This window comes from Sus scrofa, chromosome 15 (assembly GCF_054392235.1).
Source record: "Sus scrofa isolate SSC_HxYL_T2T_F1_AM1 chromosome 15, Sscrofa_HxYL_maternal_Yorkshire_Landrace_v2.0, whole genome shotgun sequence".
NCBI classification, from domain to species: Eukaryota; Metazoa; Chordata; class Mammalia; order Artiodactyla; family Suidae; genus Sus; species Sus scrofa.
Window position 1 is genome coordinate 131,401,132 of NC_139397.1, and position 121,896 is coordinate 131,523,027.

Genomic DNA, 121,896 nt, shown 5'->3' on the forward strand with positions numbered 1-121,896 from the left:
ACCGGGATTTGGAGGCATGAAAAATGTGGCTAGAGTGTGGATAATACAACAATCATATCAAATAGAAAGAGAAACGAACCATATGTAAAGAAAGTATCAAACATGTTAAAAATCAACACATTTGAGAGTGGGGTCATTTGACAGAGGACGCTGAGGTGAGAATTAAAGGAAAAACAAGCGAGAGTTTCTGAGATCAAAGTAGAAGACAGAATGTACAGCCTGGCTGTGGCTAATATATCTCTAGTACCTATTATAAAACTCTGAAAATGTGGTCAGGATGAGCCATTCCCTTTGCCTCTTGGGAAGAGGATGCAGTGGAAAGAGTATGGACTCTGACATGGACAGAACTGCTGCACTCAACCCCAGACACATCACTTATCTTGATTTAATGCAAAATTACTTAATTTTCTTCAATCTCAAGTGAAAAATGGGAACCATTTTCCCTACCCCATGGTATTGCAATAATAAATTAAAATGATGCATGAAAAGATACAGGCCCATTAAATGTCAGCTCTTTTCTCTGGAACTCTTGTTATGGTGAAAGTAAAAGGCGTAATACACACTTCACTTCCTTTGCTGTCCACATTGCCCCCTCAAGAGGAAAAAAAAAAAAAAAAAAACTGTTATGTTTCACTGATTGCTGAATAATCAGGAAAACTGAGATCAAATTAGGAGAAATACAGAGCCTTGTAAGTGGTCAAAAAATGATAAAACCTTGGGAATATCTATCCACTTCATCTTGGAATGTGTAATAAAAAAGGCACACAGGTGTAAGATGAAAAAGAACAATTGTATGTTTTATTAAATGCTAGGAATGTGTTTTTAGAGCAGAATGTTTCAGACTATAAATTGTTAAATTTTCTTTCACTATTTATTTTTTCCCTGCTTATCCCATACTTTTTTTGACATCAAGAATAGATACATTCCTAATAACTGATAATTAATGAAGGACTCATAAGGAAAATTAGAAAATACTTTTATATTAATGAAAATGAAGACAAACTGTACCAACATTTATTGGGTGCACAGAAGGAAATTTATAGCTATAAACTTTTAGATTAAAAAAAGAAAAATTTTGAATCAATAACCTAACTTTATACCTTAAAAGATTAGGAAAAGAACAAATTAAACCATAAGTAAGCAGAATGTGAGAAATAATAAAGAGCAGAGTGGGTATAAACAAAGAAATAACAGAAAAATAAGAGAGAAAATCAATAAAGCCAAAAGTTGGTTCTTTGAAAAAAATCAACAAAATTGACAAACCTTTGCATAGTCTGACCAAGAAAAAATGAGAGAAGACTAAAATTATGAAAATCAGGAATGAGAGAGGGTACATTACTACTGCGTTTACAGAAATAAAAAGGATTTTATTTTTATTTTTATTTAGCCATGACTACAGCATGCAGAAGTTCCTGGGCCAGGGATTGACTCAAGCCACAGCAGTGGCAATGCCAGATCCTTAACCCACTGAGCCACCAGGGAAGTCTGGGATTTTAAATGAATACCAGGAACAATGGTATACCAAAAAATTAGATAACCTGGAGTTAGTGTGTTTTACTACAGAAATGAAAGGCTCTTGCAATAAATTAAAATCTATCTATGTGATACATGAAATTAATAGAACAAAGCATACAAACTGGGTGATCATCTCGATAGATAAAGAAAAAAATGTTGGACAAAATCCAAAATCTTTACATTATGAAAACACTGAGCAAACTAGGAAGAGATGGGAATTTCATCAGTTTGATTAAGAACATCTATAAAAAAAACCACTAGTATCATACTTAATGGTGAAAGACTGAATGCTTCCTCTCTAAGATCAAGATAAGGAAGTCTGCTCTTGCCATTTCAATTCAACTCTACTGGAGGTTCTAGCCGAGACAACAGGCAAAAAAAAAAAAGAAATAAAAAGCATCCAGACAGAAAGGAATAAGTAAAACTACCTCTATGCATATATATAATCTTATATGTAGAAAATCATAAGAGATCCACAGAAAAACTATTAAAGCTAATAAACAAGTTCAGCAAGGTTACAGGATATAAGATCAACATAAGAGCAGTTAGTTTTATTCTACAACAAACAATAAAAAAATCACAAAATGAGGTTAAGAAAATGCCATTCATAATAGCCTCAGAAAGAATAAAGTATAAAAAAAAACTTTAAAAAAATCATTGAAATAAATTAAAGAACTAAATAAATGAAAGACACACAACCCATGTTTATGAACTAGAAGACTTAATTGGTTAGGATGGCAAAACTTTCCAAATTAATCTACAGACTCCATACATTACCTATCAAAATTCCAGCTGCCTTTTTTCCAGAGACAACATGATCCTCAAATTAATATGGAAATGTAAGAAACACAGAACAGCTAAAGCAATCTTGAAAAGGAACAAAGTTGGAGACCTCATACTTCCCAACTTCCAAATTTACCACGAGTTTACAGTAAATCAAGGGAGACGGGATTAAGACGGGCGGAATAGAAGGACTGGAGCTCAACTTCTCTCCTAAAAACAGCAAAATTCACAACTAAAGACTGAGCAATCTTCAACCAAATGGACTAGAAACCTTAAAAAAGATATCTTACTCCAGAAGAAAAAGAGGAGGCCACATCAAGAGGTAGGAGGGGCGATTTCGTGATATAAACAACCCCATACCTCCTGGGTGCAAAGCCCCACAGACTGGAAACTAACTGGTTCACAGAGAGAAACTCACCTACAGGAGTGAGAGTTCTGAGCCCACATCAAACTCTCACGTGCAGGGATCTGGCACAGGGAGAAAGAGCCCTCGGAGCATCTGGCAGTGAAGGCCAGCGGGGCTTGTGCGCAGGAGCTCCATAGGACTGGGGGAAACGGAGACCCCATTCTTAAAAGGCGCACACAGACTTTCACGTGCACTGGGTCCCAGGGCAAAGCAAAGTCTCCAAGGGAATCTGGGTCAAACCTGACCGCAGTTCTTGGAGGACATCCTGGGAAAACAGGGGTGAATGGGGCTTGTTGTGAAGGAGGGACATTGAAAGCAAAGCTCTCGGGAATATTCAGCAGCTGCCTTTCTCTGGAGGGGGCCATTTTGGGAAAACCTGGCCCCACCCATCAGTCAGTGCTGAGAAGCCCCAGGGCAAACAACAACCCAGGTGGGATCACAGCCCCGCCCCTCAGTAAACAGGCCACCTAAAGACCCCTCAGGCACACAGCTGCCTCTAATCCCATCCAGAGACTAAGCCCCACCCACCAGAGGGATTAGAATCAGCTCCACCTACCAGGGGGCAGGCATCAGACCCTCCCATCAGGAAGCCTACACCAAGCCCCCATACTGACTTCAGCCACAGGGGGGCAGACACCAGAAGTAAGAGAGGCTACAACTCTATTATCTGTAAGAAGGTCACCACACCAAAAATCTATAAAAATGAAAAGACAGAGGACTATAACTCAGATGAGGGAGAAAGAAAAAACCCCAGTAAAACAGCTAAGCCATGAGGAGATTCTCAGCCTCCAGGAAAAAGACTTTAGACTGTTGATGCTGAAGAAGATGCAAGACATTGGAAATAAACTGGAGGCAAAGATGGATAACTTATAGGAAACACTGACCAAAGACATACAAGATATAAAACTTAAACAAGAAGAGATGCAAAATACAATAACTGAAATAAAAAATTCACTAGAAGCAGCTAACAGCAGAATACAGTAAATCAAGAAAGTGTGGTACTAACATAAGGCTAGTCTTATAGACTAAGGAATAAAATTGAGACCCCAGGGATAAACTTTTACATTTATGATCAACAGATTTTTGACAAGGGTGCCAACGATTCAATGGGAAAAGAACAATCTTCTCAACAGTTGGTGCTGGGACAACTGGATATTCACATGCAAAAAAAAATCAAGCAGGACACCTCACTAACACTATATATAAAAATTAACTAAAAACAGAGCATAGACCTAAATATAAGAGCAAAACTATAAAACCTCTAAATGGTAACAAAGGAGTAAATCTTCATGACCTCTGATTAGGTAATGGTTTATTAGATATAACAGTAAAACCACAAGTGACAAAAGAAAAATAAATAGATAAATCAGATATCAAAATTAAAAAAAGGATTTCTTTCAAAAGAAAGTGAAAAGACAATTCACAGAATTGGAGAAAATATTTGTAAATTGTATATTTGATAAGGGACTTTTATCTAGAAGATGTAAATAAATCTTACAGCTCAATAATAGAAAGATAAATAACCCAATTAAAAAATGGGTAACTAGAGATTATTATATTAAGTGAAGTATGTAAGAAAGACAAATATCTCATATTACTTATATTTGGAATCTAAAGTATGGCACAAATGAACCTATCTACAAAACAGAAAGACTCAGAGACATAGAGAACAGACTTGTGGTTATCAAGGGGGAAGGAGGAAGGAGTGGGATGGCCTGGGAGTTTGGGGGTTAGTAGATGCAAACTATTATATTTAGAATGTATAAGCAGTGACGTCCTGCTGTATAGCACAGGGAACTATATCCAGTCTCTTGGATAGACCATAATGGAAAATAATATAAGAATGGGATTGTATATTTATATGTATGACTGGGTCAGTTTGCTGTAAGCAGAAATTGGCACAACCATGTAAATCAACTATACTTTAAGAAATATATTTTAAAAATGGGCAAAGGAGATGAACAGACATTTCTCCAAAAACGATATACAAAATAGACAATAAGCGCAGTAAAAGATGTTTGACATCATTAGTCATCAGGGAAATACAGATCAAAACCAAAATGAGATGCCACCTCACACCCTCTAGGATGTCTAGAATCAAAAAGTCAGATAACACCTCCAAGGGTTGTGGAAAATGCGAAGTTATCGGAGCTCTCATATACTGCTGCTGGTAATGTAAAACGGTGCCAGCTCTTTGGGAAACATTCTGCACTTCCAAAAATGGTTAAACATGGAGTACCATATTACCCAGCAATTCCACTCTTAGGTATAGATCCAAGAGAAATGAAAATACATGTCCACACAAAAACCTGAACACAAAAGTTTAGAGCAGAATTTTTCATAATAGCCAAAAGCTGGAAACAACTCAAATATCCATCTACTGACGAATGGGTAAACAAAACATGTTATATACATACAATGGAAATTATTCAGCCATTGAAAGGAATGAAGTACTGATAAATATATGGATGAACCTTGAAAGCATTATGCAAAATGAAAGAAGCCAGTCACGAAAGACCACATATAATTCTATTTATGGAAAATGAACAGAATAAGCAAATTCATAGAAATGGAAAGTAGATTACTGTTTTCCAGGGGCAGGAGATAGGGCTAAAATAGATAATGAGTAAATAAGTTTTCTTCTAAGATAATGAAATGTTTTGAAATTTGATGGTGAGGATGATGGTTACATAACTCTGGATAAACTTTAAGAGAGGAAATTTTATAATATGTGAATTTTATTTCAGTAAAGCTGTTATTTTTTCAAGTAGTGAGCACCATAGGCATAAATACACAATTCGAATGAAGAAAATAAATTTTCAGAGCTATATTTAAATATTTCTATTTACATCAAATTGTTCATAATTTCTTTGCATCAACTATTAATCATGTTACACCAATATAAAATGTTTTAACTTTCTATGTTATTTTAACTTTCTATGTTATTTTAATTAGACTTAATGGTTTTCTGCTTGGAACCCTCAGTAGTGCTCTGATAACTAAAGCAAGAAATTTTGGTGTAGTCTTTGACCAATTACGACTTGGCAAACAACAACCAGAATTATTATTTGAGGCCAGCTTTAAAGTTTCCTTAATTTTCTTTGCATGAAAATGACCACATGAATACACTGTGTTTCTTTCACTGAGGTCACCAAACAAGTGCCAGGCCAAAAAGACAACCAACAAAACAGGAGTTCTGTTTAATGCATCATCCATAGAGAAGACAGCTATCAACTCTGACTATATTTTCATTAAATTTAAGTCCAGAACAGAGGACTAGCTTAGCAGGTGAATCAAGTTAAATTAAACTTGTATTCTTAACAACCAAAATAAAAAATCCACAATAATAACCTCTATAAAATACAAGTTTATCTCTCTCACATAAAAGAAATCTCAAGGTTGCAGCCTTGGATTGGTATAGTCTCTCCACAATGTCATCAGGAAACCAGATTTTTTTCAGCTTCCCACTCCATGATGTCTGGGTGTTATACTTGCCCACAAATCTATCCATTTTCAACAGTAAAATGAAAGAAGATAAGAAGGGTTCATCCAACATTTCTTGTGACTTATCATTGGTGCTTAATCACACAACAATCTGCAAAGGACACTTGGAAATGTAATCTTTGGGTTAGTATAGAAAGATCATCATTCTATACTAACAAAAGGGGAGAATGATTAATAAGAGGCAACCCCTAGAAATCTCTGCTGTGAAAAGTATGTGTCACAATGATCAAAATTTGGCAGCTCACCAAATCTAATCAAACAATAAGCATAAATAGTTTAGGTTTTTTCTTCCATTTTTATGTGCCGATAGTAATTATTCTTTAGCCATTTACAAATATATATTTTTCTAAAACTGTGTACCAGATCAAAAAGTCAGAATGTTCTCTGTATACAATGAGCTGTTTTGAATCATTAGGCCATGGGGAAGGATGTTTAGAAAAAACAAGTAACCATCTAAGTAATGGCAGAATCTGAAATAATTTATAGGATGCCATGACAATTTCTCACCAAACATGGAGACTCCCCCAACCCCTTCCTGGACTGAAGATGGTTGTAAATTCTTCCGTCCCTCCTTCAATTGAGATTTGGGCTCTATTTTCCCTCCCCTGCACCTGGGCTGGCCCTAGTATGTGCTTCTATCAATAGAATGCAGGAAAAGTGATGCTATAACTGCTAAGAGTAGGCCTCAAGAGATTTCTTTCATCCCTGCTTGACTACTACTTTCTTGGAAAGCCAGGTGACATAGTCTTAGAAGTCTAAGCCAAGACTAACTTGAGAGGCCATGTAGAGAAGAACCAAGACCCAAAGAGTTTGTGCAGCCAACGTGAGTGACCCAAACTGAATGGTCCAACCCAGTCCAAACTACAGATGTCTGCAGTCCCAGCTGACAGCATGTAGAACAGAACCATCCACAGGAGTCCAGTCAAGACACAGGTTCATGAAGTATGATACATTTTTGAAGCTATTAAGTCTTTCTCTGTAGTAATATGTAACTGACACATGTACCTTGCTGTGTTAGACTAGTGATAAAATACGATTTGTTTTCATCTGACTTATATTTCAAAAATGTGTTGTCTTTTTAAAATAATGATTCTTGGAGTTCTCCGGTGGCTCAGCAGGTCAAGGACCTGGTGCTGTCACTGCTAGGCCAGTGCTGTGGTGTAGGTTTGATCTCTGGCCTGGGAAATTCTGTATGCCACTGGTACGGCCAAAAAATAATAATAATATAATGATTCTTAAACTTGTTAAATCAGAAGGAAAAGACAATTTCTCCTCATGAATCAAAAACTATGCCTTCTCATCTTTAAATCCATATTGTCTTGGCCAATAGTACATTGGTCATCATGTAAATATTTATATAAGAAATGATGCATTTCAAGAGATACATATTTCTAATGTCAAAAGTAAATGGGGTATAAAGAAGGAAGACATTTTGAGAAGCAGCATAAAATATCAATAAAAGACATTCTTTTGGAAATTATTTTGAGCATTTTAAGGAGAATGACATCTATAGATGGAATGGTTTCCTTCCAAAAAAAAACCAATAAAAAGGAAAAAAGAAAATAATTTTTAATAATCTGTTAGTCATATTGAAATGACCTTTGGTTTCTGACTACTTTTGAGAACATGTTTTCTGTAAGGTTATGTAGAATTTTGCAAGTTTTAAAGTTCAGAGCCAAATTTCAAATCCACATGTTTTCACTTCTCTGTAAATAATAAAAATACATGCATTTTCTTTAGATACTTCTCTTGTGATTACTTTATGAATCCAATAGTCTTTATATTATTAAAGTTCCCCCTTTTCAATTCTTGAAGGTGATATTGAATCTATGCATGACTGAGAATCCAGTGTAAAGATTAATCTTGATTGCAATTTATGATTCTCTGATACCAGTAAGCATATATGATTATGAGGAACAGCTCAGGAACATATTCTTTATATTCTGTTGAGGTTAAGAAAAATATGAGGATTAGGAATAAAATGTTTTCATCTAAGAATATCTCCTTACTTAAGAACATAAATAGCCTCTTCAAGAAATAACTCACTACCTTATATGAAGGAAGGATAACAAATAATCTGAATTACTATCAGAACTGCATAATTGTTGTATCTTGGTATACAATAAAAGTACCGATGATTTAGATAGTCTAAAGCACTTTTTTAAAAATATCATTGATTTTATTTACCTTTAGTTACATGACTTCTATAAAATATTTCAAATTGAGATAGGTGGCTGATATTCTGACAATAATATTACAATTATTGCAATTCATTATCTTAAAACTAGAGAGCTTCTTCAGAAGTTATCCATCTCTAAAACATACCTATTCGATGTCAAAAACCCTTCCTGACAGCCAATAACTTCGTCTGCCTTAATCAGTGATTTTCTTCCCTTGATAAAAAAAACTGAAATTAGAAAGGCTAGTATGGTGTTAAAAGCCTCCTAAATTTTAATTCCTTTATAAAGGACCTAACAATTTGCACATGCATTATTATTTGATGTACAAACAACCCCATGAAATAGCCAAAGATGATTATTTTTGTGATACAGGTCAAGAAAAGATGACTGTGAAAAGCCTTGTCCAAGTCGACAGTTAGTAAATGGCCCGGTGGGAACTCTTTCCTAAACATCCAAGCTCCTGGTCTAATGCACTTGCTGCTACATCACGCCATTTCAGACCACGCAATATACTTTAACTTGAGGGATTGATGGCAGAACATACAACCACTGACTTAAAAAGGGAAGTGTGAATTTATTTTATGTGGTATTAGAAATTACAGAATATTGTAAAGGACAGGAACATAAAGTGTGGTTATTGTCAAAAAGAGCCTTTGCAAACACAGCGCCTCAGAAGAACATATATTTCCTTCCCATGTGTCTTTTGATTCACGTTTGCTTAGCTTACTCAGAAAAAAATAAATTTTTTACTACCACCTCCTCTGCAGAACCAGAATTGCTACAGAAGAGCAAAATGCATGCTATTCTTCCTCATAAATCAAAAATATAGCTGGCTAAATCCTGATTTCAGAGTCACCATTTTTGGCAATGATATATAACCCCAAAGAAATTTTCTTTTGTTACAAAAAGTGGATTCAGTGCTATGTTCTTAATATATAAAAATAAAAATAAATATTTGGCAAAATGTTACATTTGAACCCTGTTTGAGATACTTGAATTTGTTCTAATAGAGACAGAAATAATTGAAATCTTAAGTCATGGGTGTGAGAGCATGTTCTGATCTAAGAGTGGCAGTCATAGATCTTATTATCAGGAGATGGTGATTTAATTTCATAAATCCTTGACTTTTATGTGGCAGAAATATGTAGCAAAGCTCCAAGAAATTGAGAAACATTGCACTGGCCCAATCATGCCTAGCAATGATTTGAAATTAGATAAAGTAGAATCCTTCAAGCCACAGAGAATACCCTCTACATAAATATCAGGAGCTTCTGTATGATTGCATCAGCTCTTACCTTTATAATGGCAAAAACCTAGCAACTAAAGCCAGCAAATTCCATCAATGCCACAATGAAACTGGCTTGACTCATAACTACAGGACACAAATACGCCTATCTTCCTCCAAGGACAATGGAAACTCTTAAACCAGCAACAGTAAAGGCTGTTCCAGATTTTTTGGTGAAATCCAAAGACAGCCCAGCACTTAAACATTTCTCCAATTTTTTAAATGTTCTTTTTTCACTAAATGGGACAAAGTTTCCTCTTTTTCTCATTCTTTTGTTACTAGAACATTTTGCCTAATGAGCAAGAATCTTATCTGAAATGGCCTATCTTCTGAAGGGGTAAAAGGGAAATTTATCAGATCATAGGCAAAAGAAATATGTACAGGTCACTGTCCTTTCTCAAATGCAAGCATATTAAAATCATATTACCTTCATAGTTTAAAGCAGGTAGGGGAAAAACCAGAGTTACCTTTTTCAGCCAGGCTGTTTCCTAGCATTATAAGAAATTCACCATTAGTATAAACTTGGACATTATTCTTCATGGTTTATATGTCTGTTCTATCCATCTTGCAGTGGCACTCTTGAAGTTTCCTTTATTTCATCCATTAATTATATGGCTAAAAAATGTATGTACCCATTGTTTATCATCTTAGCTATAGTGCCATTTGAACTTTTTGAACAAAAATCGATATCATCAAAATTACCCTGTTTTAGAGTTACCATTTCCTTGTTTTAAATCAACCTCAGAAATGTGCTTGGCATAAATTTATCTGCATTTATCCTCAGATGAACTCAAGCTCTGTCAAATGAAAAGACACCAAAATGCCATCTGAATATAAGCTGAACATGCATCCAAGGTTAAATTAACCTTTGATTACATAATTGAGCAATGAAGCCTGGGCATTGAAAGTCCTTATTTTTCACTACATATCGATAAGGCTAATGAATTTGACTTTGCAGGGCAAATGTCAAGTAATCTACTGGATCATCTTGGCAAGGAGACTTCCAATTTGAAAAGTTCACTCCAAAAAAGAAGCAAGTGTGCAGTGGCCTGATGACAAGGGGACCCCTTCTGATGGCCACAAAGCCCCAAAGCACACAAGCCTTCCATCCTCTTGTCCTTGAGAGCAAAGATGATGCTATCAGTTCATTATCTACTAAATGGATGTTTTGTGGCTTATGTTTGCTTTCCCCATGGAAGTGAAGATAAACTGAAAAAACATTCGCATTCATTATTGTCTGGACTCCACTCATTTATGAGAAGGTTGGCCAAGGATAGATGATAAGCAGGCAGGTAATTCATTTCTCTGGCATTCAGGCCTAATATGGAGTCTTTGTTATTATTAATTCTGCTTAACCAACTAAAATAACTTAAGACCTGCATGTGACCTGTTTATATGTATGTATGTATGTGTGTGTATATATATATACATATATATACACACACATATATATATAATGTCATTTGCATACCATTCCTTTTTTTTTTTTTTTTTTTTTGTGGCCGTGCCCACAGCACATGGAAGTTCCTGGGCTAGGAATCAAACCTGCACCACAGCAGTGACAAGACGGAGTCTTTAACTGTTAGGCTTCCAAGGAACACCTGCACACCATTCTTTTGCAAGGGTAAAGCTTATTTTTTTCCTTTTTTTTTTTAGAGTCGTACCTGCGGCATATGGAAGTTCCCTGGCTAGGAGTCTAATAGGAGCTACAGTTGCCAGCCTATACCACAGCCACAGCAACATGGAATCTGAGCTCTGTCTGTGACCTGACCTACACCACAGCTCACAGCTATGCCAGACCGTTAACCCACTGAGCACGGCCAGGAATCAAACCGCATCCTCATGGATACTAGTTGGATTTGTTTCCACTGTGCCACAAGGAGATCTCCCAAGCTCATTTTTTCTATCTTAATATTTTAATGTAGCAGGAACATCAGTTTGTTCCCCTTTTTATATATATAAGGATTTTTTTTCTCCATTATAGCTGGTTTACAGTATTCTGTCAATTTTCTACTGTACAGCATGGTGACCTAGTTACACATACATGTATACATTGTTTTTCTCACATTATCATGCTCCACTATAAGTGACCAGACATAGTTCCCTGTGCTGCACAGCAGGATCTCATTGCCAATCCATTCCAAAGGCAATAGTCTACATCTATTAACCATAAGCTCCCCATCCATTCCACTCCCTCCCCTTCCCCCTTGGCTCTTTTCAACTTATTTCCCTTGACTTCTACTAAGTGTTGCTGCTCCTTAGGTTTTGCTGCTGGCTTTAGCTACTATTGCTCCAATTCTTCCCTAGTTTTGTGGTAGTTTGTTCTTTTTGCTATGGGTTCTGCGACATGAGAAAACAGGCTTGAAACATTCAAGTTCTTTCACCAAAGCCATACAGATAGTTTCAGTCCTGTCGGGTTGAATCCAGATAATCTGACCAAAGGGTATGAATTTTATGTACTAACTCGGGCCTCCACGACATCCCTGAACCCAGAAAAGTGTTTGGTGCAAAGAATCAATCCCTGAGCTCACTGAAGCAACAACTCTAAGGAGAATAAACTTTGAAAAGCAGTGTGGGAATTCCTATTGTGGCTCAGTGGTTACGAACCTGACAAGCATCCTGCAGGTTCAATCCCTGGCCTTGCTCAGTGAGTTAAGGATGCAGTGTTGCCATGAGCTGTGGTGTAGGTTATAGATGAGGCTCGATCCTGCATTGCTGTGGCATAAAATGGGACAAAAATAATACTGAGGAAATGAAAGCTGTTGCAAGACTTGCTTAACACATATAAACCAATGAAAATGGTGTCTGATCATGGTAAGCATGCCACAAGAAAGCATTCACTGCTTTGATTACTATATAGTTCTGACTTTAAGGAGCTTATACAAGTGAGAACATGGTGTCTTTAATAAGAGCCAGAGGACCACTGTCTTTCACTAGTAAGTGGAAGTAAAGGGTTTGGTAATTTTCTGACAGCTACACTGAGTAAATGTTGAAGTAAAGCCCAAATTCTGGAGAGAAGCAGAGAGAGAGAAATTTTAAAAAGCTAATAATCCATAAGGTGAAAAAATAGCATTGCAATATATTAAAGTAGGTGAAACTGCTCACTTCATAAAAGTAGACAATTCTGAGAATCCTGTGAAACATATTTTGTTTGTTTGTTTGTTTCCCCCTCTTGGATGAAAAAGCTAGAAAATAACTGGGGAACATCAAAGCTCGGAATTTTTGAGACTGAATCCCATTGAACAGTCAATGAGGGGTAAAATACAGAGAAAGCAGGAGAATGGTGATATGGGTGGAATGGGTGCAAAAAAAAAAAGTTAGACAATGCAATTAGTCTTCTGTTCAGGGGTAGGCCAGGGATAGAGGCAGAGACCTTTCTATTAAGGAAGACTATCAAAAATATCTAATGACAACATGCCGGAGGATAATGTGAGAAAAAGAATGTATATATGTGTGTGATTGGGTCACTGCTGTACAGTAGAAAATGACAGAACACTGTAAACTATAATGAAAAAAATAAAAATCATTATAAAAAATTTTTAATAAAAAATAAATAAATAAAAATATCTAGTGACAGAATTGGTAAGAAGAAAACATTCAAACATAAAATAGTGAAAAATGACCAAAAAGAAAACCCTGAGGTCCAGTTCTGTAGCCTTTTAGTTTCCATGTGACATAACATTTTAAACAAGAAGACAACTGAAGCAATATGCTATTTTTAGCAATCCTTAGCATTACCTACACATGGAAATGATTTATAACAGAACAAAAATTTGGAAAAGGTTCAAAACAGGAGAAGGAAATGGCTCAGGATCAAGATGCTAATTCACAATTTCCTGACACTCGACACAAGCTGACAATGTTACTAGGGACGATCCCATCAAGGATGTGCTGAACTCTGGATTTTTTTTATGTTGTTCTACTGATTTTTTCCTTCAAAAATTTTTATATAATATTAAGATATTCCCCAGAGATAAATGCCTGCTTATGAAATATCTATGGATTATTTACCATCCAAAGCGGGATAAAAGGTTAACTGCCCTTAACTCCAACAATGTACAGATACATTGAGAACTGAATGATTCTATTTTCCTACAGCTGAAAAGCCATAAAACCACAAGCTTACCTTTGAATGAAGATGTATAGCTTACCTGCCAATTCTTAAGAAATTATGGTATAATATAAAAATGACATAAAGCAATTAGCATTAAGCTTCATTTTGCTAATTTTTTTCTTCTTCTTTCCTCAACCGTGGTCCTAGGAGACTGACAGACTCCCTATTTCATATTCTACCCTCCAAAATGTCCAGTTGGTCATCATCAATTGGCCTTATCTTTTTGCATCACTAACTGACAGTTTTCTCTTCTTACGCCCTTTTTTAAATCTCCATCACTTCCCCTATACCTGGATGGCTTTCATTTCATCTTAGGAGATCTCCCATGAATACTCCCTTTACTTTTTTTAGGCTCTAAGATTTACTAATGAAAGAAAAATGTGCCTGGGTGCAAAACATTCAGAAGGCTTACTGCTAAAAAGATTACCCATGAATATCATGGCAGTTTGTATATAAAATACTACAGATGGAATCAGTGAGCTTTTCTAGTCAAAGAATGATTCAGCCATTTAAAATCATCATTCAAGGGCCCAAATCTCATTTGGGCAAGAAACTGTTTAACTAAGCTCGGTTAGCAAGTTGCTCCAAGTTCCAAATGACTAACCTGCCTTATTTTGTCAAACATTTCTTTCAAAGGACCAGACTAACTTTTGGCTTGGCCAGTAATTCTTAGATGGCAATTGTTTTCCCTCAGAGTGGGGTTAAGGGGTGAATCCGTGTCTTCCTTCTTGTCTGTGTTCCCTCTGCAGGCACTGGGGTTCTACCCTCCTCCCGTCTACAAAGTCATTTCTGCTTTGAGGGTTACATTGGATTTTTTCAGTGTGATTTTCAGGCAGAGAAAGGGGCAGGCAATGGAGCAATGTCATTAACATATGTACTCATTCTTCTGAAACCCAGAAATTTTTCAAACATTACTCTAAAAGGGTCAGATCTTACCAGGTTCATCATGGAGAAAAATTATATTGTGAGTAGTTTTTCAAAGATGCCATAAAGTAGTGGGAGACGTAGGTTCAAACATTGGGATATAAATTTTAAAAACTAATAAAAATTCAAGAAAAATAAAAAGGGTAACGAAAAAGTAAATGCACCCACTGCAAATAAATTTGTGAGGGCAAGGAATATTTCCACAGCCATCATGGTGAAAACACTGAAAAGAGATTTAAGTTACCTATTAGGAAGATTTGAAGAAGAAAGGACATGGACTCTCAAACCATCTACCATAAGAGGAAATCAATAGATGTCGAGAATGGATGAATCAAGAGAATGCAGTGCATACACACTTACTAATGGAGAAGACAAATTCCAAAGTAAACTGCTTTAAGAGTGCAAAGTGATTGTTGCTGAGGAGAGACTGAGATAGAGGTTCAGGAGACCGATGCTTTTTTGCCTAAATCTTTTAGAACTATTTGACTTTTTAAACTATGTGCACAAATTACTTGGCTACAAAATGGAAACATTTTTTAAATGTCAACAATCCATTTATAAAGCCTTTCTTACGTTAAAAAAATAAAACCTTCTAACTACTACATCTGAATTCATAGAAACCCAGCATGAATATTAAAAACATGCCTTTTTGGAGTTCCTGTTGTGGCGCAGTGGTTAACGAATCCGACTAGGAACCATGAGGTTGCGGGTTCGGTCCCTGCCCTTGCTCAGTGGGTTAACGATCCGGCGTTGCCGTGAGCTGTGGTGTAGGTTACAGACGCGGCTCGGATCCCGCGTTGCTGTGGCTCTGGCGTAGGCCGGTGGCTACAGCTCTGATTCGACCCCTAGCCTGGGAACCTCCATATGCCGCGGGAGCGGCCCAAGAAATAGCAACAACAACAACAACAAAGACAAAAAGGCCAAAAAAAAACCATGACTTTTTTTGAAAAGAAAAGATAGATGAAATAAATCTGGATAGCTTTAACTACTGTTTAAATCATCTTGAGATTAAATTTGCTAACTTAGCAAATTAAATACTGATAGCAAAAAGACAAAACAAAACAACAAAAAACAAACAAAAAAACGTTATTTCCTATTCATGACTTCAGCAAGCTGCATTTCCTATTTCTGACTTTCTAATTAAAGGGGAAAAAAAACCTTCTAATAAAACATTGATAAAATGTCATTCTCTTAGAAGTATCACTCAGGGGGTATCAAAAATGTTTAGTGACTATCATGGGGAATATAATAAATTCATCTGATCCTAAGAGTGAATCCTAGAAAATTTTTAAAACATAATCTGTGTGTCCACAGCAAACACTGGTTGCTTCTTCTGCCAAGTCAGTTACCTGTGGCTGCGTGCAAGGTAGACTTCTGGATGTCCTGATACAGAAATGCCCACTAGGGTACAGATCTCTACCAAGGTGTTCTTCCTGAACAGGTAACGGGGCCCTGCCTTGCCAGATACAATACCTGTGCCATCATCTGTTTACTTGTTTGGCTCTCCCATTGGCGTATGAGCCCCTCGAGGGCTGTGGCCATGTCTTATTCACCTTAGCTTCTTCAAGTGAGCTACAAAGGCTGATATCCTTAGTTTCCCCATAAATGGTTGATGAACTCATGCACAAATTAGCTAGTGAATCAGTATCAAACTCTCGTTCAACTTCCCTTGAAAATGTAAACCAGACCTATATTTTTAAAAATGAAAAGGATAAAATGCATATGTATAATTGCTAGTGAGTCTTTGCATAGCACTTTCAACAAGAGGATACGTAGTGAAAAAGTCAATTGCCTGCCCTTTGTGCTTCTGTCACATATCTGCAAAAGAAAGGTTAATAGAAAATAGCTTCAGACTTCGTTTACTTTTCAGAATATATTAATTTCTTTTTAAAATAAATTAAACTTCATACTTGTTAATTATTACTTCCACAGCCCAGAAAAATAATGTGAATTTACCACCAGGTGTCAGAACGTCAGCACTCAGAGAAAAAGGAAATAATTATTGTAGTGAGAAAAGTGATAATTTTAAGGCACATGCATCAACCATATTCTATAGCAAATTCTACATCCATGCTTTAAAAATGCATGTCTTGAGGAATCATATATATTATATAATTTTATATATATATATAAAGTTACATTTAGTTAAATATATACATGCACATTTTGCATTGCAATAGGTGCCTGAATCAGATTATAATTTCTAAATGGTGTGACTATATCAAAAATAAATTTCCAACAATAAATGGTGCCAAAGCTATAGCTTACAACTGTGGGAAGTGCAGGCATAAAAATCACCTCGAGAACTTTTCAAATGATATTCCTTCTTCCCACTTTCTCCTTGTCTGTGAGCTTTTTTTGGCCCCTTCAAGCCCCAGCTAGGAAGGCATGGCCTTCCAGTTGAGAAAAACTTCTACACTGAGCCCCAATTGTTGACCTGAATATGTCCTATACTTCCATATGCTGTGGGGAAAGCAACATACATATAAAGATTACTTACATTTTTCAGGCATGGTTCAGTTTAGTGATGGGAAGTACATCCAGTTGATAAACCAACTTGACCAGTTGGTTGTGGCTGCTTGAAATAAGAACTGAGAAAAATTTTAAGGCTGTTTTTGGTCTTAAAAACAGATGTAGGGATTAGTAATGTCTGCTGAAGTAGAGGTGGGGCTGCAGCAGGAATGTGGCAGATGCCACCTCCCCTTTGAGATGTTCTAGACCAACTTAAATTAATTCAAGTGCAAGTCAGATTACAGGCTCCATAATAGCATGCTTTGGTCTTCTTAAAGAAGCAGCATACCCTGGAAGACAATGTGGGAGAAGTATTAGAATACATGTTTTATCAAATTTATTAATTAATTTAGTCTTTTTAGGGCCACACCTATAGTATATGGAACCTCCCAGACTAGAGGTCACATTGGAGCTGCAGCTGCAGGCCTACACCACAGCCACAGCAATGCAGGATCCGAGCCATGCCTATGACCTACACCACAGCTCACAGCAACGCCAGATCCTTAACTCACTGAGCAAGGCCAGGGCTCAAACCCGCATCCTCATGGATGTTAGTCAGGTTTGTTACTACTGCGCCACCATGGGAACTCCAAGGAAACATGCTTTTAATCTGGGTCCTGTGGATAACTAGCTATGTGATCCAAAGTTCTCCAGCCCATTCCCTCATCTTAATCCAAGAGTTCCTCACTGGAAAGATGACCCATAAGGCCTTTACTAAGAGACCTAAAACTCCTTTTCATCTTTTTTTTCCCTAATTAGTTTCTAACCATAAGAGTTGGAATGTTTTGAACCTTACATGTAAAGCCTCATCTCATGAAAATCATAGCAATCAAATGAGACTCATTTTCTATTTTTTTTTAATTTTAAGCATAACTATAGGTCTTAATTTAAATATGTAGGGTGTGCACTGCATTTTATAAAGATGGTAATGATAGATGGTGACTTAGCTTGACATTTTAAAGAAAATCTCTCCCTTCTCCCAGGAACAAAATGTATTAAAAAGGTGTTTATACAGCTGGAATGAAAATAACCCAAATATTCAATAGCAAGAACGTGATAAATTATAATACATGATGTTGATAGGCTACTATAGAATGACAGGAAATTACATACAAGAATATTTGATTACATGGAAAAATATGGAAAGAAAAGTATAATCAGGGTTTAAATCCTTAGTTATAAAAGCAATGTGTGTGTGTGTGTGTGTGTGTGTGTGTGTGCGCGCGCTTGAATAGGAGAAAAGAATGTTAATAGTTGTTCTGATTGTGGATTAATTCAGTATTCCAAAGCCCAAGTAAATGAATAAAATTGAAGAGGGGAAAGAAGTGCTGGGCACTGTGGGAAACTGAAGCACACACATCTTTTCAATAGCATTTGATTGATTTTTTTTTTACACTCTGACAACCAAAATCAATTTGTCATTTTATTGTCACTGAATCTTGGGACTATTTGTACTTTGCAAATTTTCTACAGTAATTACATAATACTTCTGTACCAAGAGTTATTTAAAAATTCAAAGATAATCATACTGGTAAAATTCGGAAAAATATTCACATAAAAGTCTAGACCTGTATGTTTCATTGATGGAAGAATATTTTGGCAATATTATTTTAGCCAGCAGGCAATGGGGGGGCGATTTTGAGAAACATGTAGTATTAATAATAAAAATATAAGAATTTCGAAAATTATGAACTAAAGGTCGAAAAGTAATGTGTAAAGTAAGGTTATCCCAAAGTCATAGAGCAGAAGGGCCGAAGCGCCCAGAGGGAACTGTGATGCCTGCTGAGTGAAGCTTGGCCAGTTCTTTCTAAGGCTGATATATTAAGAGTGGAGGCCCAAGCAGTCATGGTACCCAAAGTAAATGCATTTAGGGAGGAAAGCTAAAGAAAATCTTAACTGATGAATAGGAGAGGCTACATAATTGGAGAAACGTCACTCATAGCTGGGGAGAGAATTCGGAGGTGAGAAATTACTCAGTCAGGTCCTAGATGTTAAGCTAACACCAGTAGAGTGAAGACAGGACAGCAGCCAGGACAATTCAGGACCAAGATGATCTGTGCTACTAAAAGGCACCTTTCAACGAGCTGCTTTTAGAGAGGCCTCTGATCCATCCTACTCTTACAGGTATTGGAAACTTCCTGTGAGGGCCTGTAAGGTGCTTCAGGGCTTTTATCCATCTTTACATGTGAGATGGATAGTATTTTCCCAACTTTATAATGGTAGACACAGTTAACTAAAGTAGTAAAGAGACGATAAAAAAATTCCTGGTCCAAGTGACTTCAAAGCATGTGCAACAGGTATGCCTTTCCTGGGTCTTTACTCCAATCTCCAAGCCTGAGATTAGTATTACTGACATTCTGAGTGGCCTGCACAGGCAAGCTGGAATATGGGGGCCAAGGGATTTCTTATCAGAGCTCAGGTATTAGTCACTAACCCTTTAAGCCAGGTCAGAGTCAGAACAATCTAGCACTTTCCTCACTTCTCCCACATTACCATTCTAATAAAAACTTGCAGGTATCAAAAGGGGCATGCTATGCCTTAGAAAGCTACACAAATAATAATTGAATATGCAGCTAAGTAGCCAAACATAGTACATATCAGTTGATGAGGAAAAATTTCAGAACTGCTTAGTTTTCAGGTATTAGTTGCTTTGATGTGTGTATCTTTGAAAAGGGTTTACTTATAATAAAGATATACATTAAGTTCACAATTTGTAATTCAGTTCCTCCTCACACAAAATAGTAGCTTATGATTATTAAATAAAAACAGCCTTATTTCCTGCCATATATAGAGACTAGAATAGACATTTGTGACTATAATGAGGCCCACAAACTTTTAGACCCATCACTGACTCTGTTTTTCTACCCCAAATCATGGAGGCAGTACAAGCTAATGTGTAAGGTGGTCCCCACTCTCTGCACCTTATTTCCACAGGAAACATCAAACCTTCCAAAACACAGTCATCATCTATGCAAAGATCATTTGATTGCTGAATTCACAAAGGAGGCTCAAAAGAAATCAAGACAAATGAAGTAAATAATAAGTATTATCTATGAAAATTTAAAGTACCTAACTCTTAGGTGAATCACTAACACTCTCACCCAGTGTTTATCCCTATGTCATCCATAATTCTAATATAATTCCTTTCTGGTTTCCTTTCCTCAACAAGTCAAAAAATTTTAAAAAATAGATAAGGTAAACTATTAATGGAAATAGATACATAAGTAGCAGCTGACAAGGGAAAAAGGAGAAAATAGCAAAACAAGTAGAACTAGAACTAGCAAACAGCCATGCATAACACTGTGGAAAAGCTACCAACCATCTGACTTCAACGGAACCATGAGAAGTCCCCGAGTGAGATGGTTCAAGATGGTGCTATAGGAAGAGGCTGAACTCACTTCCTCCCACAATACACAACATTTGGATCAATTCTGAGTAGAACCTGAGAAAAACTGAACATGTGCTCCACAACAAAAGATTAAAAGTACATTGAGATGAGTATGAGTGCAGAAAAACTCTCTTGCCAAAAACCTCACCCCACACATGGACGCACACGACCAGGACGAATCTCACCAGGTAGGCATTTATCTTGGAGGAGCACAGGGTTGGAACCCCACATCAGGCACCCCAGCCTCTAGGAGCTAAACCAGAGAGATGAGCCCCCATAACATCCTGTTTGGGGAAAAAAAAAATGTGACTACATCCAAGGGTTACAAAGTGCTAGAGGAGACCAAGACGCCCCTTTAAGTAAAGGGTGAGACCGAACTGAATAACAGCAGTTTGAAAAGTGCTGAGAGTATAGGTGAGAGATATCTGCAAATCTGAAAGCATCAGCTAGAGGGGCCAGGACAATGGAAACACTACCCAGAGATGGAGGTTTTGGCAGATGCCACTGTTGCACTACCCACCTAATGGAACTAGAGATAGTAGACTGAAATACAACCTGTCTTCCTTGTGAAAGATTTTTTTACCTAGCTTGGAGCTTGAGGGCAGGATTCTCACACATGTAGAGATTAAAGAGGCGCTCACAGGGAATGTGCACAGGGAGATACCACCCTTGATCTCCTTACAGCTCAATAACATTCCCCATAAAAGAGCTTACACATTCATCAGGAGCCCTAATTTTTGCAACTGTTACCCAAGGAACTCCTCTAAATCCCTTTGGAACATTGACAGATATTGGCACACCCTCAACAACAGAGGGATATTAAAAATAAATCAGGCAGTGTAGAAACTATAAAGACTCCAGAGATAACCAAGAGCTAGAGCAGAGTTGAATGAGAAGAATTAGCTCTATATGAAGCCACTCCAAGACCAAGATAAGTAGTTTTGCCTAATACATAAAATAAACACAGGCATGAAAAGTGAGGAAATAGGGAAATATGTTCCAACAGGACAAACAAGACAAGACCTCAGAAAAAGATCTTAATGATACAAAAATAATCTACCTGAAAAAAAAATACATAAAAGTAATGGTCATAAAGAGGCTCACTGAACTGAGGAAAATGAATGAACACACGGATAACTTCAGCAAAGAATTGGAAAATATGAGAGCCTATCACACTTGAAGAATACCATAAGTGAAATTAAAAATGCACCAAAAGGATTCACAGATTAGATGATAGAGAAGAACAGATCAGCAAAAGGCATCAGACAAAAAGCAAAAAGAAAAGAATTTTTTAAAATGAGAATAGCTTAACAGAACCCTAGAACAACATAAAATGCACCAAAATTCACATTATAGGGATTGCATTAGTAGAAGTATGGGGCAGAAAATTTATTTGAAGAAATGATGGCTGAAAATTTCCCTAACATGAAGAAGAAATCAGACACCTAGGCCCAGGAAAGACAGAGTCAAAAAACATGATAAACCCAAAGAGGTCCACACCTAAACACATTACAATTAAAATGTAAAAAAAAAAAAAAAAAAAAAAATTAAAGAGAGAATTTTAAAAGCAGCAAGAAGAAAACCTAATTACACGTAAGAGAACTGCCATAAGACTGTCAGCAGACTTTTCAGCAGAAACTTCAGGCCAGAAGGGTGTGGAACACTGAAAGGTTAAAAACTCATAACCAAGAATATTCTGACAAGGTTATCAGTCTTTGGAACGAATTAGCAATGAGATCCTGCTGTGTAGAACTGGGAACTATATCTGGTCAGTTATGATGGAACATGATAATGTAAGAAAAAAGAATGTATACATGTATGTGTAATTGAGTCACCATGCTGTACAATGGAAAATTGACAGAACACTGTAAATGAGCTATAATGGAAAAAAATAAAAATTATATAAAAAAAGAACTTAAGAAGTGATAATGAGTTTTACAAATAAGCAAAAGCTAAAGGAAGTCATACCACTAAAATGGCCTCAGAACAAATGTTAAGCAGAATGTTTTAAGTGAAAAAGACTGGGGTTCCCATCATGGAACAGTGAAAACAAATCCTACTAGGAACGATGAGATTGTAGGTTCGATCCCTGGCCTCGCTCAGTGGGTTAAGGATCCAGCATTGCTATGAGCTGTGGTGTAGGTTGCAGATGTTGCTAGGATCCTACAAAATAAACCAGAAGACCACTAACAAAATGGCAATAACTATATACCTATTAACAATTACTTAAAATGTAAATTAATTGAACATTCCAATCAAGAGATATAGGGTGGCTGAATGGATAAAAAACAAAAAAACACAAGACCCATCTATATGCTGTCTACAAGATACCTACTTCATATCTAAAGACACACACAAGGTGAAAGAGAAAGGATTTAAAAAAGAAAATGAAAAGAAAGTTTAGGTAGCAATACTTTTATCAGATAAGGTAGCTTTAGCCAAAACTGTAACAAAAGACATAAAAGGACATTACCTAATAACAAAGGAGTCAACCCAACAAGAGAATATGACATTGGAAAATATTTATGAACTATACAGAAGAGCACCTAAATACATAAAGCAAATATTAACAAAACAAAACAAAATAACAAAAGAGGAAGAACTGACAGTAGTACAATAAAGAGACATTAATACCACACTTACATCAATGGATGGATTGCCCAGACAGAAAATCAGTAAGGAAACACTTGACCTTAAATGACACATTAGACAAAGTACATTTAAGAGATATACATACACAAAACACCCCATCCAAAAATTGTAGAACACACATTTTTTTCAAGGGCTCATGAAACATTTTCCAGTATAGATCATATGTTAGGCCATAAAACAAGTCTCAATAAATTTAAGAAGATTGAAATCATTATCAAGCTTCTCCAAATACAATAGTATAAAACTAGATCAATTACAAGAAGAAAACTGGAAAAAAAGAAAATGTGGAAACTAAACAACATGCTACTAAAAGTCAATTATCTAATAAAGAAATCAAAGAGGAAATTAAAGTATATCTTGAATGAATAAATGGAAACACAACTTTCCAAAATCCGTGGGATGCAGCAAAAGTAGTTCTAAGAGGGAAGTTCAGATATACAGGTCTACTTCAAGAAACAAGAAAATTTTCAATAAACCATGTAATTTTAAACCCAAGAAACTAGAAAAGGGAGTTCTCTCCATGGCTCAGTGGTTAATGAACCCAACTAGCATCCATGAGGATGAGCGTTCAATCCCTGGCCTCACTCAGTGGGCTGGGGATCCAGCATTGCTGTGAGCTGTGGTGTAGGTTGCAAATGTTGCTAGGATCCTGCATTGCTATAGCTGTGGCATAGGCCAGCAGCAGCAGCTCTGCTTCAACTCAGCCTGGGAACTTCATACACCATGGGTGTGGCCCTAAAAATATTAAAAAATAATAATAATAAGGAAAGAAACTAGAAAAAAAATAGAAAAGATCAATAAAACTACGTGAAAAGATAAACAAAATAGATAAATCTTTAGCCAATTCATGGGGGGGGCAGAAAAAAGAGAGAGAGAAGTCAAATAAATAAAATCAGAAATGAAAGAGAATTTACAACTGATCCATTGAAATGCTAAAGATTATAAGAAACTACACAAAAAGTTGTACACCAAAAAAAAATCAGACAACCTAGAAGAAATGCCTAATTTTCTAGAAACACACAATCTTCCAAGACTAAATCATGAAGAAAGAGAAAATCTGAATATACTGATTACTAATAATGAAATTGAAACAGGAATTTTAAAACTCTCAACAAACAAAAGTCCAGGACAAGCCAACTTGACAGGGGAATTTTACCACAAATTTAAATAAGAGTTAATACCGTTCTCAAAATATTCCCAAAAGTTGAAAAGGAAGGAACACCACCAAAATCATTTTATGAAGTCAGCACTACCTTGATACCAAAACCACACACCAGCCCTCCTGAGCCCCCACACACAAAGCAAACAAAAGTCAACAATACATTGAAAGGATCATATACCACGATGAAGCATAATGAAATGGGATCTATTGCAGGAATACGAAAATCTGCAAATCCATCAATGTGATATATCACATTAATAAAAACAAAGGATAAAAATCATATGATCAACTCAATAAATGCAGAAAAAAAAAAAACTTGACAACATTCAACATCCATTCTTGAGAAAAATTTTCAATCAAGTGGGAATAGAGGGAACACATCCCAACATAATAAAAACTATATATGACAAACCCACAACTAACATCGTACTCACTGAGGAAAAGTTAAAAGCTTTTCCCCTAAGATCAGGAAGGAGACAAGGATGCCCACTATCGCCACTTTTGTTCAATGTAGTATTGAAAGTCCTAGTCACAGCAATCAGACAAGAAAAATAAATAAAAAGAATCCAAATTAGAAAAGGAGTAAAAACGTTACTGTTGGCAGATGACATGATACTATACACAGAAAATCCAAGAGACCACCAAAAAACCATTAGAATAAATAAATTTCATAAAATTGCAGGATGGGAGTTCCCGTCATGGCACAGTGGTTAAAGAATCCGACTAGGAACCATGAGGTTGCAGCTTCGATCCCTGGCCTTGCTCAGTGGGTTAAGGATCCGGCATTGCTGTGAGCTGTGGTGTAGGATGCAGACGTGGCTCGGGCCCCGCGTTGCTGTGGCTCTGGTGTAGGCTGGCAGCTACAGCTCTAATTAGACCCCTAGCCTGGGAACCTCCATATGCCATGGGAGCAGCCCAAGAAATGGCAGAAAGACAAAAAAATAAATAAAAATAAAATTAAATAAAATTGCAGGATATAAAATATATAGAAATCAGTTACATACACTAAAAACAAGCTATAAGAGAAATTTAGAAAACAATCCAGTTTACAGTTTCATTTAAAAAAAAAAAGAAAAAAATACCTAGGAATAAATCTAACCAAGGATATGAGAGATTGTACTCTGGAAGAATTTGAAGACAATACAAATAAATGGAAAAATATGCCATGCTCATGGATTGGAAGAATTACCATTGTTAAAATGTCCATACTACCCCAGGAAATCTATAGGTTTTATGCAATCCCCCATGGCATTTTTCACAGAACCAGAACTAAGAATCCTAAAATTTGTATGGAACCACAAAAGACCCAAATAGCCAAAACAATCTTGAGAAAGAAGAACAAAGCTGGAGGCACCATAATCCTTGATTTTCAAAATATACTAAAGCTATAGTACTCAAAACAGTATGATACTGGCACAAAAATAAACACAGGTAAATAGAACAGAGTCCAGAAATAACCAGGTATATATGGTTAATTAATCTATGACAAAAGAGGCAAGACTACACATTGGAGAAAATTCACTTTATTCAGTAAAGGTTATTGGGAAAACTAGACAGCTACATGCAAAAGAATGACACTGGACCACTCTCTTAAGCTATAGAGAAAAATAAATTCAAAATGTTTTAAAGACTTGAATGTAAGATCAGAAACCATAAAACTCCTAAAAGAAAAGATAGGCAGTAAGCTCTTTGACAATGTTCTTACCCATATTTTTTTGAGCCTCTCAGGGCAAGGAAGGGACACAGAAGCAAATATAAACAAATGGGACTTCATCAACCAAAATTTATTTTGCACAGCAAAGAAATCAACAAAATGAAAAGGCAACCTGCTGAATGGGAGAAGGTAAATCATATATTTGATAAGGAGTTAATATGCAAACTATAAAAAAACTTTTACAACCTAATATCAAGAAAACAAAACAACCATACTTAAAAGTGGATAGAGGACCTAAAAAAAATATGGCCAACAGGCACAGGAAAAGAAGCTCACCATCACTAATCATAAAGGAAATGCAAATCAAAACCAAAATTAGATTTCACTTCACTCACCTGTCAGAATGGCAATTATCAAAAAGGCAAAAAAGAGCAAGTGTTGGCGAGGATGTGGATAAAAAGGAATCCTCATACACTGTTGGTGGGAATGTAAACTGGTACAACCACTATGAAGAACAGTGTGGAAATGCCTCAAAAATTTAAAAACAGTACCCATATAATCAGCAATCCTACTCCTGGTTATTTATCTAAAGAAAACAAAAACACTAATTTGAAAAGATATATACACTCCATTGTTCATTGCAGCATTATTTAAAATAGTCAAGATACAGAAACCACCTAAGTGCCCATCAATAGATTATGGATTAAAAAAAAACATGGCCTATGGAGTTCCATTGTGGCTCAGTGGGTTAAGGACCTAATATTGTCTCCTAGAGGATGTGGGTTCAATCCCTGCCTGGCCTCACTCAGTGGGTTAAGGATCCGGCATGACCATATGCTGAGGCACAGGTCACAGATGTGGCTCAGATTTGTGGCTGTGGCAGAGGCCTCATCTGCAGCTTGGATTCAACCCCTAGCCCAGGAACTTCCAAATGCCGCAAGTGCGGCCATTAAACGAACAAAAACAAAGATGTGGTATATATGTACTATGTATATATACAATATTAACAAAATCAGCTTTAAAAAAAGCATGAAATCTTGTCATTTGCGACAACATGGAGGGACCTAGAGGCTATTTATTTTGCTAAGTGAAATAAGTCAGAGAAATTATATAAGATTTCACTTATATGTAGAACCTAAAATACAAAAGAGAAACAGATTCAGATACAGAAAACAAACTGATGGCTGCCAGAGGGGAAAGGGGTTAGGGGTGGGGGGCACGCAAAATTAGTGAAGGGGATTAAGAGGTACAGACCTGTGGTTATAAAATAAATCATGGGGATGTAATGTGCAACATAAAGAGAGTCAATAATATTGTAATAACTGCAGGGTGAAGAACGGTAACAAGAAGGTGACCGTTTTGAAATGCATATAAATATTGAATCATTACGATGTACATGTGAAACTAATATGATACTATTATGTTGATTAAAAAACAAGAAAAATCACTGTGTAATAGATGACACTCTTAATGATGATTCTAATACATCAAGGTTATATTCAAAAAATTTATTTAAGTACATAATATACTTTAGAAATACAGTGCTCAAAAAGATACGCTTTTGAAAGATTTCCTAACAAGTCTTGCAGAGTCTCATTCTTCAACAGTGTAGAATAAGCCACCTCTAGAAGAAACAGATATGGAAGCTCAGATAACTTTAATGATTTACGGTAAATAAAAATCAAACTTGAATCTATGATTGAAAAATGAAAATAATTAAAATATATCTATACAGAAAATGTAAGTTCAAGAGCTTAACATCAATTAACTGCTGTCAAAATAAATACCTAAAATAACCAAAAATAAAACTGCTTAATAGTGGGAGACAAAATATGATGAGGAGGAGGAGGAAAAACCAAGAAAATGAATGAAGAAAGTGCGTAGCAACTCCCAAAAGCGTTTTGACAAACAGGAATTCAGATCAGAGGAACAAACACAAACCTGTCTATGAATATGACCAATGAAGCAATAGAAAGTGACTAAAAGTCAGTCATAAATAAAAAATGACAACCAAAAGCACAGAGAGTCTTAAATTATTTAATCCAAACATTATCTAACCCCTCAATTTGTTTGGTGCTATGTAGTTCATCATTCTCCAGTAGAAAGAAATGTGGGACAAACACATTACTGGTTGGAAAGAGTGTTCTGGAACTAACTCACCCTTGAAGGTCAGGGTCGGCAGTACCACCGTGTCCCCGTAACATATTTCTTTAGTATGGAAAATAAAATGTCAAAGAAGGAATTACAGTAAATTTTATTTTAAAATAATCAGCTGAATCTCAAACTTCAAATAAATGGATCTTAAAATGTTTATCCACTTCAGACTCTCCATATACTAATCTAGTGCACAGCTAACTTTTCCCTTTGGCCCAAAAGGGACCAAACTGGCAAGTATCTACAGTAACTCTCTTTCCATGTCTTTAATATTACAGGTACACTGACTCTTGAGGAAGATTAATAAAGAACTCTACTTCTTAGAAAATGTTTTAAAATGATCTACCCCTACCATCACAATTCACAAATAAAAACACTCAGATCAGAGTAACCTCCCCAGGTCTCCCTGTTCTCAGGTGATGTCGTGTCCACTACTCTGCAGCCTTAAAGGTCCTGGTATTATGAGTAAAGCCTTCTCACTCCTACCATTAGACATACTGTCACGGCCTTTTGTATCATCTGGACAAAATCTGTTCTAAATCAAGTAATCACCAACTTCTGTCTCCTATCAATCTAAAAATGAAAAAGAATTTACTGAAAAAGAAATTAAGACTTTCGAAAAATCATTTTAGCAATACTTAGTAAGATCTAGCAGAAAGACTGCTTCTTAATTTATTTACAATTGACTTGACAATTTGTTAGTCTGATAAGTCCACCTAAGAAATACTGAAATTAAAATTTCTCTAAGTATGCATATATATACATATATATAAAATACACTATTAACACACCTATAGATTGATTAATAGGAAAATAAGGAGTTCCCGTCATGGCTCAGTGGTTAACGAATCCGACTAGGAACCATGAGGTTGCGGGTTCGATCCCTGCCCTTGCTCAGTGGGTTAAGGATCTGGCGTTGCTGTGAGCTGTGGTGTAGGTTGCAGACGCAGCTCAGATCCCACGTTGCTGTGGCTCTGGCGTAGGCCGGTGGCTACAGCTCTGATTAGACCCCTAGCCTGGGAACCTCCATATGCTGCGGGAGCAACCCAAGAAATGGCAAAAAGACAAAAAAAAAAGAAAAGAAGAAGAAGAAGAAGAAAATACAATAAAACATGTGCCATGAGCCCAATGTCGATTTTCACCACCAAAGAATAATGTTAAGATTCAAATCATGATTTCCTGATTAACAGACAAGATTTTTTTTTTAATAGGATAAAAACGTAGGAACAGACATCCAAGTAATTATAAGTAGCTAAATAAACACAACTGTAGACAGGAGAAAAATTAAACACCTATGAAGGCACATTTAGACCAAGTAATGTTTTTTCATTATAATAAAGCCTGAATAAATTACTTGACAATAGTATTTGCTAACTAAAGGAAGGTAGTATTTTTGCTGGTCATAGGTGTGGATTTTTTTCATCAAAGAACATTAAAAGGTTGAGACATAATGATACCACTTTTATATTTAACCAACAGTTCTGATACCCTCTCATTTATCTTTGATAGCTGATTACATGAATAGAAAGACATGATAAATACATGCCAGTTTTAAAATGAAAAATCCTTTAAAGCAATCTCAGCATCTAAATGGTAAAGAGAGTATGAATTCCTAATCTGGCATACAGTTTTTGTTTTTGTTTTTTTAATTCAAGGGAAAAGAGTACATGAATGAGTCTACCTATTTGTAAAAATGTGAGTGATCAAAACAATGCAATCACTGGGTTCTCACACTCTGTGGGTTCAGTTTAAAATGTTCATCTGGTGTAGCATTCAGCTGTCAAGAGGGAGCAGCTCAAAGGACATCACACAATCTATAAACCAGCTGGAAGGAGCCATCCAGACTTTGCCCTGCCGAACTCTCTCTGGGCGATGATTAGACAAATCCTCATAGATGATATACTGCGTGCAGAAGCGCTGATCAGAATCAGGTTTGGCATGGTATGCGACTGTATTGATGGTTTGAGTCACATCACTGTCTGGCTTGGGCTTTCTACTGAGGATCTGGCCCCCAGCTGCAGTGACAAGCTTAATAAGGTTGTCCTTTGGATGGTGTTTGAAGGTTCCCCCAAAATAGAAGTAGCATCCATCAAACAGCTTTGGCAACTGAAATAACAAGAAAAATCTCGTTAAAAAGCAGACCAAAATATTTTAAAACACAGCATATGAATGAGGGCAATAAAAGTAATAGTTGCAAGCAGTTAACTAATTAATGAGGTGCTGGGACAAGCTGTATTTCAAGTAAACTATTTGGGTCAAGAAAAATACTTAATGCAAATAAAGCCTTCCTATTTATAATTTGTTCCCTAAGACTCAGGTCCTTTTCATTATTCTCACATTTTAGGTATGCTGGGCTGTGTGTGTGTCAGGGGTGGCGGGGGGGGGGTGATACATACACCCAAAACCTATTCACCAACTTTCTTTTCTCAGAATGTTTATTCATACTTTGTGGGACTTTAAAACCCCAAGAATTCCTTCCTAGAGTATCTGAAATATGCTTCAGAAATACCAAGCTAAACTTAAATGTCAGAGTAACATCTTTTCCATGGAACTTTCCAATTCTGCCTATTCAAATTCAGGTCCCTGTGTATTACCAAGCTAAGGTCTCTAAGGCAGCGATGTGGGAATGTGGCCTCCAGCATTCTAGAGATGTATGTATTCCTTGGAACACAATACAGTATAAAGACAAGTCTAGGGATCCAATTATCTATGAGACATACTCTGTGTGCTTCATAGAAAAAAGCTTCACAGTTCCCTTCAACAAAAATTTTTCTAATATACTTATATGTCAACAGGATAATGGAATATTACCCATTAAAACTGCAATATGTGGCAATAAAGACATGGTTAACTAAATCCAAGCAGCAGCTGTAAGTCTTCTTTCAAGCTATTTCCTGTATCTGGGACTTACTTCAGATTCTGAAAGGTTTATGAGAATGTTCAAGATGCCAAAAATCCATTAACAGTATGAAATTATTACTTTCTGGATTTTACTGCTCATTGTGATCTCTCGGAATCAAGTGCTTGAAATAAGCACAATTAAAATTTTAATCAGTCACCTGTACTTGTGGAACGGGCATGGGTTTTTCCTGATGGTAATAATAATAAGTTAGAATAAGAACAATGAAAGTGTATCAAAAAGAAAATACCAGCTGTTCTCTGTTGAGCCTGCTTCTCCTTGGCCCTTCAGGAATTTCATACTTTTCTTCCTGTTCACATTTTTTTCTTTGTAGACAAGCTTTCACCCCTGGCAAAAAAGCAAAGATAAAAGCAAAATAAGTATCAAGTGATCATTATTTCTTTCACATTGAAATTAAGCAATTTACCTAAGTGATTTTCTTCTTCATGGCTGTTTTATGTATTTTTCTTAAATAGAAATATAAACCTTACTTTTGCCAAAACAAAATGTAATAAAACTAGTTTTCCATATAAAGAAAATGTAAGAAATCTTTCCTTTAGAGGAATGAGCAATAAAGTAGTACTAAACACTAATTTTAGTTTCTTTGCTAAAAGACTTAAATAGATAACACAATTTCATGTACAGGAATAAAAATCCAAATTTTATTTATAGCAATTATCAGGATTAAGGTCCCTCATTTAGTTCAGCCACAGTGATCTGACCTTGAAGTCTACCCTGCTCATGCCGGCAGTCCTACGTCTAATCTCCTGTTGGACAAAAAGTGATCTGACAGAAGGGAAAGTATTTGAGTGCAGAGCACCTAGCGAAGCTAGCCATATAACAGGGCACTTGTTAAACAGTAAGCAGAGTCTGGGCCATGTTTGGGATCTGACAGGTACACAATGAATTGCCAGTCGATGACTTGGTGACGATTTCAAATGCTTTAGAACTGCTTCAGCTGAGATGCTCCAAGAAGTTGCTTAATACACAAAAGTCAGAATGTTTTAATATCTGAATACTCTACCTCTCCAAAAGCAGAGCTCTGTCAATAGAGTCATTTTTTCTTAAATTGGGACTATTAATGAATATCCTAATTCAACCCTCAACCTTGGCATAGCTATAATTCCCTGTCATTTGATTCTTAATTTTTTGTTAGTTTTTCTTTTGTTTTAGTATCCCTTTCCCCAATGTTTTCAAAACAAGGATCATATTTAGCTAAGTCTGCTATGCTGAATCCTGTTCTCCTTTCTAACATCATAAATACAATGGTTTTATAAAAATTGCTGGGGCTTTGCTTCTAAAAAAATTAATTTCAAAAATATAATTTCCAGGAATTCCCTTGCAGTGCAATGGGTTAAGGATCAGCATTGTCACAGCAGTGGCTTGGGTCGCTGCTGTGACAAGGGTTCAATCCCTGGCCCAGGAACTTCAGCATGCCAGGGGTGCAGTCAAAAACATGTAATTTCTCATAACCACACACTGGGTAAAAAAGTACTAAAATATTAAGTTTACTGTATACTAAAAATGAGTCTCAAAATAAAAACTCTGAGAAGCTCCCGTTGTGGTGCAGCAGCAACAAATGCGACTAAGAACCATGAGGTTGTGGGTTTGATTCCTGGCCTCCCTCAGTGAGTTAAGGATCTGGTGTTGCAGTGAGCTATGGTGTAGGTCACAGATGCAGCTTGGATTCTGTGTTGCTGTAGCTGTAGCATAGGCCAGCAGCCTGAACCTCCAAATGGACCCCTAGCCTGGGAACCTCCATATGCTGCTGGTGCGACCCTAAAAAGCAAAAAAGCAAAAAAAAAAAAAAAATTTAACTAGGTAAAAACCATACCAGAAACACCAACAGTGTGCTTGCATTACATCATACACTGGTTCTATGTTAAACATCAATGCAAAAACATTAGCAATTTAGCCAAATCACTGACTTATTTCAAATTCAATTATTTTACATATAAATTATTACCTTTACTTTTTTTTCCACTTAAGACGTAGCCCACTTCCCCAACCTCCTTATCCAATTATATCTGCATAATATTTATACTGGTATCTTTAGATGAATGTGTATGCCAGTATATAAAGCCAAGGACTGGGAGTTCTGGTTGTGGCATAGTAGAAATGAATCCGACCAGTAACCATAAGGTTGCAGGTTCAATCCCTGGCCTCGCTCAGTGGGTTAAGGATCTGGTGTTGCCATGACTATGGTGCAGGTCACGGACCCACCTAGGATTGCACATAACTGTGGCTATGGTAGGCCAGCAGCTACAGCTCCAATTAGACCCCTAGCCTGGGAATCTCCACATGCAGCCCTAAAAATAAAAAAACTAAATAAATAAATAAAGCCAAGGACTAAATACAAGCACTCCCTATGATATCTACTCTAACAAGCAGACAGTTAATATCTAATTATGGAAATAAATAAACGGGCTGTGCCTATGCTGGCTGCTTATCCATTTTATGGGTTTATTTGGTTGATTATTTAAACTATCAAAAAAAGCATACTAAAATGGTATTTATTGATCTTGGCAACGTGCCAGCATTTGTCAATCAACAGAATGTAGCCTTAACAGACACAAGAATGAGATAAGCATGGCCTTAACAGAAATGAGATGAGAGACACCAAGGGGGCAGCATGGCATTTCTAAGGGAAGATGCCAGTGCTTTTATAGTCTAAATATACCTCAAGTCATAAAACTTTTAGCTTTATAGCAGTTGTTTAGTAAATTTTTGAAAAGGGAGGCAGAAAAATCTAATGCTCTAATTACAATTACTGAGCTGAGTGATATTCTTCACTCTTCTGCTTTTCTCTTATTTCAAGTAACATTTTGCCAACTCTCTCTGCCACCTAATATCAACTAGGGGAGGAAAATATATCTTCAAATATATCTTCCTCTTCCCCCTGAAAACTAAGGAACAATTTCCAGGTCTATAACAACATGTTAGAATTCCTGTCATCGCATATAAAACATTGAGAATGTTTTGAAACTTGGGTGTGACAGTGAGTCCAAAAACTGTGATTCCAACGTCTACAAGGACCATTCAGATTATATAACAATTTGGGGACCCTTGTGTTAAGTGGTAGGAAGTTATGGAGACTGTAACAAACAGGAAAATGTACATCATACTTAAAGACAGAGAAATTAAATGGTTTCGCTGAACTAAACCACATAAATTGTTAGATATCTGGCCTTTAGATTGCCAATTTGAAACTACTGATGCTTCGTGTATCAACCTCCTCACCTCACAGATAAGGAAACTTAAATCCTAAGAGATTTAAATTGTTTTTCCCAAGTGACACAAGAGAGAAGACAACTCAGATATCCTCCAACTCCCAGATCAGTTTTTTCCATCTTTATTTAAAAAAAATAATAATAAAGCATCTTAGGAAATGCTACGTATTTCCTACTCAGATTTAATATATTACATCTCTCCTATAATAAAGCACATAACCACTTAACAAATAAAGAAATATGAGACTCCTTATTTTTAAGTGATTAGCCAGAAAGTATACCAAAATGGCAAAAACTGCTGACTACCTTAGGGGTTGGGAGGGGAGAACAGGCATCTGGCTTTGTCCTCAGTGAATCAAAGAATCTGTTTAATTTGACTGATGCCAAAGTTGCTACTCTCTAATTTGTACCCTATGAATTTCAGAATGTTCACACTTCTCAGGAGACATTTACATTAATTAGAAATCCATATCAATTTCCTAGGAAACTTCTTTTGAGATAAACCAATAGACCTAATTTACTAAAACAAGAAAAGAATGAAGCACTTGAAACTTTCAGTAACTTAAATGGTGATACATTAACATCATCAATGAAATGAAAGAATCTGCCAACCAAAATATTACCTAATTAACAAACCTAAATAATAGACACTATTTTTTTTTTTAATTTATTTTTTTTAATTTTTTTATTTTTTTTTATAATTTTTTTTTATTTTCCCACTGTACAGCAAGGGGATCAGGTTATCCTTACATGTATACATTACAATTACATTTTTCCCCCACCCTTTCTTCTGTTGCAACATGAGTATCTAGACAAAGTTCTCAATGCTATTCAGCAGGATCTCCTTGTAAATCTATTCTAAGCTGTGTCTGATAAGCCCAAGCTCCCGATCCCTCCCACTCCCTCCCCCTCCCATCAGGCAGCCACAAGTCTCTTCTCCAAGTCCATGATTTGGAGAATCATTTCTGAGGAGATGTTCATTTGTGCTGGATATTAGATTCCAGTTATAAGTGATATCATATGGTATTTGTCTCTGTCTTTCTGGCTCATTTCACTCAGTATGAGAATCTCTAGTTCCATCCATGTTGCTGCAAATGGCATGATATCATTCTTTTTTATGGCTGAGTAGTATTCCATTGTGTCTATATACCACATCTTCCAAATCCAATCATCTGTCAAAGGACATTTGGGTTGTTTCCATGTCCTGGCTATTGTGAATAGTGCTGCAATGAACATGCGGGTGCACGTATCTCTTTTAAGTAGAGTTTTGTCCGGATAGATGTCCAAGATAGACACTATTTTAAGGTTAAAATTACTCAATATACATTACTTAAGCAAACTGCAGCAAGAACAGTTAAATCTATTTTCCAAATTAAAAAGACTATCACACACCAAGACACATCATAATAAAAATGGCAAAAGTTAGTGATAAAGAGAGGATCCTAAAGGCAGCAAGAGAAAAGCAGAATGTTACCTACAAGGGAACCCCCATAAGAATATCAGCTGATTTCTCTACAGAAACACTACAGGCCAGGAGGGAATGGCAAGAGATACTTAAAGTGCTAAAAGGAAAAAATATGCAACCTAGAATACTCTATCCAGCAAGACTATCATTTAAAATAGAAGGGGAAATAAAAAGTTTTTCCAACAAACACAAACTAAAAGAATACAGCAACACAAAACCCAGGTTAAAAGAAATACTGAAAGGACTTCTCTAAACCAAAAAGAAAGGAAGGAAAGGGAAGAAAAAAAGAAAAAAAGAAAAAAAAAAAAAAAAAAAAAGAAGAAGAAGAAGAGGAAGAACTAGGACTGAGGAAACCGTAATCAGAGAGCAGTCACTCAAATAAGCCAGCATACAGATTTAATCATGAACATGCTTCAAACAAAATAAAATTAAAAAAAAAAAAAAAAAAAGAGTCATCAAAACCATAAAATGTGGGCAAGGAATGTTAGGAAGTAAATAACCCTTTTTGTTTGTTTGTTTGTATGTTTCTCTTCTTAATTTTAATATAGTAATGAAGTGTTTGAACTTACAGGACCATCAGGCTAAAACACACAATTATAGGAAGGGGTTAGCATACTTAAAACACAGGGCAACCACAAGCCAAATATTGCATTTGCAAAAAATGGAAAAAAAAAAAAAAAAAAAAAGAAAGGAAGAATGGAGAACCACAGAATCAACTGGAACACGAGGTTCAAATGGCAATAAATAATCATCTATCAATTATCACCTTAAATGTCAATGGACTGAATACCCCAATCAAAAGACACAGAGTGGCTGAGTGGATAAAAAGGCAAAAACCTTCAATATGCTGCCTACAAGAAACTCACCTTAGGACAAAGGATACATATAGATTGAAAGTGAAAGGGTGGGGAAAAATATTTCACGCCAATAGACATGACAGAAAAGCAGGAGTCGCAACGCTCATATCAGACAAAATAGACTTTAAAACAAAAGACATAAAGAAAGACAAAGAAGGACACTACTTAATGATTAAGGGATCCATCCAAGGAGAGGATGTTACTATTGTCAACATATATGCCCCAAATACAGGAGCACCCAGATACATACAACAAATATGAACAGACATAAAGGGAGATATTGATGAGAATACAATCATAGTAGGAGACCTTAATACCCCCCTCACATCAATGGACAGATCCTCTAGACAGAAAACCGATAAAGCAACAGAGATCCTAAAGGAAACAATAGAAAAGTTAGACTTCATTGATATCTTCAGGACACTACATCCAAAAAAAGCAGAATACACATTCTTCTCAAATGCTCATGGAACATTCTCAAGAATCGACCACATATTGGGACACAAAGCTAACCTCAATAAATTTAGGAGCGTAGAAATTATCTCAAGTATCTTCTCTGACCACAATGCCATGAAATTAGAAATCAACCATGGGAAAAGGAAAGAGAAAAAACCTACTCCATGGAGACTCAACAACATGCTACTAAAAAAGCAATGGGTCAATGAGGAAATCAAGAAGGAAATTAAAAACTACCTTGAAACAAATGATATTGAAGACACAACCTCTCAAAATCTATGGGATGCTGCGAAAGCAGTGCTCAGAGGGAAATTTATAGCAATCCAGGCCTTTCTCAAAAAAGAAGAAAGATCCCAAATTGACAACTTAACCCTCCACCTAAACGAATTAGAAAAAGAAGAACAAAAAAGGCCTAAAGTCAGCAGAAGGAAGGAAATTATAAAGATCAAAGAAGAAATCAATAAAATAGAGACTCAAAAAACAATAGAGAAAATTAATAAAACCAAGAGCTGGTTCTTTGAAAAGGTGAACAAAATTGACAAACCCCTGGCCAGACTCACTAAAAAGAGGAGAGAAAGAACCCAAATAACCAAAATTATAAATGAAAAAGGAGAAATCACAACGGATACAGCAGAAATACAAAAAACCATAAGAGAATACTATGAACAACTGTATGGCAACAAGTTTGAAAATCTGGAAGAAATGGACAATTTTCTAGAATCTTACAGCTTGCCAAAACTGAATCAAGCAGAAACAGACCAACTGAACAGACCGATCACTAGAAAGGAAATTGAAGAGGTCATAAAATACACTCCCTACAAATAAAAGTCCAGGACCAGATGGCTTCACAGGTGAATTTTACCAAACATATAAAGAGGAATTGGTGCCCATCCTCCTTAAACTCTTTCAAAAGGTTGAAGAAGAAGGAATACTCCCAAAGACATTCTATGAGGCCACCATCACCCTCATTCCAAAACCAGACAGAGATACCACCAAAAAAGAACACTATCGCCCAGTATCATTGATGAATATAGATGCAAAAATTCTCAGCAAAATCTTAGCCAACCGAATCCAACAACATATCAAAAAAATTACACACCATGACCAGGTTGGGTTCATCCCAGGTTCACAAGGATGGTTCAACATACGCAAATCAATCAGCATCATACACCACATTAACAAAAAAAAGTCAAAAATCATATGATCATCTCAACAGACGCAGAAAAAGCATTTGACAAAGTCAAACATCCATTCATGATCAAGACCCTCACCAAAGTGGGTATAGAGGGAACATTCCTGAATATAATCAAAGCCATTTATGATAAACCCACAGCAAATATAATCCTCAATGGGGAAAAACTGAAAGCCTTCTCACTCAAATCTGGAACAAGACAGGGATGCCCACTCTCACCACTGCTCTTCAACATAGTTTTGGAAGTCCTAGCCACAGCAATTAGACAAACAAAAGAAATAAGATCAAACTGTCCCTGTATGCAGATGACAAGATACTATACATAGAAAACCCTAAGGACTCAACCCCAAAACTACTTGAACTAATTAATAAATTCAGCAAAGTAGCAGGATATAAGATGAACATTCAGAAGTCAGTTGCATTTCTGTATACCAGCAATGAAACATTAGAAAAGGAATACAAAAATACGATACCTTTTAAAATTGCACCTCACAAAATCAAATACCTCAGAATACACCTGACCAAGGAGGTAAAGGACCTATAGGCCGAGAACTATAAAACTTTAATCAAAGAAGTCAAAGAAGATGTAAAGAAATGGAAAGATATTCCATGTTCCTGGATTAGAAAAATCAATATTGGAAAAATGGCCATACTACCCAAAGCAATCTACAGATTCAATGCAATCCCTATCAAATTACCCATGACATTTTTCACAGAACTAGAACAAACAATCCAAACATTTATGTGGAACAACAAAAGACCCAGAATCGCCAAAGCAATCCTGAGAAACAAAAACCAAGCAGGAGGCATAACTCTCCCAGACTTCAAGAAATACTACAAAGCCACAGTCATCAAAACAGTGTGGTACTGGTACCAAAACAGACAGACAGACCAATGGAACAGAATAGAGAACCCAGAAATAAACCCTGACACCTATGGTCAATTAATCTTTGACAAGGGAGGCAAGAACATAAAATGGGAAAAAGAAAGTCTATTCAGCAAGCATTGCTGGGAAACCTGGACAGCTGCATGCAAAGCAATGAAAAAAATAGAACACACCCTCACACCATGCACAAAAATAAACCCCAAATGGCTGAAAGACTTAAATATATAACAGGACACCATCAAACTCCTAGAAGAAAACATAGGCAAAACACTCTCTGACATCAACATCATGAATATTTTCTCAGGTCAGTCTCCCAAAGCAATAGAAATTAGAGCAAAAATAAACCCATGGGACCTCATCAAACTGAAAAGCTTTTGCACAGCAAAGGAAACCAAAAAGAAAACAAAAAGACAACTTTCAGAATGGGAGAAAATAACTTCAAATGATGCAACTGACAAGGGCTTAATCTCTAAAATATAAAAGCAACTTATACAATTCAACAGCAAAAAAACCAATCAATCAATGGAAAAATGGGCAAAAGACCTGAATAGACTGTTCTCCAAAGATATACAGATGGCCAACAAACACATGAAAAAATGCTCAACATCGCTGATTATAAGAGAAATGCAAATCAAAACTACCATGAGATACCACCTCACACCAGTCAGAATGGCCATCATTAATAAATCCACAAATAACAAGTGCTGGAGGGGGTGTGGAGAAAAGGGAACCCTCCTGCACTGCTGGTTGGAATGTCAACTGGTACAGCCACTATGGAGAACAGTTTGGAGATACCTTAGAAATCTATACATAGAACTTCCATATGACCCCACAATCCCTCTCTTGGACATCTATCCGGACAAAACTCTACTTAAAAGAGGCACATGCACCCGCATGTTCATTGCAGCACTATTCACAATAGCCAGGACATGGAAACAATCCAAATGTCCATCACAGATGATTGGATTTGGAAGATGTGGTATATAGACACAATGGAATACTACTCAGCCATAAAAAAAGAATGACATCATGCCATTTGCAGCAACATGGATGGAACTAGAGAATCTCATCCTGAGCGAAATGAGCCAGAAGGACAAAGACAAATACCATATGATATCACTTATAACTGGAATCTAATATCCAGCACAAATGAACATCTCCTCAGAAAAGAAAATCATGGACTTGGAGAAGAGACTTGTGGCTGCCTGATGGGAGGGGGAGGGAGTGGGAGGGATCGGAAACTTGGGCTTATCAGACACAGCTTAGAATAAATTTACAAGGAGATCCTGCTGAATAGCATTGAGAACTTTGTCTAGATTCTCATGTTGCAACAGAACAAAGGGTGGGGGAAAAAATGTAATTGTAATGTATACATGTAAGGATAACCTGATCCCCTTGCTGTACAGTGGGAAAATAAAAAAATAAAAAAAAAGTAAAAAAAAAAGACTATCAGAACTTTGACAACATTCCCAGTCATAAACTCCTCTGAAGTATAATATATACTAAAATCCTTAGTCTTAATAAAGATTTTAACCTAGGCCATTTTCCACCTATTTAAAGATACTTCCTAAAACTTAACCAAATTATATTTTGTATTTATAGTTAACAAAGTCCATATTATGCCATCATCTTCCAATAAAATATTTCAGCAGAAATGAATTCTTGTGAAGAAACAGGAAGCACATGTAAGACTACTAGTTAACCTCACTCATCAGTTAAAAATCTCCAAAGCGAAATGACTTCACATGAATGAGTTATATTATTTATATAAACATAGGAGATATCTGCACATGTCAGAAATAATACATACTTTAAAACTGTCAAGCCACTACCCTTGTAAAATGTATGCCTTCTATCATCTTTCTTTTACATGTTCTGATTTTGACCAAAGCCTTCATTTTGCAGAAACATAGGAGAGACTACCTATCTTATTAAAACTAAGATTCTTTTTAGCTTAGATGTATTCCTGATCATGTCTACTATTTCAGGTAAGCTTTCGTTTTGCCCTTATTTCATTACTTTTTTATAGAGAAGTAAGCAGCCCAATTCCCAAAGTACTGCTTAACTCAAAGTCATTAATTCAACGTCATTAAGGCAGCTCTGGCTACCTAAGCAAAGTCTGGAATCTGCATACTAATGCAGCTTATGAATTCTGAGATACAGCTTTTTTAATAGAGGCTGTATCATACAGAAATGTATTTCTTTACTTTAAATCTCTAGTAACCACTCTTGCCTCCTACCTCATAAAAGCACTTATTATCTATGGATATATATTTTCATTTTAGCCGCATGAACCACTGATGAGGTTAATTAATCTGTATTAAGCTTAGTCACTTTTCCTACTTTTAGAAGTAAAAAAAGGATTATAAAAATGGGAGGGAAGAGGAAAAAAGGTTCCTGAACCCAGGACTACACACAAAGGATTACAGAATACAATGAAGACAGGATACAGCTTTAAAATGGAAATCTGTTAAATGCCCCAAAGTCCAAATGGGAAATTATCCCCCCAAGGAAAACCACAGAATGTGCTCATTCTCCTCCAAAATTACAGGAATAAATTAATTATTAAAGAATTATTATTCTTCTGGAACTACTAGCTATTTGTAACTGAATTAGCACTAAAAATCAGAAGTATCACTCTCAGTCAACACTAAAATATCCTTAAAAAAATTAAAATACAGAATCAAACATTCTATTTCAAAGTCAAAAATCCCAGTAAACATGTTATTAGATCCAAACTAGGCACTTATGTAACTGAAGAAAATCACACATTAGTAAAACAAATATTGAATATTCTGATTCTATTAAAAATGAACACCCAAGTTGTAAAAACAAAAGTAATGTTAAAATGCTTTTCTATTAGGCTTTTCCGTCTAATAGGCTGTAACATCACCAAACTTTAGAAAAAGGAAATCGTTTTTCAGAGGAAACATTCTACAAGGATGAGAAAAACAGAAAAACAACATTCACTCTCACAAAAAAGGCTGGAGTTCCCATCATGGCTCAGGGGTAATTAATGAGCACAACTAGTATTCTTAAGGACTTGGGTTCGATCCCTGGCCTTGTTCAGTGGTTAAGGAGCTGGCATTGCCGTGAACTGTGGTGTAGGTCACAGATGCGGCTTGGATCTGGCATTGCTATGGCTGTGGTGTAGGCCAACAGCTACAGCTCCAATTCCACCCTAGCCTGGGAACTTCCAAAGCCTTGGTTTGGCCCTAAGGAAAAAGGAAAAAAAAAAAAAACTTTAGCCCAGTATCATAAAATTCACTGTGGAGTAAAGAGGGAAAGGAAAATAAAATGAAGGCTGTAAATGGAAAAAAAAAAAAAAAAAAGGTAAATATTCCTCTCATGCCATCATATACATGTAGATTTAGGATATGAACTATCACAGATCATTAGATTTTGTGTTTTGATATAAATACCATGTTTACTTTTGGCTACTTTTTAAGCCAATATTCTAATTACAAGCATTTTTTTTTATAATCATATTTATACATAAAAACATATTTCCTTATAGGATAGTAATACTAAATTTATCTTAATGCATATTGAGAGCAGGTCAAATTCTATCACAAAAATATCATAAAATTTGGGTATAAATTCTAAAATCTTGTATTTTGAATAATAATATCAAACTAATCCTTCTCTTAATAGATGTGGTTTTTAAAAACCCAAATGAGTGTTAACATCTGAAAATTTTTTGAATTTTCTTTGATTTTTTTTTTCTTTTTTTGCTTTTTAGGGCCACACCCACAGCATATGGAGATTCCCAGGTTAGGGGTCTAATCGAAGTTATAGTTGCCGGTTTGCTTCACAGCCACAACACCACAAGATCTGAGCTGCATCTGTGACCTACACCACAAGCTCACAGCAACACTAGATAGTTAGCCCACTGAGCGAGGCCAGGGATCCAATCCGTATCCTCATGGATACTAGTAGGATTCGTTTCCGCCACACCACAATGGGAACTCCATCCCAAAATTTTCTTAATAAAATAATTTAAAAACTCATACTTGGTGTTTTTTGTCATATATTTAAAATTCAACTATTTATATAAGATTTTCACTCTTATTGGACAATAAGTATATTAAAATGTATCTGTTAGGTCTAAAAGTTATAAACAATCTGGTGTATCAGATTGAGGCAATATACACACACAGGTTATAATTTCCCTAATTAAGACTGCAACCCTTACCTACCCAATTAATTTTTGGAAAAGACCAAAAAGAGGATATAATTATTAGCAGAACTTGAAAATTTGAATTTCTTCCTTAAGAACTTGAATTTCATTTAAAGACATACATTGGCTGCTTTTTTTTTTTTTGGCTTTTTAGGGCTACACCCATGGTAAATGAAAGTTCCCAAGCTAGGAGTCAAATCGGAGCCACATCTGCTGACCTACACCACAACCACAGCAGCACAGGATCTGAGCCACCTCTGTGAGCTACACCACAGCTCAGGGAAACACCAGATCCTTAACCGACTGAACGAGGCCAGAGATCTAATCCACATCCTCATGGATACTAGTAGGATTCATTTCTGCTGAGCCCCTCAAAGAGAACTCCCTAAAAAACATACATTGTTTTTAAAACTATTACAAACACAAAATACCCAGAATAGCCAAAGACATCCTGAAAAAGAAAAATGGAGCTGGAGGAATCAGGCTCCCTGATTTCAGACTCTACTACAAAGCAATAATCATCAAAACCATATGGTGCTGGCACAAAGATAGAAATACAGATCAGTGGAACAGGATAGAAAGCCCAGAATTAAACCCACACACCTATAGCCAACTAATCTATGACAAAGGAGGCAAGAATATACAATGGAGAAAGAACAGCTTGTTCAATAAGTGGTGCTGGGAAAACTGGACAGCCACATGGAAAAGAATGAAATTAGAACACTCCCTAACACCATACACAAAAATAAACTCCAAATGGATCAAAGACCTAGATATAACACCAGACACTATCAAACTCTTAGAGGAAAACATAGGCCAAACACTCTCCAACATAAACAACAGCAACATCTTCTCAGATCCACCTCTTAGAGTACTGACAATAAAAACAAAAACAAACAAATGGGACCCAATCAAACTTCAAAGTTTCTGCACTGCAAAGGAAACCCTAAACAAAACACAAAAAGACAATCCACAGAATGGGAGAAAATCTTTGCAAGTGAGTCAACTGACAAGGGATTAATCTCCAAAATTTACAAACACCTTCTGCAGCTCCATACCAAAAAAACAAACAACCCCATCCAAAAATGGGAAGAAGATCTAAACAGACAGCTCTCCAAAGAAGACATACAGAGGCCCAAAAACACATGAAAAGATGTTCAACATCACTCATTATTAGAGAAATGCAAATCAAAACCACGATGAGGTGCCACCTTACACCAGCCAGAATGGCCATCATCCAAAAGGCTACAAACAATGAGTGCTGGAGAGGGTGTGGAGAAAAAGGAACCCTGTTACACTGTTGGTGGGACTGTACACTGGTGCAACCACCATGGAAAACAGGACGGAGAGTCCTCAGAAAACTAAAAATAGAACTCCATTTGATCCAGCAATCCCACTCCTGGGCATCTATCCAGAGAAAACCATGACTCGCAAAGACACGTGTACTCCGATGTTCATTGCAGCACTATTTGCAATAGCCAAGACATGGAAACAACCTAAATGTCCATAGACAGAGGAGTGGATCAAGAAGATGTGGTACATACACACAGTGGAATATTACTCAGCCATTAAAAGGAATGAAATACCAGCATTTTTAGCAACATGGATGGACCTAGAAACTATCATGCTAAGTGAAGTCAGCCATACAATGAGACACCAACATCAAATGCTTTCACTGACATGTGGAATCTGAAAAAAGGACAGACTGAACTTCTTTGCAGAACAGATGCTGACTCACAGACATTGAAAAACTTATGGTCTCTAGAGGAGACAGTTTGGTGGTGGGGGGATGTGCTTGGGATGTGGGATGGAAATCCTGTGAAATTGGATTGTGATGATCATTGTACAACTACAAATGTGATAAATTTATTTGAGTAATAAAAAGAGAAAAAAAATAAAGTCAATATCCTTAAAAAAATAAAATAAAATATAATAAACTATTACAAACAAACCTCTAGGAACCAACCCACTGTTTTGATTGCTTCTTTGCCTGTACACACTCGTACATTTAGATAGTGCTGAAAGTGAAGATACAATTGTTTTATGCTTTTTTAAAATTTTAACATATTTGTTTCTTCATAATATTTTAGTCCTAATAATTTTCATGTAAATATAAATTTTTCAGAAAATACCTCTAAGGATTTCAGAATTTTCTTAATTCTCTCATATTTCTTACAATTAGAAATAACAATGCAAACAGTTTTTATTTTCTGTATGTATTTGTTCTGTATGACTTACTTGCTTGGGGTATATTCTCAGAAGTAGAAGTATTATTTCAAAAGATGTTCACTTTTTTTATTCTTAGACAATTTTTGGTAAAAGATTTCTATAAGCATGAAGTTGCTTAATCATTTCAGTTGACAGAAGTTTTCTGGAATATTTATTTTTTGATAATTAGCAAAATATGAGTAGAATAAAATTTACCTTTATTTTTAAAACTCCACAGCAATCTCAAAATCCATTTGAAAAGCAAAGTTCATTCATCTGATTATGAAGTTTTTTTATTAAATGATGGTGTAATGATTTCCTTTTAAAGGTTCCATCCTCCTCATTGAAAACTAGAAAAATAACACCCTATCTAGCCCTTCCTCTCTTCACAGACACATGTCCAGTATAAAACGTGTGGCACATTTGTACAGCAATTCCCTTAGGTCTTAAGGATTTCAAAACTTCTACAGCAGCAGTTTTACTTAAACTTAGCTGAGTGGGGAAGAGGAAGAGATTATCAAAGAAAAAAAGACAACCATCTGCTCTCCCCTTCACAAAGAGATGAGAAATGAAGAGGCAGAATTTAAAATTTTTTAAAAAAGACTAGGCTAGAATCAATTTTGAAAGCAGTGTACTGAAAGAACAGGTCAGTGGTAAAGTATATTCTGCCTTTTTGAAGGCTAGTTTAGTTTACATCTTTAGGATGCAGTTCAACCTTTTCATCCTCTAAGAGGTGAATCAAATGGCTTATTTATGTATATTCTGTCCTTTAGTCTAGTCACTTCTTTAATTACCAAAATTCACCCTATATGGGGATGGTTATTAGTTGCCTGTGAGAAATCTGCACCAAAACTAGGATTAAAGAAGAATCTCAGGAGTTCCCGTCGTGGCGCAGTGGTTAACGAATCCGACTAGGAACCATGAGGTTGCGGGTTCGATCCCTGCCCCTGCTAGTGGGTTAACGATCCGGTGTTGCCGTGAGCTGTGGTGTAGGTTGCAGACGCGGCTCGGATCCCGCGTTGCTGTGGCCCTGGCGTAGGCCGGTGGCTACAGCTCCGATTAGACCCCTAGCCTGGGAATCTCCATATGCCGCAAAAGTGGCCCAAAGAAATAGCAAAAAGACAAAAAAAAAAAAAAGAAGAATCTCAGGCACAAATTTAATATCAAGGGAGGAAGTATCCCATTTATATCTCCGGTTTCTATAAAATAAATATCATTCTATGAATATGATGAGACAAAATAGCTAGTACAACAGTACAATTATGGCCTATTCTTAGAATGTTCACACCAAGTTCATTAACTATGACACTATAAGATGCTCTCAATATATAATGCAGAAAAATAAGATATTAGCCAATTAAGACACAACATGTTTAAACAGAAAACGTCTGTTTAAATAGTTAAATTTGGATCCAATGCACCCAAATTGTTTTACATAATTCTTTGCTAATTTGTTTAAATTTGTTTAATCTGTTAAATAAGTCAATTCTCTACAGAGAGAGTTTAGATGAAATTTCATCTTTATGTGGTTTGTGGGGAAAAAAAAAACTATTAAAAGCTAATATTAAACTGTCTATGTAGTCCAGCCAGGAAAGGTTAATGGGTACTCTCAAACACAAGATCTATTTTTATTTATTTATTTTTTGGCCCATGCCCACGGCATGCGGAAGTTCCTGGGCCAGGGATCTAATTCACACCAAAGCAGTTACTATGAGAACAGCAGATCCTTAATCCACCAAGCCACCAGGGAATTTCAAGATCTAGTTTTAGTAAGTCATAAATCGGAGTTCTCTCATGGCACAGTGGTTTAAGGATCCAGCATTGTCACTGAAGCAGCTGGGGTTGCTGCTGGAAGTGGGGTTTGATCCCTGACTCAGGAACTTCTCAATGCTGATGGCCCCCCCAAAAAAAAGTCATAAATCTTCATAATTAATTTTGAAAGCTTTGGTCCACCACAACATTCCTTAATATAAATGGTTTTCAACAAGTTTTGAATAGCTATGAACATTTTAAAAATCACACTAAGTTTCACCTGGCAAAAGGCACAGAAACCATAGAAAATATATATTGGGAAAGAAAATATTTAAGGATTCTTGCTTCTTTTTATAAATCCAGTGGCTATTTCAAGTAATTATCTCAAACCCTGAACCTATTTCTCTTCAGACTTTGTATTAGAAAATATGAGGATATGAACTTCAATAAAAGGTTCCATCCATCTTTTGTCCTAAAAGAACCATTGATATTAGAGTATGTTATTCACTACTGTGAGAATCACCAAATAGCACACTATTAAGTCAGCTTGAGTCCATCAGTGATTCTATAAAAATGACATGGCCAAGCCATTTAAGTGACAAAACTTCCATTTCTTAAAGAAGGCAGATTTTATGGAAATGAATCATGTAGTCTGTATATGTAACTAGATGCAAGTTCAGCAAATTCACAAGAACTAGACTTAAAAGCTAAGTGGTAAAATGCCTTAACATTCAAAATTTCACGTGGTTCTTTATTACTGAGACCTTATTATTATGAAAATCTATTCCTGCCTATAACTACTGGCAAGGTTTCTGGCACATGTTCAGTACAAAAACATCTATAATCATGGAACCATTTTAAGTCAATTTTTTAAACACTGAGGCCCAATAAAACTTGCCACAGATTTGAAAGGGAAATGAAGGCTCAAAAATAAGGGTGAGACATAAAAAGAAGCTTTTTTCTATGTAAATGGCCCATTAGTTCACCTGCTTATCATATTCCTAAAAGTGGTCCTAATAGGAAGAGTCTAATGACAGATATTGATGAGACAGAGTGGCCTTGCTAGTCACAGCTGGATCAGACCAAATCAGGGCAGACTATCATCACAAGGAAAGTGGTAGCTGCATTTTATACAGACATGCATATCAACTGCTAAAAGGAAACTGTTTATAAACCAAGTTAATTTCAAACAACAGTTTAAATCAATAACACAATCAAGATTTTGATGAAATCAAGCATTTATACCATAAAACAAAGTTTTTTAAAAACTAATTCTAATCCATCATTTGTTTCTTAAAAATAAAGTTTCATTAAAAATACCATTCTTTTTTTTTTTTTTAAGAATGTATACATGTATGTTTAACTGGGTCTCCTTGCTGTACTGGTAGAAAACTGACAGAACAGTATAAACCAGCTTTAATGGAAAAAATAAAAATCATTATTAAGAAAATACTATTCTTTTTTAAAATTTTTAATTTCAAATAATTATAGATTCACAGAAGGTTGCAGAGAAATGCACAGGGAGTCTCCACACACTCTTCCTCTAGTGTCCAGTGTTAACATCTTCCCCAACAGTAGCACAGTATCGAAAAACCAAGAATCTGACACTGATACAATCCAAAGAAGTTATTCAGATTTCACCAATTACACACGCACTCGTGTATGTGTGTGTGTAGATCTATGACATTTAGTCACATATGTAGACTTGTATAACATAACGTCACTAAGATCAAGATACTCAACTGTATCCTAACGAGATTCCCTGTGAACCCCTTTACAGCCACCATTCTTTTACAAACAATTAGCAGAAAAGGAAAAGGTCATTCCCCTGTCTTATTTTAGCCGTCATATCAAAAGTAGATAATTTAATGATTTAGAAGTGAAAACTAACCCCGTATGCGCTTTCTTTTTATTTTAAGCCCTGGGTGAAACCAAGGTTAAAAAAACAAAACAAACAAAAAAAACAAGTAAAAGCTGGGAAGGTGAGAGGCAACCTCAAAAGTGGTGGTATTTGCCTAAGAACTAGAAGAGAATAAAGGGGAATACATTTTCATCAGAGGTTAGAGAATGGCTAGCATAACTGACCCAAACCAGGGAGTACAAAGTTTAAATTTCCAAACAGCTTCCTAAAATACCCATATTAGCTAAGAGAACAGAAGAGAAAGAATAAAAGTAAAGCGATAAACCTGTATCCATAGCTGTATATTTAAAACACGTATTTATTAAGTTAAATATACCATGTGATAGTAACATAGATTGCTTAAGCTTACATAATCTATTCATTCTTTATTAAAATGGTTGGTATTGCAGAACAAAAGATTTTGAAACCAGAACAAATCTGTGGCTATTTATTACTAAGAACATCTAAATGACAGCATAAATAGGACCTTTTTCAAAATGCAGTAACTAACCAGAGGTGAAAAACAAAAAGCATTAAGTTCCTTAAATAATTATTGGCAGCAGTACATTCTAAAAATGAAATGAGTCCAGTTAATTCCTACTTTAATTATCCCACATCCAATACTTACACTCAAATTTTAGAATCCAGCATCCACTGAGAATCCCAAGCATACATTTCAGGGTGCTTTGAACTGTACCACCAGGAACAACGACATGCGTTACTAGAATACAGAAAAAAACAAGAGAAACAGATATATAAACCAAAATAATTATTTAACTAATCTGCTCTTTAAAACCAGTCAGTCTACATTTTATAAACTTACACCTGAATTTTCTTCAAAGGCAACAATTTTTATATTTAGGTGTAAGACTTCTTTTACTTAGTTTCATTCTCTATTCTGGTCACCAACATGAAAATCAGATCATAAACCATAAATCTTAAAGCTATATTAACCAACATAAATTTTTCTTTTCTTTTTCAAATTATAACCAAAGAATTAAAGAGTTACAATTTATTCATCACTAACAACTCATAAAATTGCTCTTATGATATACTGTTCTGTCCTAAAATGGGTGCAAGCTTTAAACGTTACATTTTCTAACTCAATTATGTCTATAGAATAAATGTTGGAGAAGGTGTGAGAAAAGGGAACCCTCTTACCCTGATGGTATAATAGAAAACTGGTACAGCCACTATGAACAGTATGGCGGTTCCTCAAAAAAACAAAAAATAGAACTATCATATGATCCAGTAATCCCACTGCTTAGCATCTATCTGGAGAAAACCATAATTCAAAAAGATGCATGCACCCCAATGTTCACTGTAGCGCTATTTACAAAAGTCAGGACATGGAAGTAACCTAAATGTCCATCGATAGAGGAATGGATAAAAAAAAAAAAATGTGGGGAGTTCCCATCGTGGCGCAGTGGTTAACGAATCCAACTAGGAACCATGAGGTTGTGGGTTCGGTCCCTGCCCTTGCTCAGTGGGTTAACGATCTGGCGTTGCCGTGAGCTGTGGTGTAGGTTGCAGACGCGGCTCGGATCCCGCGTTGCTGTGGCTCTGGCGTAGGCCGGAGGCTACAGCTCCGATTCAACCCCTAGCCTGGGAACCTCCATATGCCGTGGGAGCAGCCCAAGAAATGGCAAAAAGACAAAGAAAAAAAAAAATGTGGTATATGTATATAATATACTCAACCATAAAAAGAACAAAATAATGCCATTTACAGCAACATGGGTGGACCTAGAGATTATCATACTAAGTGAAGTTAGACAGTGAAAGACAAATACCATATGATAGCACTTACATGTGGAATCTAAAAAAAGGGGTGGGGGGGAACAAATGAACTTATTTGCAGAACAGAGACTCACAGACTTTGAAAAAGAACCTATGAGTTGCCAAAAGGGACAGGTGGGGAGGGGGAGAGATGGACTAGGAATTTGGGATTGACATATGCACACTGATATATATAGAATGATTGGCCAACAGGGACCTGTCATACAGCACAGAGAAGTCTACCCAATATTTTATGATAATCTGTGTGGGCAAAGAATCTGAAAGAGAATGGATGTGTATATACATATAACTGAATCACTTTATTGTACAGCAGAATTATCACAACATTGTAAATCAACTATACTTCAATAAAACTAGAAAACTGAAAAAAAAGACTAAGTAGTTTATAACTATAAAAACATTTTAGAATTATTACCAAAGTATACAGTCATATCCCAAGGGTTAAAACATATAAATTATCAAGGGACTTCTACAACATAATTATCTATTTAAATATTTCTTCTACCATAAATAAGTAAATAAATAAATAATCCTCACCTGCACTGTCAAACTCAGCACACTTTTTAGCCTTAAGCATTGCTGCAAGCTCACTGAGCATTTTCTGTTGTTCTGAAGAGAGCCCACTGCCTATAAGTACAAGAGGTCCATCCCTGCGCTGACCAGTGTTTACCTGTTAATGAAAGAGGAAATGCCACAGTGTTAAAAACATTTCAAGACTAGAGAAAGACGAAACTGACTTTCAATTGATACAAGCTTGGATTTCATTACTTAGTTTAATTTTGTTATTAATTCCCAATAATTTCCACTGACTCATCACTCAACACATTTGAATAACTGTTTTTCTATTTATTTACCCCCTCCCTCCAGCAAAACCCTACTTGGGATAGCTCTCTCTATACCCAGGGTATCTTGTTTCCTTGATTCTAAGTTGGGTCTCTCTAGGGTTTTACAACTTCATTTTGTCACCTGTAAGCCTTTCTTCTTTTTCTTCTTTTTTTTTTTTTTTTGCGTAACCTAAAAGACAATGATCAATTCTCTATCTCCCTCTCCCCACTAACTTATTTCAACAGGATTAAACTCAACTTTATCTGTTTAATTTAAACTGAGATTATATAAAAAATTAAAGACTACTAAGGCTTCTTTCTAGAAAAACACTGATCTCAAAGACAGAAAACAAAAATTTTTTTTTTTTTTTTTTTTTTTTTTTTGGTCTTTTTGCCTTTTCTAGGGCCACTTCCGCGGCATATAGAGATTCCCAGGCTAGGGGTCCAATCGGAGCTGTAGCCTCCGGCCTGTGCCAGAGCCACAGCAACGTGGGATCCAAGCCGCGTCTGCCACCTACACCACAGCTCACGGCAACGCCAGATCCTCAACCCACTGAGCAAGTCCAGGGACCAAACCTGCAACCTCATGGTTCCTAGTCGGATTCATTAACTGCTGAACCACAACAGGAACTCCAGAAAACAAAATTTTAATACTAATAGTTACTTCTCGAAACCAAGAAAATGAAAAAAGACAAGGAAATACCAAAGTTTGATTAGATCCACTGAGAGTAATAAATCAATGTTGCTTATGAAAAACAAAGTACTCTAACAGAGACTAATAATATTTTCACTTTAATAGAAAGACTCAGAACTTACAGGAGACAAAAAAGACAAGAATAAAAAGAAGGCACCAATGGATACTGTTAAAGATTAGAAGGGAAAGATTCAAAGAAACAATGGAATAGAATTTTCAATAGCAGCCAACAGAAATTTAATAAATGAAACTGAAATGAGAGTTAGCCAAAAGCTACCTGATAAAAGAAAAGCAATGACTCAGCAGATAAGAAAGAAAAGGTAAATCAGCACTACTGTATTACAAATAAAAAGCTGAACACAATACTTTAATTTTCAAATACAAAGGGCCCCTCTACATGTATGGGTATATATGTATTCTGGACATCTGGGCTCTCAAAATTCTAAAGACTACGAGTAAAACACTGCAGGTATAATCACCAGTACAATTCAGCAACGAGATTGGAGAAAACTGATATGTAAATATCCACTTCACATATCTCAGCAGTGATAATTTATCTAGTCTAATGCCCTGCAAAATTACATGTAAATTGTTGGCTACATCTATAAACAGACACTTCATTCACTCAAAATACACTAAATAAGATTCTACTATGTATTAAGCAAGTATGTATTCGAGATTTTTTTAAAGATTTCTATTAAAAAAAATTGAATGGTAATATTCAACACTTAAAAGTTCAGCTTCCTGAACTTCGCTAAGATTTAAGAGGCAAAGTTTTTACTGGGCGTGCTACACACACACCCCACACACATACTTACATCACATTTCTGTCTACTTATCTTTCCTATTCACTAAATTATAAAATGAGGTAACCACGTCTAACCTAAACACTGTAAACATCCATAACATGAAAATAGTTCAGCCTACCTTATCAACCAATTACTATACAATGATAATATTTAAAAACAGTGTTTCAAATATACTTGTCAGTTATACAAATAAGTGCCATAAAAATATCTTTAAATGGAACACATTAATTTTCATTTTATGTAACTCCACTTGAGCTAATTTAGTTCTCTGCACAAAATAAAGAACGAAAAGATAATCAATTCTAAATAAAGTATATGAGACTATTTCCATCAACCTCAGGAAAGTACCAAAGTGGGTCAAGCATTTTCCTATCTAATTCTTAAATTTGAATAAAAAGAAAAAGAAACTGGCACTAATTTCTTAGAGTTAAGGAAAGCTATTTTAAAAATAAATAAAATAGGAGTTCCCGCGGTGGCTCAGTGGGTTAAGAACCAGACATGGTGTCCCTGAGAATGCAGGTTCCATCCATGGCCTAGCTCATAGGGTTAAGGATCCAACGCCACAAGCTATGACTTGGATCCACTGTGGCTGTGGTGTAGACCAGCAGCTGCAGCTCCAATTTGAACCCCTACCCAGGATCGTCCACACGCCGCAGGTACAACCATAAAAATAAATACATAAATACATAAATAAAAATAAAGCCAATAACTACCAAAGCCACATATCTGATTTAGGACAGGAGGCAGGAGTAGGGAGGCATTTGATTTAAAGAGGCAAAGGTCTCAGAACCAGGAGGCTAAAATGAAAGATGTTCAAAAAACATCCCAAAGGTTCAACACTTTGATTTCAAAGGAATTAGATACTGTGCACAGTGGCATTAAACAAACTCTTACTTAAGGAATCCTTAGACATGAAACTTTTTCTTTGAAAAATTAGTTATTTTGAGTTTATCAAAAGTAGTGAGTTTATCAAAAACAGGGATTAAAAAACTATGGAAAGAATAAAAAGGATAAACATACTGGTCAAAAGAATCATGAGCAGCAAAGTCACAAAATGAACATGGTAACCAGCTTAAGTCTTTCAGTTGAGAAATTGCTTAGAAATTTAAAGTAGTAAACAGCCATTAAACTTTACTTGAAACCAAACCAAACCAAACCAAACCAAAAAAAAAAAAAAAAAAAAAATCAAATCTCCTAAATGGGAAGAGACTTTCCAACCCCACCCCCTTTCGCCCTTCCCTGATTTCTGAGCTCTCTCCCCATTCACGACGGAAACTATAGATGGGGGCACACTTGCAAGGTTGACGTTTGAAGCAGGAGATAAGAGTTTTCTAAGGGTAACTTGTAGGGAGTAACTGTGACCGCCTCAAATTATAAATAGCATAAATTGCCTCCTTATCTTAAAGGGCATCAACTACTACTCCACTGCCCTTACTAGACAGACAAGAAGTTGCTGAACAGTCCTAGATCTCAACTCAGCCTTTTCTCTCATTCCCCCTTCTGCCTGTCTGAGTAGTTGCTAAGATATAGCAAGTCCACCATCTCTCTCTCTACAAGCCATCATCTTCTCTCCATTCCCTCTCACCCAACCACAACCTACACTTCCAGTCTTTTCCATTTCACACCTGGATTCCACCACCAGTCTTCCTCCTGGTCTATCCCCAACTCTCCCCTACAGAGTCCCATTCCACTTAGACACACGCTGAGGGTGCCCCACTAACTGGGGAAACGGAGTCTAAACTCTTCCTCAAGGAACTCAAGGTCTTTCACAATCTGATGCTAACCCAGCTCTTCACCTTCATTTCCTATTTTCCCGTACCTCGTGCTCTTCTCACACTGAACTCTAGTTCTGAAAGTTTCTAAGGTCCTTTCTACCTCCTACTCTCTAAGCAGCTGGTCCTTAGATTTGGGCTGCCATTTCTTTTTGTATACCTGATTGCAGTGGGCAGTCAAAATCCATTCCTCACTAACAGAATCCTAATTTTGTTCAGGTACACACTTGCCAGGGACTGACCCTATCTTCAACCATGATGTATGTCAAAACTAACTATGTGGCCAGATCTGGCCAGTAAGACATGAGGGGAGGGCCACTGGAAGGCTTCTGGGAAAGGTTTTAGTCCTTCTAACACTGGACACTGTCACATCTGGAATTGTGGCAACAATCATCCTGCAACCGCTAGATGGGTGATCAGTGAGGACAAAGCCACCAAGCCGAGGATGGCAAAGAAGAACAACAGAAAGAATTCCGATCTAGTGCAGCCACATCATTGCGAAACTAGCCGAATTAAGAGCTGTCCTCTATTGGGATTTTATATAAGATAATATACTGTCTTAACGCATTTGAGTGAATGTATTCTGCTATTTGCGCCCAACAGCATTCTATTAGATACCTTGCTTAAAACTTTTACCTTTAAAAGCTTATTTAGACACCTTGCCCCCTTCTCTGGGAAGCTCTTCTGATCTTTTCTGAAGTCATTTTCTTCCTTCTCTGTGATTCTACTGTACATTTCTGTGGCATCTATTATAAATTGATTACAGTGTGCAATAATTTTTCTTTTGCATCCATATTCCGTACTAAACTGTAGGTCCCTAAGGAACACGCAGTCTTTCCACAAGGCAGCAAGTGGCACCAACATCTGCTCTACTGCTAGAGTTGTATTAATGCTACGATTTCTCCACACTTCATATAATCGATCCAAAAGTTCTGTTGGCATTAACTCAAAAATATATACTAAACTCCTTACCTCTCATGCTCTCCACTGCTACTATTTTAACCCAGGTCTTCTGGTATCTCTGTTCTGTCACAAACAGTCCCAGGTGATCTCCCTGCTTCCATTCTTGCTACCACCCCACATCTCTTGATTAGAAAGCAGCCAAAGTGAACTTTCTAAAGCATAAATCAAATCATTCCATTCCTTGCTTTAAATCCTTTGAATGGTTTCCCATTTCTCTTAGACATGTTCTAGTCACCAGCAGTAATGACCTTCTCTCTAACCTTCGAGCACACCAAGCGCATCCAGTGAAGGGCTTACGTACCTGCTGTTCCCTCTGCTTGCACACTTGTCCTCCTGATATTCACCTGGATGCTCCCTCACCAATACTCATGTTTCACACCTAGTATCAGTTCCTTAAAGGCTTTCCTCAATGACCCAGCTAAAATGGTGCCTTTTTTGGAGCCCACAAATTCCACTCTATTACATTCTACAGAATCTTCTTCAAAGCACTCATTTGTAAGTTTCTGAAATTACTTTATTTATATTAATTTACATATTCACTGTCTATTTCTTCCTTAGCTCTCAGTAGAATGTAAGCCTCCTGAGAACACAAGTTCCATCAGTCATATTCATTGCTATATGAACGGTGCCTATTGATTTATTCTGATTATGTCTTTTAATTCACAATAGCTAATACACAGGAAGTACTTAATAATTGGTGAGCAAAAGCAATTTGCTTAACTATAAATTTTTCCATTATGTTCATTTTATAACAGATTTCAATAAAATACATAGATCCCTAAGCTAAATCCATACTCACTGCTGAGCAATGGCTGGTTGATGATGATTCATCTTTCTCTGGCAGCAGCAATAGTGATTTCATATTTTCACTGTCTGTATAATCCACAGGCCGCAGACCAAATATGTTACTGGTAAAATAAATACAGATGGATGGAAGTAAATAAAATGTGTAATTTGATTCTTAACTAAATGAATATACTAGTGGAACAATTTTTTTCAACTTCCTTAATAATATATAATTTTTACTAAAATAAATGACTCAAGAATTCATGTAAGGCATAAGGATCAAGTTCCACAGCTGCTGAATTCAATAGAAAAAAGATATGAAATTTCAATATGACACCAAACCATTACAGAGAGTATTTTTAACTGAATGTATGTTTGTTACACATGAATTTTTTTTCACAACTCTGTTCTTCTATAGTCACATTCATATTGTTTCTGGCTGCACCTGCAGCATGCAGAAGTTCCAGGACCAGAGATTGAACTGGTGCCACAGCTGTGACCTGAGCCACAGCAGTGACAACACCAGTCCTTAACCCACTGCTACTATGGGGACACCCATATTCTTATTGTTAAATATACTTTCATAATCATGCTCACTAGGGGATGAGATGCTTTTAAATGCACATAAAAATCATTTACTGTAGCTAATATAGGGTCTATAGTCTATATAAAACAAGTACAGAAATTAGATAAATTCACAAGATGAGCTTACTGTAGCTAATATAGGGTCTATAGTCTATATAAAACAATTACAGAAATTAGATAAATTCACAAGATGAGCATTTAGATCCACTAGAAGGAAAACTATGCCACATAACAAACAATTTAATAAAGTAGTAAACAGGGCACTTTTAAAATTAGTTTTAAGATGTGTGTACACTGTAACCTATACACAGCCATCACAGAATAAACTGATGTGGTTTGGAGATGCTGATGCAGATTACTTGGCAGGCCCTAATTCATGAGTCACAGAATATTACATTGCAAGAAACTTCAGAGACACAGTACAGCTCTGTTATTTCATAGATGAGAAAAAAAGAGAAAGGTTCCAATGACTTGACAAAGGCATTTTCCTTCCATTCATTTCAATAATTTTCCATATTGCCTATCATTTGCCTTTCAATAATAAGTAGATTGTTAGGGAGTTCCTATCATGGCTCAGTGGTTAACAAACCCGACTAGTATCCATGAGGATGCGGGTTCGATCCCTGGCCTTGCTTAGAGCGTTAAGGATCTGGTGTTGCCATGAGCTGTGGTGTAGGTCGCAGACGCGGCTCAGATCCCACGTTGCTATGACTGTGGTGTAGGCTGGCAGCTATACCTTTGATTTGACCCTAGCCTGGGAATCTCTATATGCCACGGGTGCAGCCTTAAAAAGACAAAAAGACCAAAAAAAAAAAAAAAAAAAGTAAAATTATTTTAATATATTATACCATGATAGGAAGTTTTCTAAAATGAACATTTCTTTTACAAGCTTCTACGGTTTTTAAGATTATGGTTTATCCATATACCGGCCATTAAAGTTCTTATAAAAAAGGCAATGTGTTAAATAAACAGGATATAAAATGATACATGGTTGAATATTTAAATCTGTATCAAATGTACAGCAAAAGATCTAGAAGAAACAGAGGGAAAAATAAAGGGAAGAGGAAGAGGCTAGACAACTCTGATGTTGCCTGGAGGGCACAGAGATGAGAGATGTGAGCTTCAACTGGGTTTAGAGACAAGGTCATTACTGACCTTGGAGAAAGCTGTTTTGATAGTATAGTAGGAAAAGAAAGTTAAAGGATTAAAGAAACAATGAACCACAGCGAATGTTTCTATAACGACTGCTATCCATGACTATTAGGTTCCATCACTCTTTCTTCTTGGCGAAGTGCCAGGTAAACAGTGAAATATTTGTATTCTCAGATTCCCCTTTATGCCCAGGTCCTGTAATGTGTAACCTTCTCCTGGCCACAGTTTTTCTCGAACCCAAAGTATAATCCAATCAATTGTATTTCAACTTTTTGATTTACAGTAAAATGACAAGAGTCATTGTACTGGAAGTTGGGTCTTCCCAAATTCCCATACATGTAAAGCGAACAGCTCAGTTTATTTCAAAAGGTAGCTGCTCTCTTCTGCTACATGTGATACTTCTCAGTTTCATTCTCTATTATGTCCATGTACCAAATACACAATTTTATCACATACATATATTGTATGACAATCAAAAGAGAATCAATATTCTAGATCTGAAACCAAGTGCAAAAATGAATAAACAACAAAAAAGTCACACTACTGGAGTTCCCATTGTGGCTCAGTGGTTAACGAATCCGACTAGGAACCATGAGGTTGCGGGTTTGATCCCTGGCCTTGCTCAATGGGTTAAGGATCCAGCGTTGCCGTGAGCTGTGGTACAGATCACAGACACAGTTCGGATCCTGCATTGCTGTGGCTCTGGCGTAGGCCGGTGGCTACAGCTCCAATTAGACCCCTAGCCTGGGAACCTCCATATGCTGTAGAAGCGGCCCTAGAAAAAGGCAAAAAGACAAAAAGACAAAAAGACAAAAAAAAAAAAAAAAGTCACACTATATTCCACGAAAAAAAAAAATCAATGCACACATAAGGACTTTTAAACAAAGACAAAAATAGATTTCTCCAAAGAAATAAAATTTAAGAGTCCAATCAAGTATAGTTTAATGCACAGTAACTCTAGCATAGTTTTTTTTATACAAATAAAAGTTCACTGTGACATTAAAAAATGTTAAGTGAAAGTACTTCCCAAAGAAGCACCATCAGCTAGTTAGAACTTCAAATCAAAAAATAACCAATAAAACAATGGTTGTTGAACATGTAAGATGCTTTTACCATTCAAAGAACTGCTTCATAAAATGACTAGCAAAATCCTAATTTACACTTAGAGTCCTGACTACACAAAGCTTTACTACCTCATAAGATCTTTAAGCACGTGGTTTATCCACCTGGACTATGGACAGCTTCTGCTTAGACAAAATTCACTTAACCCTTAGTCCTCCTATATGGCTAATGAACTGGAGGATGGCACATAATAAATGCTAGAGATTCAGATACTCAGTTAACCCTTAGTCCTTCATCCTGGGAGATGGAGCCTGATAAATCCTGTCATAATGCTGCTTTGTTGTGGACCATTGAAATTTGGAATTAGATACAAGTTTTTATGTGACACCTTCAAAAACCACAGCAAGAGAAGACAGGGCATATTAAGATTTCTCCTTTATTAAGTAGGTACAACAAGGTCACAACACTTTTTTTCTCATCATGATATATTTGAATGGAACAATACTTTGCTTACAGACGATGTGAAAAATTAATTTAAAATATATATACTTTGTTTTCTTTTTAAATAACAGAGAATACATGGAGGAAATATCCCAAGGGACTATCAATGTGACTATCAACTAAAGATAGGGATGTATCAATTATCCCCTCTCACTATATCAGAAAGAAATGTTTTCTGTTTGTTTGTTTTAGATTCACTGCAACAGGAGTTCCTGTTTTGACTCAGCAGGTTAAGAATCCCACCAATATCTATGAGGATGCAGGTTTGATCCCTGGCCTCATTCAGTGCACTAAGGATCCCGTACTGGGGCAAGCGGTGGCATAGGTCACAGATACATCTTGGAACTGGCCTTGCTGGGCTGTGGCATAGACCAGCAGCTGCAGCTCCAATTCGATCCCTAGCCTGGGAACCGCCATATGCCACAGATGCAGCCACTTAAAAAAAAAAAAAAAAAAAAAATTTACTGCAACACCATGGACTCAGGACAGACATCAATAATTTGCTACCAGAAGGTTACCCAGGGAGCTTATAGGATGATTTTTTTCCTAAACGTCCTTAACTACACCATGTTCTCTATTTTCTAACATATTTTAACCTAAAATCTTAACCTTAAACTGGGCATTTTGGAGTGATACAGAGGCTTATAAAACAGTGTCCTTGACTGTAATCCTACTGAGGACAAACACTCATTCAACCAATAAAATATAAACTAAGGCACAAGTAACAAGGTGAAACATGCGATGGATTTCAAAGGAGGTAAAAAAATACAATTAGCAAACAAAATGATCTCAAACTCAGGACTGGAAACTAGAATTTAGTAGATGAGTGTCAAGGGCCTGCAAAGGGAATAAGCAATGTGATTGTTGAAATGGATGGAATCAATGGAAGAAAAGCCTTCCGTCAAGGCTGAAAGCCTAGTCATTGTATGCTCCTATGTCAGAGCCAAATACAATACGGAAAATTGATGAAATAATCAGGTATGAAGCAATAGTCATTAGAGACAAAGACAGCTGTAAAAATGGATAGGTATACATGTCTACCAGTTAATCTATATGAGTCAATGAGACACCAATATAATTAAAAGTATATTCATAATATAAGAAAACATCAACACCTTCCCTGATGAATTTACTACCTTCGTATGCACTATTTTTGGCAGTTCAGTTCTTTCAATGACCTATCAAAGAAAATCCTTTATAATTCAGTGAATTCGAATGATTATTTATAGATAATACACTTCCTCAATACTACATCATAAAAATTGGTAACTGAAACATTTTAAATAGTCACTGAGCAAGAAGGCATCTTTTTTATTCCAATCTTTTTCCCTGTTCCTTCACAACATAGCAAATTTTACCGGTTTTTTTCCCTCTAACATATTCCTGCTCTATTCCTTTAGTTGTGATTTTAAATCATAATTTTGAAAATATTTCATATAAAACTTTTGACGATATGACTGAAGATTTTAACTTTACAACTTGACAGAAGACCTAAGTGCCCATAAGTTATTGCTTTTTACTATTGAAAAGCTACTAAGAAATATTGGAGGATCATTTTTACTGATACAGGTTACTAGTTTCAACATAAAAATGGCTATACACATATATAATATGGCCATACATATATGTAATATACAAATAGCAGAACTAGTAATAGTCACTTATTTAATTATTAAATCTGTATACCCACAGAACAAGTTCATGTGTATACAGTCAGCCCTCCATTTCCATGGGTTTCACATCCACAGAATCAACAAAAATCAAATCAAAAACATTTTTTTTTAAGTGTGGATTTTATTCTTTTTTTTTTTTCAGTAAGTTCCAAAAAGCGAAACTTGAATTTGTCATGTGCTGGCCAACTATTTCTGTAGCATCACATTGTATTAGATATTGTAAGTAATCCAGAGATGAATTCATTTATATGGGAGGATGGGTGTAGGTTACATGCAAATACTCTGCCATTTTATATGAGACTTGAGCATTCAGATTTGCTATCTGTGGGGAGCCCTGGAGCCAATCCTCTGTGGATACCAAAGGACAACTGTGTACACATAGGTGGGAAGTTACAAACATCGCTTTGTAATCACTTGGCAAACAATCATTCACTCAAGTACTTCTAAGGACTCTTGTAGTCACTAAAGAGCCAATGAGATAAAAGGTCCTCGCGGAGCTCAGTGGGGCAAAAACAGCAGAAAGAAAATAAGGACTTAAAAGCCTGGTAAAGTTGCCCAGATGTGAAAGGTCAAAGAATAAAACTGATCCAGAAGTCCAATAAGAGTCTCCCAGCAGAGAGAAAAGTTTGTGTAAAGGTTAACTAGTGTGAATGAGAAACACTAAAAAAAGGAAAAAAGAGTAAGAAAGAAGAGACGAAGGAGGAGAGAGAAAAAGAGTTGAGGAAGAATACACAGGTAATGGGTGTTCTGGAAATGTAAGCTGTGATCAGGTGATGGAGGAACAATAGGATGGTGCTGAAGAGGGGAACCTTCTCCTTAGGGCACAAGAAACCCTGACCAGGTAGGTCCCTAGATGGCTGTAAGCAGGAGGGATGGCAGCAATATAGCAGGGTGGCTGAGAGCTGGGTGACCTATAGAGTTAGACTGCCTGAAATTTAGATTCCAGCTCTGCCACTCAAGAGTTGTACGACTTTAGATTCAGATTTTACTTAACCTCCTATGCCTCTGTTTCCTTGTCTGAAAAAGAGAGTACTACAACCTACTTTATATGATTGTTGTAAGGATGAAATGAATTAATGTATCAAAAGCATTTAGGACAGTGTCTGGCAGGAAGTAAGAGCTCAATAATTGCTTGCTCTTAATATTATTAGATTTGCACTTTGTGGCGACAGATACAAAATGAAGATAAAGGAACATAAGTTACATCTGGAGTGTTGACCTCATCTCTTCATTTTCCCCAATTTTATGATCTACTTCATGCTTGCTCTGTAATGACAATTTGGATGTACACTAAAGAGAAGGATAGAAGCCTCGTTTCTTAGCAACATTAAAAAAAAAAAAGAGCAGATTAGTTCCCACTGTGGCACAGTGGGTTAAGAATCTGACTGGAGTGGCTCAGGTCGCTGCAGAGGTGTGGGTTCAATCCCCAGTCCAGTACAATGATGGAGCCTTGCCGCAGCTGCGGTTTAGGTCACAGCTGTGGCTGGGATTCAATCTCTGGCCCAGGAACTTCCATACGCCTTAAGTGCAGCCATTCAAAAAAAAAGGAGATTTTTGTTTTCCCATATGTTACAACATAAAGATAAAATGAATAAACTAGATGACTTTGAAAATTCTTTTCTACACTAGGATTCTTTTTGATCACTAAGGCTATTAAAAAGGAAGTACTTATTCAAGTGTGTATACCATGTCAGCTTTTTTTTTCCAGGTGTTTATCATTTCAGCTTTACCCCAAAGGCAGAGTTCAGAATACAGTCCAGTCCTTCAATGTCCTTTTCCTCTCAAGAGTGACAGAACAGACACCTGCCTACAACTGTGCCCAAGATGAGTTTCACCAACTAGTAGAAGGGGAAAAAGGAAAGATGAGCAAATGTAAACTAGCGCTTACACATACAGACCATTCGATCCCAAACACACCTGCAAAAAGCCATTTTTACTAATGAAAACGTATCATGCATGAGAGGACACCAAGATAGTCCATGATGGAATCCTTTATGAACAACTATGAAATTGCAAACTCATAGATTTTAATTGTTCAAGCCACTTGATTTGTGATGAAGCAGGAAAAAGCAGGAAATTCAAAGAGTAACATGTTTTTTTTAAAAGGTATAAAATATTGGAGTTGCCATCATGGCTCAGTGGTTAACGAATCTGACTAGGAACCATGAGGTTGCGGGTTCGATCCTTGGCCTTGTTCAGTGGGTTAGGGATCCTGCGTTGCTGTGGCTGTGGCATAGACCAGTGGCTACAGCTCCAGTTCAACCCCTAGCCGGGGAATCTCCATATGCCACGGGAGCGGCCCAAGAAATGGCAAAAAGACCAAAAAAATTAAAAGTATAAAATATAAATTATCTCTGTTATAGATTATTTTTAAAAAACTAACCAGGGCAGTGGAACAATTAATAGGTCAAATGGTCCATATACTATTTTCTTATTAAAAATTCTACCTCCTTGCAAAAAAAAACCTCTGCTAATAACAGACCAAGTACCAAATCTAAACTCCGTATTTTAATTAAAAAAAAAAAAAAAAAAGCATATGATATGCTCCAAGCACTTAAAACTGTTCTGATGTGACTGGAAGATCTTTGTTTTAAATTCACACTGCAATGCACAAATGGCAGTAGTGAAGGAGAGCCAATGAGGCTTTGAACGGTTATCAACATAAGTATTTTAGGCAACAAAGAATATAGAAGATAGGAACTTTATTCTCATATCTGAAGTTAGAACTAATTTTCTTTCTTGGGTAATGACTCTTATTTCAGCCTTTACGAGATAAACTTCTCACGCAAAAATACAATTTGGAGTAAAATAATATGATATTCGAGTATAAGATGCATTTTAAAAATGTCAAAGTTTGCACAGCAAAAGCTCAAAGCACATAAGAAAGTATTCTAAGTAAAAGACGACTTTAAGAAAACACTAAGGGGAGGGTGGTCTGGTCACTGCTGTGGCACGGGTTCAAGCCCTGGCCCGGAAACTTCCTCATGCAGTGGGTGCGGCCCAAAAAACTAAAAGGACAACAACAACAACAAAAACAGTAAGGTACTAGGAATATTAAAATTAAATCGAATCAAAAGATAAAATCAGAAGTAGATATATATGGCCCCAGATAAAAGTGCAAAATAGGTAAACTTTGTGTTTACAGTCCCAGAGACAATTTCAGGATAAATTTAATGGGATGACAAAAAGTCCATCTTCTCTTATTAATACATCAGTATTTTGAAGTGATAACTACCAGCAACAAAATTGAGGGACATATCCAAATATTATACAATATGAAAGTTATCAAAATAAATAATGTTATGTCAGGCTGGGGACAGGGGACTGGGAGTCAGGGTGGGAGGGGGGAATTACTTCTGCAAACTACGCCATTCTGCAAACTACACCCCAGAGACCAGAAAAAGTGCAAAACATCCGGATTACTTTTCAGAAGCTGTAAGTATGATTTTTAATATCAAAATCTTAGGGTGAAAAAATGAAAAATAAAACAGCATTATAACATAACTACAGATGCAAAAGTCTTAAATAAAATTCTAAAAAACTAATGCAAAGAATTTGTCTAAAGGATAACAAAATATGCCAAGTCCTGTTTAGCCCATGAATGCAAAATGGTGTAATATTTTTAAAATGTGTTAATGACATCGACAGGCAAAAAGTCTAAGATCTTCTCAAAATCATTTAATAAAATAAAATATAATCTTGTTTAAAATAGTAAAATAATTGTAAGGAAGATTTGTTTTTTAAGTTGAAGTATAGTTGATTTACAATGTGATGTTGGTTTCTGGTGTACAATAAAGTGGTTGAGAGAGAGACATTCTCTTCCATTACGGCTTATTATAGGATACTAAATACAGTTCCTTGTGCTCTAGAGTAGGACCTTGTTGTTTATCTATTTTATAAATAGTAGTCTGATTCTGTTAATCCCAAACTCCTAAATTATCTGTCCCCTACTCCCTTTCTCCTTTGGTAACCATAAGTTTCTTTTTTATGCCTGTGAGTCTATTTTTGCTTTAAAAGTTCACTTGTATATTTTAGGCTCCGCATGTGAGTGGTATCATATGGTTATTTGTCTTTCTTGTTTACTTAACTTAGTAGGATAATCTCTAAGTCCACCCATGTTGCTGCAAATGGCATTTTGTTCTTTTTAAATGGCTGAGTAATATTCCACTGTATAGATATGTCTTCTGTGTCCATCTGTCAATGGACACTTAGGTTGCTTCCATGTCTTGGCTATTGTAAATAGCACTGCTAAGAACATTGGGGTGCATGTATCTTTTCAAATTAAAAAGTTTTCTCCAGAAAAGGGAACCCTCCTGCACTGCTGATGGGAATGTAAACTGGTACAGCCACTATGGAGAACAGTTTGGAGATACCTTAGAAATCTATACATAGAACTTCCATATGACCCCGCAATCCCACTCTTGGGCATCTATCCAGACAAAACTCTACTTAAAAGAGACACGTGCACCTGCATGTTCATTGCAGCACTATTCACAATAGCCAGGACATGGAAACAATCCAAATGTCCATCAACAGATGATTGGATTCGGAAGATGTGGTATATATACACAATGGAATACTACTCAGCCATAAAAAAGAATGACATCATGCCATTTGCAGCAACATGGATGGAACTAAAGAATCTCATACTGAGTGAAATGAGCCAGAAAGACAAAGGCAAATACCATATGATATCACTTATAACTGGAATCTAATATCCGGCACAAATGAACATCTCCTCAGAAAAGAAAATCATGGACTTGGAGAAGAGACTTGTGGCTGCCTGATGGGAGGGGGAGGGAGTGAGAGGGATCGGGAGCTTGGGCTTATCAGACACAACCTAGAATAGATTTACAAGGAGATCCTGCTGAATAGCATTGAGAACTTTGTCTAGATACTCATGTTGCAACAGAAGAAAGGGTGGGGGAAAAAAATGTAATTGCAATGTATACATGTAAGGATAACCTGACCCCCTTGCTGTACAGTGGGAAAATAAAATAAAAAAATAAAATAAAATAAAAACAATACATTATCCAAAAAAAAAAAAAAAAAAAAAAAAAAAAAAAAAACCCATTGATGTAGACCAAAAAAAAAAAGTTTTCTCCAGATATATGCCCAGGAGTGGAACTGTTGGATCATATGGCAATTCTAGTTTTTTTCTTTTTTTTTTTTTCTTTTTCAGCCACACCCACAATATATGGAAGTTCCTGGGGCCAGCGATGGAAACCATGCCACACTGCAACCTACACCACAGCTGTGGCAATGCCAGATCCTTAACCCACAGCAGGGACTATTTTTCGACTTATGAGGAACCGCTAGACTGTTTTCCATAGTGGCTGCACCAGCTTACATTCCCATCAACAGTGTAGGAGGGTTCCCTTTTCTCCATACCTTCTCCAACATTTGTTATTTGAGACTTTTTAATGATCTTTACCTTTATATTGACTTGTAAACCTACAGTCAATATTTTTTAAAAACAAGAATAAACAAAGCATGCCAACTATCACTAATATTTTTAAATATTGTTCTGGGAACTGTGGCAAACGCAGTTGGAACTAAAAGTTAGTAAATGATGGCTAGTATCTTTAGAATTTGGTGTTGGAGAGATATAAGAGAAACACACTTAAAATCAATACCTTTCCTCTATATCAGGAATAATAAGTTATATTTATTAACAGAATATCTAGTTCACCAGGGCAACAAAAGAATCAAATATCTAGAAAAATCTCAATAAATAGCTGCATGTGTAGACACACACACACACACACACACACACAAAACAGATTAAAAACTTTATGAAGACATATAATGGAAAGCTTAAACAGAGAAACATACCATGGTCATGAGAAATCAACTTTATTAATCTACTATAACCTCATTTATCCTCTAGAAAGACTTTCATGACTTCCTTTAGTCATACTTCTCGTTCTTATCTTAGATTTTCATAGAATCTTGGGGCACTGAACTATGAAGGCATGTGCCACACTGTTCTGCAGCCTTTAACCTAACTGTTCACTCCCACTAGAATAGAATACAAGTACCAGGTAAAGCAACTGAGGAGATGAAATAAAGGGATGGAGAAGAGTACGAGCAAATCTAACAACATTATATTGGAAACCCAGGAAAAGAAGGCATCTAAGTAGAAAGAAGACTGTAAGTTTGAGATACAAAAGAAGACTGCCAAAATGTCTGTCCTAGAGCTGAAGGATGCTTTTTACACAAGAATTCTCCTCACCTACAACTTCAATCAGTCAAAGTATCAAGTCTTAAAGAAGGGAGGGTAGAAGAATAGCTTTTACCCTTCTGGTCCCTACCCTCTTCCAGGGATGGAAACAGCCTCGTTCTGGTCCCTGAAAGAAGAGATACATTAAAAGATGTAAAAAGCAGAGGAAAAAAAAAAAAAGAAAAAAAGCATGTTTGCCAACCCACGATTCCAGAGTCTGAGAGATTAATTCTGAGATATTAAAGCTTAAAAAGAACAAGAACTTTAGGCAAAGTAAGAGTAGTAAGACTTCTATATAGTCTCCATGCCCTCCTCCCTGTGCTCTGCTTAAGAAAGGAGGAAGAAATTTCATCTACTCTCACCTATAAGTACATAAATCTAAAAAGACAATGTATAGAACACTGGCAGAAAGAAAAATAGACCTTAAAAATGTCAAGGTTAGAGGAATTACTTGCGTAGCCTTGATTCCACAAAAGGTAACGTGAATGCCCAATGAGCAAGAGACTAAGAATTCTGCCCAGGGAGCACACATCATTTTACTCCAGCATCTACCGGGAACCAGTTCCCCATCCTAGACAAGGTACAGCTTATGGAAACTTGGCTTTAGACATTTTCTCCACAATTATGGTGAAGTTGGGAGCAGAGGGAAGTTAATTCCTATTTTCATCTCATCAGCCCCTTTATCGAGTGAGGGAAAAATACACCATCTTTTTATTCAAACACTTACTAATTCACTCTACAAATAAATACGGGTACAGCCTACGTTAGGCACATGGCAGGGGCTGGAAGAGCAGGCATGATCCCTGGTACAGAGCGCATCAACCTCATAAAACGAGAGCAGAGAGAAGCAGATACACTGCCACCTCTACTCTAGGACTGGGAGGCGGCACCACCTACAAAGGATTTGGGAAAGTCAGACAAAAATAAATGACACCTGGAGTTCCCATCGTGGCTCAGTGGTTAACGAATCTGACTAGGAACCATGAGATTGAGGGTTCGATCCCTGGCCTTGCTCAGTGGGTTAAGGATCCGGTGTTGCCGTGAGCTGTGGTGTAGGTTGTAGACGTGGCTCGGATCCCGCGTTGTTGTGGCTCTGGCTTAAACGGGTGGCTACAGCTCCAATTCAACCCCTAGCCTGGGAACCACCATATGCTGTGGGAGCGGCCCAAGAAATGGCAAAAAGACATAAGTAAATTAATTAATTAAATAACACCTAAGATGAAACCCAAAGAAGGCAAAGTTCACCATCGAAAATGAATGTTCCAGACAAAGGGAAAACAAATTTAAAGCCTAGAAGGCAAAACAGCTTAGCATAGTTTACAGAAATAAACATTTAAAGAGGCTGGTGAAAAAAAAAATGCTGAAGGAGAAAAGGGAACAGGAGGAACCACGGAAAGACAAGGCTGGAGAGAGGAGGAGTGCCAGACCATCAGGCCTTACTAACCAAGTTTTGAAGCCTGACTTTTGCTTTAAAAACATTAAGAGGTGCTAGTGAAGGGTTCTGGCCAGAATTGAATATTTTGAGAGCTCTTGGGCTGCTGCATGAAAAGTAATCTGAAAATGAGACAAGTTAGGAAATGGTGAAGCCAAATCGTCAATGACAACTACCATAAAATAAAAGAGAAAGCAGAAAACACAAAAAATACGGAAGTATTTTTTATCAACAGTCCAGAAAGGAAGGAACAACGATGTTTAGAAAATAGCTCTCACCCTGTTATGCCTTAGATTAAATCCACTCTTGCATGTGCCCTACAGTTGTCTCACTGTCCTCTATCCAACATCATTCCCAACTTCTTTCATCAAATAAACCTTCCTTCCCTACTATCCTAACTGTATCAACCAGCTCTCCAACACAATAGCCACTTGGCATATGTCACTATTTACATTAATTAAAATACAATACACTTTAAATTTAGTTCCTCAGTAGCAAGAGCCAGATTTCAAGTGTTGAACAGTAACAGATGTCTAGGGGCTACTGAGTGCCCAGCACAAATACGGATCATCTCCATCACTGCAGAAGGATCTATTGGACAGTGCTGGGCTACAGACACACCTAAATCTGCCTCTTCACCACATAAGCCAATTCAGCTGTCTGAGAAGGCAGGTGTGAAGGCAAACTCGCTGTCTCACGCCCACACCTTGTGTATTAATGAGCTTCACCATGTAGTGAAGAATCATGGTGTACAAACCATAAGACAGGCCCTGTGTTTTGGCTCATTAATCCTCACTATGCTCCGAAGAAATAGAAAAGCAGCAGTCATCACCCATGTTTTATAGGTGAGGACACCAAGGCACAGAAACTAACCTGCCTGAGGCTATAAAATCAATAATGGAGTCACAAATAAAAGCTGGAATCCCTAATACCCCGACCAGTGCTCCATTCATTAGAGTAGTCATGGCTGATTTAAGAACCCATGAAAGGAAACTACTCTGTTTTCACCTGACCCAAGCAACCACCTGCTCTATCAAATGGCTTGCTATACACACAAGAGGGTCAAATCTATTAGGTGTGTACAAACACACACACACACACAGACCCAATATAATATACATGTATGTTTATGTGTCTGTATGTAAAAAATAAATAAATAAACAGAAGATATGTATTCCCTGAGTTGCCCCAACTATCTCATCACATGTGATGGGAAATAAAGGATATTAAACACACTTACCAAAACTAACAGCACCAAGGTATAGTACATTTCTGCATTACTATTTTTCAGTTGCATTATGTTATATAATTACCTATAAAGAAAATCGCAACCTAGAAGCTCTGCATTTCTGTAGTCCTTACTTGCCTCTGTAACCAGACCAAGTCCTGGTTTTTGTGTGCTCCTTTCAAAACTGCAGAAGCAATGGGGCACAGAAAGGCAATTCTTGCATTTTCATTTCAACTAGTTCATTAACTGAAAAGAGTAAAATAATACATAAGGAGACATGAACCAAGTTATAGATTCGTTTTTTACGGCAACATCCACGGCATATGGAAGTTCCCAAATCAGGAAGTGAATCGGCACCTCCACAGGGACCCGAGCTGCTGCAGTCAGATTCCTAACCTACTGTGCCACAGCAGAACCCCCCAAGCTACAGATTAAAGATATAAAATCCACATACGGGATTTGCTTGTGAATTCTCATGACAACAGCGATTTTTTTTTTTTTTTGACCACACCCACAACATTTGGACGCTCCTGGGCCAGGGACTGAATCCAAGCCACAGCTGTGAACTACACCTGTTTCAGCAACCCTGGATCCTTAACCCACTGCACAGAGCTGGGGATAGAATGTGTGCTGCCACAGAGACAATACTGGATCCTTAACCTACTGCACCACAACGAGAACTCCAACAACAGCAATTTTAAAATGCTGCCACCAGCATTCACTAATGTGTCTCTGTGCTCTAATGCTACAAAACAATTTACCCAGAGGTTCATTTGAATAATGTAAAAAAATCTAAGAAATAATAATGATGGCACTTGCCTAATGTCTGAATTCTTACATATTTTAACTGTGGTTATACTAAATATGCAGAAAAACAGAAAAAGAATAGAATATTTGAAACAATTTTAAAGCACTGGGAAGCATACAAAATAGTTACTTACATGCTCCTAATTCTTGCCTTATTAATAAGTATAACTCAATCTACAGAATATAAAAACTAAATGAATTTTTCCAGAAGGTCAAAGCTTCCAAAACTAATTTGACAACTGTTTCTGAATTAAAAAAGCAAACCTCTCCCAAATATGTAAGTACTGTAAAGGAAAAGGGCATGAATACTGATTTAAATCCAGACTATAATGGCCATGTTAACTTCATTTGTGGAAGACAATAGGGCCATCAACTTGGGCAGTAGTCTTTGCTTCATCGTAGCCCCTGAGTCAAAAATAAGTCATCAGGAAAAGTTTCTAAGTTAAACTACTTACACAGCATTCCTGGAGGCTCCGTAGGAAAGTAACAGCTTGACTATATCCACGTGCCCATTCTTCACCGCATCATGAAGGGGCGAGTCGTTCTGATACCCGGTGGTGTTCACCAAAGCCTTGTGCTGGAGCAACAACTCCACTACCTTCAGGTGCCCATGATTGCAGGCTTCGTGCTAATTAAAGAAAGAGGAGTGAGAAGCGTGATGAGGAAGAGCAATGAATAATATCATAACACAAGCACACTCTAGAAAAATAAATGTGAACATTAACCAGTAAATTGGTTCTTCCTAAATATTCACAGAGACCATAAGCTGTTGACAGAGAAAAAGCAACTATTAACAGTCTCTATGGTAAGATACATGGTAATCAAGACTTAAGCAATTCGTGGAAAAAGAGTTTTTCATTTGTGCCTTGGGTCAAGCACTCTTTTCTGAAAAGAAAATGTAGCTTTTAACCAATTATAGTTTCTAAATTGTTCTACAGTAAGAAATTTAAAACAATTAGAAAAAAAATCACAGAAAATACTCAACAACCAGATCATGCATAAAATCTGAAATTCTTCAAGGCTGAATAGAATTCACTAAATCAGGTGCTTAGCTATATATAAGCTAAGTGGTGCACCCGGATGTACACGTAAGCACCCAAAAAAGCAAATATCCTAGAATGAATACAAGACAAGCCTCTCTATTTGCTGAAGCTACAGATTACTGTATGGCTGGTGCCAATGATAAGAGAAATCACACAGAGTAGGTGCTCAAAAGAACTTACTGAATGAATGACCTAACTGGTAACAATGGAATATTCCAAGATGCTTCACAAGCAAATGGTTCTTTATTTCTAATGACCTGCTAACAATGCCACTATGTTGTTTTCTAGTAAATCTCGGGCACACTGTGCTTTCTAAGCACATACACTAAATATTAACAGGCAATACACCACAGTAAATGTCTCTAAGTTTATTTCTAGGAGAAAGGAATAAACTAGGCATAAGATCCTCTAAATAACTCACAAACTTTTACTACACTTTGTTCTAGTGGCTTAAAAAGAAAAATGGACCTTTCTTCGAAAAGGTTAGCCACCCTATGGAATCCAAACAATAAAGTGATTCTGATCCGGACTAAACACTCCCAGTTTAAAAAACTAACAAGGACAAGTCATTCCATACAACGTTAAACCTTTTTTGCACCTAATACAGTGAGAATCTCCTAATTCCCATAAATTTGCAGTTCACAGAATAAGGGCATCCACCTCATCTCCTGACACTTCCAAGGCTACAGTCTAATCACACGCAGCACTTGTTCCCGTATATTTGTGCCATTCTTTTGTCAGACTATCCTTCGCAGTGTGTTCTTAGTAATAATAAGAAAGACTTTAAAAAATGTTTAGGAGTTCCCACTGTGGCGCAGCGGAAATGAATCCAACCAGGAGCCATGACGTTGAGGGTTCCGTCCCTGGCCTCGCTTAGTGAGGTGTTAGGTTAAGGATCTGTGGTGTAGGTTGTAGAAGCGGCTCAGATCCTTCGCTGCTTTTCACTGTGGCTAGGCTGGCAGTTGTAGCTCCGATTGGACCCCTAGCCTGTGAACTTCCATATGCCAGGGGTGTGGCCCTAAAAGAAAAAAAAAAAGTTTAATGTGAGCAAAGATTTCTGCTGCCTCTGTATGTCTGCAAACAGTGAGAGTGTAAGTGAGGATAAGTCAGATCTTCTGTAAGAATCAATGCCTTGTGATATGTTCTTAAACCTAGCTCTTCGGACCTCTCTTTGTTCCTAAAAATGTGGTTTCAATGACATGCCATGCTGAAAAACAGAGCCTGACGTCACTTGTAGCAGTTACCCCTCCAAAAATGAGCTAAATTCAGCAATAAGGTATGTATAGCTGGATTCCTAAATCTAGATGGAGTCAGTCAAAAGACAGCCTGTCACCATTGAAAAGTTAGATGAAAAATAATCATTTACGCTTACTTGTTGAAAATATAAGTTCTTCAGATTACACAGATGGTATCTACAGGGCAGAGGATTATATATAGACAACTACATCACTATAAACTAACTATAAAACATAAATAGAATGGTAATGAAAAATAAACAACTAGAAAACTACCAATGGCGTCCATCCAGCGTGGTCTTTAACATTCGGGTCGCTTCCATTCCCTAAGAGGTATTCAACAGAAGGTACGTCGCCCTAGTAGAACAATGAGAAAATAGAAAGAAATTAAAAATCGTCAAGGAAAGAAAAAAAATTAAGATTTCTGGATTTGTTTTTAAGATTTGGTCTTTTTGGGACTAGAATAAAATTTAAATCTTTTCTATGTCTATTGCTCTTGCGTCAGTAAATCATATGTATGCATGAGTTGTTCTGCGGTACCAAGTCATCAAAGTCATGCAAGTCCATCTCTGAATAGGAAGTACAAAATCTCTGCTATTAGCAACCTGTTCCAAAATTCATTTCAAATGCCAAATAAAGGACACTAGCCAAAGATCAGCTGGTCATAATGAAATTTTTAAAGTCATAATTTCGTTTGTAAAAATATCATTTTTGAACATACATGAAAATGAAAACATCCTTTTTGAACATACATGATTGTTTAAAACAAAAATAAAGCCAAGAAGGCTGCTCAGTGAAACCACTGTTAAAAAGCCTAAACCTCTGTCTTATTGGCAGTTAATCCACTTATCCTCAATACATTAATTTAGTTTATATTCACCTTAATTGCTCGAAGATAATTTTTAGGCAAAAGCAAGGGTTATTTTCTCTAAAAAGAACTGACAGCTTACTCTGAAAAAGGCTGAATAAATAAAAGTTACATATGCCAATGTTATGTTTTGAGAAGAGCTTCTTTAGGGAGAGGGAAAACTCTCTCCTGCCATTCCCACTCGCATCATTTTTTTTTTTTTTTCTTTTCTTTTTTGGCTGAACCCACAGCATATAGACGTTCCCAGACCAGAGATGGAACCCATGCCACAGCAGCAACCTGAGCCACAGCAATGACAATGCCAGATCCTTAACCCGCTGAGCCATCAAGGTAATCCCCCACTCTTTTGAAATGAGTTTTTTCCCTATTGGCTTGCTAACGTATAAGTCATTAAGTCACTTAGTAACATTGATGCTTCCATTGGGTTGTTTTGGACTACCTCTCAAATACAGCACATCTTAAGATGGTACCTTACTCAGTTTTCTTTAAAAACAAAACAAAACAAAAAAAAACTCCACATGTAACATATATTTTTAAGTTCCTAAATTGGCAAATATTTAGTTCCTCAAATATTCAATGAGCCTAAAAAACAAGAATTCTGCATCTTTCAAACCAATTGTCCCAGTTCTAATAAAAAAATATTTCCCATGGTTTCTTCGAGGTGAAAATTCTACACCTTGAGTGCAAGCTAACATGTGTTTAAGACCTTTTGCACTATATTTAAGTCAGTTCTGAATGAGCGCAGGAACATCTGTCAAGATACTAGTTTGATTTTTTTTTGTTTTGTTTTGTTTAAACAATCCTATCTATATTGGTACAGATGAACTGCCGGAACCACACACATTCCCAACCTTCACTGGAAGAGTCACATGGAACAGTCACACAGAGACAATCACAGTGACAATCTAGAAACTAAAAGCAGAAGCTCTTTTAAGGTTGCTAGACAGTGCTGTTTCCTTTCATGTCGCCTCTTCATATTATCAAAGGTGTCTGCTGTTAACATTTCACTCCCAGACTTCCCCTAAATGTATAGTTGATTTGCAAACTTCTTGCTTTTTATACCTGATCTGCTTTTTCCTCTCTAGTATTTAAAAGTTTGTCGTATTTTCTCCTTCTTCTTTCTGTAAATTTAATGTCATGCACATAAATAAAATTATGATAATTAGATAAGGTCCACTGTAACTGTGTGAGCTTGAACCAATATAAAGTTTCCGGAAATAAATTAACTTCTGCTGCTGATTTCTTTAAATTACTTTCTTCTCAAACAGAATAATTTCTGAGTTATAAGCACTCACTTTTAGGCTTCCCACAGCTTAAAAGAATAATTGAGATTCTCTTAAACCACAAGGGGGAAAAAAATCATCTTAGGAAAAGATATTTACTAAGGCTTATAAAAAAATTTAAACAGACTTGGTATTTTCAAAAAATACTTTAAAGGGTGAAAATAAGGGGGTATGTGTCACATTGAATTTTCTTACTGCTACCCTTTCATTCAAAGGAAATATTCTTCACACATTGGTGCATATGGCAGCAATATAAATTAATTTCCAAAGACAAATACACATATACACAAAGACTCTTTTTCCTTATATAGGTTAGTTCTTCTAAAATACTATTTCTATTAAGAAAAACATATCTTTATAAAAATAGTATAGGACATTACAATTAAGTACAATAATGATGACTTACCCAAAATGGTTAAGTTTTTTCCACATAAATGAACTAAACAGACCTAGATATAAGAACAGACACTATCAAACTCTTAGAGGAAAACATAGGCCAAACACTCTCCGACATAAACAACAGCAACATCTTCTCAGATCCACCTCTTAGAGTACTGACAATAAAAACAAAAATAAACAAATGGGACCCAATCAAACTTCAAAGTTTCTGCACAGCAAAGGAAACCCTAAACAAAACACAAAAAGACAATCCACAGAATGGGAGAAAATCTTTGCAAGTGAGTCAACTGACAAGGGATTAATCTCCAAAATTTACAAACACCTTCTGCAGCTCCATACCAAAAAAACAAACAACCACATCCAAAAATGGACAGAAGATCTAAACAGACAGTTCTCCAAAGAAGACATACAGATGGCCAAGAAACACATGAAAAGATGTTCAACATCACTCATTATTAGAGAAATGCAAATCAAAACCACGATGAGGTGCCACCTTACACCAGCCAGAATGGCCATCATCCAAAAGGCTACAAACAATAAGTGCTGGAGAGGGTGTAGAGAAAAAGGAACCCTGTTACACTGTTGGTGGGATTGTAAATTGGTGCAACCACCATGGAAAACAGGATGGAGATTCCTCAGAAAACTAAAAATAGAACTCCATTTGATCCAGCAATCCCACTCCTGGGCATCTATCCAGAGAAAACCATGACTCGCAAAGACACGTGTACTCCGATGTTCATTGCAGCACTATTTGCAATAACCAAGACATGGAAACAACTAAATGTCCATAGACAGAGGAGTGGATCAAGAAGATGTGGTACATACACACAGTGGAATATTACTCAGCCATTAAAAGGAATAAATACCAGCATTTTTAGCAACATGGATGGACCTAGAAACTATCATGCTAAGTGAAGTCAGCCATACAATGAGACACCAACATCAAATGCTTTCACTGACATGTGGAATCTGAAAAAAGGACAGAATGAACTTCTTTGCAGAACAGATGCTGACTCACAGACTTTGAAAAACTTATGATCTACAAAGGAGACTGTTTGGGGGGGCTGGGGGATGCGCTGGGGTTATGGGATGGAAATCCTATAAAATTGGATTGTGATGATCATTGTACAACTATAAATGTAATAATTTCATTGAGTAATAAAAAAAATGAACTAAACAGGTACCTAAAATTTCTCCTTCTTACAACTAGATGTTGTTTAAAAAAAAAAAAGTTTAATAGTCATCAGAAATGGAGCTCTAAAATAAATACTTCCCGGTGTCTTATTTACTTAATAAAATAATTTCACAGATGATTCAAACACCCCAGCCATTGTGGCAATAAGTTACTAGTGTTACGAATATGGTAGGTGACAAAGGGAAAAAGGGATACTGACTCCTAGAGGTGCTCCAGAAATTAAAACTTTAAAAAAGAGCACACATGCCAGTTGGCTTAAGTCCTTTGCTATTTTTTTTACGAAGCTAGTATGGAGGATATGTAACAAGAGAGCCTTAGAGTAAAATGAATTACAAAGTCAAACCCCAAAGGATACTCCTCACAAGAGATTTTCTAAGAGATCCGCATCACCTTTGTTATGTTAAGCACATCATCATTTAGAAGCTGCCTTTAAAATATTATCCATTATGTCTGTACCTTAAATACATTACCATATCCCAACCCCAGGCCATTCTTCTATTTCTAATCGCTCAGTGCTGGAGTGTAAATTATGAGTAATCATTACCATTGTAAGAATCTGTGCTAGAGAACCTTGGGCAGGTTTACATCAATATCGACAAATTCTCAAGAGAAATAACAGAGTAACAAATCAAAATTTTCTCTATGTATGACAAAATGTCAAGTGCTAAGATCTTTTTATTTTATTACATCAGAAGAGTTAACAATGAATGATGATCTTAGTTTCTTGTTAGGCATAAGACTTCCTCATAAAATTTCTCATTTGTAACATAATGTTCTCAGAATCACTCTAACCAAAGGTGTCATAGACATTCAAGTACAAACGTGGGGCATACAGAGGGCACAGTGGAGCTCAACTTTTGTTCAGGTTAAATGAGAATATTCGCAACACTGCAGACATAGGAAAACATATAAATAAGGAATTTAAGAATAATCCTGTCTAAGGTTTACGTTCAAATGGTGCTAAATGTCCAAAATCTAGCTGGCTGGCCTGTAAGCCCATGATCCTCAGGGAAAAAGGATTTGAGAATTAAAAACATAAACATTACCTGCTGATAATACAGTAACTGTCTATGTTCAGGCAGCCTGAATACTTAGGTAGTCTGGATATTTAATAGGAGCCTTCCATTGCTAAGTACGCAGCTTTTCAAGATATATAAGGTAGCAGATGCTTTACATTAACCCAGAAGTCCCACTTCTAGGAATTCATCCTAAGGATATACCTGCTCACATAGGAAACAAAGACTGCTTTACTGCAGCACTGTTTATAAAAACAAAAGAATGAAAACAGCCATCCATCACGGGACTGGTTAAATAATAAAAATTCATGGAACACTATGCTACTAGAACAATGTACAGAAAATATATACTAACATGGAAAGCATTTGCTTATATTTATATAAAGAAATCAAGAAAGGAGTTCCCATCGTGGCTCAGTGGTTAACGAACCCGACTAGTATCCATGAGGATGCAGGTTTGATCCCCAGCTTTGCTCAGTGGGTTAAAGATCCAGTGTTGCCGTGAGCTGTGGTGTAGGTCACAGAAATGGCTTGGATACAGAGTTGCTGTGGCTGTGGCGTAGGCTGGTAGCTTCAGCTCTGATTCGACCCTTAGCCTGGGAACCTCCATATGCTGCAAGTGTGGCCCTAAAAAAAAAAGAAAATAATCAAGAAAGTAAGAAAGGGCTTGTCAGCAAGAGGGGTGGCTGGGGATAGAACTGGGAGTGAGACTGTCTCCCCAAAATAACTTCTACTCTTATTTTCAAAGCACGAAGTTATTACTCACATTTTGAAATTACATTTTAAATGGGGAATATAAATCACAGAGCCTAATTGAGGAGTCATATAATAAACAAAAAGCTAAAGAAATGTAAATACCAACAAAATAAGGTCATCATAGAAAAGAAATTCTGGGAATTCTGAAAAGATTCATTAAGAAAGTGAGATGAACCTTCTTTTTTCTTTTGTTTTTTTTTAGAAGGTAGGATGGTAGCTAGATTTTGAAGGTTAGATACAAAAGACTGCGAGGGAAAGGGGAAAGATGCAGAGGAACAAATTTAAGAAGCAGCAAAAAAGTGCAAAGTATTAGTAGCATTAATAAATGCACCTGAATAATTCATAAGTTTAAAGTTCAGTATGTCAGAAGAGGGTTCAGATCACAGTTGAGTGAAAAAATCGTTCATTTATTCAATAAATATCAACGTACTACATGCCGGCCAATGTTCTAGACACTGAAGATAGAACAGTGAACAGACAACTTTGCTCTCATTTTAAAGACACAAAACAAAGAGATTTACAATAATAACATCAGGAAAAAATAATAGGGAAAAAAAACAAAACAAGCTAAGAGTATGGCAGAGACTGCTATTTTATATAAGTTCAGAAAAGTCACTGAAAAGGTGGCATTTGGGCAGAGGTGTGAAGAAGGACGAATGACATGGGGCTGTCATAGGGAGCACTGTGGATTTCACTTTAAGTGGGCCAGGAAGTTAAGGCTAGGGCAGCACAGAAAAAAGAAGTTCTGACTCTGATCAGATGACTTCTGGCTATTACACAGAGAACTCAGTGTAGGAAGAATAAAGGGACCATTCAGTATAGAAAGGGGTATGTATACCTGGTGAAAGGCTAATGGATTCATCTAATATATTACTGGTTTTCCTCCTTAATGTGGCATCATTCCAGAAAGCAACAGGTAGAAATTGAAGCAATCTACATTTAGGTATTAGTTTGAAAAATGAAAAAAAATATACTTATTTTTATGCTAGCTACTTATGTCTGTGAAACATTAATTACATTATAATATTATTATAACTTCTGTTATATACATAACACACACACATTATATAAATAAAACCAAGAAGACAAAAAATACAGTCTGATTTTTAAACTCATGCTTTTGCAAAAATCAGACTAAAATGTAACCAGAGCCAAATCCAAAAATTCAAGTTGTTCAAAGGATATGCAAAGCCTAGAGTGTAGTCATATTGTAGGTCCCCCCCTCTTATTGGCACCAGATGGATTCTACTTGCATCATTTACTGGAAGATAAAACAAGGGGGGAAAAAAAGAGTTGGAAGAAACTCACTTAAGTGCTTTTGCCTTTCTCCATGGAGAAATACAGGAATCCCTAGATTCAATGTTCACGCCATGTTCTTCCCAGATGTTTTATGTCACTCACCAGCTTTATGTTCAGGGGCCTCTAAACGGTTCTTTCCAGATCTCCCAAAGTTCCCTATCCATGCAAAAGATCCAACGGTTTCCCAGTGAATTTACTGAAAGATCATAAAAGCTATCCTAACTTAGTACTAAGCGTTCTCATATTTTCATAACACCTGCACAAATTCACAGACCAAAGTCTATAAAACTATGGTGCCAGCTGCTACTCTCTATGTGTAAAACTTGGGTCAGTTTCAAAGATTAACCATTGCAAGTATACCTCATGGTTGACAAACAAAGCCAGGTTCAGAAAACAAACACTGTCTCATCACAGGTGTAGAGGCAATAAATAGTTAACTCAATGAACAGGTTAATAAAAGGAATGGCTAGCTGTGGGGCCCAGAAAAGTCCCTTTGTGGTGAACCACAAGAGCCATTTCTGCCAGTCAATTTTCCCGGTCATTGAATAAATATACAGACCACATTTTGGATCCTTCCAGATTCTGGTGGTGCTCAGGATGAGTGCCAAACATACAGAGGCTTGTCACCTCTCACAGGGCCCCCGAGCTCTTAAACTAGGTAAAGATGTGTTGCCAGGAGTAACTTGGCAATTGTCTACCAACATACATAAAGCATGAGAAGAACGGGTAAGAAAAATGTTGAAAACTGAACAAGACCATATGGAATAGATAATAACAAAAGCGCTTGGCAAAGTTGAAGCTAAAATAAGGAAATAATGGTTTTCTCCTGCAAGATCGTGCCCCTCAGGACCTGGTGCCACAGCTCTGATACGGTCCCTATGAATTTCTGCTTTTCTGGGTCACAGGAAGCATCACATCTGGTTGAGCTAATTATGTTAATAATCTTATGTCATTTTTCATAAGCTCCAAAGCAACTGTTTTATACTAGGTCTCATTCTGCAGTTGTATTTCAGACTCAGCATCCTACCTTAATTGAGGCGATATGGAGCAAAGTCTCCCCGCGATGATTTCTTTTCACAGCCGTAAGGCTACTGGGTGACAGCTTCACTGCTGAGGGGCTGGACATCATTCGTCTGTAACTTGGACTATTCAGTGTAGAAGGGGGCGTACCTGGTGAAAGGCTAATGGATTCATCTAATATATTACTGGTTTTCCTCCTTAACGTGGCACCACGTTTAAGCTTGTTTGAAGGTGGTGAAGAACATCCAGGCGATGGCACATTTTCGGAGAGCACTGTTTGCTTAACAGAATTTCCGCTGGTGCTCGGAATGCTGTTCCTACATCTCTTAGAAACGGGACTGGTAAGTCGGCTGCGGCACCCACGGTTCCCATTATGACGTGACGGCAAGGATTTCTTAGATTCATCTAAGACATTTTCACAGAGAGTCTTCTCAGGAGTCACTGCTTCATTCTTGCTCTCCATTTCTGGCGACTCTATATGCTCAGCCAGTGGTAAAGAGACTTCGGTGAAGCTTCCCAAACATTCAGATTCTGTTACAGAGCCGCTGGCTAGTAAGTCTATTTCGCCATTCATCTGCGGACTAGCAATAACAGATGGCTGGCTACAGAAGGACACCAGCTTTTCCTTAAACTCCTCTTTGGAGTCCAGTTTACCATCTTCTTTTTCTGCCTCTAAATTCCATTTCTGGTTGATTTCAGCTAAAGTCTTCTTTTTCTGTTTTTTTCTACATCTTGTGGAAGCCTTCTTAGCCCTCTCAGAAACATCCACTGGAGGGCTTGTAGAGACAAACTCATACAGGGAGGCCTGCTGGGCATTTTCATCATTTATCATAGGAGGATGGGTTTGCACCGAAACTTTACTCACAACATACCTGACCTTCTTACTTCGAGGACTAAACCACATTTTTATTGAATTCTTCTTATACTCTGCATCACTAAATAAACTTTTTCTAGATGTTTCTTCTTTCAAATCTGATAGGATAAAAAGAAAAGAAATCTGTTACATGAACTTAATCTCCTCCAACTTGAGCTCCCAAAGATTTTTGTTGACAGTTTCCTTAAGGTGTATCACCTTTTCTTGGGGTAGCTCTTCCTCCCCCTCCCAGATTATGAACTCCCTGAGAGCAGATATTCTCATTCAACAAATATTTACCAAATCCTATTTTATTCTATACAATGTTCTAGGGGCTGGAGATACAGCAGAGAATAAAACATGAAACATACATTCCACGGGAAAAGACAAAATATACAAATAAATAAGCAGAACATAGTCTGCTGTATGGTCGTGATAAGAGTCACAGAGAAAAGCTATACTAAATAAATAAAAAGATTGATAAGCAGATACGAGATTTAATAAGCAGCAGTCAAAAAAATTAAGACTTGTTAATTGATGCTTAATTTTTTTAAAAAGACTTTTGAAAACCAACCAGTATAATTCACTATATCAACGAACTGAAAAGAAAACCATGCTATTTTTCCTCAACAGATATATTTCGTTGACAAAGTATTCATTCATTATTTTTTAAAAGACTGAGCATCATGGACAGAAGGAAACGACTTCAACCTGATGAAGGACATCTGCAAAAACGTGCACCACCAGCACCACGCTGAATGAAGAAAGAATGAAACTATTTTGTCCTATTATCTCGTTCCTATCATCAAGAATAAGGCAGATTCAAAGAAGAGAAACGGATGGCTGACAGGCATATGAAAAAATGCTCAACATCACTAATTATTAGAGAAATACAAATCAAAACTACAATGAGGGGCCACCTCACCCCATTCAGAATGGCCATTATTAACAAGTCAACAAATAACAAATGCTGGAGAGGTGAGGAGAAAAAAAACTGTTGGTGGGAATGTAAATTGGTAGAACCACTACAGAAGAGTATGGAGGATGGAGGTACCTCAGTAAACTAAATATAGAGCTCCCTTATGATCCAGCAATTCCACTGCTGGGCATATACCTGGACAAAACTTTTATTTAAAAAGATACATGCACCCCTATAGCCATAGCAGCACTATTCACAATAGCCAAGACACGGAAACAACCTAAATGTCCATCAACAGATGAATGGATTAAGAAAATGTGGTATATACAAAATGGAATATTACTCAGCCATAAAAAAGACAAACTAATGCCATTTGCAACAATAGGGATGTGAAGTAGCCAGAAAGAAAAAGACAAATACCATATGATATCACTTATTTGTAGAATCTAAAATACAGAACAGATGATCCTATCTAAAAAGAACAAACAAATAAAAAACAGAAACAGATCATGGCCAAGAAGAGCAGACCTGGGGTTCCCAAGGGGGAAAGGGAAGGGAGTGGGATGGATGGGCATTTTGGGGGCTTTCTGATGCAAACAGTTATATTTGAAATGGATGGGCAATGGGATCCTACTGTACAGCACAGGAAAATGTGTGTGATTGGGTCACTTTGTTGTACAACAGAACTTGACAAAACATTGTAAATCAACTATACTTTAATAAAAAAAAAAAAAGGCAAAATATCTGCTCTCACCAACCCTATTCAACATCATACTGAAAGTTCTGGACACCACAGCAAAGTCAAGAAAAGATAAAAGGCACACAAATTGTAAAGGAAAATACGAAATTGTATCTATTCACAGCCGACTTGACTGACTTTATAGAATATTGTGCAAATAATCTTTTAAAAAAAATTAATAAAACAAAGTGACTTTAACAGAGTCATAGAATATAAGGTCAATAACAAGTTCAACTGCAAATGTATTTCTGTATACTAACAGTGAACAAACGTAAAATGAAAAGTGAATTTTTTAAAAACTTTGGTACTGTTAGAGTTCCCATTGTAGCACAGCAGGTTAAGGACCCAATGTTGTCTCCGTGAGAATACAGGTTCGATCCCTGTCCTCAGTCAGTGGGTTAAGGACCTGGCATTGTTACAACCTGCAGCATACATACGTCACTGGTGCAGCTCAGATCCAGTGTTGCTATGGCTGTGGCACAGACCTTAGCTGCAGCTCCAATTCAACCCACTGGCCCAGGGAACTTTCATATGTCACAAGTACAGCCATAAAAAGGAAAAAAAAAAAAAAAAAGCACTATGTATAATAGTACCAAAAAATATACTTAAGGATAAGTCTAACAAAAATATGTATAAGTTCTACTTGCTGGAAAATTATAAAATATTTATGAAAGAAATTCTATACAAATTGTCATATACCATGTTCATGAACTAGAAGACTCCTTATTGTCAACAAGTCAAGTCTCCCAAAACAGATTTATGGACTATAACATAATCCCAATGAAATTCTAGTATGCTTTTAAAAAAAAAAAATAGACGATATAATTCCAAAGTTTACATGGAAAAGCAAAGGAACTATAATGTGGAAAGGCAGAAAACCTAAAATAGCCAACACAATATTCAAGAAGAACAAAATGGAAGGACTCATACTGCTTTCAACTTACTTCAGACAAAATGAATCTAGGGAATTAAAGATAATTGTCACAAGTTTTCAAGTATCAGCTGACATAACCTCAAGCTACATAAATAAAAAACAATGAGTGAATGAACTATAACTACATACTCGAAATATACTCGAATCCAGATACAAGAGTATGTATAATACCCAGAACTAACTAATGTGTTAAGTCAGAACAATGACCATCCCTACAGGGAAAGGAGGTAGGTGACTGGAAATGGGCAATGACAGGGGTTTATAGGGTACTCTTTATCCTTCCGGATGAGTTCCATCTGTAAAAACTCTTCAAACTATACATTTAGGATGTGTATAGTATGTACTTAAAATGAAAGTTTTTTTAAAAAAATATTTATAACCAGGAATTAAAACACGAAGTTTCAATAGAATTTTAAAAAAGAAAAGAGGAATTCCCATTGTGGCTCAGCAGGTTAAGAACCTGACATTGTCTCTGTGAGGATGTGGGTTCAATTCCTGGCCTCACTCAATAGGTTAAGGATATGATATGGCCTCAAGCTGTGGTGTAGGTCACAGGTGTTGCCTGGATCCACCATTGCTGTGGCTCTAGTGTGGGCCGGCAGCTACACTTCAATTCCACCCCTAGCGTGGAAACTTCCATATGCCACAGGTGGGTGGGGGGTGGGTGGAGAGAGAGAGAGGGAGAAAGAGAGAGAGGAAGGAAGGAAGGAATCACTGTCCCTAAGTAGACAAGTGTGACATTTTGTGGGTAGGTACTCATGTCCAAATACCTTGCTGCTTCAGCTAAGGTCATTAAGGAAGGCCTCTCTGAGGAGCTCACTTCTGAACTGAGACCTAAATGACAAGAAGGAAGCAGCCACATAAGTAAGAATATAAGAAAGAGTCCCCCAAGGAGAAGAGCAAGTGCCAAGGTCCTAAGACGGGAACAAGTTTAGCCTATTCAATGGACAGCAGGGCAGTGTGGCCGGAGCTTGGAGAAGGAGCAGAAAATGGAGGGACATGAAGTCAGACAGTAAGCAGAAGCATTCAGGTTCTTGTGCGGGTACTTTTTATTCCACCAACCTCTGAAGTGAGAGGCATTGGGACTTGGCAGCCACTCCCCTAGTAATCATATACACACTAGAACTGCAAATGTGTAAGTGCAGCTCAGACCTTTCTCAACTCCAGCCTCCAATATTCAACTGTCTACTTAACAACTCTACTTGCATGTCTACTTCCAGGAAGTTCCTCACTTTGACATGACCAAAACCAGGCTCCAGATCATCCTCCCAAACCTGCTCCTCCTACAGCTTTTCCCATCTCAGTATACGGCACACCCATCAGTCCAGCTGCCTTAGGATAAGAACCTTAAGAGCCAAACTTGCCTCTGCTTTCTCTCCCATACCCTGTATGCAAAATGCAAGTTCTATCAGTTCTACCTGAAAAATGCATCTAAAATCTGGCCACTTTTTATGCGTCCATTCCTGCCACCACAGCACCATCCTCTCTCACTATACTATTACCTACGCTCCTACATTCTCTCCCTGATTTTGTCTTTGCCTCCTCCCCTCTACATCAATTCTCAACATAGCAGCCAGTGGTCCTTTTGTAATTGGTCAGATGATGCCACTAAAGCCCTCTGGAGACTTACAATATGACTCTGAATTAAAGTCGAAATTTTAGTCTACAAGGCTGGGAACAATGTGACCCTCCATTTCCTTCCAGATCCCCCCTTCTATCCTCCTCCTTCCTCCCCATTCCAGCCACTGGGCCTCCCTGTTGCACCTCAAACACAAGGGGCATGCTTCTGCCTAAAAGCCTTCACATTTGCTAACCCTTTGCCTGGAGATTTCTTCTCCAAATATCTGCACGTTTACTCTCACCAACTACAGCTCATTGCTCAAATGTCACATTTTTGGTGAGAACATCACTGACAATTAACTTATAAACCCTCTCCTCCTACTTATTTTACTTATGTCTTTGTGTCTCATCTCCCTCTTTCCATCAGAATAAAGATGCAGGAAGGCAGAAGTTTGTATCTCTATCCTGCCATATCCCCAGAGCCTGAACAGGGTTTAATACACATAATTAATATCTGCTGAATGAATGAAATGAATGAGATCATATAATCCAGGTAAAACAAGTGGGATCTCATTCAGATGCAATTTAGGAAGAATAATGTTTTATGCTAAAGAATGGTCACTATGGAGGAAGAACGTTTCAAGAATGGACACAGTGAACAGTTACATAGTTATCTGTCATCCACAGAAAGATTATGGTAGCTTTCATAAGCACTGTAGCAAAAGGCAAAACCTGTCAGATACAAAATCTGAAAGGCTACTAATTAACTAAACATATAGGCAGGGGAGAGACAATAGCATGCTTAAAGCCCAGTAGCAACATAGCACATAATATACCTAAGGAACTAAAAGAAAGCCAGTATACTTGCCCTACAGAGAGAAAAAAGGAAAAAGTAATATAAAGATGAAGACTAAAAAGCAAATAGCCAGACTGCAAATTCTTGCTGGCAGTGTTAAAGACTAAAGATACCCACACTAAGAGTACGATAAAATGCTCTATAGGAATCAGGTGGCACAACTACATCTGTGATTTTTAAAGATCCCTCTTGACTAGACTGTGGGAGAACAGGTTGGAAGAAGGCAAGAGTGAATGCAAGAAAAACCGTTAAGAAGCCAAAAGAGGAGTATAAGCAGAAGATAGCAGACTGGGAAGGTGATAGTAGAAAAAGAAAGAAGTAGATTATTTGAAAAATATTTAGGAGATAAGAGTTACAGGATTTGATGATGAAATGAATACAGGGAAAGAAGGTAACAAAAATAATTGCCGTTTCTACCTTAAACCACTGAATGCACCTAGAGAAGAAACACCGATATTGAGAGAGACAATCTGCCAGGAGTCCTGAGCAGCCCCACGCACAGGCTGGCAGGGTGTACCAAGGAGGCAGGGCCTTTTTACCCAGGCCACTTCTCAGGGCTGTGTCTGCAGCAAGCAACCCTGAAGGAGGGTGTAGTGTCTCCCCATGGGAAAAAAAGCAGGCTCATTTCTGCTTGCGAGAAAAAACAGTCAGCTCTCACAAACTCAAATCTCCTTTCCTGTAGCACAACCCCCTGTATGTGTAGGAATCCCAAGATGGGCACTTTGGCAATTAGCACCAAAGATGCAAAACTGCACTGAAGAATTTCAAAGGTAGTGTGATAAAATATCACAAATGTTACATCATATACTCTTTCACAAAGCAATTTCACCTCTAGTAAGCTGTCTTACAAAACATACAAAAAAATTTATTCATGTGCCTGCAAATAGGGATGTAGAAGTGTTAATTACAGCAATATGTGTAAAAGCACAAAGTAGGAAAATAGTGTTCATCAACTGGAAACCAGTTAACTACAGAGCATTTAAATTACAAAATCTTATGTAATCATTACACGTCAACTAAAATGCAAAGACCATCTAGACACTTGTAAGTGTAATGCAATCCCACTTATGTTTAAAAATTCTATTGTGTTTATGTTCAAATATTGTCAAAAATTCATAAAAGAAAAACCAGGAATGTTAAACAATGAAAACAGTATCTCTGAAAAGATACTGTGCTTTTTGGTTGGGAGATAAATGGTAAAAGAGGACTTTCATATTTTACTCCTACACTTCTATACTGCTTAATCAGTTTCCAAGAGAATGTTCTCATATTTTTTTTGTCATATTTCTTATGTAAATTAAACAAATAAACAACAAAACTTGTATAAGGTTATACATCCAGATGGTGACAGAGCTGGCATTTGATTTCAAGTATGTTTTCACTAAGTAAACATTAAAAATTTTCACTACGTACACACTATATGTGACATTGTGATTTATAAGAAATGCGCTGGAGTTCCCACCGTGGTGCAATAGCTCGGGATGCTGTGGAGATGCAGGTTTGATCTCTTGCCCAGTGCAGTAGGTTAAAGAATTTGGCGTTGCCTTAGCTGTGGCACCGCAGTTAGCATTCAATCCCTGGCCTAGGAACTTCCATATACTATGAGTGCAGCCTTTAAAAAAAAAAAAAAAAAGAAATGTGTATTTGGTCTAGTCCATTGTTCCACCACACAACTCCTAAAACCTTTGTTACTTTGTTTATGAACCTTAGAAGCATCTTTTGTTATATTTAGATGCGTTACCAGTTTCCAAAACAGCTCCAAAGAAAAAGATGAAATTGATGTCTTTTATTATTCATAACAAGCCCCTTCAATCAAATCTGAGTTAATGAAGTGACTTTTGCAAAGTCCCTAATAATGAAGGCTGGTTGCCAAGGGAACCAACATGGATTATAGGATTAAAACTTCCAATCCCATCCTCTGACCTACAGGAAGAGAAGAGGACAGAGGCTGAGACAATCACCAATGGCTAACGACTTAGTCAGTGGTACCTAGGTAATGAAGCCTCCATAAAAACTCAAAAATAACAGGGGTGGCAATCTTCCAGGCTGGTGAACATGTGAAGGTGTTGGGACAGTAGCACACTCAGAGGCGACCCCCTGCCCCTTCCACATACCTCACCCTATGCATCTCTCCTGTCTGGCTGTTCCTGAAATATACCCTTTTATAATGAATCAGTAATCTGTCAAGTAAAATGTTTTCCTGAGTTCTCTGAGTCACTCTAGCAAATTACTCAAACCTGGAGAGTTCACGGGAGCCTCCAACCTATGGCCAGTCAGTGGGGAGCACAACCTGGACTTGAGACTGGATCGGATGGTAGACAACACTCAGCTGATGGTACAGAATGGCTTGATAAGTGGAAACCCACACATCTTACTGTACCTAACAGGAGTGTGAGTAGAGGAGACACAAAAGAGAAATGAGTTTTTCTTTACTCGATATATAGTACAGTCTTTTGTATATACTGGTAATTTTTCGGATGGTAGTCTTTCCCATTAACAGATGCTCCAGGAATAGTGAACAGTCAGTGTGCCTCTCCACTCTCTGATCTTGGCAATGCTTCCGCCTAAAGTTCCCTTACTTTGTTTTTGCCTTTAAGCCCATTCGATTTTCTTTAAAAAAATATTACCATAAAATTCTCTTTTCTCACCCATACAGATAGTAAGACCAATCTGGGTCAGCCCAGCACAGTGGTGAGCACATAAACAGAGCTCAGAAAATACTGCTGAATCAATGAATGAACTGTCTGACATTCTCTCTTAAATCTTGATAAGTATTTACATATCAGAGAGGCTTGAATCCATTTTAAGGGCTAAAGGAAACTTGAGGCTCACTAGTCCAACTCTCTCATTTTAAAGATGAAAGATTAAATTTAAGAGAAAGGAGAGGAGTTCCCATTGTGGCTCAGTGGTTCACGAATCCGTCTAGGAACCATGAGGTTGCAGGTTCAATCCCTGCCTTGCTCAGTGGGTTAGGATCCAGCGTTGCGGTGAGCTGTGGTGTAGGCCAGCAGCTAGAGCCCTGATTAGACCCCTAGCCTGGGAACCTCCATATGCTGCAGGAGCAGCCCTAGAAAAGGCAAAAAGACCAAAAAAAAAAAAACAAAATTAAGAGAAAGGAGAGGGAAGGACTGTCTCCTAACTCCCAACACATACACTTCTCTGCACACAAACTGGATTATCAAGAGGCCATTTCAGGTACAATAAAAAAAACACCGGAAAGGCAGGGAAACTGGAACCACCACCACCACCACCTGACAGGATTTACAGTGACTAATTCACATTGCCTGATACTCATTCTCCAAATAAACAGAGATTTAACCAACAGGACAACTGGAATATGTTGTATTGGTCCTACTTTTAAAAAAGAGAAAAAAATATATATCTAGATTGTTTTTCTCCTAAGAGGTCACTCCTCATTCAAGCTGAAGAGAACGCTGTGTAAAATTTTTCTTACATTGTGGAATCTAGTGAAAAATTTTAGTGAATCAAGTTCTAAACCGAAGTTACTTTAAGAAGAAAACCAATAGCCACTGATGCATCTTACTCCTAAGGATTAGTAACATCCACTGTGGAAGAAAGAAATGCTTCTTATGATACTAAGGGGTTACAGAAAATTGTCAAGTGTATTATTCCTGTGAAGCTTTCATACTTAAGAGATACAATGTAATTTTAATTTCATTTTTCTAATTGTTTTTGGGAATACATTTCAACATTTCTCATGTCTTAAAATATTAGCAAGAGAAAAGGAAGTTACAAAATATCTTATTTTTGAATTCCTTTTAGATATTCTTTATTCACACAGAACACTATTATCAGTTTAAAATTATTAATACACAAGAGGAGTAATAAATTAAAATCTCAAATCTTCCCTAAAGTTCAAAATCTCATCTGTTTAGTCTTTCACCTCATGTTTCTGAAGTACAAAGTCCTAACTCTAGAAACAGATCTGCCAAGTAAAAGACAGCACTTTAAACAGATAACAAAAAATGAAACAGAGTGGCTTTTGAAAAACAATTGGCGTTTATCTTCAGAAATTTCAGAGATATGATCCCTCCCAACCTAAAGAACTCAATCACAACTCACTCCACTCCAAAAAAGCTACCCCTTCCTCCGAGAAATGGAAAAGGGAAGCACTGCACTAAGTCGGTAAATGCTAAACCCAGCTGGAAAAGCAGTTATCCAGATAAGAGCAGACCCTCTGACACCCTTTTAATGTCTGAACTGAACACCACCTGCTCTGAAAAGTGCTATTAGGACAGGGTCTTGGAAATAAAAACAGAGTGAGCAACCATTCACACGGAGACTTTATGTCTAAATTCTACTCGGTTCTCTGCAGTGAACAAGTAGGTTTCAAAACCAAGTTCTTTCCGACATAATCTCAAGTCTAGAGAAAAAGGTCAAAATGAAATGTTATCAGGATTACTTTTTAAGAAAAGACAGGATTACAAAGACTTAAAGGTTAATCTTCCGAGAGTTCATAAAAACCCATACTTAATTTTTTTTAATTTATTATTACGCACAGCTGATTACTAAACATAGCTGATGACATTCTGAATTAAAACCAAGTCAAATTCTGGTCTTCAGTTCTTATAAAACTTAAAAAATGCAGAATTAGTCATTTTAAAGGAAAATTAAAGCTTAAGGGTTAGGGTTAGGGTTAGGATTAGGGTAAGGTAGGGTTAGGGTTAGGTAAGAATAACACAATCAACTAAAAAAGTCTAAATCTAAAAAAACACGATTTCAAACTCAGGAGCACATATTTCATAACTTATAAAGGAGTAAATAAAGAGAGTATATATTCATGTAATTTATGTGTACATAATAATTTCACTAATCACCCAGTAACAGATTTATTCAAGAAGATTGTAATTAGGTATCTTGTCCTAACTAATAAGCAAGAATCACAACAGAAAACATAATTTTAAGTTCTGGATTTTACACAGCACAACAAAGCTAAGACTGGAAAAAGCAAAAACACCACCACTGCTGGAACATAAATCATACTATTAACAGCTACAATAGTTTTTATGTGTGAATGCTTCTAAGCATGATAAATTACCATATTCGTTTCATGAAGAAAAATATTGGTCCTTCCTCTACATAGCAAATTTCTTAATGATGATATTTAAAAGAATTCTATTTTCTGGATTTAAATATTTCTGAGGCCACTACAAAATATCAAGGAATAGAGATGCGCACATTGCTAAGGAGCTGCTTAGCCAAGTGTTTTTCTTAAAATTTAATAATAAGCTATAGAAAAGGGAGGCAATTAGAAAATGTGATTTAGCTATCATTAATCTACATCAAAGGATTATAATGATGTACATTGTGTGCCTTTCAAATTATTCTCTATTATAGGTTTCACAACAGAAGTTGAGAAATCTCTTTGACAAACTAGTCCCTTATTAAAAATCAAAGGAAAGTACTTTGCTACCATCTGTGCAACATTAACGCCTTCACTAAAGAATGATTATTTTGTAAGTTAAGAAGTATTCAGTTCTATTTAAAACAAAACAACAGCAACACAGCTATTCAAATGCTCATCTTCCTCTATTATAAAAAAGTCATCGCATATATGAAACACTATGTAATTCACCTCAGAAAGACAGCATCTCTCCTGAAAACCGAAAAGAAAATTGGGACCCTATGAAAGCGTAATCAAAGCATTTTTTTTTATGTCACCAATACCAACATATGCTTCAGAGAAACTGACCAGCACCTGCAAAGTCTGGGGGAAGGGGAAGCAAGAGGAAATAAAAACTTATAAATTTAACTCCACTGGTAGAAAGCAGACTATGTTTTAAAGAATAAGGTAAAATTATCCATAAATGGTTGTCAGAAAAATTTATGACAGACAATCTCTTCTCTTTAAAGTACACTGAACCAGGAAAAATCTGTTCAAGTATTTAGAAGCTCATTTTAGAAAGTATTACTATAAATCAGGCTTCTTTATCTCCTGTATATCATATACTATGTCTATGATTTGACAAGTTCTTCCTAATTACCCACCTTAATTACAGTAATTATATATTTTATAGTAAATGAAAGTAACAAGGTTCATTTGGAAGATAAATTGTGAACTACAGGTTTAAAAGAATAAATAGAGAAAATGTGGGAGATGTCCAACCATCCCACTTAATTCATCATCTTCAACTTCTCACCGTTGAAAAGAACCACATGATCTTGGGAGCTAGAACTTAGGGATCACTTACTCTAATACTTTTATTTTACAATGAAGATTATTTTCTAATTTCCTCATTATAATGAGAATCCAGCATTATTTGTCTCCAACTATTAAGTTCCCTCTACCTATTCACCTAGTTTGCCTTTTAACACTTTAGTTTTAGAATAACTTGTATGTAATAAACTAACATAAAGATATTTATGCATGAAATATAATGAGTAGATAAACTGTAAGGAAACAAAGGGATCTACAGAAAGAAAACACCTCAAAAGCCCTTCAAGGCTAGTTTGTTTGGGGGGAACCCTGCAAGGAAAAGTTGATGATGATGCAACGTATAGTAAGTAGGGAAAGCTCTGTACCATAGAAATTACAGATCCAGATAAAAATTTATATTTCAATATGTTTGTATGCTAGACTTATGTTATGCTCTCTAAATGTAGCAAAGGAGGATGGTAACACTACAAAACAGATTACCGAAATCAGAATCTAAGAGTTTGTTTTAAAATTGGTTTAATTAAGTTTAGTCTCTAGGAGATGAATTAGTCTTAACACTGCCAATTCTTCTCCAACTCAACAAATAAAACAAATACTCATACTTCCAGCAAAAGCACTGTGTAAATGACAAAACAATAAACAAGAAACGGACGATATGACTACCCTGCATAACCCAAGCCCTCAATTTCCTCACCTACAGAATAAAGATCCTAAAATTCTGATTATATGTTAGCTAAACAATGAAAATACAAATCATCTTAATATAAGGAAAATGTTAAAGCAAGCACAGCTAAAGCCTAGTAATGAGGAATGTAATTATTATTCATTATAATATGGAAAATGATCACAAAATAGTCTTTGGAAAATGAATCACCACAATTCTCTCCCCAAATGCCATTTCTACTCTTTGATGAGAAAGAAAGCATTCCAAAAGGCCTCAGGTCCCATACAAAACTTTGTTCTCAACTCAGTAATTTTTGTAAATTTTTTTTTTCTTTCTCTTTTTAGGGCCACACGTGTGGCATATTGAAGTTCCCAGGCTAGGGGTCAAATCAGGGCTACAGCTGCCAACCTACACCACTGCCACAGCAACACAGGATCTCTGCTCCATCTGCAACCTACACCACAGCTCATGGCAACACCGAATTCTTAACCCACTAAGCGAAGCCAGGGATTGTACCCATAGCCTCATAGATATTAGTCAGGTTCCTAACCCACTGAGCCATAATGGAAACTCTTTTAAATATCTTTTTAATGATGAAATATCAAGGCATTTCATATTCCACAGTCCATAAAATATGAAAACCATACTGACAATTCAAATATCACTAACTACAGTAAAATTCTTAAGGGGTCATCTAATTCTTTTTTGCACGTGGTACCCAGTAAGCCTAAATTGACTACAATTAATCCACTGAGGATTATTCTGCTCCCCCATTTATCACCATTAAAACATCACATTACTTGTTTATGGGTTAAACTGTGTCTCTCCCAAAATTCATATTTTGGAGTCCTAATACCATGCCTCAAAATGTGAACTTACTTGGAAACAGGGTCATTGACAATATAATTAGTAAAGATGAGGAAGGTGGGACTCTAATGCAATATGAATGGTGTTCTTACAAAAAAGGGAAATTTGACATAAACGTGCATACAAGAAGACCACCACATGAACATGAAGACTGCCTCTGACAAGTCCAGGAGTGAGGCCTGGAACACATCCTTCCCTCGTAGATTTTGAAATAATTTAATGCACCCACACCTTGATTTGGAACTTCTGGCCTCCAGAACTATGAGACAATAAACTTCCGTTGTTTAAGCCACTCGGTTTATGGTACGTTTTTACAGCAGCCCTAACAAGCTAGCTAATATATTACTATACAGCAACTGAAGAAAAATCAAAACATCATGACACCACAAACAAAGCAGCAACCGAACTTTCAATGCATGGCCAACATTCCTATCAGACCATGCATCTTTAAAAATCTGATGAAAGACACTTTCACATAGACATGAGCATTTTTTATATTGTACACTTAACTCAAGAAGCTCATGACTCCTCCCCCACCCCAACACTCAACACTACTAAACGTGCACAGACTTTTTTGTCTTTTTAGGGCCGCATCCATGGCATATGGACGTTCCCGGGCTAGGGGCCGAATCAAAGGTGTAGGTGCCTGCCTACACCACAGCCACAGCAACGCCAGATCCTTAACCCACTGAGCAAGGTCAGGGATCAAACCTGCATCCTCATGGATACTAGTCGGGTTCATTACCACTGAGCCACAACAGGAACTCCTAAATATATATAGACTCCTGATTAAGAACTCCTGCTTTAATCAATGCTATTGGAGTGGAAAACACAGATGAACTTATACAAAACTGCTCCTCATTGTGCTTTTAAAGACATTTACTTTTTTTTTTTGTCTTTTTTAGGGTCGTACCTGTGGCATATGGAGGTTCCCAGGCTACGGGTATTGAGCTGTAGCCACCAGCCTACACCACAGCCACAGCAACGCAGGATTCAAGCAGCATCTGTGACCTACACCATAGCTCACAGCAACACCAGATCCTTAACCCACTGAGAGAGGCCAGGGATCAAACCCACAACCTCATGGTTCCTAATCGGATTCATTAACCACTGAGCCACAATGGGAACTCCTAAAACACTTTACTTTCTTTTTTTCTTTTTTTTTTTTTTCTTTTTTTTTTTTGTCTTTTTGCCTTTTTCTAAAGCTGTTCCCGTGGCATATGGAGGTTCCCAGGCTAGGGGTCAAATCAGAGCTGCAGCCGCTGGCCCACGCCAGAGCCACAGCAACACGGGATCTGAGCCACATCTGTGACCTACACCACAGCTCACGGCAACACCAGATCCTTAACCCACTGAGCAAGGCCAGGGACCAAACCCGCAACCTCATGGTTCCTAGTCAGATTCGTTAACCACTGAGCCACGACAGGAACTCCCACTTTACTTTCTTTCCACAGCAATTAGTTATCAGTAGAAGGCACAATGGAAAGATATATAGTTAATATATAAAGTCTAGCAACAATCTGAAAAAGATTAAGCTCCAATAGACAGAAAAAAAGATTAGATTTTTGTTCTTTCAAAAATGTGCACATGTATTTAATTCATGGAAAAATGATACAAAGAATGTTGTATTCTATCTTGTGAAATTACATTTGAGTTTCAGGAAAAATCACCATGATTAGGGACAAAAATCACCTTTCCATATATATGATACAGAAATTATTATAACCATAAAAGTAGGTAGTATAGGTAGTGAAAGTCTTCTGCTCTTGGTACTAACTGCATATGTGACTCAGTTAAGACATTTAACTTCTCTGGACCCTGCTTTCTCATCTAATAAATAAGAGAGTCAGACTTAATTATCTCTAAGGTATCTGTCACCTCTCAAAATGATTCTAACACTATAAACCTTAAAATCTGAAATACGTTACTCATATTCTACATACTTTATGTGATCAATATGAATTTATCAGTTAGTTCTAATTCTAAAAGAGACAGTGATATTTCTCACCTGAAGAATCAGCGTCATGCAGCAAGTTTCGAAGCTTACTACAAAGCTGGATCATGCTGTCCAACTGTCTGTTTATCTTCACATCTTGTATCCAAGCGGGGGTGTAACACACTGGACATCCGGATCCAAAGCAGTCACTTATACAATTACTTTAAAAGGATTAAAAAACATAGATATCAACACATCCAGTAGAATCCAAATTTCAAAAAACAAACAAACAGTTTGAACAGAAGTAAGTGAAGAGAGGCTATTCTAACAATGGTCGATTACAAAATATTAGCTAAAACAGTGTTCTGGAAAGAGCATAACACACACACAGACACACAATCTAAATCTAAAGTTACTTATGTAATTTGTTATGAGGAGACTACACCTGGCCAGACAATAGTCTGCATAATTTTTCCCTGCAGATAAATCTATAGTTTCTAAAGAGTGAGAGTACAGAGGGAGATATAAACAAACATATCCTGTACCTAATGCATGCAAGCCATGCATTTCAACCTTTCCTACCCTAACCCTCACACTATGCTTCATCGAAATAACTAAAATTACTGCAAAGAGACAAGGAAAGTTTTCTTTTCTTCTGTTTTTATACGTATCTAAAGGCTTTAAAGCAGTTTTTGAGAAAACATCTTTGGTTCTTTCAGACACTTTTATAACCTGTAGACTCAAATTACTTTGGATTATCTGTCCAAGAGTTATAGTCTCATAATTCAAACGGTTTTCCTAACTTTAGGGGTTATAAACCATTTGTGACTGATGAAGATGGATACAAGTTTTTGTTCATAATCCCCCCTGAAGCCTATTGTGAATTCTGAAATAAGAAAACTATAAACCTACTCCTTCCTTAGCTTCACCAGGGGGGCTGCAGCAGGACTGGGTCATATAGCAGTTATAAATACCACATTTCCAAAAACTACCCCCTTTTCATGTGACCCACTCATATGCAGACTCAGATGACTCTTAAAACAGGAGCTCCCCTCAGAAAAAGGCTGTGGTATTTACAATCCTTGTGTTCTCAGATCCCAGCTTGATTCATGTCACAAGTAACTCAATACACGTTGTAAAATGAATTATAAGCCAGTGGCTGAGAGAGGCCTTCCAGATCACTGGGTCAAATTTCTTTAGCAAAGAAAGGAAATTTTTTGAGTTTGCTTATAGTTAAGAACTCTTAACTTGGAACCCCAACATATAAAACAGGTAAACTGACTCCTCAGGAGATTTAAATCATCAAACTTTTTTTTATATATTACTCAATGAATTTATTAAAGTTGTACAATGATATAGCATTTCCATTCCAAACCCCAGCATCCCCCCACACCCTAGCCTCTCTCTTTTGGAAACCCTAAGTTTTTCAAAGTCTGTGAGTCAACATCTGTTCTGCAAAGAAGTTCATTCTGTCCTTTTTTCAGATTCCACATGTAAGTGATAGCATTTGAGGTTGGTGTCTCATTGTCTGACTGACTTCACTTAGCATGATAATTTCTAGGTCCATCCATGTTGCTAAAAATGCTGGTATTTCATTCCTTTTAATGGCTGAGTAATATTCCATTGTGTATATGTACCACATCTTCTGGATCCACTCCTCTGTCGATGGACATTTAGTTGTTTCCATGTCTTGGCTATTACAAGTAATGCTGCAATGAACATCGGAGTACATGTTGCTTTTCACAGTCATGGTTTTCTCTGGATAGATGCCCAGGGATGGGATTGCAGATCAAATGGTAGTTCTATGTTTAATTTTCTGAGGAATCTCCATCCTGTTTTCCACATTGGTTGCACCAATTGACAATCCCACCAACAGTGTAACAGGGGTCCTTTTTCTCCACATCCTCTCCAGCACTTATTATGTATAGACTTTTTGATGATGGCCATTCTGGCTGGTGTAAAGTGGCACCTCAGAGTGGTTTTGATTTGCATTTCTCTAATAATGAGTGATGTTGAACATCTTTTCATGTGTTTTTTGGCCATCTTTCTGTCTTCTTTGGAGAATTGTCTGTTTAGATCTTCAGGCCATTTTTTTATTAAGTCATCAATTGTTGTACAATACTTATTTGAGGAATACCAGTGAAATATAGTCAAAATCTATTCATCAAAGAACCACCATCTTGGAGTTCCCGTCATGGCTCAGCGGAAACAAACCTGACTAGCATCCATGAGAACACACGTTCAATCCTTGGGCCTACTCAGTGGGTTAAGGATCTGGAGTTGCCATGAACTGTGGTGTAAGTTGCAGACTCGGCTCAGATCCCACGTTGCTGTGGCTGTGGTGTAGGCTGGCGAATGTAGCTCCAATTTAACCCCTAGCCTGAGACCCTCCATATGCTGCAGGTGCCACCATCTCACTCAGATGAGGAAAATGAGATCTAGTTAAGACACTTAACCAGCACCACACTAGTACTCAGATCAATCTATTCAATCTATTTTATATATTCTGTAATACATATGTCTTTTTTTCCTTTTCTTTTTCTTTTCAGGGAATCAGAGCTGCAGCTGCTGGCCTGTGCCACAACCACAGTAACACCAGATCTGAGCCATGTCTGCAACCTACAGCTCGTGGCAATGAAAGATTGTTAACCCACGGAGCGAGGCCAGGGATCAAACCCTCATCCTCGTGGATACTAGTCGGGTTCTTAACCCGATGAGCCACAGTGGAACTCCCTGTAATACATGTCTTAATGCTGTTATCAAATTATTTTGAATACATTAATCCAGAATTCTGGAGATATATGTTGGTTCTCAATAGATCTGCCTAACTCATTGAGCCAACATTTTCCAAATGACCAATGTGTGATGTTATAAAATCACTGAGCCAACATTTTCCAAATGACCAATGTGTGATATTATAAAATCATGTGGACAAAACAGCCATTCAAAGTACAAGATGAACCAGTGAAATTTAATATAACAAACATTCACCGATATAGCTTAGATTCCACACTGTAACAAATCTAAAGAAACTAGCACTTGACAAGTAGTGATAGAGTAGCAATGAAGAATATTCATAATTATTTTAAAAGGCTGTTAAAATACTCTTTTTAACAACTATAGATATGTATAAGACCAGATTTTCTTCATATGCTTTAATCAGAACAACATTATCAAAACATTTTAAATACGTAGGTGGATATGAGAATCTGCTGGCTACTCACCAAAACAATAAAGAGATTTGCAAGAAAGTGAAAACAATGCCACTCTATTTTTAATTTGGCTTATAAAATAGTTATTTTCCCTAAAAAGCGTTACTTATGTCACTATGTAACAGATTTATTATTTTTAAATGTAGTCATATTTTTTTAAAAATCTTAGTTTTACATGGTAAATACACACATATATAATAAACAAAAGCCCTTTGGGTTCCTTAATTTTTTAAGAGGATAAAATGGCTGAGACCAAAAGTTTGGGTCTCCCTGCCACGTCTTAAAGAAAGTTAATGGACTAGTTTTACGGACATGAAAGTATTCTGAAACTACCAGAACATGTCAATAAGATAAAAATCTGTTATCCCTCCAACCTCCCCTCGACTCTAGTGCTTCGGTTGCACTGGGACATATCAAAACCAACTTTTAAAGCTGCATGGGAGTTCCCGTCGTGGCACAGTGGTTAACGAATCCGACTAGGAACCATGAGGTTGCGGGTTCAATCCCTGCTCTTGCTCAGTGGGTTAACGATCCGGCGTTGCCGTGAGCTGTGGTGTAGGTTGCAGACGCGGCTGCGATCCAGTGTTGCTGTGGCTCTGGCATAGGCCGGTGGCTGCAGCTCCGATTTGACCCCTAGCCTGGGAACCTCCATATGCCGCGGGAGCGGCCCAAGCAATAGAAAAAAGACAAAAAAAAAAAAAAGCTGAATGGTATTTACTGCATTTCTCAGCAGCTTTACATAGCTACAAATCTGCAAAGAATACAAACAGCTGCCCTAATTCTTGGCATCATATAATAAAAACAAACCGGGAGTACACTGAAGGCACAGACGACCATTTTCTCTTTTAAATGTTCTCATCCCTGTCTTAATCTTTCATTAGCCATTTTAAGTCACAGACCCTTTTAGAATCCAATTAAAAGGTATGGAACACACACACACATGCTTTGCATACAATTTCATGGAATCTGTTATGCACCAGGAGATTTCTCACTAGTCTATTATATACAGTGAGTACATCCCCTGAAACAAAATAAATCTGCATGCCACAGAGTGGAGACAGGAAATGGACAAAATTTTAAAGAGATAATGGGAGACCTTTGGAGGAGGTAGTATTTGAGCTGAAATGCAACTAATGGAAAGGTAGCCTCACAAAAATTTAGCAGAAGTACATACTAGATGGAAGAAAGAGTAAGTGCAAAAGTCCTGGGGCAGGAGTGAGTTTGATGTGTTTAATGAACTAAGTCTGAGAGAGAGAATTGGACAGTGGCTTAGACCAAAGTATAAACAGTAGCACACAGAGAAAAAAGTGGGAAAATTCAAGATTTAGGGTACACTTTGAGGTGAAACTGACAAAGCTTAAGGATGGGGAAGAAGAAAAATGGCAATCAGGTATGACTAGCAGCTTTTGCTTTGAGTAAATTCGCTATCATTTATTCCGATAGCACCATTTATTGCTGTGAAGGTTATCAAGGAAAGAACTGGGCAAAGGCGAAGATGATCAACAGATCTGCTCTGAGCATATCAAGTCTGAAACCGCATTTCATCATTCACATGGAGGTATCAGGTTGGCAATAGATACTATTTCCTACCCCATCCTCCTGCTGGATGTGCCCTATGTAACAGATCTGTGTTTCTAGAAACAAATTGGGACCCCCAACAGTAACTACCTCCCACACATCCCTAACCCACTGAAGTCACACAGTAAACTATTTTCATATGTGTTTAAACTTCATATTGCAGTACGCTCATGCAAGGTAATCACATAGTCATAATTTGAAATAATTAAAAGACTGATTCAAAGAAGGATATATTAACTCTGTCTCACAGACAATTAAACTAAAACATTCACTCCTTTAATTGATTTCTCCTGAGTAAGAAATAAGATGATGAAAATCTAATATTCTAACCTCTAAGCCAGGGCTTTGATGGATACAATTTCAAATAACTGTTATGGCTTGAATTGTGTCCCTCCAAAAGATGCTTAAGTCTTAAACCCCAGGACCTGTGAATGCGACCTTATTTGGAAATAAGGTCTTCATAGATGACCACATTAAGATGAGATCATCAGGAGTTCCTGCTGTGGCTCAGTAGGTTAAAGACCTGGAATCGTCTCTGAGGATGCAGGTTCGATCCCTGGCCTTGCTCAGTGGGTTAAGGATCTGGCACAGCTGCAGCTGTAGCTCTGATTCGACCCCTGGCCCAGGAACTTCCATATGTCACAGGAGCAACTGTAAAAAGAAAAAAAGATGAGATCATCAGAGTAGGCCCTAATTCAATTTAATTGATAGTTGTATTAAAATAAAGAAATCTGGACACAGAGACAAACACACACATAAGGGAGAATGCCATGTGAACATGAAGGCTAAGATCAGAGTGATACATCTCCAAGCCAAGAAAAGCCGAAGATTTCCAGGAACCAAAGATTCTCCACCTCAAAGGTAGGAGAGAGGCCCGGGACAGATTTTCCCTCACAGCCCTCAGAAGGAACCAAACCTACTGACACCTCACTCTCAGCCTCCAGAACTGTGAGCATGTAAATGTCTGTTGCTCTGAGCCACCCAGCTTTGATACTTTGTTATGTCAGTCCTAGGAAAGTAATATAATAACAATAAGAATCAAACTTTCACAATTTGGAAAGTCTAGATACAAAAAAATAAGAATAAATAAGACATTTGAATTATGTAAGAGGTATTAATTTTTTTCCCCTAGCTTAGCAAAGCTACTTACTAAGTTTTCTATCTTTCAACAAATCATCCTCTTTGAGCTTTGAGTTTTCTGATTTGTAAATGAAGACAGTTAAAAAGATTAAAATGAGACAATGTACAGTGAGTTACCCTGCAGTCTATTAGTTAAACAACATAAGGTAATACTGGTATCAATATGATTACATGACTTATCTAGTAAAAATATAGTTGCACTATATATATGCGTGTGTGTGTGTGTGTGTGTATATCTATCATAAGCCATAATTACTTACCTACAGAAGATGTGCTCACATCCTCCTAAACACACAGGCTCCCTCAGAATATCAGTGCTGTTTGAAAAAAGGAAAACAATGAAAAATTAGGGCTTTTTTAATAAACATTTTTTACACAACAAATCCAAGGCCCAACACTACCATTTTTCTTTCTCAAAATAGAAGATACTAAGGGTGTGTTCTTGAGGAGTTCCCTGGTGGGCTAGCAGTGGAGGATTCAGTGCTGTCACTGCAGTGGCCTGGATTTGATCCCTTGTCTGGGAACTTGCGTGTGCTGTAGGGGGGAAGAAAAAGAAAAAAGGACGTATTTTTGAAAGACTGTTACTCACTGATTAAATATTGTATCATCACACATCTGCTGAATTCAAATAATAACTACTAAACCAGTGCAAATGATAACACTTTTTATATTGTATATACTGTGAAATCATAGAAAGAAGCAACTTAGTTCCGTCTCTCTGAACCTCTTACAAGTAAAACCGACCACTGGCTGCTGCTTTCAACCAAAGATTCAAAGGGGAGACCATAAATCTCAAAATGTGACTAACGCGTAGAATGACTATATAGTGCAGTGTCTAAATCAGAACATTTCTGAGAATGAAAGAGAGTGATAACTGGATAGGACAGTAGGTATAAACCAGGACTGCTCCAGAAAAATAGGACATCTGGTCACCTTGACTATGCGAATCTACGGTTTTCAATTTAAAAAAAAAAAAAAAAAATCAGTCTCCTGTTGTTGTTAAGTAGCCATCCATTTTTGACAGATGTCTTATCAAAATACATTCATTCAGTTTATAGAAAGTTGATTGGTTTATTCTTTAAAGCAACTGCAAATAGCTACCATCAGGTTGGCATTCTACAGACAATTACATATTCCCAGCACTGCCTATCAAAAAGCACCTGCTGTCAAACATATTCCAATAAAATTTTTAAAAAATTAAAAATTAAAAAAGCACCTGCCTTTTTTTAATCCTAAGAAGGTAATGGTACTTAACTAATAAACACAAATCAAGTCATTATAACTAGAGGGTGTAATGAGGCAAGAGCAAACAGGAAAAGAAAAGAGCAAACAGAAACAGTAAAAAAAAAAAAAAAAAAAAAAAGAATTATTTTTGTGCTTGGTTTATTATACTAACCCCAGGTCCTTTAGGTATTTACACCACTATTATCCAATTACCTCTGTACACATACCACATGTCAATAAAAATAGTCTTCCACATTTCTCACAAGATCAAAAGTATCACACTGCATCATTTAATAGATATGAACGTTAAAGTGAAATTGAGCTTTCAAAAGAGTGCTAAAAACAGAGCACATCAACAATATTATTCTCAAGATATTGAAAATGGTGATCACTGACATTATACAACCCATCACTTTTTAAAAACTCACGATATCTTATTTTTCTACCACCCTACATAGAACATGGTCATAGGAGTTTCCATTGCGGCTTAGCAGAAATGAATCAGACTAGTATCCATGAGGACACAGGTTCAATCCCTGGCCTCCCTCAGTGGGTTTAGGAACCAGCATTGCTGTGAGCTGTGGTGTAGGTGGCAGATGTGGCTTGGATCCTGTGATGCTGTGGCTCTGGCATAGGCCAGCAGCTGCAGCTCCAATTAGACCCCTAGCCTGGGAACCTCCATATGCTGCAGGTGCAACCCTAAAAAGACAAAAAAAAGAAAGAAAGAAAAAAGAATATGGTGATAAAAATATGACTTGTAGGAGTTCTCTTGCAGTGCAGTGGGTTTAAGGATCCGGTGTTGTCACTGCAGTGGCTCAGCTTTAATCTCTGGCCAGGGAACTTCTGCATGCCATAGGTGCAGCCAAAATACACATACACATACACACACACACGACTTGTAATGTGCCAACCACTTCTATGATCCCGGCAATGAAGATCTCTGCTACAATGCTCATGGTGGTCCTGTAATTTTTGTTCATTATTTGACCCATCAAACCTAACCTCCAATCTCCTAATTGTGCTGGATTCTACTTTATTATGAGCTCTGCCTCTGCAATCTCAAAAGCAGTATTATCTCCTCCTATCATAATATCCCCCTTCTTTTTTATCCCAACACCCTGACCAAACCTCCAAGCTAACTAGTTCAGAGTCTTCCTCACCACCGCCCTAATTCTGCTGACCTCTTAAGACACTCAAGGGCCCCACAGCCTACTCCTTCTGTGTCTGCTCTCAGGCTAAGAAGAGCCATTATAAAAAGACAGAGAGATAAACAAACTGTCTCTATAAACTCACTTGGTAGTTTCCTCACCTTTGTATCTCCACCAAAGTGATATATTAGATGTTCTGTGAGTAAACAAAGCAAGGAGTAGATAATCACCAAGCTCAAAATCCCACTAACCGTACTGAAGCCAAACAGTGTGAGCTTTTAACCACTAGACTCATTCCTACCTCCTCATCGTGATCTTCCCCCTCCCTCCAGGCTCAGAGGGAAAGATCTCCATCAGTCATTCTTCCTTCTTAAAATGTGCTGCGAAATTTGTCCTTAGATTACTATAGCCATCCTTCCTCTTCCACCTGCATCTAAACATGCACAGGTAACCTCTCCTGCAACCTAAAAACAACCACTTTAGATCCTGAATCCACGCCACCTTCTGCCCCAGCCTGTCCCTTTCTTGCAGATAAAAGTTCTTAAGTAATGCTCTGCACCAGCAAACTCCATCTCCTTACCTTTCCAGCTTTAACTCCCACCACTGCGCTTACACTGTGCACCAAAGCCATTTTTTTCGTCCTCCTTCTTCCTCACCTCTCTGTGAAATAACACCAACCTCACCCTCTTTCCTAAAACTTTTCCTTCCACTGAGTTTTAGTTTTCTTATAGCATGTTTACATTTGCCTATTTCAGTGCTTCCTTAGCTGCTGCTTTTCCTATCTCTCGGTATACGCTTACCCCCAGGGTGCAGTCCACAGCCTCTGGTTTTCTCTGCGAATACCTGACTCGATGCCTTGATTCTGCTTCTAAACTTAAATTTCCTTCTCAAGATGGCTCTGAACCCTTTATCTAGAAGTCCTTATCCTTCACCCAGCAACAAGATGCTGCAGTGTACTTAGCAATGAATCTAGTATCTATGACTAATTGATCAGTTATACTAATTATTCTAATTACTAACCTAGAAAATATTTTGTATTGCTGTTAATAGATGAGAAAAGACACTGGGAGGGTGAATGAAAATTAGGTGCATGTGTGTGTGTGCTGGGGGAAGGAGCAGGAAGAGAAGTGTTAGAGCCAAAGCTGGAAGAGGGTGGTGCCAAGTTCAAAATAACTTTAATGCAAAAGCTCAAAGAACAGATACACTTACACAGAGGGTGGCAGTGACCTCTGTCAAAACCAGACTTTCTGACAACTAGAGCTTAGCTAGAAGACACTTTGGAATAAAAGAATTCTTATTACAACCAGACAATATCTATCACAATTTTAAAGATACCAAACTTTAACTCAACTAATTCTACTGCCAGGAATTTATTCTTCAGATAATCTCAGACGCATGCTTGCAAAATTGAAATGTCAAAAGACTAAAGATATCTATGTAGCAAAGATACCAAAAGCTTCCAGAGATTAAGAAATAATAAAATGTCAGTTATATATATAATTTTTTTAAGGATTCAGAAGAGCATAAGACCTGGCAAGGGGTGACAAGGGATGTTGGGTCTTCATAGTAATGACTGAAAATTGTTTTGTACTTTGAATTCTTTATCCAGGCCTCTTCCTTAGTAGAAAGTCAATAGATAGCTGGTAATAAGAAAATCCATCTTGGAGTTCCCACTGTGGTGCAACAGCATCAGCAGCACAGTGGGTTAAGGATCCAGCGTTGCTGCAGCTGCAGCTTCCATCATAGCTGCAGCTCAGATCTGATCCCTGGCCTGGGAACTCCATGCTGCAGGGAGGAAAGGAGGGGAGGGGAGGAAAGGAAACCCATTTCTCAGAGTAGGAAGATAAAAGAAGTTAACAAATAATGTCTAGAATGGGGAAAGAAAAAAAAAAAGGCAAGAACTAGTAACAGAAACACATGTGGCAATGTGGAAGTTCTAGAATTAAAACAGATGAAAAGAGGTTGTATCTGGAGTATAGAACTCAAGGGTGATGAGGCATGTGGCAAAAATGTTTTCATTATACTTTTGGGCCTATTAACGCTGTCAACTATGTTCACGTATAATTCCAATAAAAAATCTTAAATGTAATGGTACATGGACAAGGGTATTCACTCCAGTACAGGTCTTGTGTTTATTATAGTACAAGACTGGAAACAATCTAAATGTTTACCTAGGAAATGAACCTCTTAAAGGATACACAAGAAACTGATCATGGTGTGTTCTTGAAGAAGATTCAGAGCTGTCATTCATTTAACAAATATTTAACGACCATACCGTGTCCTTTGGCATATGCATGGATTACTTTTCAATATTAAAAAGTTCTTCACAATCTGCAAGCGAGGCAAACTTTGCCCTCACTGCTCCTCAACAAAAACGGCTCTTCAAGTTCCCACGTGGCTCAGTGGGTTAAGGATTCAGTATTGTCACTGCAGAGGCTCAGGTCACTGCTATGGTGTGGGTTCAATCTCTGGAAACTTCCAGGTGCCCAGGGTACAGGCAAAAAAAAAAACAAAAAAAAAAACAAAAAAAAAACCCTGCTCTTATCAGTGTCTGTGATGTTTTTCAAACACCTTGTGTCCAATTCCAAGCCCACAAATACTCAGACTATCCCCAGCCTAGAATACACTTCCTCCTCCCCAAAAACTACATCAAGCCTACACATCTTCCAATTACTGCCCAGGATGACATAATAAAATGACACTAAACAAAAAAGCACAGAAATTCCTAGAATTTGGTTTCCATGCCACCACTTAGGCAAAACCTGTACCCAGACATATAAAGGACACAAAGTTGACTGTGTTATACTCTTTCCTTAGGAGCTTATAATCTAGATGGGTAATTTTGTGGTTAAAATATGGCTTAAGTACAAAATGCTCTACAAGTTCCACAGGTAGCATTCAGCTGAGGCTCTGGAAATCAATGTTGAAAACTAAATATTCTGAATTTTATCTGCCTGATTTCTTTTCTTTTTTCTTTTTTTTTTTCAAGTCTCCAAATAGACTGTTGTCCTACAGACAAGAGATCTTACTTTCATTTTTCTCTGAACTCCCCAACACACCATTACCTACCTAGCATGGTGCTATATATGAACAGCAGGCTCTCAATAAATCTTTGTGAGTGAACCAAGTGGAAGACTACAAACAAAAATGCATTTATATTAACAATTCTATTTTATCCTTTCCCTATTTTTTGTTTGATATACATTTATATTAGAAGGAAAAAAATCCAGAAGCATAAGACGACATTTGCACGGTAACAGGATTTCTATACCTTGAAAATTCAACTACTTTACTCTTTCCCTTCTACAGTCATATTCTGTTACTTTACATGCAGTTCACCTGAAAAGGTCGGTGCCGTCAGAGGAAGAACTAAGTAGGAAAAACAAACTTTTTTTTTTCTTTTCAGAAAAAGCTCCTATTGATATAAAATTTTCTTTACAGAGAAGGAAATAAAATTTAGTTAAGATTACACCATATTGAAGCAGACCAATTTCTTAAATGAATGGCTCCCTAAGCTTCCATGAGGTATCAACTGCTATTTACTATCAGGCAAGATAGCTACTACAGTGCTCTTACATTTTAGAAAATCCCCAAGCTATTTTTAAGTGTGGACCAATGCATTTAACATCAAAATTCAGAGCCTCCTGAAGCCAATTAAACAATTTGTCTTACCTACCTTGAGAATAAACAAAACTGTTAACAAGGGGTATGAATGACATGAAAGCATCTTATTTTATATAGTTTTTTTGCATGCCAGATTCAAGTAAATCACATGAGAAAAATAAGAATTCATGTCCAATTTTCAGTGTCAATAAAGACAGTATAAACCAATGTGTCACATATACCAAAAGTCAAAGGGGCAGCAGAATTCTAGTAATGACTAATTATATTAGAATGTCTATTATGAGCCAGAAAAGCCACCAAGAATATGTATACCCAACTCAAAGAGTTTTTTTTTTTAATTCTATCTTCTATTCCCTTCCCCCCAAAGCAAAACAGTATCTAAGTAACTGCTGATATTTCTGTCCTTAAAGCATAACCTCCTCTACCTGACGTTCAAACGCTGAGTTTCAAGGCTCAGACATGGGAGTTCGCCTTTATATCCTCTTCCTTGGCTCACTTCCGGAAGTATGCCTTCAATTACCATCTGTATGTAGATGACCTTCAAATCTGCACTCGCAGCCCGAGCCCCAAACCTGTACAACAGCAGCGTCACCTATATGGCCATCTCCTAGGCAAGGGAGGACAGTACAAAAGGATGCTCCATGTGTGTGGAAAGTTTCTCTAGCCGTTACAAGCCCTATACAAGACCAGCTATGCTGTAGCCTGTAACAGGAATGTGCATGTCGTGGTTCTAGCTCTAAACCCCAGGACGAAAGACCTGCACCTTCTACCCACTGTTTCCTATCTATAATTATTTCCAAGAACCTATGGAAAATTCTTCTTTATGAAATGTGTAGCCTAACTGAAGGAGACAGGTGTCAAAGAATAAAAATACTACAAAAGTAAATAAAATTCCACAATTTGGAGGGACATATGAAACATGGACACCAATAACTTGTGCCCTCTTCTGTGTGTATGTCAAATTTCACTAAAAGTTTTAAACAATAATTTGCAACCAATAACACTAATAATTCTGGAATCTGGGAACATCCATTTTCTTCATTTTACAGATGAGACACCGACCGGAGTTCCAGGAAAGTTAAACAAAAGGCTCCCCTTAGGAAGGAACTATGTGAAACACATGAAATGCGTTGAGCTTTTAATCACTAGGATCTAAACAGGTCTTAACTCTGCCCATCTGACTCACTCCCCCTCTTTATTCCACATGCTTTCTAGCATCTGTTTATTTGCCGTAATTCTCCACCTGGCTCCATCTATCTATAAAAATCTACCCAAGCCGCAAATACAAAGTCCAGGAAGCTTTCCTCCACTGCCTTCACCCAAGTACCCTTCTCTGCATCCCCTTGGCTTTCATCATAATTTACCCTGAACTGTGTGTATACTTGATCCCTCACAGTTAAGCACAGGCTCCTTTTGGGCAGAAAGTCCCCGCGGCACCACCATTTAGGCAGTGCCTCAGCGATTGCTTGTTGTGATAATGAAGAAGCGGCAGCAGAGCAAACTCTAGGGAATAATCATCCCATCAAAGGCTCAATGGCCTAGAAGAATGCCTCTGAACAATCCAAACTAAAGAAGAAAGACAAAAGCTGAAAGCTGGAGTCAGGAAATCTATCCTTTATTTTACAAGCATTCATAAAACACTTGGAACATAAGAGATACTGCTCTGAGTACCTTATAAATTTAACTCGTTTAATTTAAACAAAGCTATCAAGTAGAAACTACTAATAACGCTTTTGGCAGATGAAGAAAAGGAAGCGTACAAAAATGAAATAATTTGTCCAAAATCCCTGGGCCAAGATTTGAAGCCAGGGTCCAAAATCCATTCTCTTAACCACTAAGCTATACGGCCTCAAAATATAAGAGAAAACAATACGAATTATCTTTACTAGAACAAGGGATAATTTAGAAAACTATCACCTATCTTTAAAAAAAATCACAAAATTACTTTTTAATTTTTACCTAAAGATGATTAAAAAGTCAATAGAACAAGGACCTACTGTACAGCACAGAGAACTATATTCAATGTCCTATAATAAACCAAATGGAAAGGAATATGAAAAAGAGTATGAATACATGGATAATTCAATAACTTTCCCGAACACCAGAAACTAACTTAAGACTGTAAGTCAAACTATACTTCAATTAAGTCATTAGAACTCTGAACCACAACTGCAGTAAAAGCCAAAGCCCCCACCCCCCAAAATATATTAAGAGGTACTTCATTATCTTAATTCACAAAATAGCGTCATAAGACACCCGAGCTTTTACATTCCAGCTCCTACTTCCTGCTTCCTTTAGAAACACATTATTCGCAGGCTTTCTGTAAGCCTCTCAAAAGATATGGTCTTCCTGTCTCATTTTTCCAAATCTTTAAATAGCTTCTATCTTGTTGGGAGGCTTGGACCTAAAACGAATGTCACATCTGCCCTGTGGAACAATTTCATCAGCTTCACCTTGGAGTCACACTTATGTTAAAGGTCAAGAAAGGATGTCCTTAATGGAGCCAATCCACCCTCACCCACAAGTGATGCTTGCTGCAAAACAAATCCAATGTGCTACACAGGACAGGTGACAGCTGGGAGCACAAGATGAATGACAGATGCAAGCTGAATGTGAGGGTAATTGGGGTAATCGCTAGCCCACTGGGTAAAACTTTGGAGCTCTGGAAAAAGGACATACTGACACACAATTTCAAATAATATAATGTTGCTCTGAATGATGGGTAGCAACATTCAAAGCAGACCATCGAGCAATGATGTCAGGCAGCTATTAGGCAAAGCACAGGCAGAAAGAACAGGGTTTTTCCCCCATGGGTAAAAATCAACTAGTCAAGCTTTACTCACTACAGACAATGGCAAATATACAGTGGCAGGGAGAGGAACATTAATCATTTCTAAATACTAAACCCCATGTGATGTAAAATGTTACACCAAAAAAAGGGTTTTTAACCTTAAGACATTGTACCTGTTAAAACAGTTGGGCAAACTACTGACTATGCACCAAATCAAGCCAGTTGACTGTTTTTGTATATCCCTTGAGTCAAGAATTATTTTTACATTTTTAAGGGTTGTTTTAAAAAAAAAAAAAAAAACAAGGACACCGTTTGCAGGCAGCAAAGCTTAAAATATTTACCATTCAACCCTTAAGAAAAAAAGTTTGCAGAGCCCTATGTTAAAATGTGCAACCAAAGAAACAGCTGAGATTTAATCAGTGGTTCACATACTCATTAAAGAAAAAAAAAAAAATCACTGGAGTTCAACATCATTAACCAGCCAACAGGATGAGGTGTATGAAAAGTCTGAACCTAGTTACTGATGCCTACTTTCAGTTCCTTGGCTCTTATTGTCTGCTCACTTCAGTAGAAAACTGGAAAAATACTGGTAAGCGATAAAAGTTAAACTGGATTTATTAGATTTCCAGACAACCTAGATTATTTCTATAGATTATCTCTTTTGTCTCCCCCAAACCATTCAGCAAGCAGATTTTCATTTTTGTATTTTTATAAGACCCCTGTAATTAATCATTTATTCTAGGACAATCACTACACTGAACACTTTACATGTATGATTTCATTTAGTTTCTTCTCTCCCACTGAATGTTAGTTTCAAAAGGGCTGACATTTTTTATCTGCTTTGTTTACTAATGAATCTCCAATGCCTAGAATAGGGATTCAATAATTTTTTTTTAATTATTAATGAAACTTCACAGGAGGATGAACTGAGCACTATTATCACTCAGATAAGGAAACTGAGGCACAGATAGGATGAATGACTGGGTCCATTCAACAGTGTCAAAAGCTGGAACCTGACCCCAGGCAGTCTGACTCTTAGAGTCTAGACCAAGCATCCTGCTGCTGTCCTAGTGCCTCCCATGCAGAAATGTGCTTAACTATTAAGGTGTGATTACAGTAACTAGCAGAGCCAGTTTTAAATTTCTTATTCTCAAGTGGATGACCCCTATGCAATGGGAAAACACAACTCAGAATAACTTCACGCACAAGTGCCGTTTTTCTAAGGAGTGTAATGATGACATTTTGTCACAGGTTTTAAAGTTTTTGTAACATAAAATATAAGCACAAAACTCTGTGTTAAGTCCTTTTCATTTTTAAAGAAAAAGCTATGTCTACTTATGCTTTATGTTTAAGTTCTGTAAGTCAGAAATGGGGTGGGGGGAGTGGAGGGATGGGATCAAAAGAAAGTCCAAAAAAAGAAATATGATAGAACAGCTACAAGCAGAAAGGAAACCTGCCAGAGTGGTACCGATGCAGAAATACTGAGCTGGGCACACAGCAGGTGCTCAATAAATGCTCTTGGAAGAAATGAAAAGTGAGATGAGCCCTTCTTGGGTTTTATAAACCTTCTTGATTTCTATACTAGAAAGAGCTACAGGAGGAGAAGTAAGGCATACCAGTCACGAAAATGATATCTTCAGATGGAATGAAAACCATGAACTGAAAGGATTCCCATGGTGTAACAGCATGAAGGGAAACAAGCAAAAAATAATATAGCATCTCTAAGAGTTGGAACTCCAAGCCATACGGTCTTCAATCAAATCAAGAGAATGTGAAATTGAATGAGAAATTGTTGGTGTCTATCACATTGCTATCATCAATCTACCCCCAACAAGGGTCCCCCCCGCACACTCTCCCCCCTCCCCAAATGCGGCTGCGACAGAGGAAAAGGTCAAAGGGGCTAGTTCGGCAAAGAGTGACAGCTGCTTTAAATTTATTGGGCCTCCTCACCCTTAACAGCCCTCGGCCTAACATTCTGGAATTACCGTGATCACAAGAATCAAGGGCCCTGTGAGCCTGCAGATGCCTCAGCCCTACACAGAATAAACTTCCAGCCTACTCTGGAGGTGGGATCAGGGATCCGATTTTTAGCCACACCTCTGAATGATTCGTAAGCGCGCTAAAGTTCAAAAACTACCGTGTTTGCTGAGTTTGGTGCAAAAAAAGGCTAGAAAGCCACCCAGAAAGAATGTGAATGGGGCCCAGAATGGGGATAACTAAAATCATTCCCCTGGGCAGATACTTATTCTGCTCGCCAGCCCAACTGCGGGACGAGAGTGAACGGAACAAACCGGAGTTTGAAAAGATCCCCGCACCCCCCCACCAAGACGGAGACAACCCCAGCCCAGCCGCGGCCCTCCCGGCAGCCCCCTAGAGGGTCGGTCTTTACCAACGCGAGCAGCGCAGCAGCTTCTCCAGCCGGGCGAGCGCGGCGCGGCTGTGGGCCCAGGCCCCGCGACCCGCCGGCTCCATGGAGGGCGCGGGATGAGGCTCGTTCCCGGAGCGGACCCTCGGCAGCCGGTTCCCCGACATCGCCCCGCCCTAGGGGGAAAGGCTCCTTGGAAAGCCGAAGGCAGGGCTGACTCTAGCAATCACCGAGACTCCGCAAGCGGGCGACCCCACCCCTGGGCCCGACAGTTCCCGCGTTTCTGCCGGCGGGACGCCTAGGGGGCGGGGCGCGCGGAGTAGGGGGGCAGGGCCGAAACGCGCCAAAAGTGCCGGCGCGCGGGCCCGGGTGGGGCGGGGCCTCGGGCGGGGCGGGGCGGGGCCGCCGTAGGGCCCCTGCTGTTGGCTTGAAGGGGGGCGGAGCCGGAGCCTTTTCCGGGAGGGAGAAAAGCTAGCGCTTGGGTCAGTCTTTGCTTTCCTAGAGCAAGGATTTGAGAGACTCTTAGCCGAATTTAATCAAAGGAAAATCACAAACCGAGAAAGTTGAGCGTTTTCTAAAAGAAGTCCTGTTTCGACTACTGTTGAGGTTGGAAAAGCTTTGCTCGTGACACCGAAGATGCCATTCTTAACTCCTAAGAAAGTAACTTTCTACTCCCAACCCAGGCTTTTCACTGACCTCCATATACACAGATAAAACCTAATACACGCCCCTTCACCTTCTTCAGCCAATTCACTGTCAATCCTTGCATTTTTATCCCAACTTACTCTCAAGTCTCCCTACTTCTCTGAACTCTGAACAGGTCCACTTAACCTGATTTTGACCTGGGTTGTTCCCATAGCTTTCTAACTGGTATCCCGGTGTCAACTCAATTCCCTCCAATCCTTAAGCTACACTACAGCTATCGAAAACATTTCCACATAAACACATGGCCAATAGAAGCGGAACTATTACTAAAGATATGATAGGGGTTTTGTTGTTGTTGTTTTGTTTCTTTTGTCTTTTTGCCTTTTCTAGGGTCGCTCCGGAGACATATGGAGATTCCCAGGCTAGGGGTCTAATCCGAGCTGTGGCAACCGGCCTACGCCAGAGCCACAGCAACGTGGGATCTGAGCCGCGTCTGCAACCTACACCACAGCTCACAGCAATGCCAGATCCTTAACCCACTGAGCAAGGCCAGGGATCGAACCTGCAACCTTATGGTTCCTAGTCGGATTCGTTAACCACTGCGCCACGACGGGAATTCCATAATAGGGTATTTTAACAGACCTATTATGATAGCATGGGAAACTAACCAAATATGTATAAATATATATATGTGTATAAATATACATATATTTAAACTCAGAGGTAGCCAAAATGTTAATCCTTGATTTTTAACCATGTTCAGGCATTGCTTACTCTTTGCAGAGAACTCAAACTCTAGAAAACTTAGATGAACTTGGAGAGATGCTTTGGTATTTAATGGAGTTAGCTGGAGATTTCAGAAGTCAAGCAGTCCTACTCTAATCCCACTTCCTTCACTGAATAATTATGTAGTTTAAATCAAGTCTTAAGTTCTCTGAGCATTTATTTCCTTATCTGCAAAACGGGGATAATAGTGTTTATCCTGTAGATCTGTGGAATTATTAAATGAGATATGTGTAAAATCACCTGCATTAAGTACTCAAAATTAATATGAAGATGATCAATACTACAAATGCTTTACTTACCATAAACTGTCACCAATATTTTTATCAGGTGCTTTTTTTAAATTAGGATGTAATTTAACTGTAATCAGAGTAAAAGAAAATTTCGCATTTTGGTCATATGCTTTGAGAATCAAGCAATTGTTACTGGCCTGTATGTACAGTGCTATTAAATAAACTGTGAAGCAGGTGCAATGAGTTCTTTCTCCTATTAATTTCCTCTTTTCTTTCCTTCTACCTCTGCTCCACTAGCTCTCCCCAAGGCTCATGAAATTCTCCACAGCTGTTTGATGGTGGCCCTGATGAAGTGACAAGAGAATAAGCAATATTACTTGTCCATCTTCAACTTCCCCCTCCATTTCTTTCCTCCTAGCCCCGCAGTGCTACAGCTCAGACGGCAGATACTTTGCTTTTGGTGAAAATAGGTTATGTGTTTTTGAACCAACTCTTCCTCTCGGTCCTGGATCCTGAATTTGAAGAGACAATTCTTTCTCCCATGCCCATTAAGTGTGCAGGTAAAAGATGGACAATCCAGGATGAGGTACACCAAAGATGTGTGAAATTCTGGAATTCTGCTCCCCAAGAAAACCTCCCCAGGGAAATCCAGTCCATCTATAGGGTCCTGGTAAAGCCTTAACATAGGGTGTCAACAACATCCTCTCTCCACTTTAAAAAGGACTAAGTGGGAGTTTCCGTTGTGGCTCAGCAGTAACCAACCTGACTAGTATCCATGAGGATGTGGGTTTAGTCCCTGGCCTTGCTCAGTGGGTTAAAGATCCAGCATTGTCATGAGCTTTGGTGTAGGTTGCAGATATGGCTCAGATCCCGCCTTGCTGTGGCTGTGGTGTAGGCCAGCAGCTGCAGCTCTGATTCAACCCCTAGCCTGGTAGCTTCCATATGCCACAGGTGCAGCCCTAAAGAAAAAAAAAAAAAAAAAATCAAAAGACATACATAAAATAAAAAAGGCTAAATGGTGTCTTATTTCCCTTTCCATTTCCCTGCAAGGACCTCCTGAGTCCATCAAAGTTTAGGCTTGTTCCATTTCACTCCTAGTCTATCTTCCTCCTCTTTCAATTAAGCAGCATTCCCCAGAATCTTTGACTTCCAAAAGTACTCATCCTACCCCAACATACCACTCCAGTCCCAGGGGAATACTGCAACCCAGAAATTGGCTTGCTTTAGCCCACTTATCCATTCTTCTCACTCCATACCCACCCCCCATCACTTTGATTACCATCTGTAATTCTTCTATAGTCCAAAGGCATCTCTGGTCTGGATCTCTTACCCAATTTTCAGGTTCACTATAAGGATTTGTGGAAAACAGTCTAAATGCCAATTTTGTTCTTCTGTTGTGTTGTGAAATATTTTACAAGTAGTAAAGCTTCTTCATATTCACTTGGGTAAACATATATAACAAGCAAAATGGGACAAGCGTAATATCCAGTCTCTTGGCCTGTGGAATGTGAAGCTTTCTCACAAATTCAGCATGTACACTAATTCTTCTCTGGCTTTTAATTATGGTGTCATGCAGTGAAATCAACCACAACAATTCTTTTGAGTGAATTCTCTTTGACAGATATAAATTTTATTTGCAAGGACCTCTGTGAAACCTAGAATTCCCCCCAGAAAATGCAGTTTGAAAACAACTGATGAAGAGCCATTGAATGTGGTAATCAGTGGAGTGGAACAAACCTCCACAGCCTCTTGGAGTGTGGTGTCTGCTCTCCACATTTGACTGAGCTAGCCTCGTTACGTGGAAATGCTATTAACCTAAGTTAGAGTCATAAGCTCTGTGCCATTTTTTTCTGGAATCCAATGTGGCATAATGATTAAGTGCCATAGAGCTCAGGAGTCAAGCATAACTGGGTTATAAACCAAGCCCTGCCATTTCCTAGAATTGCACCCATGAGCCAATTGTTTAACCTGTCTTGGAACTTAGTTTCATCTTTTCTAAATGCATGATTAATATATGCCAACCTCACATTTGTAGGTTGTTGTGAGAAGGGAATAACAAACTATGAAACTGTTCTAAACCAGGAATGCAGCACAACCAATGCAAATCCCTTCTCAATGGACTGTTCTGAACTTTAATACATATATTAAAGCTTAACTCGCAGTGAGTGCAAAACACATTTTCCTATCTTAAGAACTAGTTTTAGCATTGTTAAGTTAGGAGTTCCCGTCGTGGCACAGTGGTTAACGAATCAGACTAGGAACCATGAGGTTGCGGGTTCCATCCCTGGCCTTGCTCGGCGGGTTAAGGATCCAGCATTGCTGTAAGCTGCAGTGTAGATTGCAGACACAGCTCGAATCCCTCGTTTCTGTAGCTGTGGTGTAGGCTGGTCGCTACAGCTCTGATTAGACCCCTAGCCTGGGAACTTCCATATGGCGCGGGAAGCAGCCCTAGAAAAGGCAAAAAGACAAAAAAAAAAAAGAATTGTTAAGTTACACTAAGCCAGTTATGCTTGCTTTAAAATTCTCTTATGAAAGAGTACATCTTCTGAGCAAGATGGAGCTGCTCATTCTGTGATTATGGAACAGAGATATTTGTCATAGCTATTCCTTTGCAAATATAATGCAATAACTCTAAAAGGAAATTTCAATTCTGCTTAAAAATCATTATCTCTTTTTAGTATCATTATAAATGAAGTATCAGAGTTCCTGCTGTGGGGAAACAGGATTGACAGCATCTCGGGAGTACTGGGATGCAGGTTTGATTCCCAGCCTTGTGCAGTGGGTTAAGGATCTGGCATTGCGGGAGTGAGTGGGATGGATCGGGAGCTTGGACTTATCAGACACAGCTTAGAATAGATGTACAAGGAGATCCTGCTGAATAGCATTGAGAACTTTGTCTAGATACTCATGTTGCAACAGAACAAAGGGTGGGGGGAAAAATGTAATTGTAATGTATACATGTAAGGATAACCTGATCCCCTTGCTGTACAGTGGGAAAATAAAAAAATTAAAAAAAAAAAAAAAAAAAAAAAGGATCTGGCATTGCTGCAGCTGCTCCACAGGTCGAAAATGCTGCTCAGATCTGATCCCTGGCCTGGGAACTCCATATGCTGTGGAGTAGCCGAAAAAGGAAAAAAAAAAAAAAATTTTTAAGAAAAAAAAAGGAGTTCCTGTCATGGCTCAGCAGAAACGAATCTGACTAGCATCCATGAAGTCACAGGTTCCATTCCTGGCCTTGCTCAGTGGGTTAAGGATCCGGTGTTTCTGTGAGCTGTAGTGTAGGTTGCAAATGAGGCTCAGATCAGAGCTGCTGTTGCTGAGGCTGTGGCATAGCCCTGAGGCTACAGCTCCAATTCAACCCCTAGCCTGGGAACTTCCATAAGCCTCGGGTGCGGCCCTAAAGAGACAAAAATAAATAAATAAATAAAAATAAAGTTAAATTTTTAAAAAAATGAGGCATCTACTAGCTTCCTAATCTCACCCTTGGCATGGTGTTAGGACCTGATAATGAAAATCCTTATAGTTTTTGTTCGATTAACTTGGATATCTTTTATTTACAATATTTTGTTCCTCGTTTAACAGCAAAAAAAATCCTCAGCAATTAAAAAGTAGTTTTGTCCTGTGTAAATAGACAGCTTATATGAAGCAAACAAAACAGTACAGCCAAAACTAATCAGAATCCACCACCTACAGATGCCATATGATGAATGTGAATCCCTCTTGATCAGTACAGTTTTTGTTTTTTGCTTTTTAAGGCCACACCCGCAGCCTGTAGAGGTTCCCAGGCTAGGGGTCGAATCGGAGCTACAGCTGCCAGTCAACACCACAGCCACAGCAACGCAGGATCCAAGCTGCATCTGTGGCCTACACCACAGCTTACAGCAACGCTGGATGCTTAATCCACTGAGCAAGGCCAAGTATCAAACCGGCAACCTCATTGTTACTAGTTGGATTCCTTTCCGTTGAGCCACAACGGGAACTCCTTGATTGGTATATATAGTTCTACAACTCTGTTCTGATCAAGTTAGTGGCTGCAGTCTCTGAGTTGCATATATAGACACAGTCCCAATGTCATGTGGACCTTGGCATTTACTGAAAAATTACCTAAGTCTCTAGAAGCATCTAGATATTTTGAAATGGTTTTTGAAAGGGTGTTAACCCCATTCTCGTGGATGCTGGCCAAGTTTCTGTCACAGGATCAAAAGTAACTAGTCTAAGGACATAGTTACATTAATATGTCCCCGCAGCAGTGGTTTTAAAGGTTTTGGTGTCTTCCGTGTTTCCTCATCATTTATCAAACTCAGTCTGACACAGATATTTCACTGGTCATTGTTTTTTGTTCAACAGACTTCAGAGTTCAGCCCATTCCACTGCCTTTTATTGCTTGCAGTTTTTAAAGAGACACCTCAGTAGAAACCCCCTTTTTTCTGAACAGTGTAATTACTGAAGCACATAAAGTGGTTATAGCAGGAATTTATCACTTTCAGGTGGAAATACTCCCAGCCAAATAAAAGATAGAGTAGGAACGCCAGAAGCAATTTATAACAGGCTCACTGACATTTTGTGTTGAGAAGCTCTACCACTGAATAAGCATCAAGTCATAAATCTCTGTAAACGTGATTAAAGCAAGCAAGTTATTCTTTGAGGGGGCACTACAATAAAAGAATGTTGTGATGCAAAGCAGGAAAATTCTGTTGACAAAAATCACCAAAAACAGCTGTCAGTAAAATTTACCAACGGCTTATTTTAAATTCTGTTGAAATCCAGCTGCTGTTTGTTTGCACATAAGATGATCATCTAGGAAATGAGCATTGGCCCTAGTTTGGGTTCATTGTGTTTTAAAATTATGTAATTGGTTTAATCAAAATTCATACAATAATTTAAATTTCTTTCCAAGGACAGGTGAAAGGTAATCAGCATATTTAAGTATGACTTGGACACAGCATGTGTTCAATAAAGAGGGAAGTAAATGAGTGAATGACTATGTACCATTGTCCCTGAAAGCAATGACCAATTACAAAGTACATTTCAGCTTTACTTTTTTTCCTTTCTCATCTGCTATTTTGCAAATTATGCCTTGTTCATATTGGGTTCACTTTGCTGGTATTGATAATAAACCTTAATAGCCCTTCCATGATACATTTTAGAGTTTAGAACACTGAATTAAAATTCAGTTACTACTGTAAAGTCAAGTCTGTAAGAGAAAGTTTATTAAATCTCTCCGCAATGTTTTTGCATATGCCTTCTTTTAGTTGCTTTTCTCACTATCTCAACTATCTCAAAAGATAGCTTATATATTTTTTCATCTGTGAAGTTGGGATAATAAAAACCACCTCATCGCTGTTGTACAGTAAAGTAAGCTAATACTCTTAGCAAAGTCCTTGGTACATAGTAAGGTTTTTTTGTTTGTTTTGTTTTGTTTTTGGCTGCACCTGCAGCATATGGAAGTTCCTGGGCCAGGGATCAAATTTGAACTGCAACTGCAACCTACTCCGCACCTGTAGCAACGCTGGATCCTTATCCCATTGCATAGGGCCAGAAATCAAACCTGCACCACCAGAGACAACACTGGATCATTAACCCACTGCACCACAGTGCAGTGGAAACTCTGTAGTAAGTTCTTAATAAGTGCTATCACTTATTACTGTATAAAAACTCTAGGTTCAAAAATAAGAATAAATTTGTTTTTAGGTAATAAGAATCACAATATCCTCTTGGATATTCAACAAGACAGGAATCCAGTGTGTTTCAACTTTTAAAAATATCTGCCCTACCCCCAGCCTCAAAATACCAAATATATATGCCACTTTTGGTGTTGACTGAGAAATTGGCAAGTTGCATCAAACCAAAAAACATCATCTTAAAATTAACTGTAACAATACTTTTCATTCTTTAGCCAGACATATACAATGATAATCTTACCTTTACCTGAATTACTCAGATCATTGAGAAAAATAGACAGTCATTC

At 37.4% G+C, this 121,896-nt stretch overlaps 1 protein-coding gene across 1 annotated transcript; it reads right to left on the reverse strand.

Moving 5' to 3' along the window:
- Positions 1 to 27,571: 27,571 nt before the first annotated feature.
- Positions 27,572 to 114,563, reverse strand: BARD1 (BRCA1 associated RING domain 1). Its single transcript, XM_021075146.2, has 11 exons — positions 114,292 to 114,563; positions 103,376 to 103,432; positions 97,258 to 97,406; positions 81,687 to 82,651; positions 74,120 to 74,200; positions 72,021 to 72,193; positions 56,916 to 57,024; positions 51,592 to 51,724; positions 49,886 to 49,978; positions 31,382 to 31,479; positions 27,572 to 30,338 (listed from the first exon to the last, which is right to left on the reverse strand). The coding sequence occupies exons 1-11, from the start codon at positions 114,432 to 114,434 to the stop codon at positions 30,006 to 30,008; spliced, it is 2,334 nt and encodes a 777-aa protein (XP_020930805.2). The 5' UTR covers positions 114,435 to 114,563; the 3' UTR covers positions 27,572 to 30,005.
- Positions 114,564 to 121,896: the final 7,333 nt, after the last annotated feature.

Bases quoted from the DNA above. Each gene is read 5' to 3' on its own strand.
- BARD1 (XM_021075146.2), bottom strand. From the start codon at position 114,434: ATGTCGGGGAACCGGCTGCCGAGGGTCCGCTCCGGGAACGAGCCTCAT. The intron at 74,201-81,686 runs GTAGGATGCTGA...TTGTTCTACTAG, and splicing joins TCCATATCGCCTCAATTAAG to GGCGACGTACCTTCTGTTGA. The intron at 30,339-31,381 runs GTATTTTCTTTT...TTGTTATTTCAG, and splicing joins GGCTCAACAGAGAACAGCTG to TTGCCAAAGCTGTTTGATGG.